Here is a 144,179-nt window from a genome sequence, read left to right on the forward strand (position 1 = left end):
AGTAAAATTGTTATTTTTGGGTACAAGGGCCGCAGACAGTTTGTGAGACGACCGCCAAACTCTGAATTCAAGCCACAGTTCACAGTGAAGCATGGTGGTGCAAGCATCATGATATGGGCATGTTTCTCCTACTATGGTGTTGGACCTATATATCGCATACCAGGTATCATGGATCAGTTTGGATATGTCAAAATACTTGAAGAGGTCATGTTGCCTTATGCTGAAGAGGACATGCCCTAGAAATGGGTGTTTCAACAAGACAATGACCCCAAGCACACTAGTAAACAAGCAAAATCTTGGTTCCAAACCAACAAAATTAATGCCTCGCAGATGTGAAGAAATCATGAAAAACTGTGGTTATACAACTAGTTTAATGATTCACAGGATTGCTAAAAAAGCAGTTTGAACATAGTAGTTTTGAGCTTGTAGCGTCAACAGCAGATGCTACTATTATTGTGAACACCCTCTTTTCTTTTTTTACTAATAGCCCAATTTCATACATAGCCTTAAGAGTGTGCATATCATGAATGCTTGGTCTTGTTGGATTTGTGAGAATCTACTGAATCCACTGGTACCTTGTTTCCCATGTAACAATAAGAAATATACTCAAAACCTGGATTAATCTTTTTAGTCACATAACACTATTATTCTGAACACTACTGTAAATATTTAACTTTTAAAAATTCCCTGTGAGATTACCTCCACATCTGGTGCTTCAAGCAGTACTACCCTATGTGCATCCAGAATCAGTGACCAGTCAGCATCAACCAGTAGTGCAATAACAGTAAAAAATATTTTGTCAGTATTGTTTTTATTGTATAATGGAAGCTTGTCAGAGGCCCCCCTCACAATTTTTTTGCTTGGGGCTCCATGAGACCTTTGCAGGGCCACTGGTAATATTGTGTGTTGTGCCTTTTGACGTTTTAGAATCATTACAGCATTCTTAGTCTCTTCTGGTTGAGGTTTTTCCCTATAATCAAGGAACACTGAGGTAGTTTTTTTTCTGAACACTCTTGGCTGCTCATGGGTCGGGCAAAGTCTGTAAAAGTGCTCCACGGCTCTTTATTCTAAGTATTTTGTGACTTGTTACAAACAACTCGTGTGAGTTTTGGAAGAGCAGAAAAACTTCACAAGATTTGTTTTATGTGGAGAAAATGGTTCCCAAAATTCAATTTTTATTTTTTGTGACATTGTTCTGCTTGTGGCAGCATGGTGACTTGGTGCTTAACACTGTTGCCTCACAACGAGAAGGTCATGGGTTCAATTCCCACCTGTGGCCTTTCTGTGTGGAGTTTGTGGGTTCTCTCCGGATGCTCCGGCTCCCTCCCACATCCAAAGACACTCAGGTTAGGTGATTGGAAACTTTAAAAATTGTCCGTAGGTGTGCGTGTGTTTGTCTATTTGTGGCCCTGTGACAGACTGGCATCCTGTCCAGGCTGGAACCCCGCCTCACGCTCTATAACTGCTGGTATAGGCTCCGGCCCCTCGTGACCATTAATTGGACTAAGCAGTTGAAGGGGGGTGTGTGTGTGTGTGTTTGTTCTGCTTGTTGACATCCTTTATTCCATCTCATGCTGCTGTAAAGATTCTATTGAAGTGACATTTTCAGCAAATGAGCCTGTATGTAAGAGACACACTGGAAAGTGAAGTTTTCAGTAATCTTTATTAAATTTCCTTTTGAGATGGTGAAGACGTGAAAAAGTTCACCTGCACCAAGTGAAGCCTGACAGCATCGTTATTATGGAACTCTAAAAATAGAGGCAGAATAGAAAATACGCCACCTGGTCATTTTTCAGTAGTTACCATCTTCATAAATAGTTCTTTGTCCTGTTGTCGGCACAGAACATCAGAACTGCGTACCTCAAAATCAGCAGCAACAATGAAAATCAATAAACAAGCCAAAAAGGTGCCCTGCAAAAATGGAACCTTCATTCCACATTAGTCTGCAAAAAAATAAATTACAGATCTTCTCCATCCATAGCTGTTTTTTGTTTGACTTGTTTTAGACTTAACCACATGGATATAGTGCCCTCCACACATTTTATTTTGTTTATGCCATTTAAAAACAAAACAAAAAAAAACACAAAAAGAAAATTAATTATATTCCTTAAAGTCAAACTGAAAGCAAATATCTACAACTTGATATAATAAAAAATATAAAAACCAAGAGGATGGGTTGCATAAGTAATGGAATGCTTTGGTACAATACCTGGGTGATTCTTAGACTACGGGCACTTTTATGTCCCTTGATCATATTTTATGAAAAAAAGAAAAAAGTGGAAATTTCACTTTTATAGTTATCTTTACAATGAAAGTGTTTTAAGAAATTTGTCCTAGTAGTCTATGATGACTTTCACTTTTTTTCAGCATCATTATATGCAAATATTGCCGTTTTGTGCTTGTCCCACACCCAGACTTATGATCTTCAATGATAAAAATGAATAGTAAACAAACGTTTTTTTTCTAATGTTTTAAAATATCTCTGAATAAAATATCAGTAAAATAATCAAAACATAATTGGGGTATTCAATGTCATACAACTGTTGTGATTTTTTTAAACAAAATGTAGTTGTCCCACACTATTGCCGTAATTTCCACCACAACACTGTAATGTCCCTTTAAACAGTTTGTATGAAAGATTGTTTGGGTAGTTTCTATGGAGATAAACAGTGACAACAGAGCACATGTATATAGCACCAAATCACAACAAACAGTTGCCCCAAGGCGCTTTATATTGTAAGGCAATGGTGTGGTGGAAATTACATTTACAAGGCCAATAGTGCCCGTAGTTAAAGAATCACCCACCTGTAAATATGCACAATTGCACACAATATGCTCAATTTCTCCAATCACAGCCAGAGAAGCCTAGAACATCATTTTGGGGGGTCTTGGTGGCTTTCCTCACTCTTCTTCTTACACAGTCACTCAGTTTTTGTGAACTGTTTACTCAACACAGATTTACCATCATGTGCCATACTGTTTGTATTTCTTCATTACTGATGTAAATAAAGTCCAAGACATATTCAGTGACTTGGAAATGTTTATGTATCCATCCCCTGACTTCTCTGAAAACAACAGGCAAGAAAACTATTTACAGATATTATGCCAAAGGGGTCCATTGCTTATGCAACCATCATCTTGGCTTTTATAGTTTTAATTAATTTATATCAAGTTGTAGAGATTTGCTTTGCGTTTGAGCTTAAGGAACTTTTTATTTTTTTGCATCTTTTGTAATTCTTGTCTTTGAAATGGCATCAACAAATTAAAATGTCTGAAATACCAAGTGTTCCAACACTTTTGGAGGGCACAGTACATACAGTACGTGAACAGCACATAAACGCAGAATACCCTCACACATTTTATTTTTTGTAGTATTTATCAATGGCATGCTGTAACACCTGAACAGAAAGGTTTTTTTTTCTTTACATTTTTTCCCCATCAACCTTCAGGGTCAGACAGCACTTATGTAACTGGCACTGACTCATTTTAAAGGGAGTGTGTCGTGCTTCGCAACTATCTACAGATGATTATTTACATACGTTTGCTAGTTTCAGTGCATAGTTTTAACTCAGCATTCAGATTATGTGCAATAAATGAAACCAGCCGCAGGCAGAAATGATTTTATCGGGAAAAAGCATCAGCTGGTGTCGACATTTGAGATTCAGGTGTTAAAGCATTTAGTGGGTGACATGTTCAGGATGAAGGGCAAAGCTTAGTGTTAACAGAGATCAGAAAACACATTTTGCACATTCTTAGTTTTATATTTATCACTGATCGGTCTGTCATCTTGCACCATGTGAATCCACAGAGTAAAACCTGATACCCAATTGATGTGTTTCAGGAAACAAACAGTTCTGTAAAATGTATAACTGGAGCGGTGAAAAACTGCTTACTTATCGCCAGGTTTCAGTTTGTTCTGTTAAAATGAATATTCATTCAAATATTGTGATCAGCCATCCATCACAGTGGTGCTTTTGTGTGCTGAAGTGAAGGTCAGACACCAGAGTTTCTGATTCAACCAACTGTCATCATGTTGGGAATTTATACAGAAAAGAAAAAAACATCCAAATACCCAAAATGTAATCCTGATAAATATTGAGCATCTAACATTATGTGTTCAAGTTTCCAACATGTTTGTGGAAGCAGCTGAATGTGGAAGTCTGTTGTCCATTCTTTACCGTAGCACTTTAAAGCGCCACCATCACCTGCACCTAAAACCTGGAAATTATGTGTAGTAACAAAATAAAATAAAAAAAATTGCTTTTTCAATTTTATTTTGTGATGGAATCCAACTTAAAAGTGCTACTGAAGGCACCTTGCCACTGGCACAAATTTGATCCCTGCACTGGCACGCAATCTGGTGTGCCAATGAGTACACCCGTCTGCTGTTCAAAATGTCTGGTATGCATTAATTTTGTGAACTAGTCATGAACATTGCACAGCCTTTTTGAAAAAAAATGTGTGTCACTGTATATCATTGCACACAGTGCATCTGAACTTGGAATTGAGATTATGATGAGATGTTACATCTAAAACAATTTTACAGATACAGTATCTAACTCATGAGAAGGAATGAAAATGCACGTTTTACCAATCCATTACAATATATTATAAATAATTACTGTTGAGACAAGATTCCAAATGTGTTCACCTCACGACACGCACAAGACAACCTGCAGCTGTACATAACTTCTCTGTGATTCTGGGAGCAATGAGCGATGGTTTTATTAGCCAAGTTCTGAGAGCAAATGTGTCATTGGCTACAAAATTATTATTTTATATAGTGTGGCATCCAGCGGGACAAAGTGGGACATACTGCCATGACAAATTGCGCGGCAGTGCAGGGATCAAATTCGTTCAAGTGAAAACAGTGACTATCTGCATGTAGGTTTTTTTTTTTTAAACTGGTCGGCAATAATGTGGTGCATGTCGACATTTTGTCAGAAACAACTGCACTTTCATCTTCAAGTTTCAACACCCATACAGGAGACTCGCTCAGTACAAAGTAAAACGAGGCTGTAAATGCTAAGTTATACCTTGAGTTTAGGGTGTGCTGAAAGGTCTGCCACACCCACATGTTTCTGACTAAGCTTTGAGATATGTTGTACTTAACAGAATTTTCACTGGTACAGTAGAAGCAGTAAGTCACACACAGGACCTGAGACTCCCCAGTGCCGGCATTTATCCCAGGATTCTGTAGAGTGAAGTTGATGAAAGTTTACTACTGTCCTTGGACAGGACGCCAGCCCATCACAGGTCACTTCTCCAGCCAAGGATGGTACCCATTTACAGCTGGGTGGACAGAGATGATGCAGACAAAATGTTTAGTCCGAGGACACAGACAAGCAGCAAGAGCGGGACTCAAATCCAACTGCACTGACACAGTGACACAAGCTATTTCTATATATTGGGCTCAAACACCTGAAATGGTCCATTAATGGTATCAGTTCCCATCTGAAGCATGAGAAGTTTGTTTCCTCAATGCCACATTGTGGACAATTTCATGAAGAGATTGAGGAAGCCAACTGAAAGAACAGCGAGACTGTCACATTTTAAGGCTTGTCTCACTGTACAACATAAAAAAAACACTCAGAGCAGAGTCTTAAAAAAAAAAAAAAAAAAAAAAAAAAAAAAAAACAGCAGCATGATCATCTTTCAGATCTGAATCGGCCTCAAAACATCCTTCTTTTACTTAATATATCCACCTCTGGAATTTTTTGAAACAATCCTGTTGACTGCAGACTAACAGAAGCAAAATCCTTGGTGGTGGAGATAAATAAAAATTAATTTCACAGACGTTTCAAACAAAATGTTGATATTTTCATGTTGACAATCAAAGATGTCACCAACAGCCACAACTGACTGGCTGGGGTAATTTAGTGTGAACATCACCCGCAGTAGTGGCGAGAGAATGGAAGCCTGTGGAACGTGTCGCGGTATGCCCAGTCTTACATTCTCGCTGCGTGTGCAATAAATAAATGCTGTATTTGTGACCAACACGAGGGATATCAGGTGTGCTTTCATGTTAGTGTTCTGCTGTGACCTTCCTAAAGAGCGCCACTGAGGCACATGAAGACAAGGACGTGCAGTGTGAGCAAGTAGGCCAAAAACAAATATCGAGCTCGTCCGCGGCTCATCAGCAGCTTGGAGAAGTAGAGGCTCCTCCCCCGGAGCCACTGTCGGCACGCTGCCATCCCACCTTTCACCTGGAAGAACAAAAGGCAACAACCATCAACAGAAAACATTCCTCCACCAACAAAGAGAAACCACACAGATGCTCCAAAGGACAGGCTGTTTAAGAGGACATGTAATGATTAGAAGACTGATGTGTCAATTATTTTATTGTTATTCAGTGAAGCATTCGAGCAAATGATACATAACTGAATTTTACTTAACTTCACTGATTTTGTATTTGTTTTAATTCAAGTAATATCTGATAAATAAAGCTTTAATTGTTAAAAGCACTTCAAATCAGCCAATCTTTGATCAAGGACTTCTGTCAAATGATCTCATGTTTTTTTTATATTTTCATATTTTTAACTGTTAAACTGCAGTAACACATTGCAGCCAAAGCAAAGCCCACCAAGACCTTATGCAACATAAACAAAACTGTATTCAAAAAAGCTGAGCTGGTTAAAAAAAATATCCTGTGGTCTAAAGCAGTTTAAAACTGGCCTGAAGGTGCTCAAAAGCAGTTTGAAGTACAGTGTAGAATAATTGTGTATCCCCATGAAACCAGATTTCTAATGCAGTGACAACAAAAGATTGTTTAAAACTTTCAACATAAGTAAACATGTAAGCAGCTGGTTTAAATGTGTTCAGAACAACTTTGGAGCAGTTTAGGGATTTGTATTTCATTTCAAATTGTAAAGAAACAAACAAAAAAATGATCCATACTATGTCAAGATTAACAATATTTTAAGATTGGTTCAGGAAGATTAAAAGTGGTTCCACATGAGATAAATGGAGTTTAAATGGAATAAAAGAGAAAAAAAGGTAAAATATCTTTACATTTCAGAGGATGGAATAGGTTGTGTAATGCTATTGATAAATTTAACGATTAATGGAAGATCAAAACAACGTTATTTTGGCTCTAATGGTGCTCCTTAAAGTGGTTAGAGTTGTGGTGTTCTGATGGTTGGTTTTGTACCTTGCGTGAGATGAGAGGCTGGTTTGGGTTGAGACTCAGAGCCTCCCACTCCTCCTCGGCTTCCAGATGGATGCTGAAGTCGTTCGGTCTGTCTCTGGACACACTGGTACCAACGCTACAGGACAGCATTCGTACAGGATTCAAACGGCTTTAACGTGCGAAAGTGTGTGAGTGAACTGTGGTTTTACCTCTTTGTTCGGTCCTCGAGCAAACGCAGTGCCTCCTCAGCCATCTCCCTCCTGGATCGCTCCTCTGACAGACTCTGCTCCACCTCCACCAACCTGAGATTGCACGTACATGTACGCAAACACAGAGAGATATCAAAGTGGATTGTCAATCATTTTTTTACAGCTGTAAAATGATCAAATTTTAACTAATTGCATTTTTTTTTTTAACAATGACAAGATTTTCTGCTTTATTTGATACAAACTTTGGCTGAACATAAAATATTGTAAAACAAAGTTATTTTAAACATGCCTGAAACCAATGATAAGGTGGGGTAAAGTGGTAAAATTTAACATGAAATCGATGAAAACTGGTTAAGAATTACATGGATTCTGGATTGTATGGTCACAAACTAGTCTGAAAATGTATCATTGTATCTGGACATCATTTAAAAAAAACACTTTTTAGAGACTTCATTAATAACAAAAAATAACAGGCAGGTGAACAGATACCTCAAACAGAATACACACCGTTCTCTGAGCTGACTGGCCTCATCAGTTTCCATGGTGATCGACAGGCTACTTCTCTCCTGTGGGGCTCCGGGTGCGTCCTCAGCAAATAATGCCCCCTGGTGGTGATATTTCACATATGCATACAAGTAATGAATTCTTTGGACACTATAAAAATCAATCACATTTTGAACATCTTTCATCACAAGCTGCTTCATCAAAATACTTTTTGTTTCGGGTGTTCAAGGCACTACAATTTCCTACTAGTAAGGCAGCACACCACTGATGTTTTTCTTCTTCTCTTCCTCCAAATTTTAGACTGAGTTCGAAATAGCCTTTTATCTTCAAAATTTTAGAACAAGAGTGCTCTGAGAGCACAACATCCCTCGCTGGCAAATGCTGCTTTGGTACAAGTGCTTGCTACATTCTGATAACATTTCAAGGACTTGTACCAAGTTTCATGAAATTCCTCCTAAAAATGTGAGTTGATTTCAGAATGCAGACACCCTTTTTGGGATGGACGGATGGACGAACAGACAGCCGGATTTAAATCACCACAACACAATCCCCCTTTGGGCCTTCGGCCAGCCGGGGATTAAAAAGTGGTGGCCTAACAGCTTAATGAGGCTTTAGCTGAACATAACATTCTTGATAAATTTCATCTGGGTTCTGTCACTTGCACTCTACTGAAACAGCTCTGAGAGTTACACATTTATATTAAACACTGTATATTTCTCGCTTACAGTTGGTCCAAAATTCTGCTGCGCGTCTCTTAACTGGTAGCAGAAAGCGAGAGCACACCACTCACTTTTGGCGTCTCTGCACTGGCTTCCAGTTCGTTTTAGAGTTGATTTTAAGATTTTGTTGTTTGTTTTTAAAGCTTTGAATGGACTGGCCCCGACGTACATTTCGGACCTCATCCGAATTTATCAGCCTCCCTGTGCTTTGCAGTCCGAGGGACAGCTCCAGCTTGTGGTGCCTGTGACGAGACTTAAAACTAGGGGAGACAGGGCTTTTTGTGTTGTGGGCCCTCAGCTGTGGAATGATTTGCCCCTTAACATTCGAACAGCCCCCACTGTAGAGTATTTTAAGTCTCGTCTAAAGACCCATTTTTATGCTTTGGCTTTTAACACCGCGTGAGTGTGTGGTCTTGTGTGTGTATTTTTTTTTTTTTGTACAGCACTTTGGAAACTGTTTGTGAAATGTGCTATATAAATAAAGGGTATGGTATACGATATTTTATACTATTTTATATTATATTTTAATGAGCAGAGATGCAAGTGAATATTCTGTACTTTTACTTTTGATCTGTCTGTGGCTTTTGACATGGTTAATCATGGTGTTTTGATTGAGATATTAAGGATATGAGTGGGCATCTCTGGGTCAGCCTTGGATTGGATCTCATCCCATCTCTCTAACAGGAATGTCTTGGTTGCTGCAACTAAATATATATCTTCTTCTGCCATTCTGTGCTGTGGTGTGCCCCAAGATTCTGTTCTGGGACCTATTTTATTTGCATTGTATTTGCTCCCACTTGGACACATCTTGAGTTCTTTTGATGATGTCTCATATCATTATTAGGGATGTACCGATCCACAATTTTTCACCTCCCATCCGATCCCGATACCTGAATTTGGATATCTGCCGATACCGATACTTTTCCGATCCGATAGCAGAGCTCTGTTTGCTTTAATATTATTATTATCATCATTATTGTTGATTTTATATGAGGATTTTCTTACAAAGGAGACCTGAAAGTTCAGCTACAATTTGCCAGAAGGTGCATCAAAGATGAAAGCCTAGATCTGATGTTTTGGTGAAAGAATTAAGTACTTTTTTTTAAAAGACTTTTATAGCCTTATTTTTACAGACTTAAAGAGAAAAGACAGCACTATCTGCATGTCTCTCCTTTTCAATTTTCAATTTCAATGGAGCTTTATTGATATGGAAGTCATATGTTTACATTGTCAAAGCAAGTAATAGTCCTCTGTCTCTGTTTCTCCCTCTCTCTGTCTCCCTCCCTTTCTGTCTCTCGTTTGCTCTCTGTCTCTTGCTCACTTTTGCTTTCTCTCCATGTTCGTGCTGCACGAACTTTGAACTTTTGGAAACACAGAGCCTTTCAACTGTAAAATTAGTTTATCATCACAGACGCTCAGGTGCATGATTTAAATGGAGACTTTTTCCCTTTCAGCGGACAGAATCTCTGTTTGGCTCCTACTCGGCTGCACGCTGAGCTGGATTTTCATAGCATTTGACAGCCTCGGGACAGTGAAGCGGCTAACTTGTTAGCACACATTTTCAGCAACAATTCAGTTAATTTTTCGGAAAATCCGTGCTCAACGAACAGACAATTTGAATCAGAGAGCCAGGCAGAAATTTGCCGCTAACCGCAGTTAGAACAATGCGAATGAGAGCTCTCTCAAACAGCCTGGCTTCAAAACACTCCCTCTCCCCTCCTCCTGCTCGGCAGTAAACAAGCAGAGAGCAAACAACATCTACAGATGCAAGTTAAAACTTGACCATGCAAAGCGAAAGCCATACATCAACAACATCCAGAAATGCTGCCGCCTTCTCTGGGCCTGAGCTCATTTGAAAAGGACAGACGCAAAGTGGAAACATGTGCTGAGGTCTGATGAGTCCACATTTCAAACTGTTTCTGGAAATCATGGATGTTGTGTCCTCCAGACAAAAGAGGAAAAAGACCATCCAAAGTTCAAAAGCCAGCATCTGTGATGGTATGGGGGTGTGTGTTAGTGCCCAAGAGGATTTGAAAATAATTGTATTCTGTTTTTATTTACATTTTACACAACTGTCCAAGCTCATTGGAACTGGGGTTGTAGTTCAATAATTTTTTGATGTTTTTTTTTAAATATTCTGATTCAAACAAAATTGGATCATTTGCATTTATATGTGAACACACTTTAAAATATGTGCTTAAAATATAGTGGTGCCATTAATTCTGACCAGGACTGTGTCTATGGAAGTATAGGCAATTAAGGTGAGGTGGTTTGGATGTGAAGAGATGAAATGTCAGCAGAAGAGTAATGAGAAAGAAAGTATAGGAAAAGAAAAAGCCTAAAGTGAAGGTAAATGAAAGAAAATCATTTCCCTCCACTGAGTGGAGAAAGTTTGCACTTGCAGATTTTTAGTTTATAAAGAAACTCAAGCAGTCACATTGCTGCTTTTCTCAATTCAACATGCAAATGAAATGTTCACTGACTGTACAATGTTCAAATTTTCCACAGGCCCACAGTGGTTGATGCATTAAGGGAAAAACACTTAAAGAAAACATACTCCATCTTCACAGTCGTCACATTTATTATGCACTAGTTCTGGATCCTTTACCTGTGCCTGGCCTTGGTTTTCCAGCCAGTGGCAATGATTTTGGGTGTTCCTTAGGGTTTCAGAAACTGCCCTCAGCTGGGCTGCGACCACACCTTTCTCCTCCATTACCTGCTGCAGCTGGTACAAAATATGAACAGGGATGAGAAAGAATAAAATTTAATTAAACCCTCATTTCTATGCTAAAAGACTACCAAGACAACTCTTACGACAGGTCAAGATTCCAAACCGTGCAACAATATAAAAAGTTAAAACAGATTCAATAAAGTTTCTATAAAAGAGATTCATCATCTCAGAAGAAACATGGAAGGTTCTCATCTTCCTCAAAAAAAAAAAAAAAAAAAAAAAAAAAAAAAATTTGCTGAACTTTTTAGGAAGTAACATCATCATGACGTTCAAATGAAAGTTTATTATCAAGGACCACACCCAGATATTTGTAGTTCACCATCTCAACATCAGCACCTTTAATAACAGTTGGTGATGGGAAAGAGGTAGACTTCCTAAAATCGATGATCATATCTTTAGTTTTTGACACATTCAACTCCAGAAAAGACTAATCACATCAGGAAACAAAGTTATCAACAGCAGGCCCATGGCCCTACTCATCTCCCTGAAGAAGCCCAACAACAACCGTATTGTCAGCAAACTTTAAGATGTGTCTGTTACTGAAGTTGCTACGCCACTCAGTGTAAAAAATAAAGAGCAGAGGTGACAAGCAGCAACCCTGAGGAGAGCCAGTGGAAGAGAAGAGCACACTAAAAAGAACACCATTAACTCTAACACAGTGTGACCTGTAAGTTAAAAAGTCAGTTATCCAACTAATCAGGTGAGGATCAAGTTTAAAATGATGGAGGAGCCCATCAGCAAGCAGAAAGGGTTGGATGGTATTGAATGTTGAGGAAAAGTCTATAAATAAGAGTCTGGCATGTGTCTTCTGCCCCTCAAGATGCCTGAACAAAAAGTGCAATAATGCTACCACTGCATCCTGTACACCTCTGTCAGCTCTGTATGCAAATGCCAATGGGTCGAGCCTGTTGTTCAACATGCAACAAAATTTCAGACTTGATGATCTTCTCAAAAGTCTTCATCACTAAAGAGGTTAGACCTACAGGCCTAAAATCATTTAGTACATTGAGTTGAGTTTGCGCAAGCTCTCCTTCTTATATCTCACGCAGGCCATGTACATAGGGGTGCAATAACCTCTAAACAAGTTCACCTTAACTTCATTAGCCCAGTCGTGAAATTTTCTCACTGGTGCATTGGCTTGGACATATAGCATTCTTCTCTGTCTAAGCATGTCAGCATCATCCTCCATCTTACCACTAATAATGTGGCTTAGATATTTTTCATTGGGTTTGACCAGACAAAGAGAAACCTGGGATGTTAAGATGTTGATCCTCCTTGGTCCTACATATCATTATCATGCTCTTTTTGGCATTATATTTGATGTCAAACTTGACCCCATAGTCTGAATATATGGAGAAGCTGTTGGAACCATGGACTACTGGGAGATATAATGGCAAAATCATCAGCGTACATAAAGTGAGTGATTAAGGTGTTACCCATAATACACCCTGTTCTACAATCTCTCAACTGCCTTGACAGGTCGTCCATGTACAGGCTGAACAGGCTTGGGGATAGAAGCCCCCCCCCTGCTGGACCCCACTGCAAACTCTGAAGAGAAAGGATTAAAATACTCCCCCATTTTACCTGCATAGTCTGCCTGTCATACCAATATGCCAGGATACATATGATGCTACCAGGAACACCCCTATCCTTCAGCTTGGTGAAGAGCTTGTGATGGTTGGCTCTGTCAAATGCCTTGGAGGCATCAATAAAGCCTAAAAACATCGTTGAGCCACGCCCTGTCCTCTGTACTTTTCTACTGCTTCTTTTAATGCATCAATACACAAATCAGTACTGTGCTTCCTCAAGTGGATATGACACTTAAAGACAACATAGTCTTATTACATGTAAGAAAGGTTATATAATTCGGTCAACCTAAGCGTTTTGGGAAAATGGATGCGGTTCTTCCGTTATATATAACATTTGAACGTCCCGCCACTGAAAAATGTGCACGCCCCGTGACCAGCTTCCCACTGAGCACCAAGCCTGAAATACGTCACTATGTGTAGCCCGTATCGGCTTACGCGCCTGGCGGCCGCTACACTTTTTCTTTTGCGGCAGAAACTTTGATTAAACACAGCTCTCAGGGACTTGTTTGTCGATATGCCTGACCAGTGTGTCGCAGCATATTGCACAAACACAAGGGTTACAATCTGCAGCCATGTCAATACCGTTTAGCAGCATGCCATTCTTTATAAACAGCCTCAGTCTTGTCAAGTTTCCCTTTAAAAAAAAAAGCCCAAGTATCTCCAAACACCTGATTTAAATGTTTTTGGTGCGTCAAAAATCTCTTCAAACTGCTTGCAGCTGTTCTCGCGGACCTCCATTTTATTGTGGTAGAAATGTGCTTTCTGGAAGATTGTAAACGGAGCTCCGGTAAAACTGGTAAGAAATGTATCTCAAATAAGTTTTGCCAAGGCGGTACTCTGTCAATAAGTGACTCACTTTAAGTCTTTTCCATCCTTTAGAGGCCCTTCACACATAACATGAGATTAGTTGAAAGAAGCAGAAACCGAGCGAAAAACTGCAAATAAAAAAACAAAATTGGGAATGGGGAAAAATTCCACCTGCTGTCGGGAGGGACACACAGTCGGACAGGTGTGTAAGATACCATGGCGACGGTTTCGTGCATGCTCATGTGTGTGCACGAACATAGTGCAAGCACCTGGAACGTGTGACATCACATCATGCTGCTGCTGTGGAGGCAGGGAACCAGACACCAAAAAAAAAAAAAAATAAAAAAATAAAAACCCCACTGCAAGTTCTAATATTTAATCTCTTCATTGCACGGACAATACAAGTATGATTCTTCTTCTCTCTATATATATGACCCATGGTCAAAGATGTCAAGTCACGAAATGGCATGAATGAAGCAGTGCACTCTCATGTCCGAATCTGCTGGCCCTGTGTGTCCATCAAGAGGTGCGCTGAAGGATGTTGTGTCATGTGGACCATAGCTGATGTGGGTGATGTGACATTCAGATCGCCAGCTGAGTGTACACATGATCAGACGGTTCTTTTCACATGGCACAGCCTGCCAATGTGTGTGCTGCGCGATCGCGCCAACCCGTTGCAAATGCATTATGTGCTTTATGTATTTCCACGTGAGGACAGCATGCCAACGCACACGCCTCACGGTGTTGTGTTATAAGGTGAAGTCCGTCATAAGACGGTACGTGTTCTCCAGCTGTGACTCACGACTCAACAGATCCCAACAGCTGCTGCTGTTTGCAGACACGCCCACCTTTTCGATCAGCACACAGAACAAAGTGTCACTCTCTATACCTTTGTTCTGTGATTTTTTTTATTTTATGTATTTTATATATATATATATATATATATATATATATATATATATATATATATATATATATATATATATATATATATATATACACACACTTGAAGAGATCCGAAAGGCCACCACGCAGCTGAATCCAGGGAAGTCTCCTGGCATAGATGGCATCCCAGCAGAGGTGTACCAAAATGGAGGTGAGGCAGTCCTCGACAAGCTTCAGATTCTCTTCTCCAGTTGCTGGGAAAAGGAAATGGTTCCACATGACCTTCGGGATGCGGTCATTGTCTCCCTGTACAAGAACAAGGGTGACAAGTCCGACTGTAATTACCGGGGCATCACTCTCCTCTCAATAACAGGTAAGATTTTGGCTCGAGTGCTGCTTACAACAACAGGCTTACCCCTACCATAGCGCATGAAAATACTCCAGAGAGTCAGTGCAGATTTCGGGCCAACAGGGGAACCACCGACATGATCTTCGTCCTGAGACAGATCCAGGAGAAGTGCAGAGAACAGAACATGGCCCTTTATGCAGCCTTCATAGACCTAACCAAGTCAGTCGTGAGGGTTTGTGGAAGATTCTTGCACGCCTTGGCTGCCCTCCAAAGCTCCTCACCATCATCCGCCAGCTGCATGAAGGCCAGATGGGACAAGTGAAGTACAACGGGACTCTGTCCGGCAGCTTCCCCATCTCAAATGGCATCAAACAAGGTTGCATCCTCGCGCCCACTCTGTTCTCCATCTTCTTCAGCATGATGCTTTGTGAGGCCAAAGAAGACTTGACAGACGGCATCTATATCCGCTTCAGAACCAACGGAAGTCTGTTTAACTTGCGGCGCCTTCTGTCCGACACTAAGATCACAGAACAGCTAATCATGGAGCTGCTCTTCACAGATGACTGCGCCCTCGTCGCCCATACGGAGCAAGCCTTGCAGCACATTGTCAACTGTTTTGCTGAAGCAGCAAGAGCCTTCGGCCTCACCATTAGTCTGAGAAAGACAGAAGTGCTATATCAACCGGTCCCCCATACAGTATATACCCCACCCCAAATCAACATCGAGGGTACCAGCCTGAATGCAGTAGAGCACTTCACGTATCTTGGTAGTGTTATCTCAAACGACGCATCTGTTGCCAAGGACCTGTTCTCCCTCAGCCCCAACCAGACCCAGCAGAAGACTGCCCCTCCCTGAGCCTGGTTCTGCTGGAGGTTTCTTCCTGTTAAAAGGGAGTTTTTCCTTCCCACTGTAGCCAAGTGCTTGCTCACAGGGGGTCGTTTTGACCGTTGGGGTTTTACATAATTATTGTATGGCCTTGCCTTACAATATAAAGCACCTTGGGGCAACTGTTTGTTGTGATTTGGCGCTATATAAAAAAATTGATTGATTGATTGATTGAAGGACCTAGACAGTCGCCTTGCCAAGGCCAGCAGTTCTTTTGGTCGACTCTCAAAGAAAGTCTGGCAGAATTATGCACTGCGCCTTTCCACAAAAGTGCAGGTCTACAGAGCCACTGTGGTCCCTACCCTCCTGTATGGAGCTGAAACCTGGGTTCTGTATTGCCAGCAGATCAGATTACTGGAACGCTTTCATCAGCGTTGTCTCCAAAATATCTTCGGGATCAAGTGGCAGGACTACATCTCAAATGAGGACATCCTTACCAGAGCCAAATTGCCCAGCATGGAGTCTATTATACTCAAACAACAGCTTCGTTGGGCAGGTCACGTAGCCAGGATGGATGATACACGCATGCCGAAATTAATTCTCTTTGGCGAGCTCAAGGAAGGGAGATGAAACCAAAAGGCCCCCAAAAAGCACTATAAGGACCAGCTGAAGAAACAGCTCTCCCTTGCAGGCATTCAGCATCAGTCATGGCAGCATCTAGCTACAGATAGACTCAGCTGGCATTCCAGCATCAAATCCGCCAGCCTGAAGTTTGAGGCAGAAAGAAGTGAGGCCTCACACCAGAAGCGTCAAAGACAGAAAGAGCGGGCAGCAGCACAAGCCCAGCCTACTCAAGTGTTCATTTGCCCCAAGTGTAACAGGTCTTGTGCATCCCACATCAGACTTTTCAGCCACCAGAGGGCTTGTAGAAAATAAACTAAACTAAAAAAAAAAAAAAAAAAAAAAAAAGGCCTTCCCACTATCCTCGCAAGCGAGGAAACTGCCAACAACAACAAAAACAATTTATATACTTCTCCTGGCTATGTTCTCTGTGTTTTTAATTTAATACGTCATGTGCACTGCGCCCCACACAGGTAGGTTGTGAGATGAAGGAGAAAGAAGATTTCTGGAGTGTGTTAGATGAGGTGGTGGAGAGTGTGCCCAAGCACGAAAGAGTGGTGACAGGGGCGGACTTCAATGGGCATGTTGGTGAAGGGAACAGAGGTGATGAGGAAGTAATGGGTAGACATGGTATCAAGGATAGGAATGGGGAAGGAAAGATGGTAGTTGATTTTGCAAAAAGGATGGAAATGGCTGTGGTGAATACCTACTTTAAGAAAAGGGAGGAGCACAGGGTAACATATAAGAGTGGAGGAAAGTGCACACAGGTGGACTACATTCTTTATAGGAGATGCAAGCTAAAAGAAATCAGAGACTGTAAGGTGGTGGCAGGAGAGAGTGTCATTAGACAGCATAGGATGGTTGTTTGTAGGATGACTTTCGAGGTAAAGAACAAGAAGAAGAGAGTGAGAGCTCAACAAAGAATCAGATGGAGGAAGCTGAAGGAGGAAGACTGTTGTGTGAAATTTAGCGAGCAGGTGAGAGAAGCACTGGTTGGAGGGGAAGCAGTTTTGGACAACTGGAAAAGTACTGCAGATGTGGTGAGGAAGACAGCTAGGACAGTACTGGGTATGACATCTGGACAGTGGAAGGAAGACAAGAAGACTTGGTGATGGAATGAAGAGGTCCAGAAAAGCATAAGGAGAAAGAGGTTGCCAAAAAAGTTGTGGGATAGTCGGAGAGATGAAGAAAGTAGACAGGAGTACAAGGAGATGCAGTGTAAGGCGAAAAGTGGCAAAAGCGAAGGAAAAGGCATACTGCGAACTGTACAAGAAGCTGAATAGTAAGGAAGGAGAAAAGGACTTGTACCAATTGGCCAGAGAAAGGGACAGAGCTGGAAAGGATGTGCAGTGGGATAGGGTGGTAAAAGATGCACATGGTAATGTGCTGACAAGTGAGGAGTGTGTGCTGAGAAGGTGGAGGGAATATTTTGAAGAGCTGATGAATAAAGAAAATGAGCGAGAGAAAAGGCTGGATGATGTGGTGAGAGTAAATCAGGAAGTACAAGAGATTAGTAAGGAAGAAGTGAGGGCTGCTATGAAGAGGATGAAGAGTGGAAAGGCAGTTGGTCCAGATGACATTCCAGTGGAGGCATGGCAATGTCTAGGAGAGATAGCAGTAGAGTTTCTAACCAGATTGTTTAATAAAATCTTGGAAAGTGAGAGGATGCCTGAGGAGTGGAGACGAAGTGTGCTGGTTCCTATTTTCAAGAACAAGGGTGATGTGCAGAGCTGCAGTAACTACAGAGGCATAAAGTTGATCAGCCACAGCATGAAGTTATGGGAAAGAGTAGTAGAAGCTAGGCTTAGAAAACAGGTGAAGATCTGTGAGCAGCAATATGGTTTCATGCCGAGAAAGAGCACTACAGATGCAATGTTTGCTCTGAGAATACTGTTGGAGAAGTACAGAGAAGGCCAGAAAGAGTTACATTGTGTGTTTGTGGACTTAGAAAAAGCTTATGATAGAGTGCCAAGAGAAGAGCTGTGGTATTGTATGAGGAAGTCTGGAGTGGCAGAGAAGTATGTTAGGGTAGTGCAGGACATGTATAAGAACAGTGTGACAGCTGTGAGATGCGCAGTCGGAATGACAGACTCATTCAAGGTGGAGGTGGGATTACACCAAGGATCAACTGAGTCCTTTCTTGTTTGCAGTGGTGATGGACAGGGTGTCGGATGAGATCAGACAGGAGTCCCTATGGACTATGATGTTTGCAGATGACATTGTGATCTGTAGTGAGAGTAAAGAACAAGTTGAGTCTAGTCTGGAGAGGTGGAGATATGCTTTGGACAGAAGGGGAATGAACGTCAGTAGAAGCAAGACTGAGTACATGTGTGTGAATGGGAGGGAGCCCAGTGGAATAGTGCAGTTACAAGGAGTAGAAGTGGTGAAAGTAGATGAATTTAAATATTTGGAGTCAACTGTTCAAAGTAATGCAGAGTGTGGTAAAGAGGTGAAGAAGAGAGTGCAGGCAGGGTGGAGTGGGTGGAGAAAGGTGGCAGGAGTGATTTGTGACCGAAGAATATCAGCAAGAGTGAAGGGGAAAGTTTACAAGACAGCAGTGAGACCAGCTATGTTGTACGACTTAGAGACGGTGGCACTAACAAAAAGACAGGAGGCAGAGCTGGAGGTGGCAGAGCTGAAGATGTTGAGATTCTCTTTGGGAGTGACGAGAATGGACAAGATTAGGAATGAACATATCAGAGGGACAGCTCAGGTGGGACGGTTTGGAGACAAAGTCAGAGAGGCAAGATCGAGATGGTTTGGACATGTGCAGAGGAGGGACCCATAGTATATAGGGAGAAGGATGCTGAGGATGGAGCCACCAGGCAGGAGGAGAAGAGGGAGGCCAAAGAGGTTTATGGATGTGCTGAGGGAGGACATGCAGGTGGTTGGTGTGACAGAGGAAGATACAGAGGACAGGGTGAGATGGAAACGATTGATCTGCTGTGGCGACCCCTAACGGGAACAGCCGAAAGACAAAGAAGAAGAAGAAGATGTGCACTGAGCCACTTTCAGCTGAAGTGTTGTTCATGTTGTTGATGGCAAGACATATGTTCTCCAGCTGAGTTAGTTAATCATGTTAAGTGCGAAGGGGCGCTTAGGCCATCGCTTACCAAAAAAAAAAAAAATAAATAAAATAGGAAAGTGGTTGGTCTATACAATATCACAATACGTACCAAATGACAATAGAATCATATATTGTTTTGATATTATGCTCTCATTTATTTCATAGCATGCATTTTGTTTTGCAAAATGCTCTTATTTTGTTCTGGCCCTCCTATAAACAGGCAGAGTACATTATGTTCATGTGTTTTGGGGGTGTGGCCTCGAAGGGAAGCCTGAAAAATAAGGATCACTTTTTTCTTGTTTAATAAAATAAAAAAGTAACACAGGCAGTTTCAAAGATCAGTAATTTGTCACATAATTAAAACTTAGTTATAAATACAAAGAGAAGAATCATCTGAGTGAATACCTTTTATTTTTAAGTGTCAAACTTAAAAAGTACGCAACAGGAAACAGGCCTTTCCATGTGGTCATTATATATAAAGAATTAACTCTATGTATGTACTATATCGTGAAACGTATCGATATGAAATGACCTATAATGTGATGTTAGATTTTTGTTATATAACAATGGACACTCGGGTGACAAGAAGGGCAGAGATGGCAACTGATCACCATCTATGTTGAGTTGGATCATAGGGTGGGGGAGGACTATGGACAGACCTGCTAAGCCCAAACAGATAGTGCGGGTGAACTGGGAATATCTGCAGGAGCCCACTGTCTGACACATCTTCAACCCACACCTCCGGCGGAGGTTTTCTGGCATTCCTGTGGAGGTTGGAGGCATTAAACCAAAATGGGCAATGTTCAAAGCTTGCATCGCTGAAGCTGCAGCGAGGAGCTGTGGCCTGAAAGTCTTAGGTGCCTCAAAAGGCAGCAACCCTCCAATACTGTGGTGGACACAAGTGGTCAGTGAATGTCCGGCTGAAGAAGCAGTCCATCTAGGATATGTTACCTTGGAAGACTATGGAGGCAGTTGCAAGGTACAGGCTTGAAGGGCGGCAGTCTCTGCTGTGGGGGAGGCAAAGGAGAGCGTATGGGAGGAGTTCGGAATAACCATGGAGAAGGACTTTCGCTCAGTACCAAGGTGCTTCTAGTGGACGGTGAGGCACCTTAGGAGAGGAAAATGGGGAACCATCCAACCTGTCTACAGTGAAGATGGGACTCTGCTGACCTCAACTGAGGAGGTAATCAGCTACTGGAAAAAACACTGAGGAACTCCTGCATCAGATGGGAGTGCCCTCTATAGTAGGGGCAGAGCTGGAAGATGATGGGGGATCACCATCAATTTCCCCGGTGGAAGTCACTGAGGTAGTCAAACAACTCCGCAGTCGCAAGGCCCCGGGGGTTAATAAGATCTGTCGAGAAATGCTGAAGCCTTTTGGTGTGGAGGGACTGTCTTGGATGAGATGTCTCTTCAACACTGCATTAAGGTCTGGGACAGTGGCAAACTGGGGTGGTGGTCCCCATATTTAAAAAAAAAAAAAAAGAGGGGGACCAGAGAGTGTATGGCAATCACAGGGGCATCACACTACTCAGCCTCCCTGGTAAAGTCTACTCCAAGGAAAGGAGGGTTCGGCCGACAGTCGAACCTCAAACTGAAGAGGAATAATGCGGGTTCCTTCCTGGCTGTGATACAACTGACCAGCTCTGTGTTTTGTGGACTTGGAGAAGGCATATGATCAGGTACCCCAGGAGATACTGTGGGAGGAGCTGCAGGAGTATGGAGTGAGGGGGTCCCTTCTCAGGGCCATCCAATCTCTGTACTCAAAGTCAGACTAGTTTCCGGTGGGGGCTAGCTTCCGCTAGGGCTGCACAATGTCACCGTAGAATGATGTACAGTAAGAACCGTAAATGTGTCACTACTTTAACACTGAAGGACTGCACTGTATCCTCATGTCCACTTAATACCTTCACGTTGAGTTGCTGAAAGTACTGGTCTCTCTGCTGGATCTCATACATGCAGCGCTGTAAGTCTCTGTGAAGCTGGATCCTCTCAGTCTCCAATCGGCTCACCACTTCCTCCGACCTACCCCGTCCTGCCAAAGCACCTGCTTCCTGCTGCAAAAAGACCCAATAAAATAAATCCCTCAGCAGGAAAATACTGCACAATGCAGAGCAGAGTAGCCAAAACAATTCATAAATGAAAGTGTACCTTAAGTAGTTGGGCTTCCTTCTTATCTGTTGGCTCCTTTGCAGTTTGGAATTCGTTTTGCTGTCTGCAGACATCAGACCTAAATGACAGACAGAGCTTCACATTTGAAAAGTGAAAAAACTTCTTATTTAGCCTGATGTCTGATTATTGCCATGTCTGTTCCATGATCAATGAGCAAGAATCAAAATTCTCCACATTGCATACAATTACTTGCAAACCAATGTGTGTGTGTGTGTGGGGGGGGGGGCGTACCATTATTTTATGTTGCTGAGATCTGCAGTCAGCTGTTATTCCATCCAGTTTCATTGTAACCCACATAGTGGTCAGAAAGCCCACATTAAAATGTATCAAAAAAGTCTAAACCAGATTTGGTGAACTAAGAAATAAATTCAAAACAAACAACAGCATCCTGATGATTTTACTTCTCCCAAAGTGGCAGACAGCAACCACTGTCTGTTGTAGGCTTCTTTATGTCCACGTTTCAATGTTGCATCATTGTCTACTGCAAGGAATGCCCCTTTTCAGCTAGAAATGTTTTCTGTGGTTTTATATTCCTGAATATAATAATGGTATAGTGCTAACTAGCGCATTGCCTGTGGGGATCCATGGGCTCTAGATTGGTTAGTGTTTACAAAATAGGTAGGGTGGTAATAAAATGTGCAAAGCTTCTATCATGAGTTGGAGTGGTGTGTGATACCAGAATGTTTTTAGAACCCTTAGACCTCAACAGTTTTTAGAACTCAACCCTTTTATTTCCTGTTACTTACGTAACTTTTTAATGTTAATTTACTTAATATATTTATGAATTGTTTAGGTTCTTGTTATCATATACACACTATTATTATTATCAATATCATTATTTTATATTTACTTCTATTTTGTCATTTGATTTTTAAATGGATCTCAACTGAAATAAGTGCTATCACCTTGTGTCATCCATGTATTTTTAAAGTATTTACAATTATGTACTTACAGTGAACTTACTAAATAAAACCACGCACACACTCACGCTTTTAATTAGGCCTGGACGATACATATATTTTACTGACTAATTCATTGTCAGCGGATGATTTAAAAAATACAACCCCGATTTCAATGAAGTTGGGACGTTGTGTGAAATGTAAATAAAAACAGAATACAATGATTTACAAATCCTCTTCAACCTATATTCAATTGAATACACCACAAAGACAAGATATTTAATGTTGAAACTGATACACCGTTTTCTTTTGTGCAAATATTTTCTCATTTTGAAATGGATGCCTGCAACATGTTTCAAAAAAGCTGGGACAGTGGCAACAAAAGACTGGGAAAGTTGATGAATGCTCAAAGAACACCTGTTTGGAACATTCCACAGGTGAACAGGTTAATTGGAAACAGACAAGTGTCATGATACGATATAAAATGAGCATGCCAAAAAACCTCAGCTGTTCACATGCAAAGATGAGCAAAGATCACCACTTTGTGAACAACTGTATGAGGAAAAAAAAAAAAAGTCCAACAGATTTAGAACAATGTTTCTCAACATTCAATTACAAGGAATTTAGGTATTCCATCATCTACAGTCCATAATATAATCAGAAGTTTCAGAGAATCTGGAGAACTTTCTACATGTAAGCGGCAAGGCTGAAAACCAACACTGAATGCCCGTGACCTTCGATCCCTCAGGCAGCACTGCATTAAAAACCGACATCACTGTGTAAAGGATCTTACAACGTGGGCTCAGGAACACTTCAGAAAACCACTGTCAGTTAACACAGTTCATCACTACATCTACAAGTGCAAGTTAAAACTCTACCATGCAAAGCAAAAGCCATACATCCAGAAATGCCGCCGCCTTCTCTGGGCCTGAGCTCATTTGAAATGGATAGACGCAAAGTGGAAAAGTGTGCTGTGGTCTGATGAGTCCACATTTCAAATTGTTTTCGGAAATCATGGACGTTGTGTCCTCCGGTCAAAAGAGGAAAAAGACCATCCAGATTGTTACCAGTGCAAAGTTCAAAAGCCAGCATCTGTGATGGTATGGGGGTGTGTTAGTGCCCATGGCATGGGGAAACTTACACATCTGTGATGGCATCATCAATGCTCAAAGGTACATCCAGGTTTTAGAGCAACACATGCTACCATCCAAGCAATGTCTTTTCCAAGGACGTCCCTGCTTATTTCAGCAAGACAATGCCAAGCAACATTCTACATGTGTTACAACAGCATGGCTTCGTAGTAAAAGAGGGCGGGTGTCAGACTGGCCTGCCTGCAGTCCAGACCTGTCGCCCATTGAAAATGTGTGGCGCATTATGAAGCGCAAAATACGACAACGGAGACCCCGGACTGTTGAACAACTGAAGTCATACATCAAGCAAGAATGGGAAAGAATTCCACCTACAAAGCATCAACAATTAGTGTCCTCAGTTCCCAAATGTTTATTGAGTGTTGTTAAAATGAAAGGTGATGTAACACAGTGGTAAACATACCACTGTCCCAGTTTTTTTGAAACATGTTGCAGGCATCCATTTCAAAATGAGCAAATGTTTGCACAGAAACAATAAAGTTTATCAGTTTGAACATTAAATATCTTGTATTTATGGTGTATTCAACTGAATATAAATTGAAGAGGATTTGCAAATCATTGTATTCTGTTTTTGTATTCTGAAATGATTCGATCCACTGCCATCAATAGCCGTTTTGCTTAACGATTCCCTTGTTGGTCCTTCAGAGCAGCCATTGTTCTTGAGGGTGTTTTATTGGGAAAATGATCATTTCTTTACGTTGATTACAGACCCTGCAGCGGGTCTGTAATCAACCGCTTCTGCAGCGCGGCTGTGCTTGAAGCTTGAACCAACAAAGCAGTGCTCTGACTCGCCGCTTCATTGGTGGCAAGTTTGCTTCTTAACCCCTCTCAAAGCCATTTAAAGATGTAAATCGTGAGTCAATTTTGTGTGGATTAAAGTCATTAACTGGGACTCTTGTCTTGTTGCAGGCAGGAAACGAGAACTGTCCTCCTTTCCATTCGCACAGCTCCAAATACTGCGTCGCTCTCTGCCGAGTCAAGTTTGAAAGATAGAGCCCGGTCGTAATTAATAACTTCAAAATGAATCACCGTTTTAAATCAAATGACACCTCTTTCCAAACATTGTAATACAGACAAGCCACACCAGACTAAAACATGTTTTCCTCCCAAACTGAGACGTCCTCTGCTCTTTATGAATGACACTGATGTTGATGTCCAGCACAGCCATTTGCAAGAGCTCAGCTCAGAGGCTATGCAATTACATTTGTGTCAATGTCTGAAAGGAAATGCTTTTGAGAAAAGCTACACATTTTGTTTATTTCTATTTATGTCAAGAGATCAAGGGTCCAGTGACCAATTTCATATTTATTTACTTTAAGACTCAATAAAATGTTGTTGACATAGAAAACCTGTAAAACCTACTTTTAGTACACAGAAAATTCACAGGAGGTATCGATAAGGAATCGGATCGATAAGCTGAATCGATAATGGCATCAATATCAATAAAATCCCTCGTTATGTGCAGCCACATGGACAGCATACCACACACAAGAACATTCCCTGGTCAGACAGGAAATCTCGCGAAACCTCTCGAGATTAAATGTGACTTCAGAGTAAACAAACATGGTGGATGAGGAAGAAGCAATAGAGATATTTTGTGGACTATTTCTAATGGAGAAAACAAAAAGAAGACACAAAAAGAAAAGGTGTTGGTTAAATGAGTGGAGACAGCGCGAACACCAGACTTTCTGGTGCTCCATAACAGCCATTTTGATTTTGGATTCCGCTCCGTGCACCCGTCACCTCGCTTTCTGATTGGCTACACGTCACATTCAGCAAGCTGCGTGCTCGTCTGTGGTTGGGGGAAACCACACACGCCAAAACAATCCAACATGTTGAATATCCATGATTTGCGGTCTGAGCTGTCCTGACGTCCTTCCGAGCAGACTAGATCACTCTTAAAGCACCACATACGGCAGGAATATCTGATAAGATTATCTTTAGAGCCATCACGATAGTCGGGCGTCTTTAAGATTGTTGGAAGGGGAAGATTGGTTTCGAAATCGGCATAATTATCTTGCCGTGTGAACCAGCCATAAGAATCAAGCCCACTCAACTAGTAAGAATCTGTTTGGATTTACCTAAAATCTGTAATTTCTTCCTGGGACCTGCCAACTTCTTTTTCATGTTGCGGTGTAGAGGTTTGCATCCTTTGCTCCATTTTTTGTAGGTAATCGCTCATTTGTCTGTTGTTCTGCAACATCAAATAATGGCAGTGAAAATAATGTTTAGCATCAAGACAGAGCAAATATTTTACACTACTAAAGATTTCACACAAACCAGCAGACAAGTATGCTATTAAAGAAAAGCACCATGCAAGTAAACAGAGGAAAAACAAAACACCCCCACTTCACTTGGCTATGCATGCTGTTTGCAAAATGACAAAAAACGGCCAAGACAAACGAAGTGCAACATCCAAATGCAACTCACAGCTGATAACTTACCAGCCCTTCTTTTTCATTCCGGAAGATGCTGGTGAAATCATCTTTTGATTTTTCCACAATGACGGAAGTGACAGAGCCTGAGCTTGTCTGCTGCCTGGACTCAACCACACTTTTAGTTTCAGCGAGCTCATCAACCAGCCTGTCGCGATCGTTTTGGAGGCTAGCCATGGATCTGGAGAATGCAGACAGCTGTCTCTTGTACGTGTCATTTTCCAGAGCAACCTGCTTCAGTTCTCTCTCCTTTTGTGACAAAGCTTTGGAGACCTCGTCCAACAACTTGCTCAACTCAGAGTGTGCTTCGTTGCTCTCTAAAGCCTTCATCTTTTGAACAAGGATGTCCTTCTCTTTGGCGAACATAGCCAGGTTGGAGGTGGCATCCTGAAGGCTGCGCTCAACCTTAGTCAAGGATGACTGAGTTTCCCGGAGTTCTTCATCATACCTGCTCTGCAGGACCTTGAAGTCTTCAATGAGCTGGTCACGGTTGTTCTGCAGAGCAGCCATGGCTTTGCAAAGTGACTCATTCTGAGCCCTCGTGTCTTTGTTTTGTGCTTTGGCCTCTAATAATTGCTGCTCGGTCTGGAGCAGGTTGTTTGTGAGCTCTGCCAGCCTCTGATCTGCCATCTCCCTCTGGTTTCTCATCAACTCCACCTCCTGCTCAAAGCTGTCCAGCTCACTGTTGAATTTATCCTCAGCATCTGTCAGTTTTTTATCCATCTCATTTTCTAGTTGCTTTATTTTGCCCTTCTGCTCACCTGTTAAGAATTTTTGAGACAAAAGCTTTTGCTGGAGATCATTACATTGGGCTGCCTTGGCTTCCACTGCCTGCTGCAAGTCAGCAATAACTCTACCTTCATTTGTTGTGGCATTCTCTTTTTTCTGAGCCTCTATTTCACTTTGGAGCTTTTGAACTTGAGCCTGAAGTTTATACTTTTCGGTTTTAAAGATGTGGTTTGTCTCTTCCTCTTTCTGGAGATCCAAGCGACACTCTCTGTGCTGCTTTTCTGCTGCCGTCTTTTGGTTTTCCAGGTTTTTGATCATGTCCTGCTGCTTTTTGAGGAGCCCCTTCAACTGGTTGTCCTTTAGGGATAAAACCTGATTCAAATCTTCTCTGTAACGAACTAGCTGAGCCCTGAGCATGGCGTTCTCTGAATTGAGATCGTCCATCTGATGCAGCAATTTCCTTATTTCATGTTTAAAACCTTTGGCTGTACCAACTTCTCTGTCAGCCGAGTCATCTTTACCTTTTAACACGAGCTGATTCTTTGCGTTGAGTATTCTGTTTTCTGACATCAGTTGCTCCTGTTCACTCTGCAAAGACACCACTGAGTTCCTGAATGACTCCATCCTGGCTTCCATCTGTTTCCTTTCTTGGATAGACTTGTCGACTTTGGTTTGTAGATTTCTGACTTTGGTCTCAAGCCCTCTGAACTCTTTATCTACTCTTTCCTTTTGGTAGCGTAAAGACGATAACCTATCCTCATAAACTGCTACTTGAGTGCGATAATTAGCTTGCAGTTGTTCGATAAAACCGGACATCTGTCCATCTTTACATGAGAGCAGGGATGAGATCTCTGCGTCTTTGCTCTGAAGGAGTGTTTTCAGCTGCAGAGAAATACCCTCCTGCTTCTCTAAGTCAGCCTGCACTTTGTCATTCTGGGACTGTAAAAGGACTAGCTGAGCATCCAAGTCTGCATTCATCTTCTCCATGTGCTGGACGTTCAGCTGAACATCGGACATCACATCCTCTTTGTCGGCTAGTTGTCTGTTCAGTGCGCTTTTTTCTTGTTCTAGCCTTTCAACTCGAGAACTTAGTTCCTTCACCTGCACTGTCATAAGTTCCACTATTTCAGTCAGTTCAGCGTTACTTGCACTCGTTACAAAAGCCTGCCTTTGTTGTGCAGCAGCAGCAACAGAGTATTCGTTGAGTGTCCTTTCCAGTCTTGATTTGGTCATTCGTAGTTCGTTCACTTCTTTTTCTTTCACCCTCATGTCTTCAAGGAACCTTTTAATCACAAAACCCTGTTCTAGGAGTTGGCTGTCCTTCTCGTGCAATGACTTTTGGTACAGCTCATTCCAGTGTCTTAAGGAATCTGCCCCATGAGGAGTGGAAGCTAAAGCAGATAGCTTTGCTTCATTTGTCTCGGCTGCTCTCTTCAGCATATTAATCTGTACATCTTGAGCATCGATGTGTTGCCTGAGTTCAGTAACTTTCTGGCTTTCTTGTTCTTTTAACTTCTGTAGGTCTTCAAGCTGTTGCTGTAACAGAATCTGACTCTCCATCTGTTTTTCATTTGTTTTTTGTGGTGATTTTGTTCTTTCCACAACTTCACAATTTGACATATTGTTTTGCTGTAACATCTCTTGAGCCACCTGGTCTCTCTCAAACTGAACTCTCACCACTGTTTTATTGGCCTCCAGGAGGAGACTCTTGTGCTTGCTCAGCTCAGCTTCAACTTGCTCACTTCTCTCCTCCAAAATGAGGATCTTCTCAGAGTGTTTCTTGAGCTCTTGCTCTAAGTGTTTACAGGTTGACTTTGAGGACTTTAGGTTGTTCTCTAGATCCCAAATCACTTCCTGATAGTTAATGGAGTTTTGCTGCAGCTGTTTTATTTCATGATGCTTTTCTTTAAGTAGCTCTTGCAACCCCTTCTTCACATTCTTGGATCCTTCGTTACCTCGCTGAAATGTTTTGAGTTTGTCCTCAAATTCTCTCACTAATCTCAGTTGCTCTGTCTCCTTTTCCTGAAGCACCTGGTTAATTTTCCCATCACTAGCTGAAAGCTGAGACGACAGCTGTGCATTCTGATTTTGCAAAACAGTGACTGACTCGGTCAGTTCATCAATTCTTTCAGAGTTTTTGAGGATCACTGTTTCCAGATACTCGTTTTCATTTTTCACTTTATCTGAAATCTCTTGAACATTTTCCAGCTCTTCTTGCAGGAGAGTCTTGTCATCTTCCAGTATTCGGACCTTCTCGTTGAGGCTAATAGTTTCTTGGCTGTTCCTGTTAATAATGTCTTGAAGGTCCTTAATAACGCACTCTTTAAATCCCAACTGTAATTCATGATCATTCTGGATCATCTCAATTCTTTCAGAAAGACTTTGCTTTTCCCTTTGCAACAAATTGTTGGTTTCAAACTGAGCACCGAGTTCTGTTTTCTGGGCCTCAAACTGGGCAGTTAATGAATTATTCAATGTCAATGCTTCATTGAGTTTAAGCTGCATGTCATGAACACATGACTTTGATTTGATGTGCATTTGTTCATATGAACTTGCCTCTTCCAGTTTTTTTGTGAGATTAATATTTTCTGCCTGAACCTCTGTTAACTTATCTGACAACTCTTTCAGATCAGAAACCTGAGCCTCCAACTGTTGATTTTTAACAGTCAGATCACGAATTACAGTTTCATGACTTCCATCGACCTCAGACAGTTCTCGTCTCATTGTATGATTCACGTCTTCGAGAGCCTCAAGCTTTGCTTCCATTCGTTTCTTTTCTGCCTCCAGCTCTCTGGTTTGATTCCCCAGAATCTCCGCCTCAGTCTCGTGTCTGTGTACTTTCTTGAGGGCGTCCTGCCTCTCTCTTTTGGCCCCCTCCAAAAGCTGTCTCATCTTGTCCATTTCGCTGCTAACGTTTTCATAACCTTGTAAAAGAGACTCGTACTCTTGTTTCAGCTCAGAGTGTTTCGACTTCCACTTGGACAGCTCCTCGGCCTGGGAATCTTTCAGAGATTCCAGCTGGCATGAAAAAGCTTGCTTCTGTTGGGTAATGTTTTCTATAGTTAGTTTCAAGCTTTCACAGGCTGCAGACAGACTGCGGTTTTCATTCAGGATACGATCAACTTCAGTGCTGAGCATTTCTTTCTCCTTATTCAGAGAAAACACATGGCTTTCTAGGTCCAACTTTTGCTCTTTTAACTCTGATAGTGATGCTTCCACAGAAAGACGTTGAGCTTCTTTAGCTTCATGTTGAGTGGACAGCTTTTGGACTTGTTCTTTGAGTGTCGCATTTTCCTTAAAAAGTTCTTTCCTGGAAATTAAAGCTGCCTGAAGTTTCCTAGTTAAGACAGCAACTTTGCCTTGGTCATCCTGATCATTACTTTTGGTATCGTCCTGTCGAGACTTCTGGAGCTCGTCGACTTCTGTTCTCACCTTATCAATGGCGAGCTGATGCATTTTAATTTGCTGCTGTAGCTGCAGTTCAAGTGCAGTGATGATGCCCTCCTTTTCTAAAAGCTGCGCTTGAGAAAGCAACAAGGCACCATCTCTTTCTTTTAGTTTCACTTCATAGGTTTCAGCATATTTCTTATCCTCGCCCTGCTCAAAACACATTTCAGACATTTTTTTGTGTAGTTGCTCGTTTTGTTTCTTGGCCTCCTTCAGATGACTGCTCAGTGCAGTGACTTTGTCCTTTAGCTCACCAGTTACTCTGAAAGCGTTCTCTTTTTCTTGCTTCATTGATTCTATGTTACTCTGTTTTTCGGTACAAAGGAGTTTTGCTTTTTCAAGATCTTCAGTCAGAACATCTCTTTCCTCACTGAGCCGCTGCAATTTTTCTGACAATGTCTTCTGGACAGTTAAAACTTCTAAAGACTTCTGTGAAACTGAATCAACTGCTGCCTGGAGGTCCGCTTTCAACTGATGGCTTTGTTCCAAAAGAGCTTTCTTTTCTTCCATCAAAAGTTGATACTTCTGTTCATGTGAACAAATGTGAGTATTTAAGGCCTGCTTCTGTTCCTCTGATTCAGACTGACAAATACTCAACTGATTTTTCAAAACCAGGATTTCATCCGTTAAAGCTAGTTTCTCTTGTTGGACTTTCAGTTCTGCAGCTTTAACAGTTTCTTGATATTTATCAAGTTCTTCTGTTTTGTCTTTAACGTCTGCACGAGCTTGTGCTAAATCACTTTCTATCATGGCAATTTTTTCATTTAAAGCTTCAACCTTTAGCTGCATGATGGAGGCAGACTCGTCTTTTCCTGCCATTTCCACAGACAACTGCTCATGTTTGGATTTCACAGATACAAGGTCTGCTTCTAAGCTTGGCAGAGTGCGACACTGACTTTCCTTTTCAGCCAGAGACACTTTTAAATCTTGTAGAGTTTTATCTTTCTCACTGACAAGCTGTCGTAAAGTGTCCAGCTCATCTAAATTACACAAAAACATTTTTTGGAGGTTGTCCAGCTCCTGGACCTTCTTGTCAAAGTTTAACTGGACATTATTTAGCTGATTTGGTTGCTGGCAGTGTTGTTCCAGGAGAGCATTGTAGTCATCTTTCAATTCAGCTAGTTCTTTCATTAATTTATTTTCCTGTTCTTGAGCTTTCTTCATCGTCTCTTTTCGTGCCAACAAAGCAGCCCGGGTTTTCTTCTGGAGCATTGCTTGATCTAATTTGAGCTGTGCCAGCTCATTTTCCACAGCCACACTGGATGAATCTTTGTCTTTTAGGTCATCCTGACTTTTCTTGATTTCATTTTGAAGCTCTTCTAATTTCTGCATCATGCATTTTCTGTCTTGTTCAAAGGCATCTGCTTTCTCAGAAAAGCTGCACTGCAAGTGCTCGATTAGGGAATTTTTCGCATCGAGTGTGCGCAGGGTTTCTGATAACAACGCTTCTTTCTCATTTAAAGCCGACTGCAAAATTTCTTTTTCTGTCTGAATTTTTTCCACAAGATGTTCAATTTCTCTTTTGTGCTTAAGAATATGTTCTTCTTTCTCCCCCATTTTCTTTTCAAGATCTAGTATTTTCTCCTTATTCATGCTTGCTGTAGCTTCAGATTGAAATGTCACCTCCTGTAATTTGTCTTTTAAAGCTGAAACCTCAGTTTCACTCTGTAAAAACTCTGCTTTTTGCTTTTCATATTCTTCTATTTTTCCCAACAGTTGCTTTCTTACTATAAGAGTAGCCTGAAGCTTCTTCTTTAGTGCATCTTTCTCTTTAGACTCGCTGGCTACTTTGCTTTTCAGATGATCAACTTCTTTAATCAGGTCATCAGTCTCTAAGTTCTTGGTTTCTATTTCCCGCTGACAGCGTGTAGTATTTTCGTCTAACTGCTGAGAAATCTCTTCAATCTTTTTTGTGGCCGCCTTATTTTCCTGATCCATACTTTCAAACTCAGCCATTAGAACACGGTTTTTCTCTTCAAATTTCATTCTTTCATTTGAGGCAGATTCCAAGACTTGGGCAATCAAAGCCTTTTTCTCCTTTAACTGTTGAGTGAGTCCAGCAAGTAGCTCCTTTTGTTGACTTGCCTGGATGTTCATAAAGTTGATTTGATCGTCTTTACTTTTTAATTCGCTGTGTAAAAGTGAAAGTTTAAGCCCGGCTTCTTTGACTTTCTCAGACTCGGCATGGAGCTCCGCCTGCAAACACTCCACCATCTCTTGCAAAAGATCAATCTTCTGACAATTCTCTTGATGGCTTGTCTCTCCTGCGTCAAGTGTATTCTCGGCTTTTTGTAATTGTGCTGAAGTTTTAGCCGCCTCTTTTTTCAAAGACTCTACCTCAGACTGGTGACTCTCCACTAACAGTTTGATGAAGGTCTGCAGAGAAGGTTTCTCATCATTCAAACTTGGCAACAAAACAGAGCGATCTTGGCTATTATCCATTGTTCTGGCTACAAGTTCACATATGTCCTGCTCTAGAGCATTTAGAGTTTCTTGCAAAAGTCTGTTCTCATTCTCCTTTTCCTGAACTGATGCCAGCACATTTTCAAGCTGGCTCCTGAATGCTGAAGCCTCAAATTCTTTGGCCACCAGTTGCTCAGAACCTAGCCTGATGGCTGATGCAGCCTCTGCTAATTTGGCTTGCAAACTGTCTAGATCCTGTTTCAAAACATTCATTTTAAAATCCTTGGAATTAATTTCTGTTTCAACACTTTGCAGTTGTTCTGCAAGTAGGTTCTTTTCTTGTTTTTTACTGTCCAGAACTAATAACCACTCTTTTTCAGAATCCTGCAGAGTTTGTTCTAACTTCAGAATGCTCGATTTCAACTGAGAAATTTCTCCATCTTTGACACTAACCTCTGTCTGAAGGCTCTCCTTCTCGAGCACCATTTTCTCCATCCTTTGCGTCATGCTGCTGGACTGCTGCTCCATTTGGACGTGCAGTTCCCCCTGTGTGGTCAAAATGTCATGATGTCTTTGTTCTAGTTCATTCTTCTCTGAGAGAACTCTCTTAAGGTCTTCTTGTAAATGTGTATTTTCACTACTGACCAGACTGAGTTGCTTTTGGAGCTCTGCCAGGGACCCTGCATTCTCCTGACTTACTCTCTTATTTCGGGATTTTAGTTGCTGCACCTCTGAAAGTAACTGAGCGCTGTGTTTGGCTTGGGCTGTGTACTGCTTGTTGATTGCGTGGAGAGCCATTTCTCGCTGCTCAAGGTTCTCTGTCAGTGCGTTCATTTGGGCCACGACTTGAATGTGCTGCGACTTGAGTCTTTCGATTTCAACAGTTAACAAAGACACACTGGTCTGGTGAGAAGACAAAGCTTCGTCTTTTTCTTTTGAAATACTGGAATTCAGCTCTTGGGCCTTGTCGAGTTTACTATGGCTTACAGATAACTCATTTCTGAGTGTTTCTATAGTAGTCTTTGCTATTTCAACTTCACTGTTTGTGTCATCCAATAACTTTCTGTGTAAGGACACTTCCTCAGTCCTTTGGGAAAGCTGCCTCCTCACATCTTGCAACTCCTCTAGTTCAACAGCATACTTCTCTTTCAGGTTGTTAAATGCACTCTGTGTTTCTTCTGTTGACCTTCTCAGGTTGTCACACTCAGTGGACAGTAGTTGAATTTGACACTGTAGTTGTGCCACTAGCTCGGTGCTTTCCATATACTGCGTTTTGAAGAGCAAAGCCTCATCTGCTCTCCTGCTCATGTCTTGCAGAGACTTCCACTGGTCCAACAGAACTGCCTCTTTTCCCTCCATGGACTTCTTCAGGGTTTCCATTTCAGATATCTGAACGTGGATGGTGCTGCTGAGTTTTGCAACAGACTCTTCCAGGTGTGAAATCTGTTCTTTCAAGCTCTCGCATTCTGCCTCTTTAGCTTGGAGGTTTGAATTGAGATTTTCAATGACTGCTGTTGAACTTTGACACTCAAGACTCAACTGTTCTTTTTTCTCCAAATGGTCCTTAAGCACAGATGACTCAGAAACAAGACCATCAACTTGACCTCTGAGTTTAATGATGGACTCTTCAAGCTTTGAAATATGCATTTTTAGCTTGGTGTTATCATCATCTTTCTCCTTCAGCTGTAACTCCTGCTCGGCATTCTTACTATTAACTTTCTGAATGAAATCCTCCTGCTGTTTCAAGGAGTGCTCCTTTTCTTGAATGATTAAATTAAGCCTCTCCTTATCCAAAAATACATGTTTAACTTCTTGGGTTAAATCTGACACTTGCACATCCTTTTTACTGACTGTGCTTTTGAGATCTGTAACTTCTGCAAGGGCTTTTGACAATTCTGCCACAGTTTTCTGAAGCTCAGATTTGAATTTTGCATTCTGCTCATTCAGTACTATAATTTTGTCCTTACACTCATTTACTTCTATTACACTCTGGTCCTTTTCAGCGCTGAGATTCTGCACAGTGGTCTTCAAATTGGAAATTTCAGTCTCTATCTCGGCAGCATTCTCGTTCATGGCACCAAGCTGACTGCTGAGTGAAATCACGGATTCGCTACGTTTCTTCAGCTCATCTTTGTGCTTCTGCAGCTCATTTATGACATCTTGTAAAGTCTTTCCTTTATCCTCTAGCTGCACTTTTGCCTCTAAGCACTCCCTTTTGAGTGACTCTACCTCATCCTGCAAATGTGTTACGAGATCTTTCTGCAGGACAACTTCTTTCTGAAAAACACGAACTTCCTCTTCTTTCTGCTGAACTATTATATCTTTCTCCATAAGCCCCGACTTAAGGACAGACCCCTGTTCCTGAAGCATAAATATCGTATCCTGAAGTTGCACCAGTTGGTTCTGCTGGGCTTGTAACTGAGTACTTCGCTCTAACACAGTCAGCTCTTTCTCATTCAAGAACGAGTTGAGCTGAGCAACTTGTGCTTTTAAGGCATCAACTTCCTGTGACAAGACTTCACATTTCCTTGTCTTTTCGAGCAAGTCGGCTGACTTCAACAGTTCATTTTCTTCGAGAACCTTCTTTAAAGCATCTGCTGCAACTGCAATTTGCTCTTTTTCTTTCAACAGACCATCAATTATTTTGTGATTCTCTGAGATCTGAAATTCCAGCAAGCCTTTCTCAGCAGTTAGTTCAGAAACTGATTTCATGTTCTGTTCTAAATCTTCTTGTAGTCTCTGGTTATCTTCAGTTAAACTGCTGATCTTCAAGTTAAAAGTGGAATTTTCTTCCTGAGCAACTTTTAGTTGAACGCCAAAGTCTAATACAATTTGTGTTTTCTCAGCAAGCTCCGTTTCTCTGGAATGGCATGCAGCACAAAGTCGCTGGTTTTCATTAGAAACTTCCTGAATGCGGGCATGTAAACTGGCCAATTCGCTCTGTCCCTGGTCAAGCTGCTGTTTCATTGAAGCATTCTCCTTTTCATAGCTCTCTAAACTCATAATAGTCCCCGACTTTTCAGACTCAAGCTTCCGGGCAGTGTTTTCCGCCAGACCAAGTTGATCCCGCAGAGTCATAACAGTCTTGTTTGCGACACTCAATTCTTCTTCGTGTTTTTGAATCTGTTGTGTCAGATCGTTCAATGCTCTTTTTCTCTCATTAATCTGGTGGTGAAGTTGTTCGCATTCTTCCTTCAGTGATTCAGCATCAGCTTGTAGCTTGGATACAAAACCTTTCTGATGAACAACTTCATTGTGTAAACTGCAGCACTCTTCCTCTTTCAGTTTCAAGATGGCATCATTTGCCAGCAACCCAGACTTCAGATCACTTTCCTGCTCTCGAAGCAGAGACAACGTTTCCTGAAGTTGCATTTGTTGACTGTGTTGGACCATAATTTGTGCTTGAAGATCCGTGACAGCCTTCTCTTTGTCTGCCAGGTCGTCCTGAAGCTGGTTTACTGTTGAAATCAAGGTTTGCCTTTCTTCTTGTAGTTGCTTCACTTTCTCTTCCATTGCCTGGAGCAGCTGCTTCAGATGACTACACTCATTTGTTTTTGCCAGAAGTTGTTCAGAGTTGGAATTTGTGCTCTGTTCAAGAACTGTGGTGAGTTCAGTAGTGCGAGCAGCTAATTTCTCATTATCTTGCTGTAGCCCTTCAATATGTTTTGTGCTTTGCAAATGCTGTGCTTCAAACATGGATATTTTGGCCTGCAGGGATTCCTTGTAAAGTGTAAGTTCTGAAATGGATTTTACACTTTCAGCCACTTCCATTTGAAGCTTCTCATTGGCTTCTGTAAGACAATCTACCTTCTTCTCCAGACTACTGTTGAGTTTAAGAGCAGATGTAAGTTCATCATTAAGCTGTCTGACCATCTGATTTTTTACCTTGAGCTCCTCAGTTAACCCATTTAGCTTTTCTTGCATTTGCAGTTTTTCTATATTCATGCTTTGTAAGATGTCCTCTTTACTGTGAACTTCACTGTACAGCTTTTCATTTTCCAAGTCTCGAGCTTGCAAATCAAAGCTGATTTTGTTCCTCTCATCCTCAGCCTCCTTTAGGTGATTTTCTAACCGCGCTATTGTTTCCAGTTTTTCCTGCATTGCTTTTTGGATACGTTCTTCTCCCTGCACTTTTACTTGTAACTGCACAGACAATGACTGCACATCATCTCCATATTTCTGCACCTGCATCAGAAGTTTGTTCTGTTCTTCCTTGAAGGATTTGACTTCTGTTTCATAGGCTTGCTCTTTTTCATGAAGCTGTTGTTGCAGTTTCTCTTTAACTGCATTTTTCTCCTTGAGTTGCATGGTACGTCCCTCTGTTTCTTCCTGTAGTTTACGGGTAGATAGAGCCAGCTGTTCTTTTAATGAAGTTATTTGTGTTTCACATTCAGAAAGATGATTCCGATGGCTTGCAGTATGTTTCTGGATCTCTGATCTAAGGTCCTGAATAGTTTTCTTGTCTTGTTTAGCTTGCCGAACAAGATGTTCCACCTCGGCTGCTTTAGTCTCCCTCTCCTGTTTGGCTTTAAACAATTCCATCTCTGTACCCTTCAGTTTTCCATCCAGCTCTGTGATTTTGCTGTTTAGCACCTGCTGGTCTGAATTCTGAGAGTCTCTGATAATCATTGCTTCTCGCTCAGCCTTACTTAATGCATTTTCTACATCACACAGGGTCTCCTCTTTGAGTTTGATCTCCTGCTTAAGCACTGTGACCTGTTCTACGTACTCAGTCATGTTACCCGACAGGGTCGATATCTCCTTTTCCTTTTCCGACAACAGATCTTTAAGACTATCAATATCTCGCTCACAGCTTTGAAGCTCATGAATGAGTTGGGCTCGTTCTTCCAAGTGGGCAGTGTTTAGTTTGTCCAGCTCCTCATTTGTTTGATCAAGCTCAGCTTGTAGAACGTCGATAGTGACTTCTTGCTTTTGTGTCTGGACATATGAATAATTTAAAAATATGCATTAGTTCAAGCTGAAGTATTAATTACAGTTAACATGTGTAATCCAATAATGAAGAATACATAAAAAAGAATAAGAATGCTGCTTTACAGGATAATACCAAATCATAACAAATGATACTTTAATTCAAAAAAAAAAAAAAAAAGCAAACCTTTTCTTTTAACACACTGAGCTTCTGTGTGAGGTTGCCAACTTCTATTTTCAATTCAGAGCACTGTTTCTCAGAGCTGCTATATTTCTTGGAAATAGTGTCAAGCTGAGAAAAAAAAAAAGGGTGATAGGACAAGAACAAAATAAGACAAAATGTCCATGATATATACACACTGAACTCTTAACAAGCCCTTCATAAAAATAAGTAAAAAGAAATCTTACAGTGTGCTCAGTTTGAAGGAGCTTGTCAGAAACCTCTTTGTAATGAATCTGTTTTTCACTCAGAGACTGTCGCAGGTTGTTGATAAGCTCAAGCTTCTCAGATGTCTCTGCCAATGTGTTCTCCTTCTCAATGAGGGAGCTTTCCAGGCTCTCCTGAGTGTCACTCAATCTAAAATAAGTTACAACAATGGAAGATTAGTATTATAGTAATGATGATGATGAAACATCTAAGAATAAAAAAAAAAAAGGCCCAAAAAAAAAAAAAAAATCAATGTTATTTTTGTCCAGATTGTGGGACTACAAGTGTGAATGGAGCCCAGTTTATCACAATCCAGTGATGAAAAATGAAACTAACAGAAGTACCATCTCTTGCAGTTCCTGGCTTGGCCACTTGAAGCTGGCTTCAAAAGTGTGTACGTGCCCACGTTAAAATGTCCAACGTTACACAAGACATAAACATGTTTACAGCTGGGTACAAGAAACTGTTTTTGCGTTTACAGCTACTTTTGTTATTCATGACAACTACAATGGGTGATTTTTATTTATTTTAAATAACTCATCTGTTGAAGCTAACTTAAGCCATAAAGATATGAATAATTAGATGTGTAGTTGCTCTGAGTGACAACTGAGCATCTGTTAAGCCATATCTAGCAGCAATTGTGGACTCAACTGTCTTTGTCCTTACCTGAGATAATATGGCTTGCTGTGAAGTTAACTGAATGAGCAAACCACCTACAAAGTCTGTGGTCCAGTATTTGAGTGAAACGGGAGTTTGTATATTAGCACCATTAACATGAATCAGCAGGTACTGAGGGCTTGGTGAGGTTATTTCTACAGTTACTCAATGGCTACTGAGACACTACGTCAGTCACAATTTTTAAAATCTGCACCCAAGCCACCCATTGGGAAAAGCACTGTGCAATTCTCAAAACAAAAAAGTGTTAATAAAACACCAGAATCATAGTTAGCCTGATAGTTTTAGGTTTTTGGTCATTCTAAGATGGGGGAGTATTCAGGCTTCATTGGTCCTGTCTAATTCAAGCCGATCTTGCCCACAGTCCACCTTTTGACCCATGTATGCGTTGGCTAGGAATTAAGCTGAGTCAGGGACTGCCAAAATGGCAGTGTTTGTAACTGTGCTATTTGAGCTTTCACTAAGTATCAGTGATCAATATAAAGGACACTTTAACAGAATCCAGGGTCTCGAATGACATTACACTCATACAGAAATGTGTGCTGCTAAATATTTCAGAGTATGTACTACAATTTGTATTTTGTTACAGTTATACTCCTTATACGTAGATGAAAAATACAGCATTACCATCAACAGTCAAAAGATAGCAGCCTCCATGCATGACAAGCTGGTCCTATGTGCAAATCTGAAACTACTCTGGAGTAGAAGGTAGCAGTAATGCACCATTAAGATGAATACAACTGCTGTAAATCAAAAAGAAAACCAGAATGACAAGGATGTGCTGGATCTTTGAGCAGGGTTGAAAATAATAACTCACATCTCCAAACTGAAAGACCACACACTTTAATCAATAGAGGAAATAATCTTCATATTACACAGAACTGTAATCGTTTTGTGTGGGACAGCCAGAACAGCAATGAGCTGGACAACTACGCTAAGGTAAGGCTAACTATTATGGTTTAAAAATGTATAGTTGTTATAAAACATTTGATTACACTTAGTGAGATAAACATGCAAACATATAGGTCTTTAACAGAATCACTTTCATCTGGTCAGTGCCCATAAGAAGCACTTTGCTCTTGAGTTTTTTTTGCCTCATACAATAACATCAATTAAATGACGCCTCAATAGATCCTTGTCATTTGATGTGTGGTTTGTATGTCACGTGAAATGGATTACTCATACCATCTGCCATTGTGTTTCATTTGCCATGCAATTTTGGTACAATTTTGTGCTATTGCATACTGCAACCACTGGGTGCGCTCAAACTAGCGACAGCAGCGCTTAGCTTAAAAACAAACATGGCAGGGTTTGTTTTGGTGACAGATGGCAATTTGAACAAGCTTACTATTATTATCAGTACACCGTAAACCAGCTGGGCCCAACCCTGTTCATGGAGGGCCTCTGCCCTGCATGTCTTCTAACTCTCCCTGTTCCACTCCCAGGCAATAATCCTCTTCAGCCCAGGCAAAATAATAATCTTTTTTTTTTTTGGTTTACACATTTTACAAACTTCATGTCTTGACAGTAGCAAGGCTCCCATTTTGACTTAAATGGGAATTGGTCGGTAATTCATGCAGATACAGTTTGTCCACAGTAGGTTCTGTGATGAATGATATGTGCACAGCTTAATCATCTGTCTTATCAGACGGTTTCAGCGTGCAGCAAAGTACAGAAGAGTTGGGAGGGAGAGGATTAACTCTATCAAGTGTGTTCAGCCAATCAAGAGCTGGAAGACACACCTCTTAAAAGATCAGGTGTGACTTGAGTAGGTAGATGAGGAAAACATGCAGGGCATGGTGCTCTCCAGGAACAGCATGGTGGACTCCGGTGCTAGGAGAATACAAAATATATATTTAAAGTACAGCAGAGGTCACCAACAGTGCTGCTGGAGAGCCCCTAATCCCCTAATAATTTGCTTATGATATAACTATTTTTATTTCCGAAGCACTTATAATTTATTGATATTTATTTATTGTAGTATTATTTTATTTTCATTTATTCATTCATTTTTTGTTGTTGCTGTTGGTTGGTTGAAATATTGCTGCTCTTTGTGTTTGAATTGCCCCTTGGGGACAAATAAAGTTTTTTGAATTTAAATATGATTAATGATGGGTACTGATTAGGGCTGCCACAAACAACTATTTTGATAGTCAACAATTATTTTTGCGATTAGTCGACTAGTCGGATCATACATAATTTCTTAAATTAAGGCCTGCAGCATTTTCCGAGAAATGTCAGGGGATGAAAACATGAACATTTCCAAATCAGGGACTATTTCTTAGACTTCATTTACAGCAATCATTCAGAAATACAAACAGTGTGGTACTTTATAGTAAATCTGTGTCAGGTAGGCAGTTCTCAAAAACTAAATGTCCATGCTGGAAGGAGACAAGTGAGGGAAGCCACCAAGACACAACTCTGGAAGAATGTTTGGCTTCTGTGAGTGGAGAAACTGGGAATAGTGCAACATTTTTATTTTCATCTTCATTTTACATATAGTCCCAACTTTTTTCTGATTTGTGGTTGTTTCTGTTGCATTTCTGAAATTACAGAACTGCTATAAAGAAAAGTGTGAACATTTTATTGTGTTTTAAAACCTTGTGGAGCAAATGCAAACACCAAACTCTTATAAAGAAGGAAAAAATACACAGACATGTGCAGGAAAACTTTGATATAAACTAAACAGAACAATGCAGGCTGATTTGGCTCCCCATATTTTTTGTAGAAATAAACCAGAATAAAATAAGAGGTAACTCACTTTGAAATAAATAATAAAAATATAAATATAAAATAAAAATAAAATATAAAATATAAATAAAATAATAAAACATATAGCTGCAGCTTATAATAACTTTGAAAAATAACAAAAATCAGCAGCTTGTATTTTTATTGACTCCAGTTCATTTAGTGTGATGAAGTCATTTTTCTTTCTCCTGCATTAAACTTAAGATTGAACAAATAAATACCCTTGTAAAATAACAGCTGTTAAAGTTCAGAGTTCTCACCTGCTTTATGCGATCTGTGCCTCTGAACATCAGCTTCTCCACAGCAGGGTTTTATTTTTAACTCGTGTATGCGTAATTTTTGCTCAGTTCATTTATATATTCTCATTTTTAAGGATGTTTTAAGGATATCTGACAGTTTATTTCATCTCATGATCTCATAAATTCAGTATCCGATGCGTACATGGTGTGAACAGGACGGTGCCATCAGGACCACGCCGGTAGAGAAAGTGGAAAGAAGTAAATGCAGCTCCTTGGTTTGGTTTTGTTGTGTGTGGGTTTTTTTTTTTACATGTTCTCGGGTTAAAATCCTCTCTCTCTGCTCCGCGCTCACTGTCTCAAGTGCACTGATGGTTCCCTCACTCGCAGTCTGCAGCCAGTTGACTCCGCTCATGCGCGCGCGCGCACACACACACACACACACACACACACACACACAGCTCCATCGGTAAACTGCGCATTTTAAACGGCTTTGAACAAGACGGCCACTGTTTTAATCGGCCGTCTTTCCAAAAATTTGAACGTCCAAATGACGGCAGGACGGCTCGCTGCCTAAAACTATGAATTCAAAGACTTAAATAAAATAAACGACTTGTCGACTAATAAATTAGTTGTCAACGGTCCCAATAGTCGAAGTAGTCGTGACTAGTCGACTAGTTGTGGCAGCCAAAGTATTGATAAGATTTTAATCGATGTCGATGCCATTATGGATTCTGCTTATTGATTCGATTCCTTATCAATACCTCCTGTGAATTTTCTATGTACTAAAAGTAGGCTTTACAGGTTTTCTATGTCAACAACATTTTATTGAGTCTTAAAGTAAATAAATATGAAATTGGTCACTGGATCCTTGATTTCTAGACAAATATAAATCAATAAAATCTGTACATGGTGGTTCCTTGATCTCTGGACAGAAATAAACAAAATCTGTAGTGTTTGTCAAAAGCATTTCCTTTCAGATATTAATAACTCTGAGCTGAGTTTTTACAGCTTGCTGCACTGCACGTCAGGATGTAATGGGGGGGTGGTCGGTTGTAGTTTGTTTGTATTGTAACATTTGGAAAGAGGTGTCATTTGATTTAAAACAGTGATTTGCTTTGAAGTGATTAATTCAGACCGAAATCTGTGAGGCTCTTTAGCTGTGCACTTAGTCCCACAAAAAGGATATTATTATCATTATTATTATTTCCTTTACCCGATGGACAACTTCGGACTGAGCTCCTCACACCGACTGGTGCTCACACCAGAAAACCATCACGTAAAAGTCTGGTGTGGAACAGAGGACGATTCTCATTTCTTGCCCTCAACAAGACAAGAGTCCCAGTTCGTGACTTTAATCCACACAAAGCTGACTCACGACTGACATCTTTAAATGGATTTGAGAGGGGTTAATGAAGACATTGCGGACCTGCCGCTGAAAACGAAGCAGAGAACCAGCGAACAGCAGCGCGAAGCGCTGCTTCAGTGCTTCAAGCAGCCCCGCTGCAGTCAACGTAGAGAAATGATCATTTCCCAATAAACTCCCTCAAAAACAACGGCCACTCCGGTGTCCAGAACTGAAGGACCGATAAGGGAATCGTTAAGCAAAAAGCCTATTGATGTCATCATATTTGTTGTGGTAGAAATGTCCTTTCTAGCTTCCGTCCATGGTGCTTTCAATGTGCATCAGGGGGTTGGCGGGGGTGGGGTGTCGATGCAGCAAGTGATGCAACACAATTCAACCCGCTGAATGAATCGATGCACTCACATCGTGCACGTTTGTATCTAGAGACACATTCATATCGATTCATCTCCACATGCCTAGTCTGGAGGCATTTGGTTTTCGCTGTGGCATCTGTAGCTGAAGTACAAGCACTATCAGATAAAAAGCTCAACAAATTTCTGTCGCAATCATTGGACTGAGGAAAACGGATGGCAGTCTTTAGATGAAGAAGTCGATGCACGGCATCAGATACAGACTACATCAGGATTGTTTTCTGTCTGACTGTTTTTGCAAGCTGACAGAACCACTTTGGACTGGACTGGACTGCTATGTAAAGTTGGTGTTGGACTATTTGGAACCTCTTGAAGGGACCAGTGACGCACAGCAAAATCTAAGTCCCTTTTGTCTTGTTTATAAATTAATAAAATATCAAATGACAAGGATCCATTTTAGATGATATGCAAAACAAATAATGAATGTTTTTTCCATTCGTTTAATGGAAAGAATATTTCATGAGGTGAAAGATGAAATGCTACATTCAACTCGGCTCTGCCTCATCGAATGGAACATTTCATCTTTCACCTCATGTTTTTACCATTGAGCTCACAGGGTTCTCCCCAGAAATTTTTAGTATAGCAGTGCAACTACCACCCAAAGCAGTGTGCAATGCTTCCACTCATAGTGCTATCCAACCTTACGTCCTGAAGTGGTAAGACAAAAATGAAAACCTTTTAGTTCTGTTTCTGGTCTGACTCTGTGTTGAACTGTTGATTAGTGAAATTAATCTAAAATGTTTGATTCCTTGGACACACTGTATACATGTTATGAATGTGCATTAAACATATTTGAAAGAAAAAAGAACGCACAGAAAGACAATTTAAAGTGTGGGAGATTCCAGACTTTTTTTTATACATTTTCCCTGCATAATTTTCAATTTGAAGTTTTAATTCCCAAGTCACGATATGAGCAGGCTGGGGGCATTCAGTTCAAAGTCTGAAATTCTCACCTTATCCTTGTGATTCAGATTTTGACACCCTATATTGTCAAAAAAGAAAAGAAAGAAAAGAAAAAGAAAACCTTTGGAAATCACAAGTGGATGAGTGGCCTGTTCAGCTTTTTTTTTTTGTATTTTGTTCTTCACAGTGGAGCTGGTAGGTTTTATTTTTATTTTATTTGACAGAGTCAATCTTGACGTGAGATTTTTCTGTAATGGAGCAGCATGCACGTTTTTTAGGTCGTCTGTCAGACAGCCTGATCTGTCTGATCATACAGTGTATTTCTTAGATTTTTCACATTTATATCGATAACACTTGGCATGCACAAAGCTGAGCATTGAGCAAACTGTTAACAGGCTGTGTCCATGATGAAAGGACATACACGCGTATTAAGTCTTCTCACAGTAGAAAGCGGCTGCTTTTACCATGACTGCATCAAAATGAACAGTTATCACTTAAAAACGAGTTGTCATAATATCACACATCGCACTTTGTAATTAGTCTGTGGTTGTTAACGTTAGCAGATACATTCCATTCAAGCGCACGCTCGGACTTTTCCTCAAAAAAACAAAAACAAAAACAAACAAAAAAAACAAAACTGTAGGAAACACTAAGAAATGTTATGATTTTGGTGCATCCTGTCCTTTAAAACACAGAAGATAAGAATCAATGCACGCCGCTATCCAGCACAAAAATCTCAAAGGATGAAACTGTATCTCTGCACCTGAAAAATTCCTATTTCTGTTCTGCCACTTTCTTCATAACAGCCTCCCTGTTCACTGTCACAGGGGAGGTGGAGCCTCATTCTTAGCCTCTGATCTGTTCAATCCCGTGGCAGATGGCGTCAAAATGAGCCAGCTGCGCACGGCCTTCGGCCTCTGTGATGGTTAGCACCGGCATGCCCCCTCCCTGGACGGACTGGCGATCGCAGCGCCCTGCACGAGGTTTGGTCACCACCAAGACAAAACCAAAAAAAAAAAAAAAAAAAAATGCAGATACCGCCCTCTGATCATTGGGCTTCATGTAACACTTGCATTTTCTCATGGTTTGTGTCATTTGGATGTAAACAGGATAAAATAAAGAGCTCAAGTTGTTTATGTGAAATTTCACATAAACAACAGATTACCACCAAGTCTCGTACTAAAACATTACTTGATGACACCACAGTATAGTGGTGCTAGATGACAGTGTAACGGTGCAGAGCCATGATTCCAATGTCTGGGGAAAACCCTGACTTATAAACATTCATTATTAGTATATTAGCCAATTAACTTCTGCTATGCTGTATTTGCATTATGAATAAATAATGCCCATATTGAATTTATTCTACTTCTTGTTACATGAAGATTTAAAGCTGAATGTGACTTCTGGATTGATGTAACTAATATTTCATTGTGACTTATAGTCTGGGAAATATGACACTGAAGATTTTCAAACTGGTAGAGCTTAGAAAACTGACTTTGACAATCTATGACAAGCTTACCCTTTGAGTTGGTCACTGAGGCTGTTGACCAGTAACCGATGCTCCTCTGCATCTTTGGTTTGTTGAAGTCGAACACTGGCAAGTTGATTCTGTAGTTTCTCTGACTCATTCTGTGTGGCAACAATAAAAACACATCAATAACCAAAGATTAAATTCAAAACTACTAGTTAAAAACCCTCACAACAAGCAGAAGACAATGACAGCAGACCCTCTGGAGAAAAGTGCAAAAAGATACTTTTATTAAGAAAACACATATTACCACGTTATGACTTTTTCTTTCTATGACTTTGGTGGGCGCCAATTATGAAGACAGTTCAGCAGTGAAGTGTAATTCACCAAACCCAGTGAGTCTGCAATAACACTGAACTCACCTGAGACATTACTTTAAAAACATAACGTGTCTAAGATTAAAAAACCACACCACACCATAATTAGCCTTCACCGCCAGAGGTGCTCTCTAGCGCACACATACATCAACACACCTGAGAGACCCAAAATGGCTGTTCATCTTCATCTACATCAAACGTCACCTGTGTTAGAAGGTTTTGTTACACAATCCCAGTACTTGTTATCATGCAAGTCACTATAAAAAAGTGGTGGATTATAAGTGTTCTTAGATGCCTTTTCAAATTGTCAAACCATTGTATAATCAACACTGGAGCTAGAAGAAAAATGGGTGTTTGTGCAGACAGACGTTACCTGTAAAGCCTCGATGCGAGCTTGCAGCTGCAGCCGATCCTCAAGATCATGACAGCGCTCCTCCAGGCTCAGTATTTGCTCTTGCAGTTGGTTTCTTTCCAGCTCCAGTTCCTCCACAACAGACCGTAAGCCATCTGTAACAATGATGAAGGGCAGCCAGTGTTTAAGACATCATAAAACAAAAGATGTGACATCGAGAGATTCACACACATTCAAATGTCAGCAATTTAATCAACTGAACCCCAAATATCTTGACTTTTTTTATTTTTATTTTTGCTCCCATCATATTTTTAGTCACTATGGGATAATTTATTTTACATTGCACCTGTTAGTCCTGCACCTTTATGGAAATACAGCAATCATGGCTAGAAGTGGTAAAAACTCAAAAAGATCTTTTGTGTTGTATAACACAAGCTTTTGGTCTGAAATAGCCATTAAAAATGCCTATTAGCATGGCATTGCACTTTTGCCTGAGTTCACCTGTGTTGGGGGTGGGGTTAGGGGAACTCACCCACAGTGAAAGTTTGACAGAGAGGAGGTGACAAAAGCAAAGTGGTCAAAAATAACAAAAAAACATCTGATATAATTTTTCCCCCTTTATCTGGCTTAAATGTAAAAAAAATAAATGAATAAAAACAACAAAAATACATTAGGTACTGTGCCATGGTAGCTGATTGTTTAGTCTGTCATCACATCATGTCGGTGAGATTTTCATTAAAAAAACACACACACACACACACACACACACACACACACACACACACACACACAGGGATGCAGAACAGGACAGGTGTCAAGGACTCTGATGAGACAGACCACAAGGAGACAGGACATAAAAGACACAGAAGCACTGAAAACCCTGGCCACAAACCAAACCCCAACATCATGTACTGAATAAATCTATTTTTTCGTTAATTTGTAAATGAGCCACACAGTAAAGTGATTCTGATAAAATATCATTGTTTAAACGTCAACTTTGGTGAATTTTATTGCCAGAAGCATTGGGTGTATACAGTTCAAGGACAGTCAGACATTTGAAAATCTGACAATAAAGTCAATTTTTACAGATTCTGGATGTGATAAACTGATTTTTTTTATATGAAGAAAACACATTTCAAACCCACTAGCGGCTTGTAGGTCTCAGAGGGTTAATTATTTTGTACATCTCTCAAGGAGGAACAGAACTAGTAAAAATCACAGGTAGACAAAAACACTGTAAGGCCATGATCAGAGGATGCAGTTTATTTGAGAAAGATCATCCTGTGTCCCATGGGCTTCCTAAAAAACCCAAAGATTCACTGATAAGCAAGACATGAATTATTCAAGAGTCTAAAAAGCAATTCAAGAGTGAAGGCTTAGCCACACTCAACCAATGAGCACGTCATTTAACGATGCATTCCTTTTCACAAGAACTCACCGTCCCTCCAAATTCTAATTCCATTTTTTTCCAATTCCAAATTTTAAAGGTTCTTTTAAGCCCCTTTCACATTGGGGCTGCTCCCAGTTGTGTCATGTGTCATCATGACGATGCCACGTGGAAGCAACCTAGCGCCGAGACGATGCAGCTCAGCGCCACAACAGCGCGAGGGGCGCAAACAAAAATTAAACATGTTTAATTTTTGTTTGCGTCCTGTGCTCGACGCAGAATTAAGTGGTTTCAGCGCACGTCAGAGCAACAGGACGGTACTCAGCATGACTGGAAGCCACACACTCACAAGACAATGTTACCCGATGCCAATTTATGATTCCTGCTGTGTTCCATTGTTTCGGCAGTATAAATCACAAAGAATTGTTTTTATACTGTCTACTCAATGCAGTAAAAACTACATGCTCCAAAAAAAAAAAGAGCACAGAAAAAAAATGTTGACTGCAGCTTCTCGCTCTTCTCTCACAAAAGTGTTTAAATAAAATCCAAAAGTCCTGCTCACAGACTGATTGCCAGAAACAGGACATGTTCACATCCAGTAAAAAGTCCGGACATCTCCAGTCCACTCACGGATGGTTCGTTCACGCGCACACATGTGAACAATTAAAAGAATGGCTGCAGGCAGTTTCTCACTCTTCCCTCAAACTCTCTCATTACTGTGTTAAAAAAAGGACAAAAAGGACGTAAGTCCTGCTCACAGACTGATTGCCAGACACAGGACATGTCCACATCAAGTATAACTCCAGACATCTCCACATTTACTCATGGATGGTTCGATCGGGCACACATCTCGCGGTCACAGGAGGAAAGAAAAGCTATAATAGAACTCAGAGCGCAGCCCTACAGCCCTGCACAAGAACAAATATAAACTAGAAGAGAAATCAAAGTGCACAGTCTGGCTGTAGCCAAACTGTGCACTTTGATTTCTCTGTGCAGAGAACCTGCAGGCTGCGTTCTCACCTTCTCTCTGCCCCCTGCTGCACGCAACTGGCGCAGGTATTCCTGCGTCCTCATGACGCCACAGGAATCAACTCGAAGCAGGTCCGGTGTGAAAGGGGCTTTACACACACACTTCTTGATTTGATTTTGGGTTTTAATCCATTTGCACCACTGTAACAAACAGCCACTGTGACAACAAGAGATGGGAAAAGAAACAAAGAAAGAGAGCATGCAAACAATGAATGAAATAAAAAGAAAACTTACCACAGACGGAGAGAATCTTTTTACCTACATTTATATGATCTGACAACACTTCAATGTCAGGAAAATGCACTCATGCCACAAATACTAGCCAGCTCAACTAGCATGCACATGTCTAAACATATTACTTTAAACTGATGAAAACAAACAATTTTAGGAGTGTATATAATCCTGGACTGGATTCACTCTCAGGATTGTTCATGAACAACTTAAAAATGAGCTTCATTCAGTTTGACACAAACATAAATACATAAATAAATGAGCTCACAAACATAAGCAGGATAAACTAAGCTCACAACCAAACAAAAACATAAAAAATGTAAAAAAAAAAAAATTTTTGCAATACTGACAAGGTAGATTAGAAAAGATAAATAACAATCCAACACTCAATCAAAACGTAAACAGAGTGTAAAGTTGAAAATAACCAAATATTCACCCAAAGGATGTTCCCAAAGTAAAGTGCAGATGACCACGTGCATGCTTGTGTAAACTGTCTAGTCAGTCTCACACCTGGATCAGGAGTACTGTATTCCGGCCACCAACCTCCCATGTTCTCTCCTTCCATTGGGGTTGTGCTTTCTGATGTACTGCACCGGTCCATAAATGGTGGCTGGCCATCAAAGTCAAAATCCTCCTGCAAAGTAATTGAACAAAATCCTTTAAAGGACATGTTGCATGTTATTTAACACAACATCAGACTCTACTTCCTCTGCAGACTTCGTTTGTATGGAGTCAATCAAAAAATAATGTTTTACCAGGCAGTTCTAGAGAGCCTAGTCAGATATGGCATGACTGCCTGGTACGGCAACCTCTTAATTTAAAACAAAACTTAACAGACAAATTGACAATGCAATGAAGATAATTGGAAAGAAACAATATCAGTCCCTCAGTTCACTCTACGAAGAGTCTGTTCTGAAAGCAGCTCAGAGGATACTGACGGATTCAGCTCATGTCCTCCATACAGAGTACACTCTCCTTCCCTCTGGGAGAAGGTATAGAGTCTCTTGGAGCAGACTGAATAAACTCAAAAACTCATTCGTCCCCATGTCTATTAAATTGCTAAACAATAATGTCTAAATCTGGAATTGTGCAATACTTATGGTGTTTCTCTTGATTTCCTGTCATGTTAATTTGTTATAGATGTGGCTGTGTTTCTATTTGTATTTGTTTGTTTTCCTTTTGTAAAGGCACTTAGCATGAGTCCAAGACAAATTTCCCTAAGGGGATAATAAAGTGTATCGTATTATATCAAAGTATTCACTATTGTAAGTCTATCCGCGCACATGCAGTAATAATTAGTGGTTGATGTATTTTACTGCGATTATCTTGCGAATTATCCTCACTCGGCGAGTGAGCAGGTGATGACTCAAATTTACAGAAGATGTAGAGAGAGGAGACCATACACTTCAACCCGAAACTCTTAATATTTTCTGAGTGCCGGATTTGGATCCTAACATGTGCTGACTCTGCTATCTATGTCACAGGCTGCTATTTCACAGGCTGGCTGAACATGCAGATTTGTTACATTGGGAAAAGCCAAAATACGTTATTTTCAAGAGATAATGGACTTTCTATCTAATGTGCCAAAATCGTGAGGACTTTGTGAGGAGCTGGCGGCGGAGCTGCTGTGGGAGCATGCCAAAATAGCAGACATGATTGGAGAAAGAGTCACTTTATTAAGTGGCTGAGAGAGTCCAGCAGCCGTGGCTCATGGTCAGTGAGCTGGTCACACCTGTCTGTGGTCAGCCCCTATGCAGAGGTGGGCTTGAACACAGTGGCACTATGGAGGACATTTGTCCACAGGAGGATGGCATGGAGCTGAACATGGTTCTGCAGCTGGGGATCACGTGCCATCTGTGTGATAGTGCCCCTCGGAACGTCTTTGATAGTGTGGACCTACACATTATTCTCGGGCTGGCAATTGCGTGCCATCCATGCGTGTTGGTGCCCGTTGGAACCTCTTTGATGGCCTGACATTATTCTCTGGCTTGCAACTGCGCATGATCCATGTGTGACGACTTCTTTGATGGTATGGACTTTACATATTTAATCTTGGAAAACATTTTACAAATGGGTGAGTGCCCCTGAGTTTTTTCCTTTTGGATTTTGTTCACCTCAGTGGAGTTGGTAGGGTTTGTTAATTTTATTTTACTTTGAGAGAGTCTGTCAGATTTTGGATCTCGATGTGCGTGGAGTTTGCTGTCTGGAGCTGCTCACCGTTTTAACCCCATTATGCAGTGCATTCCAAAAGTATTCACAGCACTTCACTTGCTACAGCCTCATTCCAAAATGGATGAAATTCCTTTTTTTTTTCCCCTTAAAATTCAACACACAATACCCCATAATGACAATGTGAAATAAGTTTGAGATTTTTGAAAAAAAAAAAAAAAAAAAAAAAAATCAAACAAACAAAAAAAACAACAACTAAGAAATCACATGTACATAAGTATTCACAGCCTTTGCCATGAAGCTCAAAATTGAGCTCAGGTGCATCCTGTTTCCACAGATCATCCTTGAGATGTTTCTACAGCCTAAGTGGAGTCCACCTGGGGTAAATTCAGTTGATTGGACATAATTTGGAAGGACACACACCTGGACACATGTAAGGCCCCACAGTTAACAGTACATGTCAGAGCACAAAACAAGCAGATTGGAGATAATACGGATCTTTGATTTTACAGACAGCTTTAGTTTTTATTTTATTACTGTATCTTGAAAAAAAACTTTCCTGCTTGACTGTGGAAAGGCTAAAATTACAATACAATGCAGTTTGTTTTCTGTAATGGAACACATTACATTGACCAGAGCGCAGTGGTCAGTCTGTGTGCAGGACGGTGTGTTCACAGACTCACTGTTTGCTGAGCTCTTTGGAAATATAATACACATCCATAACCCTATGAAAGGCATGTTGCAGCCTTCATCATACGAGTTTTCAAATGTTAACAGTTATGCTTTAGATTTATACTAATGTTTTATTATAACCACAGACATTAATTAATACATAGACTGCACACTGTACCATTGTGAGCCTGCCCAACAGCTCCTGTGTCATGGGGTTGCATTTAAGGTCACTGGTAATTGGCACTAACCTGCTATATAATAACCTGCTGGACATCTTGGTGAAATTCTATTAATATATCGCTTAAGACCCAACGTGGGTAAACACAAATCACAAGAGGGTTACAGGGGAGATGTCTGGAGGTAATTGTACAGTCATAAATGTATGCTATGAATATGAATGTTTCTACTAGCAGTCTTTTCTTTGTACAGACTTCACTGATTCCTTTCTTTCAAAGCCCTCTTGTCATGGAGCTGGGCTCTTTTCTAATATCTTCCCTATTTCTTCAATTCTGAAATTGGGACATCAATTGGGACTGAAAAACGGCAAAAGGAGCGCATCCCGAGTCTCACTGGTTTAACATAACCATGAAGAAAACATGTTTATTATATTCTGTCAAATTTGTCAACCAAAAGTGATAACTGATGTCACAGCACAAGCACAATTTGTGTGACCACCTACCTGCAGGCTACGCTGAGCAGGAGCAGCAAGCTTCTTGGCTCTGTGTTGTTCGAGCACCCGAGCTTGGGCCAGCTCCTCCTCCAACTCCCGCTGCCGAGTGGCCAGTGCTGGATCGGAGCAGCCAGGAAAGAACCAGTCATCCTCAATCAGTTTTGTGCCACAGAGAAAGGGGATGAGAAGGTTGGTGTGGATTGTGGATGTATGTAGGTGTGGTGTGGATACCAAAGGTGATGGACAGAATGAGGCCACAATGAAACAAGACATTTTTAGTGACAGAAAAACAAATCTGAGAAGCCAGCCAAAGTGAGGGCACAGATATGGGCAATTCTGATGAAGGCAGTGACAAAGAGGCAAACGTAGTTGCAAAAAGTTTCAATACTAAAACACAGCAGACAAACCATACAAATGAAGACAAAGAATGAGAGAAATAAATGCAGAAGAAGAAAGCATTACTTCAGACTACACATATATTTGGACTCCTGCATACGAGGTCTGTCTGTAAAGTATCGTACCTTTTTATTTTTTTCAAAAACTATATGGATTTCATTCATATGTTTTTACGTCAGACATGCTTGAACCCTCGTGCGCATGCGTGAGTTTTTCCACGCCTGTCGGTGACGTCATTCGCCTGTGAGCACGCCTTGTGGAAGGAGTGGTCCCGCCCCCTCGTCGGATTTTCATTGTCTGGAAATGGCGGAATGAAAAGGACTTTTTTTCCATCAGAATTTTTTCAGAAGCTGTTAGAGACTGGCACCTGGAAACCATTCGAAAAATTTATCTGGCTTTCAGTGAAAATTTTACGGGCTTCACAGAGAATAAGGACTTTAACTACAGGTTTAAGGACCCCTTTAAAGGACGGTCGGTGCGCCGCGCTGCGAGCTGCGACGACCCGGCACAAACCACTGGATCATTTCTAAGCTGATGGCTCTGTGGATACCAGACCGTCGTGTGCTCTTTCTCTGGTTATCACAAGACCTGGACATCAGCCATTTTCCGGCAGATTTCACTTTTAACAAGAGATTTTGTCATGGAAAGCCGCGCGGAGGCTTCGTAAAGGTACGATACTTTACGGACAGACCTCGTATGTGAACACATGGGGAAATAGTTCAAAAGCATCATTCAGATCAGAGCCGTGCACACTGAGTTTGCACAGAAAGAGAAGAAAAGCTGCAATCAAATATGTAGGGGTGCAAAAGGGAGTGAGAAAGAAAAAAAGCCAATTTTTCACAGTATCTCTCAAAGGCAAACATTTCATAACTGCTTCATCAAAAGGAAACATGAGCAGCCATTCATAGTGTGAAACCAGAAATATGACAATCTTGAAGGGAATCCACTTTAACTGTGATTTGTATTTTCATTTTGCAGCACAAAGGGCACTGCCAAAGTGACAAGGCACGAACAGGATGATCGAAACACATTCCCATCTGTTTTGTGACAACAGGCTGATTTCGATGCATTAGGCAGAGAAAAAGGTGAGGGTGGCTAGAAGCAGCTCGAAGCAAAGGGTGGAGCAGGAAGGACCAGCCTTCCATCAAGTGGAACGGCGGTCAGTGGGGATGACAATGGAAATAGCAAAGTTACTTAAGCAAAGGGGCAGGTTTTCTCACAAGCACGTTAGAGTACAAATTAAGGAAACAATATTTTTCACCGAATGCTTCAGATATCTTGCCGGAAAAAAAAAACAGTTTAGTCATTATTAGAAGACATGAACTGTTTAAGTAAAAACAGGAGACACAGGAAGTACTCAAAGAGAAAACTGTTGTTCTTATGACAAGCTTTAAAGTTGGAGTCACATTTAAAGGACATTTGTGTGAAAACAATCTGGTGAAAATGAAAATAACAGGGGTGTCGGAAAAAAATCGATTCACATCCGAATCTCGCTTCTTATTTATTACGATTCTGAATCGATCCAAAATGTCCAAGAATTGATTTTTAGAAAGCATTTTTTAAACATAATCTTGCTACTCGCTGCGTGTACTATTTGTCAGGCAACGGCTTCCGTACTACAGCGTCCCCGTGAGAGGGGGTGGTCCGGCATGTTTCAAACACTCGTGAGCTGCAGAGTTCAGTGGCTGTAGCATAGCATGGCGGACGAAGAGCTAATTCAGCCAGCACTGTCTTTGCTGAAGGCAAATGTTTGGGCACATTTTGGATTTTATTATTTGTTGCATAAGAAGGAGCTTGACATCACTCATGTAGTGTGCAGAATCTGCAAAATGAAAGTCAAGTACTTCGGAAACACTTCAAATCCGCACGCCCACATGCTACGCTATCACTTGGAGGTAAAAGAGGGGAGCAGCGGTATCTACCAACTACTGACCAGCGCTTCGCTAAACTGCCAGCCAACTATGAACGAGGAAAGCAGATAAGTAAATTTACATCTAGAATCACTTGATTAACCTTGTAAAGCTGCATTTTCTTAAACATAATTTTTTTTTAAGTAATATAACTATTTCTCAGAGCTCTTTGAATCGAAAATCGATTCTGAATCGAATCTCGATTCTGAATCGAATAGTCACCCCAAGAATCGGAATCGAATTGAATCGTGAGTTGTTGTATGATTCACATCCCTAGAAAATAAACTTGTGAACACAACCTTGAGTGTTTCTCATGCCATAGATTGTGTACTTTTCAGATAAAAGTTATCAAAACTGTACAAATATGTCTTTCATATCCAAATATGAATTTTAAGTGAAATGTTTCCAAAAACATTCATTTTTTTGTGAGAAAAATAATTTAAAGTATCACATATCTGTGTTGAAATTGAATAAAGTAATGGCTTTCTTTGAACCTTAGATTATGTTCTGTTCTTGTGAATAAGCATTTTTTAAGTTATTTCAGCATATATCATGGCCATTCTTACAAGACATTGCTGCAGAAGTCCAGTGACAATATCCATAGGAACTTTTGCACATTTAGGTAAGAATTTCACCTTGCTTTCTTCCTGTAGTGATGGTTTTTAAAGGTTTGTGTGTGTATGATACATCATTTTTGCAGAATTTTGTGCTTAACTGAATTATAGCCAAAGGTAGCAATTACTAGTATAAGATAAGAAATTCCATAGAGTTTGAAAGCGTGAAAAATTACATGGCAACATTACAATGCACCCCCCCCCCCCCCCCCCCCCAAAAAAACAAAAAACAAAAAACAAAACAATCTGATTCAATTTTGATAGTTAAGTCACCAAAATTGAACTTGGTGTGCTCACTTTGATAGGCTATAACAAGTTAATTCTGTATTGGCCTAATATGAGAAAGATGATTTTTTTTTTTAAATGACAAAATCACTGCGTTTTTTTAAAATTGAAAACATTCTGAACATTATAAAGTAATCTGATTGTTATTGCTTTTGTAAAGAGAATAATCAGTCAAAGCCATCAGAATATGTTCAATATTGAGTGAGTCAGCAGGAAAGAATGCCTAAACTTGCTTGCTGGATCTTGCTGATCAATTTGTGCTGACCCATGTGAGGCAGGAATGATGCTGTGGTAAAAAATTCTGTTTCCTAGCAACACTGTGCTGAATATGTACCCATATGTTGAGAAAATGGTCTTTAATACACTTATTTTAACATATGATTGCTATGATTTTCCCCAGATGGACTTTGTTTGTAACTTTTCACCAATAAATGACCTGTGGCATCAAAAGTAATGAAGAGTGTGCAGATTGATTTCCATATTCCTGAGAAAGTTTTACATCAGAAACAAATACCTACAGACTCAAAATGAAAAACTGATGTTTTGGCCATAATGTCCTCTAAATGTGACTCAAAGCTTGAAGTATGCCTTATGATGTTATCGCAGAGATAAATTTTATTCTGTTTATGCCTCAGAATGTGATGCCACAGAACCATTATATTTATATACACAAGCCCAAAGTAATCAGCAGTTTCACACGTTCATAACGAGAGATTGTTTAACTATGTTTATATCACAGTTGTCTGCTTTATCACCCTACAGTCACATTAGCTACAAATGAGGAAGACATGCAGTTGGTGGTTGTCCTTTGAAGGGTGTTCCCGGGGTGGAGCCAGCTCGTGGCTACCTGCTGCCAATGTTTAAAAATAGACAGAAAAACCCAAAGAAAGGACAGAAAAACCCAAAACCGTCACTATGGGTTTTTGCTCCGTGCTTGACTCCTTAACTGATCCAAAGTCCACTGATTTGTTTCAGTCCAATGTCCTTCAAAGTTAGGTTCCTGTATTACTAGTTAGGATGCTAATAAGTAACTTCGTAGCATGTCTTGTAAGTCATTTACAGTAAGACAAATAAGTATTTGATCCACTGTCGATTTTGCCACCTACAAAGAATGGACAGGTCTGTAATTTTTTATCGTAGGTACACTTCAACTGTGAGAGACAGAATCTAAAAAAAAAAAAAAAGAGAGCCACTGGCTGTGTGTTTTGGGTCATTGTCATGCTAGAAGACCCAGCCACAATCCATCTTCAATGCTATTACTGAGGGAAGGAGGTTGTTTGCCAAAATCTAGTGATACATGGTCCCATCCATCCTCCTTTCAATATGGTAGAGTCGTCCTGTGTCCTTTGCAGAAAAGCACACCCAAAAATGAAGGTTCTACCCCAAACTTCACAGTTGGGACGGTGTTCTTGGGGTTGTTCTCATCCTCCAAACACAGTGAATGGAACTGATACCAAAAAGCTCTATTTGGTCTCATCTGACCACATGACCTTCTCCCATGCCTCCTCTGGATAATCCAGATGGTTACTGGTGAACTTCAAACGGGGGACCATGATCCCAGCTCTCTTCAGGTCATTGACCAGGTCCCCCGTGTAGTTTTGGGCTTTCTTAGAATCATCCTTACCCCATGACGCGAGATCTTGCATGAAGCCCCAGACTGAGTAAGATTGACAGTCATCTTATGCTTCTTCCATTTTCTAATAATTACACCAACAGTTGTTGCCTTCTCAACAAGCTGCTTGCCTGTTGTCCTGTAGGCCATCCCAGCCTTGTGCAGGTCTACAGTTTTGTCCCTGGTGTTCTAAGACAGCTCTTTGGTCTTAGCCATGGTGGACAGGTTGGAGCATGATTGAGTGTGTGGACAGGTGTCTTTTATACAGGGAACCAGTTCAAACAGGTGCAATTAACACAGGTAAAGAGTCCAGAATAGGACGGCTTCTTAAAGAAGAAAAAACAGGTCAGAGCCAGAATTCCTGCTGGTTGGTAGGTGATAAAATACTTATTTCATGCAATAAAATGCAAATTCATTATTTAAAAATCATACAGTGTGATTTTCTGATTTTTTTTTTTTATTCTGTCTCTCACAGTTGAAATGTACCTACAATAAAAATTACAGACCTCTCCATTCTTGTTGGTGGGAAAACTAGCAAAATCGACAGTGGATCAAATACTTATTTACCTCACTGTAAGAGGTGTTATCTGGTTATAAAAACAGCATGTTTAGATTTAGAAGTGTTTATTTCTCTCTAACCTTTATAAAATATTTGAGGAAAAATTCCAAGCACATTTGATTTATACAGAAATAAGCCATTTTGGCGTGTTTCCGCAATCTTTGCTTATTTTGTTCGAGCGAGCAGCCAACTGATTGGCAGTCGGCATGTTGCATCACTCTGCATAAAATAGACTTCTTATCTATTCTGGCCCCATCAAGCAGTTGATATTGTGGCCGTTGTCTCTTATTACTGCAAAATGCCCATTATGACTGAAAATGAAATCACTTGGTCTCCATTGCTTGTAGTTAATGTGACCGTAGTAGGGTTATGTTAAGTGGAATGGATAATTTTCATTTTATTTTTCACTTTCTATGATTGCAATAATTTATTTCAATTTTTTAAATTGTTTAAAAATATTAAGACTCAGAATTTAATTATCTCTCTGAATCCCAGAGACATTTTCAAATGACTTGTTTTGTTCAACAACAGTGTAACAAGATAAAATGTCAAACTGAATTCACATTAAACTTTTACCCGACTGGCTTGGTAATATTTAAAGCCTGATCAATTAAAACCACTTTAATACCAGAATAAGTCATTATTTTATGGATACACAATGGTTTAAATCAAATTAACTCTTGAATCAAAATGTCACAGTATGCAAGCAGGCTGAGTCGAGTCAATCCAGAACAGCTTGACCTGAACCTGTAAATATTCTGCAAAGAACTGCTGCTAAATGGGTTATCATGGCGCAGCAATTAATGCTGTTGCATTAAGGTACTTCATTTTAGCCACAGTACATTTAACAACTACAAACACCAAAAGTAGATTATTTAAGACACGTTTGAGTTGACCAAAACTGTTTGCAGTTTTCTATTTCAACAATTAAATAAGGGAAGAACAAACTGACACCCAGAGAAAAAGAAGGACAGAGGAATGGTAGAGAAACACAACAGTGGAGTAACTAAAATGACAAACTGTGACATGCTGCATGGCACTGTGCTGCCTGTAATTCACCACGGTGAACAGTGCTGGCAAACAACAGACAGCACAGCGAGCAGCAGCACCACAGCAGGTGTGGAGGAGCCTGCATGCACAAAACTGATGGGAAACTGTTCTGTGTGGCTGCTCCCATCCCTGGAGCCGGGGCCTGGAGAGGGGGAGTGGGGGCTGACGTCCACGAGATGGGAGGCAGCGTGGGAGTCAAACAAATGCTCCCCATTGACACCAAAGAGAACGAGGGGGAAAAAGAACAAAGACAAACAGAAATGGTTCAGACAGCAGAGAGTGTGAGGTCAACATCACGCAGCACACGCTAAAATACAGTGAACACGTTAGTGTGTGCCCGAGTTCGCTGTGATTAATAATCGCATTTAAATGTGAAATAACTGAATATTATTTAGCAAATATAGTGTTGGAGTAGAGCACGTGGTTAGCATGGCCTGTTTAATGACTGAATAATAAATAACCAATCATGAAAGTTACTGCAAATCACTCTTAACCACAACTCGCTCAATGCCCCAACAACCATAAACAGACCATATCAGAAAACTGTCTCCTCCGTGAACTAAGAATTTCATTTCTGTGGTGTTCCTTCAGTTTCCACAATGCAAGATATACCCAGGCCCATACGTATTTGGACAGTGACAATTCCCCCCCCCCCCAATTTTGTTTCTGTATGCTGTCAGTCTTTTAAGAAAGAAGCAGATCTAGAGGAGGGGGTGCTGCTGCTGAACAAATGTGTGATAAAATACGAGAAGGGTCTTGCATCAACAAAGGCTGACTGATGAAAGCCCCTATGTGCAGAAATACAAGATTTCCAATGTTGAAAGTAAAATTTAAGTATTAAAAAAGTCAATATTTAGCTTCCCAGATTGTCTTACAAAAAGGCTTTTAGATTTTGGTGGTGAGGGGGGCACCCCTTCCCCTGAAGCTGTGTCTGACCTTGGTGTGGAAAATAATCATTTGTTGAGAGATGCTGCTGCAAAACCAAATTACTGACTGATAACTATAGCAACGCACATTGACAGAATTCTTGTGCTTGTAAATGTGTGAAACACAAGTCCAACAACACCTGCCACAAGTAAATAAACAAGCCAGCACAGCCTCATCCTTTCATCAAGTTGCACCTTGCTATGACGTGAAACTGTAGGTTTCAAACTGGATAGTAACATGCGCTTTCATTGTTTTCTTCTAATCCAGTACATGCTGTGTGAGACCAGAGCACATAAAATTAAACTACACCAAGTTGTCAGGCTTAGACTGCATTCCTTTTCCAACAAGTAACTTTGTTACATTATACTCACAAACAGCTAATAAACAATACATTTTCAGCAGGAAATGCCTATTTATCCAGGGGGTAAAATGGTGATTCTATTCATTTTGCAGCGGAGAAGATCACGGGCACCTCTCTCCCACCCCTCCAAGAACTGTACAACACTCGCCTCACCCAGAAAGCCACTAAGATCGTAAGTGACCCCACTCATCCATTACGTAGTCTCTTCAGCCTGCTGCCGTCGGGGAGGAGACTGCGCAGTCTCCAGGCCAAGACCAGCTGGCTGAGAGACAGCTTTTTCCACCAGGCTGTCAGGACACTCAACTCCCTCCCTGCTTTGCCCCCTTTCCCCCTGCTGCCCTCCACTCACACATAAACACAAACTGGACTGTTTCACTTTCCACTCCAGCCAATTCCCTAACCTCCCTAACCTAAGCTGCTGTGAAGATATTGCACTTTATACATACAATACTCTCTGCACAATGATCAACAACTGTATATATTCTTGCTCTGGTCATGGAATTTGCACATATCCATTACTGCTGAATGTTGTCCTTCCACTTTGCACTACAAGTATTTGTTTGTTTACAATTTACCTTTTGTATAATTTTGTTACAATTACACTATTACAACTTTTTTTTTTTTTTTTTTTTTACAGCTGTTAGATCTCTACACTTGATATTTATACTTTATTATATTTCTTAAATACCTTCTTTTGTGAGGTCAGGGAGTCCAGAGATGAGGTATTTCAGTTCTCAATATGTCTGTGATGTATTGTAGAAATGACAATAAAGCTGACTTGACTTGACTTTCTGTGAGGGTTTAGGGCAGTACTGTGTAATAAAGTCACAGTCAAATGTGTGCCACTTAAGCAAAAGTTTAGTTGGGGTCAGGTCTGCTGTTCATTCCACCTTTAGTCAAACAGCTGATCAAATGAGTCTGTAATCTAGGTAACAGCCTTACCCTCTCGCTCCTCCTCCATGTGGTTAATCCGGAGCACCATGGCAGCCTTCTCCTCCCTGGCCCGGTCTCTGGCAGTGACCGCTTCAGTGACCATCTCCTGCCACTCCAGGACTTGGCTCTGAGTGTCATCTGCACTTCCTGATTCACTGGCCTGTGGGCAGAGGAAATTAGGTTTTCTATGGTGCACTAAATGAAGACTAAATGAAAGAGAAATTCAGAACCAGGACTAAGCTCCCTGACCTGAGAGGCAGCCCTCTTGGTGAACTGTTCCAGGTCTGCCTGTAGTGTCCTCTGTTGCTCCTCGTATACGACCAGCTTAGCCTCAAGCATTTCTAATCACAAACAGACACACACTGTTCAACAAATATGCACAATCACATCACAGACACAATTTTACTGATGTTGTTGCAAAATTCTCCAAACTACTGGCTGTTTCTATGACTTTATATTTAAAATGTGGTACCGTTTTTCATTCTTAGCTCTTCATACTGGTCAAGTTTCCAGAGGTATTCCTCACGCTCCTCCTCCAGGGATATGACACGATTACGCAAGGCCATCAGGTCCGGAGGTGCAACTCCAGACTAAAGTGCACGTAGTAAAAAAATAAATAAATAAATAAAATTTTGAAACATTGGTAAATAGCAATAATTATTAAAATTTACAGCCTGACCTGGCTTTTCTTCAACTCCTCCTCCAACTGTCTGATTCGAGATTTGGACCAGGCTTTCATTTTCAGAAACTTGGCCTCTGATTTGCTGGCCTCATCCGTTTTGTGCTTTGCTTGGGCTATTAAAAAAAAAAAAAGTTCTGATTACTTTAAATAAATATTAACATTAATGGCTTAAAAGTAATGAAACGCAGAACCTGTCAGCAGAGATCCCATATTGCATTTCACCAATGCCATCACTGTGCTGTCAATATTTTTTTTTAAGACAGAAAACCTGAAGTTGTAGTATTAAACTACTTGCAAAATGGAAAAAAGAAAGGGGAATGCAAATTTAAACCTTTACTTTTTTGTAATTATTTTTTATCTCCCTTGAACATGGCAGGTGGTGCTGATAACACAATAATAATATAACGCAATGCTAAAATACCCTCGGCCGTATGAGCATTGTGTTCTATATAATTTGCAGTTGTTTAAGTAATTTAAGTAGTTAGGTTCCAAAAACTAAAGTGAGTTTGCAGCGAGCAACCAGACTGTGACGTTACGGTGCAACTCAACTCTGACTGGATGTCACCCCCGCCACTCAAAAACTAAACTGAACCCCTTGAACACGAACATCTGCTAAATGGCTTTTAAATCACTTCAGGAGTATTACTAGGTTCTAAAAACAGTGTTTTCAGTTTCAGAAGTGTTTATTTCTTGCTAGCTTTTACATAACATATGACAAAGAGGTTATATTTACACACAAACGAAACAGAGTTTCCACCTAGCCAGCAGCATGTGACGTCACCAGGCTAATGTCCGCTGGAGCATGCCAAAAAAATTAGGTACAGAATGCAACTTTTTAACCTCTTAAAATATGTCAAGGTTAGCCATCTTCGAACTTCTCCAAAGTCTGTGTCCTAAGAATGTTCCCTGTGAATTTGAAGACTGTGGCAGGAATAGAACTGGACTTATGCTGAACACAGACAGACGGACAGATGGACAAATGGACGGACGCCAGGTCTTTGCAATACCCGATGGCCATATTTTGGCCTCGGGTAAAAATAACTGCAAAAAGTGCATTAACACAAATAGATATTATTTGCTAGATGGATTTAAATTGGGGATTGGGGATGGTGTTTTAATAACTAAATGAAAATATGTTTTTAAAAAGGTTAATATTTCTTAATAAATATTTACCAAGTTTTCATTATTTCTCAAAGGGTTTTTAGGTGCAGTGAGTGTGCCTAAAACTTTTTCATCACACTTAGATATAATGCACATGAATGAAAAATCAACAGAACATGAATGCCAACCTTCCAGTTCAGCCAGCCTTTCAACAGAGGCTGAGTCAGTGGGTGAGATTCGGCTGTCTGAGGCCTCTAGGTTTGACTTCTGCAGACTGGAGGCCTTCCTCAGCTCCTCCAGTTGCCTCAGAAGGTCCTGCTGGGTTTGGGCCATCTGTGCCTGATGCTGCTCTATCATTCTTTGCACCTCCACCTGGTGTTTCTCCATCAGGTCACGAACCTGAGCACGCATCACATGCTTCTCTGCCTCCATCCTGGATTCCAGGCTCTCTCGCTCCACCTGCAGCCGCCGCAGCCGCTCTGTTAGCTCCTGCAGGGAGAAGGTGAGAAGTTGAAATGACAAGTCAGTAGAACAAAGAAGGTGGGTCATAACTTCAACCAAAATTGGCAAAGGTTATGTTTTACGCCCGTTTGTTTGCGTGTTTGTGAAAAGCCTGGAACCCACAGTTTTTCATATATCATTATGACATTTTTACTGAAGATTCAAATCTTGATAGGCAAGAACTGATTACATTTTCAAGGTCATAGGTCAAAGTCAGGAAAAATCCCTATCTTTAACATTGAATGAATTTTCAAAAGTTCATAACTCAAAAAAGATCAAATTTCTTTCATGTGACAACATTGTGTAGGATGGTGTCCTTTATTGACTGATAAAGTTTGGTCCCGATCTGATCCAGATTACAGATTTTGTGGCCATTTATATTTAATATTGAAAAGCCATTTAATGTACGTTACATTGTATCTTAATCAAACTTGTCCCAATCAATGTCATATTTGAAAGTGAGGTGCAGACTGGCACTCACTATCACCTGACAAAGTTTGATCTGGATCTGATCCGGACTGTGGATTTTGTGTACATTTGAATTTAATAACGAAAAGCCCATTTGATGTACATTTTGCATTATATCTCAATCAAAAGTGCCTCAATCACTCCCATTTGTGACAGTGCGGTGTAAACTGGCACTTTCAATGAATAGACTGATCTGCATTGCAGACTTGGCGAATATCTGATTTTACCATTGAAAAGCCCTTTTGGTCAATATTTAGTTTAATATTTTAGCTAATGAAAAGCCACTTCTAACAGGACTTTGACCTTGAAAGTTTTTTCCAAGGTAAAAATTTGATTAAACGAGTTCTGGTGGAGGTTTGAGATCTACGAGTGCAGTGCTCTAGTTTAACTTGTGGGAGAAGTTAAAACATGGTTGTGCATTCTTTCTGACCTTAATCTGCTCATCTCTGCCATCCACTTCTCCTTGGAGAACATCAATGACCTGAGCTTTACCCAGCAGCACCTCCTCCTTCTCATGAAGCTTCTGCTTGAGAGCTTTCAAAAGCTTAAAGGGAAATAAAAACAGATTTACTTCAAACTTAGTGTAGTGTACTGTGTGCCAAAATATGTCAATTAGACAAATGAAGTCACCACCTGCTCCAAGTCGGCACTGGCATCAGACTTTGCAGCAAGCCTGAAGAGCTCCTGTTCATGCATCTGGCTGACCTGTGTCAACTGGTTATCTTTTTGAAGAATTATGTCTTTAAATGTCTGGATCTACAGAAGAAAAGAAAATATCCATCACGAGCATAACCAAAAGACAGCTAAACCTCATGGAGGCAAAATAAGGAGCAGCATCAACAACGCACATTCTGCTTATACATGGTCTCCTTCTGACTGTACTGCTCCTTCTCTGTTGCCAGCAGGTTTCTGAGGCTCTCAGTCTGCTCTTGAAGCAAACTGTAGCGCTCCTCCGCTTCTCCCACCTTTGTGGTCAGACTCTGCACCAGCAGCTGCAGCTCCTGCACCGCTCCACTGTCCTGCTGTACTGCTCCACTCTCCTCTGCAGCCTGATGAAAAGACGCTCAGTTAAATACCAATAATACAGACAGATTGAAACAAGCTGCATTATAATCACACATACAGTTCCTGTCAGACTCTCATGAAGGGCTTGAAATTGATGTGTCAAGCTGCAATTCCTTGATCCCAACAGTTATACCCCATTACATAGGGACAGAGTCCGTTCTGCATCCCTTGTGGGAGCAAGAAATTGCAGAGAATGCCACAGAATGCCATAGAAATGCACAGCGGATGCCAGACTCGAGAAATGCACACTACATGCCACGATCTCCATGGTAGCCATGAAGTATGGGCTGCACCTGACAAATGCAGAAGAGTTTCTAAGGCTGGATGGTGCTCAATACAGCAAACTCCATGCACAAAACACTGCACAGACAATGCCATGATCGCCAAATAGACGATGAATGATCTGGGCTGTGTGCCGTGATATTTATGAATAAAGTTCACGTCATAAAGTGCTGTTATAAAGCTCAAAAGGAGTTTCTTGTGAGCTGATGTCCACAGAGATCATCAGAAAGTTTTGTGTGTGTGTGTGTGTGTTCAAAACTTTGAGCAGAGAACAGACAGAGAGCTTTGTCTTATATTTTTCCTGCGGTTGTCCAATGGACATGCTGGGCTTCTGAAAGCTCTGGCATCAATTCAGCACAAGCGGACAAGCAGTGCAGTTCGGCTGTCATCAAAAGCACCGGTCATGTCAGAGGTGTTGGACTTGCACTGTTGAAGTAATCTGGTCCCTGAGTACTGTTATGATGACAACCTGTAGTATTAACTAACCAGCAACCTGTCACTATGGCAGAAAGAACAAGCCCAATATTAAATGAATCCTTTTCCCACATTCCACACAGTGCGTATTCAGTTTGGATTTATCTTGTATGAGTGTTTGTTTTTCTTACAACTGCCGTGCACCTGACGGCACCTGCATGAAAACACTTGACATGGAACATTTTAATATACAGTAGGGCACAAAAGTATTTAGTCAGTCCCTGACTGTGCAAGTTCTGGTACTTAGAAACATGAGAGAGATCTGTAATTTTCAACATAGGTACACTTCAACTGTGAGAGACAAAATGAGAAAAAATAAAATCCAGGAAATCACATTGTAGGATTTTTAAAGAACTTAATTGTAAATTATAGTGGAAAATAAGTATTTGGTCACCCAAAAACAAGCAAGATTTATGGCTCTCACAGACCTGTAACTTCTTCTTTAAGAAGCTCTTCTGTCCTCCACCTGTATTAACGGCATCTGTTGGAATTCCTTATCTGTATAAAAGACACCTATCCAAAGCCTCAAACAGTCAGACTCCAAACTCAACAATGGCCAAAACCAAAGAGCTGTTGAAGGACACAAGGAAGAAAATTGCAGATGTGCACCAGGCTGGGAAGCATGAATCTACAATAGTTAAGCAGGTTGGTGTGAATAAATCAACTGTGGGAGCAATTGTAAGAAAATGGAAGACATACAAGACCATTGATAATCTCCCTCGATCTGGGGCTCCACGCAAGATGTCATCCCATGGGGTCAAAATGATCATGAGAACAGTGAGCAAAAATTCAGAACCACACAGAGGGACCTGATGAATGACCTGCAGAGAGCTGGAACCAAAGTAACAAAGGCTACACACTGTGCAGAGAGGGACTCAAATCCTGCAGTGCCAGGCGTGTCCCCTTGCTTAAGCCAGTACATGTCCAGGCCTGTCTGAAGTTTGCCAGAGAGCATATGGATGATCCAGAAGAGGACTGGGAGAATATCATGTGGTCAGATGAAACCAAAATATAACTTTTTGGTAAAAACTCAACTCGTTGTGTTTGGAGGAAGAAGAATGCTGAGTTGCATCACAAGAACATCATATCTACTGTGAAGCATGGGGGTGGAAACATCATACTTTGGGGCTGTTTTTCTGCAAAGGGGACAGGGCGACTGATCCATGTTAAGGGAAGAATGAACATGGCCATGTGTCATGAGATTTTAAGCCAAAACCTCCTTCCATCAGTGAGAGCATTAAAGATGCAACGTGGCTGGGTCTTCCAGCATGACAATGATCCCAAACACACCACTCTGGCAACAAAGGAGTGGCTCCGTAAAAAGCATTTCAAGGTCCTGGAGTGGCCTAGCCAGTCTCCAGACGTCAACCCCATAGAAAATTTGTTGAGGGAGTTGAAAGTCTGTGTTGCCCAATGACAGCCCCAAAACATCACTGTTGTAGAGGAGATCTGCATGGAGGAATGGGCCAAAATACCAGCTACAGTGTGTGCAAACCTGGTGAAGACTTACAGGAAACATTTGACCTCTGTCATTGCCAACAAAGATTATGTTACAAAGTAATGAGTTGAACTTTTGTTATTGACCAAATACTTATTTTCCACCATAATTTACAAATAAATTATTTAAAAATCCTACAATGTGATTTCCTGCATTTTTTCCCCTCATTTTGTCTCTCATAGATGAAGTGTACCTATGTTGAAAATTACAGACCTCTCTCATCTTTCAAAGTAGGAATACTTGCACAATCAGAGACTGACTAAATACTTTTTTTAACCCCACTGTAGAAATACTGAAGGTACAATACGTTCATTGGCCTTTTTCCAAAGCAGAGATCACAGAGCTCTGTGTGACGCTTCAGTCAGAAAAGGACAAAGTGAGTTTTCTGAACCTAACAATGGTCACATCACTTTATTTCAGTCCTTGCAAAGGTTTTTTTTAAAAAAATCAGTTTTATTTTTCATGGCTGTCAGTTGTTTTCAAGCCATAGAAAGTCTAGGGATCCAATGATGCACAACCCCAATTCCAAAGAAGATGGGATGTTGTGTAAAATATAAATAATAACAGAATACAATGATTTGCAAATCCTCTTCAAACTATATTCAATTGAATACGCCACAAAGACAAGATTTTAATGTTCAAACTGATAAGCTTTATTGTTTTTGTGCAAATATTTGCTCATTTTGAAATGGATGCCTGCAACACATTTCAAAAAAGCTGGGACAGTAATATGTGTACCACTGTCTTACATCACCTTTACTTCTAACAACACTCAATAAGCGTTTGGGAACTGAGGACATTAACTGTTAATGCTTTGTAGGTGGAATTCTTTCCCATTCTTGCTTGATGTATGACTTCAGTTGTTCAACAGTCCGGGGTCTCCGTTGTCGTATTTTGCGCTTCATAATGCACCACACATTTTCAATGGGCGACAGGTCTGGACTGCAGGCAGGCAAGTCAAGCACCCGTACTCTTTCACTACAAAGCCACGCTGTTGTAACACGTGCAGAATGTGGCTTAGCATTGTCTTGCTGAAATAAGCAGGGATGTTCCTGAAGAAGACATTGCTTGGATGACAACATGTGTTGCTCCAAAATCTGGATGTACCTTTCAGCATTGATGGTACCATCACAGATGTGTAAGAGCCATGGGCACTAACACACCCAACACCATCACAGATGCTGGCTTTTGAACTTTGCGCTGCACAATCTGGATGGTCTTTTGCCTCTTTTGTCCGGAGGACACGACATCTATGATTTCCAAAAACAATTTCAAATGTGAACTCATCAGACCACAGCACACTTTTCCACTTTGCATCTGTCCGTTTCAATTGAGCTTGGGCCCAGAGAAGGTGGCGGCGTTTCTGGATGTTGTTGATGTATGGTTTTCGCTTTCCATGGTAGAGTTTTAACTTGCACTTGTAGATGTAGCAACAAACTGTGTTAACTGACAATGGTTTTCTGAAGTGTTCCTGAGCCCACATGGTAAGATCCTTTACACAATGATGTTGATTTTTAATGGAGTGCCGCCTGAGGGACAGAACGTCACGGGCATTCAATGTTGGTTTTCAATCTTGCCGCTTATGTGTAGAAAGTTCTCCAGATTCTCTAAATTTTCTGATTATACTGTGGACTGTAGATGATGGAATCCCTAAATCCCTTGCAACTGAATACTGAGAAACATTGTTCTTAAACTGTTGGACTATTTTTTCACGCAGTTGTTCACAAAGTGGTGATCCTCACCCCATCTCTGCTTGTGAACGGCTGAGGCTTTTGGGGATGCTCCTTTTATACCCAATCATGACACTCACCTGTTTCCAATTAACCTGTTCACCTGTGGAATGTTCCACACAGGTGTTCTTTGAGCATTCATCAACTTTCCCAATCTTTTGTTGCCCCTGTCCCAGCTTTTTTGAAATGTGTTGCAGGCATCCATTTCAAAATGAGCAAATATTTGCACAAAACAAAAAAGTCTATCAGTTTGAACATTAAATATCTTGTCTTTGTGGTGTATTCAATTAAATATAGGGTGAAGAGGATTTGCAAATCATTGTACAACCCCAATTCCAATGGAGTTGGGACACTGTGTGAAATGTAAATAAAAACAGAATATAATGATTTGCAAATCCTCTTCAACTTATATTCAACTGAATACACCACAAAGACAAGATATTTAAGGTTCAAACTGATAATCTTTCTTGTTTTTGTGCAAATATTTGCTGACTTTGAAATGGATGTCTGCAACATGTTTCAAAATAGCTGGGACAGTGGTATGTTTACCACCATGTTACATAACCTTTCCTTCTAACAACACAAAATAAGCATTTGGGAACTGAAGACACTAATTGTGAGTGTCACGATTGGGTATAAAAAGAGCATCCCCAAAAGGCTCAGCCATTCACAAGCAAAGATGGGGCAAGGATCACCACTTTGTAAACAACTGCATGAAAAAAAAAAAGAGTCCAACAGTTTAAGAACAATGTTTCTCATTCAATTGCAAGGAATTTAGGGATTCCATCATCTACAATCCATAATATAATCAGAAGATTCAGAGGATCTGGAGAACATTCTTCACGTAAGCGGCAAGGCCGAAAACCAACAATGAATGCCAGTGACCTTCGATCCCTCACGCGGCACTGCAATAAAAACCAACATCACTGAGTAAAGCCTGTAAGGGTCAAGTGACAATAAAAGTGAGTCCGAGTCTAAAGGATCTCACCACGTGGGCTCAAGGACACTTCAGAAAACCATTGTCAGTTAACACAGTTTGTCGCTACATCTACACGTGCAAGTTAAAACTCTACCGTGCAAAGTGAAAGCCACACATCAACAACATCCAGAAATGCCACCACCTTCTCTGGGCCCGAAATCATTTGAAATGGACAGAGGCAAAGTGGAAAAGTGTGCTGTGGTCTGATGAGTCCACATTTGAAATTGTTTTTGGAAATCATGGACGTTGTGTCCTCCAGACAAAAGAGGAAGGAGACCATCCAGATTGTTACAAGAACAAAGTTCAAAAGCCAGCATCTGTAATGGTATGGGGGGGGGGGGGGGGGGGGGGGGGGGGGGGGGGGGGGGGGGGGGGGGGGGTTCGTGCCCATGGTATGGTCAACTTACACATCTGTGATGGCACATCAATGCTGAAAGGTACATCCAGGTTTTGGAGCAACACATGCTGCCATCCAAGTAACATCTTTTTCAGGGACGTCCCTGCTTATTTCAGCAAGACAATGCCAAGCCACATTCTGCACGCGTTATAACAGCATGGCTTTGTAGTAAAAGAGTGTGGGTACTAGACTGGCCTACTTGCAGTCCAGACCTCTTACCCATTAAAAATGTGTGGCGCATTATGAAGCACAAAATACGGAGACCCCAGACTGTTGAACAATTAAAGATGTACATCAAGCAAGAAAGAAAGAATTCCACCTACAATGCTTCAACAATTAGTGTCCTCAGTTCCCAAATGCTTATTGAGTGTTGTTAGATGGAAAGATGATGTAACACAGTGGTAAACATACCACTGTCCCAACTTTTTTTAAGCATGTTGCAGGCATCCATTTCAAAATGAGCAAATGTTTGCACAAAAACAATAAAGTTTATCAGTTTCACGACAACGAAGAAGAGGAGGAGAACATTTCCACAAACAGCGGGGGAAGAAGAAAACTAGAAGGGTGGAAATGAGAGTGGGGACTTTGAATGTTGGAAGAATGACTGGTAAGGGGAGAGAGCTGGCTGATATGATGGAGAGGAGAAAGGTCGACATATCGTGTGTGCAATAGACCAAGTGGAAGGGAAGTAAGAGCAGGAGCATCGGAAGTGGGTTCAAGTTGTTGTACCATGGTGAGGACAGGAAGAGAAATGGAGTTGGGGTCATTTTAAAGGAAGAGTATCTTAACAGTGTGTTGGAGGTTAAGCGAGTATCTGACAGGGTGATGAGTGTGAAGTTGGAAATTGAAGGGGTGATGATGAATATCATCAGTGCATATGCCCCACAGGTAGGTTGTGAGATGAAGGAGAAAGACGATTTATGGAGTGTGTTAGATGAGGTGGTGGAGAGTGTGCCCAAGCATGAAAAAGTAGTGATAGGAGTGGACTTCAATGGGCATATTGGTGAAGAGAAACTAATGAGTAGATATGGTATCAAGGAAAGAAATGAGGAAAGACAGATGGCAGTCGATTGTGTAAAAAGGATGGAAATGGCTGTGGTGAATACCTACTTTAAGAAAAGGGAGGAGCACAGGGTAACATAAGAGTGGAGGAAGGTGCACACAGGTGGACTACATTCTTTATAGGAGATGCAAGCTAAAAGAAATCAGAGAATGTAAGGTGGTGGCAGGAGACAGTGTCGTTAGACAGCATAGGATGGTTGTTTTGTAGGATAACTTTAGAGGTAAAGAAGAAAAAGACAGCGAGAGTTCAACAAAGGATCAGATGGTGGAAGGTGAAGAAGAAGACAGCGAGAGTTCAACAAAGGATCAGATGGTGGAAGGTGAAGGCAGGAGGCAGAGCTGGAGGTGGCAGAGCTGAAGGTGTTGAGATTCGCTTTGGGAGTGACGAGAATGGACAAGATTAGGAATGAACATATCAGAGGGACAGCTCAGGTGGGACGGTTTGGAGAGAAAGTCAGAGAGGCGAGATTGAGATGGTTTGGACATGTGCAGAGGAGGGACCCAGGGTATATAGAGAGAAGGATGCTGACGATGGAGCCACCAGGCAGGAGAAGAGGGAGGCCAAAGAGGAGGTTTATGGATGTGCTGAGGGAAAGCATGCAGGTGGTAGGTGTGACAGTGGAAGATACAGGGGACAGGGCGAGATGGAAATGACTGATCTGCTGTGGTGACCCCCGAAAGGAAAAGAATAAGAATAAAGTTTATCAGTTTGAACATTAAATATCTTGTCTTTGTGGTGTATTCAATTGAATTTAAGTTGAAGAAGATTTGCAAATCATTGTATTCTGTCACAATTACACAATGTCCCAACTTTATTGGAATTGAGGTTGTAATTCTTCCTGCTGATTTAGCTGATGCTGGCCACTTGAATGATGGAGAAACACGCACAAATGCACCCAAGATAAATCAAAACTGAAAGTGTGGAAAATTAATAATATTTCGCTTGTTTTTTTTAGCCATTCCTCCCTCTCTGAAGCAGTGAGGAAATATGTATAACATCATGCTTTTAGACCACAGTAAACTCCGCTCCAAGCCAGCATGTACATCTATAAACTGGGAAAATACGTGGAAATGTGAGGCCATTCCCCCTCGAACTGCTACCTTATCGTGGTGGGGGAGTTGGCGTACCCGGATGATCCAAGGAGCTATGTTGTCGGGGGCTTCGTGCCCCTGGTAGGGTCTCCCATGGCAAACAGGTCCTCGGGGACAGGTCAGACTAAAGGCAGTTCAGAAGCTCTTCAGAAGCTCCCATGACCAGTATAATATCAAGGACCGAGATGTCGCCCAGCACAGCAGAGCTGGGGCCCCACCCTGGAGCCAGGCCTAGGATTGGGGCTTGCACACGAGCGCCTGGTGGTCGGACCTTAGCCCATGGGGCCTGGCCAGGCCCAGCTCGAAAGAGTGACGTGGGCCCGCCCTCCTGTGTGTTCACCACCTGCAGAGGGGGCCATGGAGGCTGGGTGCAGAGAAGACTTGGGTGGCGGTCGAGGGCGGGTGGCTCGGCGGCCCGGTCTGCACTCACAGCCTCTGGCTGTCGGGACGTGGAATGTCACCTCACTGGGAGGAAGGAGCCTGAGCTTGTGAGGGAGGTTGAGAGGTACCGACTAGAGATAGTCGGGCTCACCTCCATGCACAGCTTGGGTTCTGGTACCCAACTTCTCGAGAAGGATTGGGCGCTCCACTTTCTGGCGTTGCCCATGGGGAGAGGCGGTGGGCAGGGGAAGCATTGCTCATTGCTCCCCAGCTCAGTTGCCATGTGTTGGAGTTCCCCCCGGTGAACGAGAGGGTCACGTCCCTACACCTTCAGGTTGGGGGCAGCTATCACACTGTTGTCTCAGCCTACGGCAGAGCGGCAGTGGAGAGACCCGACCTTCTTGGAGTCCCTGCGAGGGGTACTAGATAGTGCTCCGACTGGGGACTCCATTGTTCGCCTGGGGGATTTCAACGCTCACGTGGGCGGCGACAGTGAGACCTAGAGAGGGGGTGATCGGGAAGCACAGCCTCCCCGAGCTGAACCCGAGTGGTCTTCAGTTGTTGGACTTCTGTGATAGCAACAGTTTGCCCATCACAAACACCATGTTTGAACACAAGGGTGTCCATGAGCACATGTGGAACCAGGACACCCTGAGCCGGAGGTCGATGATCGACTTTGTAGTCATGTCATCTGATCTTCGGCCACGTGTCTCGGACACTCGGGTGAAGAGAGGGGCTGAGCTGTTGCATCCGGAGGTGGAAGCAGCTCTCCACCAACACTGTCTACAATGCAGGTCGGGAGCTGTTGACCCTGACTGGGGATGTTATCGGGCGGTGGAAGGAATACTTCAAGGGTTTCCTCAATCCCATCGTCACGTCTTCCGAAGAGGAAGCAGAGACTGGGGACTCAGAGGCGGACTCATCCATCACCCAGGCCGAAGTCACCGAGGTGGTCAGAAAGCTTCTTGATGGCAAGGCTCCTGGGGTGGATAAAATCCGTCCGGAGTACCTTAAGTATCTGGATGTTGTGGGCCTGTCTTGGCTGACACGTCTCTGCAACATCTCGTGGTGGTCGGGGACAGTGCCTGTGGATTGGCAGACCAGGGTGGGGGTCCCTCTGTTTAAGAAGGGGGACTGGAGGGTGTGTTCCACCCTCCAGTCCCTAACCCTAACGTCGGATTCAGGAGGAGCAGTGTGGTTTTCGTCCTGGTCGCGGCACAATGGACCAGCTCTATACCCTCCATCGGGTGCTCGAGGGTTCATGGGAGTTTGCCCAACCAGTCCACATGTATTTTGTCGATTTGGAGAAGGCGCCCTGTGGGGGGGTGCTTCGGTCCCTGTACGACCGCAGCAGGAACTTTGCTCTCATTGCCGGTAGTAAGTTAAGCCTGTTTCCAGTGCACGTCGGCCTCCTCCAGGGCTGCCCTTTGTCACAGTTTCTGTTCATTACCTTTATGGACGAATTTCTCGGCGCAGTCAGGGTGTAGAGGGGGTCCAGTTTGGGAACAACAGAATCTCGTCTCTGCTATTTGCGGACGAAGTGGTTCTGTTGGCTTCGTCATATCAGGACCTTCAGCGTGCACTGAAGCGGTTTGCAGCCGAGTGTGAAGCTTCCGGATGAAAATCAGCACCTCTAAATCCGAGGCCATGGTTCTCGACTGGAAAAAGGTGCTTTGCCCTCTTCAGGTCAGTGGAGTGTCCTTGCCTCAAATGGGAGGAGTTTAAGTATCTCGGGGTCTTGTTCACAAGAGAGGGACGGATTGAGTGTGAGATCGACAGACGGATCGGTGCAGCATCTGCAGTGAGGCGGTCACTGTATCGGACCGTCATGGTGAAGTGAGAGCTGAGCAGGGGGGCAAAGCTCTCGATTTACCGATCAATCTACGTTTCGACCCTCACGTATGGTCATGAGATTTGGCTCATGACCGAAAGAACAAGATCTCGAGTACAAGCGGCCAAGATGAGTTTCCTCCGCAGGGTGGCTGGGAGCTCACTTAGAGATAGGGTGAGGAGCTTGGTCACTCGGGAAGAGTGACCCCGGATGCCCCCTGGAAGCCTCGCTGGAGAGGTGTTCCGGGCACGTCCCATTGGGAGGAGGCCCCGTGGAAGACCCAGGACACGCTAGAGGGACTACGTCTCGCAGCTGGCTTGGGAACGCCTCGGGGTTCCCCCGGAGGAGCTGTATGGTGTGTGGACCGGGAGGTCTGGGCGGCTTTGCTTGAGCTGCTGCCCCCGCAACCGGACATCGGATGAAGCGGAAGAAAATGGATGGATGGATGTGAGGCCATTTGTAGCCCCCAACTCCACCAGAGACAACAATGCGCACGGGATTCTGAAGCAGTTACACAGAAAGGTGTTTTCATGTTTCTTCTGCATCTTGGCAAAGTTTTAGAATGCACAATGGATTCACAAATGACACCATCCTGTTTAACAGGTCCTTTACAACACAAGACGCCAATTCCAATGTATGTGGATTACAGGTCTGTTGATGATTTAGCCTGATATTGGATTTCTCAGTTCTTCAATTACTGTATAGGTTGTCATCGCAACATATCTACAACCCCTGGCAATAATTATGGAATCACCGGCCTCGGAGGATGTTCACTGAGTTGTTTAATTTTGTAGAAAAAAAAGCAGATCACAGACATGACACAAAATTAAAGTCATTTCAAATGGCAACTTTCTGGCTTTAAGAAACACTATAAGAAATCAGGAAAATAATTGTGGCAGTCAGTAACGGTTACTTTTTTAGACCAAGCAGAGGGAAAAAAAAATATGGACTCACTCAATTCTGAGGAATAAATTATGGAATCACCCTGTAAATTTTCATCCCCAAAACTAACACCTGCATCAAATCAGATCTGCTCATTAGTCTGCATCTAAAAAGGAGTGATCACACCTTGGAGAGCTGTTGCACCAAGTGGACTGACATGAATCATGGCTCCAACACGAGAGATGTCAACTGAAACAAAGGAGAGGATTATCAAACTCTTAAAAGAGGGTAAATCATCACGCAATGTTGCAAAAGATGTTTGTTCACAGTCAGCTGTGTCTAAACTCTGGACCAAATACAAACAACATGGGAAGGTTGTTAAAGGCAAACATACTGGTAGACCAAGGAAGACATCAAAGCGTCAAGAAAGAAAACTTAAAGCAATATGTCTCAAAAATCGAAAATGCACAACAAATGAGGAACAAATGGGAGGAAACCGGAGTCAACGTCTGTGACCAAACTGTAAGAAACCGCCTAAAGGAAATGGGATTTACATACAGAAAAGCTAAACGAAATTCATCATTAACACCTAAACAGAAAAAAAACAAGGATACAATGGGCTAAGGAAAAGCAATCGTGGACTGTGGATGACTGGATGAAAGTCACATTCAGTGAGGAATCTTGAATCTGCATTGGGCAAGGTGATGATACTGGAACTTTTGTTTGGTGCCGTTCCAATGAGATTTATAAAGATGATTGCCTGAAGAGAACACGTAAATGTCCACAGTCATTGATGATATGGGGCTGCATGTCAGTTAAGGCACTGGGGAGATGGCTGTCATTACATCATCAATAAATGCACAAGTTTACATTGATATTTTGGACACTTTCCTTATCCCATCAATTGAAAGGATGTTTGGGGATGATGAAATCATTTTTCAAGATGATAATGCATCTTGCCATAGAGCAAAAACTGTTGTGTGGGCCGCTGAAGAGGAGGTGCTGCTGGCCCACCACCACCAGATGGCGCCCTGCTTGGAGTGCGGGCTCCAAGCACGAGAGGGCGTCGGAGCCGCTGGAGTGACAGTGACTTATCAGCACCAGCTGTCACTCATCACTATCACTACAAAGGCCGGACTGCAACTCCACCTCCACGCCGAGAAATCAGCTACCACTTAGGTAACCTTCTCCGCTGTAATTTTCAGTGATTAAACATTGTTCTGTGTGCAGCCGTTTCCTGTGGCTACAGTCTGAAACTGGATTGGCAGATAGTGTGAGTGCAACATCTTCACTTCTCACTCCTTCCAGGGAAGTGACTGACAGGAGCTGCACGGGTGATTCTGTTCTGGAGGTGGAGGTTCTCCCTCCCGGAGGAACTGAGTACAGAGAGATTACTGGGTGTGTATCCACACACCCACCATTAACTGTTTCTATTTCTGCCAGCAGTACCAGGTCTGACAGCTGGAGACGGTGGCCACCTGGGACCCAGGACTTGGAGGCTCCGGTGTTCTTCAGATCCGTTGGCGGTGGAAGCCATGTGGGATCCGGCTCTTCTCTGGACAGACGTCTTCTATCCTCGAGCCTGCCCACAGGTCACCTTATGTATGATTGACTGTACTCCTCAACTGCAATTGCCTGTATTCCGTTGTGCAATTCACAACATTAAATTGTTACTTTTGGCTTTATCCATTGTCCGTTCATTACCGCCCCCTGTTGTGGGTCCTTGTCACTACACTTTCACAACAGGATTTCTCGGCCAGCGTCATGGATCCCGAGGGGTGTCAACCATCGCTTGAACAGCCAATGGAAGAGCGAGGTGAACAGGCGTCAGCAGGAGGCGTGTTAGGTGAACTGCAGCAAATCTTAACCGCTTTCACTGTTCGGTTGGACTTAGTCACTGAGCAGAATGTTATTCTCAATCGGAGGATGGAGGCTCTCACCGCCCAGGTGGAAGCGCATGCTCAGGGCGCTGCTGCAGCACCTCCTCCTGCTGACCGGAGGCCTGAAACAGATATTCCGCTGGTCGTTCAACGACCCCCCCCCCCCCCCCCCCACCATCCCCTGAAGCTTACATAAGCCCTCCGGAGCCATACGGAGGCTGTGTCGAGACGTGCGCGGACTTCTTAATGCAGTGCTCGCTCGGCTTTTCACAGCGTCCCGTCATGTACGAGTCAGACGCCAGCCAGGTGGCATACGTAATAAATTTGCTTCGAGGAGAGGCACGCGCCTGGGCTGCGGCACTCTGGGAGCTAACGACATATACTGGGTTTGTGAGGGAGTTCAGACAGGTGTTCGACCACCCTCAGAGGCGAGACCGCTTCAAGCATGCTGCTGTCGATAAGACAGGGGTGCCGGAGCGCAGCTAAGTATGCAGTCGACTTCCGCATTGCGGCAGCGCGAGCCGGCTAGAATGCTGTTGCGCTCCGCGCCGCCTTTGTAAACGGACTGTCTCTGGTCCTTAAGGAGCACCTGGTGGCGAAGGACGAGCCGCGGGATTTAGACGGGCTTATCGACCTGGTTATACAGTTAGACAACCGATTAACAGAACACCGACGGGAGCGAGATGAAGGGCGTGGTCAGGCACAAGCCGTCCCTCTTCCTCCCGGGTCCGAAAGGGAGCCGTCTTCCCCACGCTCCACAGCTAGGGTAGTCCACGTGACGACAGCTCCCCCTGCTGCCGTTGTTAGGGAAACGAGCAGGACCAAAATAAGATCAGATCAGAGAAAAAGGAGGCTGGTCCGTGGGGAGTGTTTTCTCTGCAGCTCAACCGAGCACACGCAGAAAAACTGCCCCAAACGGTCAAAACAGCAGCACACGTCCTTAGAGACTGGGCTAAGGGTGGGTCATAATACTCACGCGGGAAACCCCGACGATCTGCACGCATCCCAGTTACGATCCTGAGTGGGGATCTAACCCTTCACGCCCCAGCACTGGTGGACATGGGGTCAGAGGGGAATCTGCTGGATAGCAGATGGGCAAAGGAGGTTGGGCTCCCTCTAGTGGCCTTACCGTCACCATTGTCGGTACGGGCACTAGATGGCACCCTTCTTCCACTAATCACACATCAGACACAGCCAGTGACAATGGTTGTGTCTGGAAATCACAGGGAGGAGATTATGTTTTATGTAACACCTTCTACCTCCCGAGTGATTTTGGGTTTTCCATGGGTGTTACAGCACAATCCCCGGATTGATTGTCCGTCTGGGGTTGTGACGCAGTGGAGCGAAACCTGTCACCGGGAGTGTTTAGGATGCTCGGTTCCACCTGGTGTGATGGCTAAGGAGGAGGTTTTAGTTCCCCCCAATCTGGCGGCGGTGCCAGCCGAGTACCATGACGTCTTCAGCAAGGATCTGGCACTCACGCTGCCCCCGCACTGTCCGTACGATTGTGCCATTGATTTGATACCGGGCGCTGAGTACCCGTCCAGCAGGCTGTACAACCTCTCACGTCCGGAACGCGAATCAATGGAGGCCTACATCCGGGACTCGTTAGCTGCCGGGTTGATCCGGAACTCCAGCTCCTCGATGGGTGCTGGTTTCTTTTTTGTGGGCAAGGAGGACTGCGGACTCCGTCCATGCATTGATTACAGAGGGCTGAACGAGATCACGGTTCGCAACCGATACCCGTTACCTCTGTTGGATTCAGTGTTCACGCCCTTGCATGGAGCCCAAATTTTCACAAAATTGGATCTTAGGAATGCTTATCACCTGGTTCGGATCCAGGAGGGAGACGAGTGGAAGACGGCATTTAACACCCCATTACGTCACTTTGAGTACCTGGTCATGCCGTTCGGCCTCACCAATGCGCCCGCGACGTTCCAAGCGTTGGTTAATGACGTCTTGCGGGACTTCCTGCATCGGTTTGTCTTCGTATATCTGGATGATGTACTCATCTTTTCTCCGGATCCTGAGACCCATGTCAAGCATGTACGTCACATCCTGCAGCGGTTGTTGGAGAACCGGCTGTTTGTGAAGGGCGAGAAGTGCGAGTTCCACCGCACTTCTTTGTCCTTCCTGGGGTTCATAATCTCCTCCAACTCCGTCGCCCCTGATCTGGCCAAGGTTGCAGCGGTGAGAGATTGGCCCCAACCAACAAACCGTAGGAAACTGCAACAGTTCCTCAGTTTTGCAAATTTCTACCGGAGGTTCATCAAGGGCTACAGTCAGGTAGTTAGCACCCTGACAGCCCTGACCTCCACAAAAGTCCCCTTCATATGGTCGGATCGGTGCGAAGCCGAGTTTAGGGAGTTGAAACGCCGGTTCTCGACTGCACCAGTTCTGGTGCAGCCCAATCCCAATCGCCAGTTTATAGTTGAAGTGGATGCCTCTGTCTCAGGGATAGGAGCCGTGCTATCCCAGAGCGGGGAGTCCGACAAGGTTCTCCATCCATGTGCCTACTTTTCCCGCAGGTTGACCCCGGTTGACAGGAACTATGACGTCGGCAATCGTGAACTTCTTGCGGTGAAGGAGGCTCTTGAGGAGTGGAGACACCTGTTGGAGGGAGCATCGGTACCATTCACAGTTTTCACGGACCATCGGAACCTGGAGTACATCCGGACCGCAAAGCGTCTGAATCCCAGGCAAGCCCGCTGGTCACTGTTCTTCGGGCGTTTTGACTTTCAGATCACATACCGCCCCGGGACGAAGAACCAACGGTCTGACGCCCTGTCCCGGGTGCACGAGGAGGAAGTCAGGACCGAGCTGTCAGACCCAACGGAAACCACCATCCCCGAGGTCCACTGTCGTGGCCACCCTTACCTGGGATGTGGAGAAGACCGTCCGGGAGGCCCTGACACGGAACCCGGATCCGGGGACTGGACCCACGAACAAGATGTACGTCCCACCGGAAGCCAGGGCTGCAGTCCTTGACTTCTGTCACGGTTCTAAACTCTCCTGCCACCCAGGGGTGCGAAGAACTGTGGCAGTGGTCCGGCAGCGCTTTTGGTGGGCGTCTCTGGAAGCCGACATCCGGGAGTACGTCCAGGCCTGCACCACCTGCGCCAGGGGCAAAGCCGACCATCACAGGACCCAAGGCCTACTCCAGCCTCTGCCCATGCCTCATCACCCCTGGTCTCACATCGGCCTGGACTTTGTCACGGGCCTCCCGCCGTCCCAGGGCATGACTACCATCCTCACGACAGTGGACCGGTTCTCCAAGGCGGCCCACTTCGTGGCCCTCCCGAAGCTCCCGACGGCCCAGGAGACTGCAGACCTCCTGGTCCACCACGTCATGCGTCTGCATGGGATTCCATCAGACACTGTCTCAGACCGTGGTCCTCAGTTCTCCTCCCAGGTCTGGAGGAGTTTCTGCAAGGAACTGGGGGCCACTGTAAGTCTCTCGTCCGGGTACCACCCCCAGAGGAACGGACAGGCAGAGCGGGCGAACCAGGAATTGGATCAGGCCCTCCGCTGCGTGACCTCCGTGCACCCGACGGCCTGGAGTGACCATTTGGCCTGGATCGAGTACGCTCATAATAGCCAAGTTTCATCTGCCACCGGCCACCCCATTCGAAGTATGTTTGGGGTACCAGCCCCCATTGTTCCCGCTTGTGGAGGGAGAGGTCGGGGTGCCCTCGGTCCAGGCCCATCTGAGGAAGTGCTGTCGGGTGTGGCATACCGCCCGCTCTGCCCTGCTCAGAGCCCGGACGAGGGCTAAGGCCCATGCAGACCGCCGGCGTTCCCCAGCTCCTGCATACCAGCCCAGACAGGAGATTTGGCTATCCACGAAGTACATGCCCCTGCAGGTGGAATCCCAGAAACTAAAGGACAGGTACATTGGACCATTCACCATACTCAAAGTCCTCAGTCAGGCCGCAATGAAGCTGAAGCTACCAGCTTCACTGCGGATACACCCCGTTTTTCATGTGTCCAGACTCAAACCCTGCCATGCCTCACCACTGTGTGCCCCTGGACCGGCGCCGCCTCCTGCCCGGATCATCGACGGGGAACCCGCGTGGACAGTACGCTGGCTCCTGGACGTTCGTCGAAAGGGTCGGGGTTTCCAGTATCTGGTGGACTGGGAGGGTTATGGACCCGAAGAGTGCTCCTGGGTGAAGAGGAGCTTCATCCTGGACCCGGCCCTCCTGGCCGACTTCTACACCCGTCACCCGGACAAGCCTGGTCGGGCGCCCGTTGGGGGGGGGGGGGGGGGGGGGAGTCCTGTTGTGTGGGCCGCTGAAGAGGAGGTACTGCTGGCCCACCACCACCAGATGGCGCCCTGCTTGGAGTGCGGGCTCCAAGCACGAGAGGGCGTCGGAGCCACTGGAGTGACAGCTGTCGCTTATCAGCACCAGCTGTCACTCATCACCATCACTACAAAGGCCAGACTGCAACTCCACCTCCTCGCCGAGAAATCAGCTACCACTTAGGTAACCTTCTCTGCTGTAATTTTCAGTGATTAAACATTGTTCTGTGTGCAGCCGTTTCCTGTGGCCACAGTCTGAAACTGGATTGGCGGATAGTGTGAGTGCGACGTCTTCGCCTCTCACTCCTTCCAGGGACGTGACTGACAGGAGCTGCATGGGTGATTCTGTTTCTGGTGGTGGAGGTTCTCCCTCCCGGAGGAACTGAGTACGGAGAGATTACTGGGTGTGTATCCACACACCCACCATTAACTGTTTCTGTTTCTGCCAGCAGTACCAGGTCTGACAGCTGGAGACGGTGGCCACCTGGGACCCAGGACTTAGCGGCTCTGGTGTTCTTCAGATCCATTGGCGGTGGAAGCCGTGTGGGATCCGGCTCTTCTTTGGACAGACGTCTTCTATCCTCTAGCCTGCCCACACGTCACCTTGTGTATGATTGACTGTACTCCTCAACTGCAACTGTCTGCATTCCATTGTGCAATTCGCAACTTTAAATTGTTACTTTTGGCTTTATCCATTGTCCGTTCATTACCGCCCCCTGTTGTGGGTCCGTGTCACTACATTTTCACAACAAAAAACTGTGAAAACATTCCTTCCAAAAAGACACATAGGGTCAATGTCATGGCCTGCAAATAGTCCGGATCTTAATCCAATTGAAAATCTTTGGTGGAAGTTGAAGAAAATGGTCCATGACAAGGCTCCAACCTGCAAAGCTGATCTGGCAACTGCAATCAGAGAAAGTTGGAGCCAGATTGATGAAGAGTACTGTTTGACACTCATTAAGTCCATGCCTCAGAGACTGCAAGCTGTTATAAAAGCCAGAGGTGGTGCAACAAAATACTAGTGATGTGTTGGAGCATTCTTTTGTTTTTCATGATTCCATCGTTTTTTTTTCCTCAGAATTGAGTGAGTCCATATTTTTTTTCCTCTGCTTGGTCTAAAAAAGTAACCATTACTGACTGCCACAATTTTTTTTTCCTGATTTCTTATAGTGTTTCTTAAAGCCAGAAAGTTGCCATTTGAAATGACTTTAGTTTTGTGTCATGTCTGTGATCTGCTTTTTTCCCCAGTTGCGATCGGTGCACTGATAACAAGAGTAACTAATGTGCAGTGATGAAAGTGAGCCATGGAAAAACTGAAAATTTTTGGTAAGGGCCAAAGGGCCAAAGCCTGTGGCAGGGTTCTGGGGTTCTCCACCGGAAAAACTTTAAATCTCAGATGCATTCTGGTGCATTTTTAGGTCCTCTTAACCCCCCCCCCCCCCCCCCCCCCCCCCCCCCCAAAAACAAAATAAAATCACCAAAAAATGATAATTTTTGTTGGGTCAGGTCAATGTTTCCATCCCAGAGAAGAGTCTTTTCACATAACATCTATTGTCACAAAACAATTTTCACATATTAGCAAGATGACAAAACTATAATACACAGTCTGTCACATGGATTAGAATACGGTGTTAGTATTATTTGATAAAACCACACATATGCATTGGAGTTACATTATGTACAATTTACCTCCATGAACTGCAGGTCATTTACATACGCTGTCAGATGCCAAAACTCTGCTGGCGCTGCAGTGCATTCTGGGAGGTGCAGGGGGCCGCCAGGGGGATTATGAGAAATAAAGTACCGAATATCCCTCCACATCATCTAACTATAGGAAACCTGTTTTGTATGATTTTTTTAAAGTGTGCAGCACAACATGGTGAATTAACCCCTTCTTTGCGGCTAAAAAAAAAAAAAAAATTTTTTTTTAGAACAATACTTGTTAATGCTTCCTGATCTGAACTTAAATGCCAAGGAATGTGTGTATCAAACTGCCCAGCTTTAAACATAATAAAATGTTTGCAGAGAAGACATATGCATAGAATAGTGAGCTGCAACATTTGCATGTTTGACAATTATTTGTTACTGTTAGTATGGCTAAAGCAGATGGTTACCTCACTGAATTTAGTCTGCCTGAGTTTTCTTCCAGCAATAACAAATTTTACCTTACCCCTGTCGCCGATGTGTTTGCTCAGGTGGTTGTTAAGGTTAGACCTTATTCTTGCTGTGTGGTGATTTATGTCATTTTCTGCTGTATAAATGTACTGAAAATTTGTTTCGGGGAAAATGTACTTTTCACCTTTTGTTGTAGTGCAGGTATGACAGGATGATCTCCTGTCATTGCTGTTTGTAGGTGAATAATGTAGGCGTCTTTCTCTGCCATCTTCCTGTCTTTTTCCATCAGCATTGCATCCATCTCCTCACCTCGCTGCCGGTTTGATGCCACCTCCTTCCTCTACAATGAATGAATGCAGTTATGTGTATGGCTCAACAAATAACATATAAACCAACAAGGAGACTTCAGCAGCTTGATGAGTACCAGTTTGCAGAAATTAGGGCTGAAACGATTTGTCGAGTAACTCGAATAATTGTATTACAAAAAATGATCAAGGCAAATTCTGTGCCTCGAAGCTTCGTTTAATGTTATATTACACATGCCAGGTCTGTGTGTGGTGCTGTAACATCCCCCCCCAAAAAAAGACTTTTAGGAGAAAGAGGGACCACGCTGATCATCTGAAACAGCTTACTGTCCATTTAAAGTGAAGCAGTGTGTTTTTAAAACAAAACAAACAAAAAAAACAAAAAAAAATGTTCTGTCCACTGGTTGCTCTCCGTTCTACGTGAGCAGTGACTATCCGCGCGGCGGCCGGCCGCTGTCTCTCTCTCCCCGGTGTGAGGGGCTCAGCACTCCGCTCACACTGGGCGAGTCACAGCTCCGGTCCCAGCCACATGGACAAACAGTCTCTGAAAGAAGATGCTCTCTTTCTTCCGTGTTTGGCACAGACTCGCACTGTGTTTCGTTTTTTAATTTTTGCTTTTGTGGGCAACACACGTTTCACAAACACTGTAACTTAAACATTAATAAAAAAAAAAAAAACTGACTGCAAGGCTTGCATGTTCAACCTCCAGCTGAAATACATCTGCTGAATCGCAGAGAAAGAGGGATTAAAAAAAATTAAAAAAAATCACGCAGCGACCCAGCCCACCAACCTTAAAAAAACTTATTTTACAAGTTGGGGAAAACAAAAAACAGAAAGCCACATCCCATCGCCATTTCAGCAAAATGTCAAGACTTTGGCCCAACTTTGGCTGAGCTCCTGACACCGGAAAAGATCCAAAAGTTGTAAAGATGTGAAAAAAATGAATAATTACCCAGGAAAACAGAAAGAGATACATTAAATCTGACAATCTGCGCGATGGTGCAGCGACACTGTGCCATTGCTATGGGAGAGCCCTGGACTGGTGATGTCGTTTAAAAACACAAAAGTACTTTTTATCCGATTACTCGAATAATTGACAGAATAAATCAACAGAATACTCGATTACTAAAATAATCAATAGCTGCAGCCCTAGCAGAAATACACGAGAAGCTCTCTAAATCAATGAATTAAATTTTACAAACACTGACAGAATAATGCATGCAATGCTCCAACTGGCAGTTTATTCATCCATTTTCTACATGCCCTTACTGCAATTAAGGGTGGTTGGGGAGCGGGGGGAGTGGTTGGGGCCTATCCCAGCAGTTACATGGGGTGAGGCGAGGTACACTCCAAACAGGATGACAGTCTATCACAGTGCCACATATATTCACACCTGCGGTCAATTTTTGAAGTGTCCAATTCACCTAACATGGATGTCTTTTGGATGTAGGATGAAGCCGGCGGGAACCAAAGCAAACACGGGGAGAACGGTCTTCGTCACGTCTTCCGAAGAGGAAGCAGAGGCGTCTTCCGAAGAGGAAGCAGAGACTGGGGACTCAGAGGCAGACTCATTCATCACCCAGGGTGAAGTCGCCGAGGTGGTCAGAACCGGACGCACACATAGAAATTCACGTAATTCACACAGAAAGGCCCTAGGTGGGAAGTGAACCAACGAGTGTCTTGCTGTGAGGCAACAGTGCTAACCACTAAGCCATTCGCAGTTTATTCTGTGAAAATATTATTGCACTTAATTCCTAACGTACAGTGCTACTTGAAAATTGTGAACCCCTTTAGCTTTAACATGTTTGAAATTTTTGAGGACATCAAAAAAAAAAAAAAAAAAAAAAATCTGGCTTTTTATGTTAAAATTTCAAAAATTATGCCCTTCAAACCCACAGTGCAAAGTAATTTCTACATCATGAATTAAAAGAAATAAAAATCGCAAAGTCAAAATGATGGCGTGAATAAGAAAGTGCACCCTTTAGTATAACACATATACAGTATAAACCATCACTTTTACATCCAGTTTTCTTCAGACAAGTCAGGGGATGGATACATGTACATTTCCAAGACCCTGATTATGTCTTGGACTTTATTTACATCAGTTACAAAGAAATACAAACAGTATGGTACTCTATGACAAATCTGTGTTGAGCAGACAGTTTTCAAAAACTAAGGGACTGTGAAAGTGAGGACGAGTGAGGAAGCTCACCAAGACACATCAACAATCCTGAAGAAGTTAAAAGCTTCTGTGGCTGCAAATTTCAAAACTTGCATTACGCACAGTTTCTCCAGTTGTAAAAGTTCAAGGAGTTCAGGAACCTTCAAGCAGCACTGTATCAAATTCAACACCACTAACATTTTTAACATTACAGAAGAGCAGAAAAAACAATGAAAGGGTCTGCCGTAAACAGCAAGGTCGGTATAACTGTCATGTGATGAATGACATTCTGTGTCACTTGAAATAAAATCCACTTAGCATATTTACTCTAATAAATACAGTATGCATGTACCTATGTACGTAGCGAAGGCTGTATTGTGCATGCAAGCATGCACAATACAGCGTTTGATTGTCAATAAATGCCCCTTCATGAAAATTTCACACCCCCAGGGCTTTTATTAGAGTAACTACGGTATTTTCAGCAGGTGTAACATTACTTAACGCTGTGCAATTGCAATCAGTTTTCATCCACTTAAATTAGAAAATATGTTTTGTTCACCAAAGATAAATGTGTAACTGTGGTCCCCACAGCAACATAATTATGGCTTTAAGCACAACCATGGAGCTGCAGTTACATGCTATAAAATGATCATGAACTCAAAGAGAAGATGGCAAAGCTCAAATTCAGGGAAAGATGAAGCTCTTTTACCTGCTTTTCTAGTTCTTCCTCTTTTTGTGCAAGTTGCTGTTCCATCTCCTCCACTTTCTTCTTTAGCAAAACAATTTTGCCCCGACTGGCTTGCTCTCCTCCTTCTGACACCCCCTACAAGTTTGAATCAATACAACTGGTTCAAAATTCCACAATTTTATTCACCAAAGAAACAGCATCTGATAACATCAAACTCAATAATGAAGTTTTTTTTTTTTTTTTTAGTCTGATCAGCAGCACTGAGCCCCTGTTATTTTGAACATGGGTTTCCAGGTAAACAAATTTTAAGTGAAAATACTGGACTGTGTTTGTTAGTGGAACACAAATACAACTTCAACACTGTTCTTTTTTAACTGTCTGATTTGTTTCCCAGATATACTCATGGTGTAGGTGCTGCTGTTTTGACAATGTACTTTCATATTGTCCACTGGTAACAGCTGAATTATAACTCTGTTTAAAATAAGATTCAACACTGCACGGGAGGTTTAGCAGTCATAAGCACAGATCTACACTCATTTGTACCCAAGAATGTACCTTCTTGTGGTGTGTTGGCATGTCTCGACCTCCCTGTTGATTCTTCAGCTCCTCCAGCTGTGCACTCAGGGAGGTCACTTTGGCTTTGTTCTGAAGACGAAGCTTTGACAGTTTAGCTTCACATGCCTCCTTCTCCACCTGAGTCGCAAAGAACATGCCTATCACCATTATTCCAACATAACATAATAGGTGTTTACTTATTTATCACTCTGTATAGACCAGTGTGTATATCAGAACAAGCTTGCAGAAAAGTGCAGTTCAGTGACAAAGACCTGAAATGGAGTGAAAAGCCTTTAACAAGTTTCCAATGCAACTGGACACTGCAGCAGCTGATTTCAACGATAAAGTTTTGCGAATGTGTTAAATGACCAACTGAAGTACATGGTTGGAAGGGCAAAAAAAAATAAAGCCTCCAAATTAAATAATAGGAAAGTAATTACTATTTGTTTTGTTATTTATTTAGCATGACTAGTTTACAATAACAGGGTTCTTCCCAGAAATTTTTGGTATAGCGGTGCTGTGGGCAAGTATCACCCGAAGTGAAGCACAACGCTTACACTCAGGGTCCCATCTGAACGAAAATGAAAATCTTTTAATTCTGTTTCTGGTCTGACTCTGTGCTGAACTGTTGATTAGTGAAATTAATCTAAAATGTTTGTATTTCACTGTATACATGTTACAAATGAGAAATAAACACATTTGAAAGAAAGAAGAACATACAGAAAGACAACTGAAAACATGGGTGATTCCAGACAACTTTACATATTTCTCCTGCATAATTTTCCATTTGAAAAGTTTGAATTCCCAAGTCACAACATCACCAGGCTCAGAGCATTCACTTCAAAGTGTGAAATTCTCACCTTGTCCTTATGATTCCGATTTTGACACCCCTCTATACTGCCCCCACCCCCAAAAAATGATACAGCTTTCCTCCCCAGAAACAAAAAAAAAAAGACGTATGTTATTTAACGTCCTGGTAAAGCAACACAATATCAACGTACTCATGAATGTAAGTCTATTCGTGCACATGTGATAATAATTAGTCATCGGTGATGTGTTTTATTTCTAATTACCCCTCTCTCTCTCTGAGTCAGCAGGTGCATTTCTGGAAAACGTCTTACTCTGCATTTCTTGGCATGTGATATCCATTTCAGAAAAAGCAAAAACATCCCGATGGCTGACAAAGTGAAACGAATGCTGCTACAGCCGACAACAAAGCTTTCATCACTTTCCTGTGCCATCTGAGCCATCACTTTGAAATGAAAGTGATGGCTCAGATTTACAGAGGATGTATAGACAGGAGGTGACACACTTCACCCCGTCACCCTAACATGTGGTGATGCTGTTGTTTGTGTTGCAGGACGCCATTTTAATCCCACTGCGAACATGCAATGTCTCCACAACGCTGTTTACGAGGTCTGTCCATAAAGTATCGTACCTTTTTATTTTTTTTTAAACTATATGGATTTGATTCATATGTTTTCACATCAGACAAGCTTGAACCCTTGTGCACATGCGTGAGTTTTTCCACGCCTGTCGGTGACGTCATTAGCCTGTGAACACGCCTTGTGGAAGGAGTGGTCCCGCCCCGTCGTCAGATTTTCATTGTCTGGAAATGGCGGAATGATTTGGGGGGTTTTTTTTCCATCAGAATTTTTTCAGAAGCTGTTAGAGACTGGCACCTGGAAACCATTTGAAAAATTTATCTGGCTTTCGGTGAAAATTTTACGGGCTTCACAGAGAATAAGGTCTGTTAGTACAGCTTTAAGGACCCCTTTAAGGACGCTCGGCGCACCGCGCTTCTAGCTGTGACGACGCGGCACAAGCCGCCGGACCATTTCTAAACGCATGGCTCTGTGGATACGAGACCGTCGTGTGCTCTTTCTCTGGTTATCACAAGAGCTGGACATCACCCATTTTCCGGCAGATTTCACTTTTAACAAGAGATTTTGTCATGGAAAGCCGCGCGGAGGCTTCGCGCATCACGATCGATTCGCTTTGGAAGCGAGACAAAGGAACACCTCCTTTTCGGCGTGCCAGAGGACAAGTTCGGACATGCCTATCTCGGCTTTCAATGCTTACCAGTCGAGTGAGTTATAAGAGAAATTGTGGAGAGCTGGGCATGTCCGAACTTGTCCTCTGGCACGCCGAATCGGAAGCGTTCTTTGTCTCGCTCGAACAGCGAATCAGTCGTGACGCAAAGCCTCCGCGCGGCTTTCCACGACAAAATCTCTTGTTAAAAGTGAAATCTGCCAGAAAATGGTTGATGTCCAGCTCTTGTGATAACCAGAGAAAGTGCACACGACGGTCCCAGCTCCACTCAGCCATCCATTTAGAAATGATCCGGTGGTTCGTGCCTGTCGTCACGGCTCGGAGCGCGGCGAGCGCCATTGTGGGCCATCCTTAAAGCTGTAGTAATAGTCCTTATTCTCTGTGAAGCCCGTAAAATTTCACTGAAAGCCAGTCTCTAACAGCTTCCGAAAAAATTCTGATGGAAAAAAAACCCCAAATCATTCCGCCATTTCCAGACAATGAAAATCAGACGACGGGGCGGGACCACTCCTTCCACAAGGCATGCTCACAGGCGAATGACGTCACCGACAGGCGTGGAAAAACTCACGCATGCGCACAAGGGTTCAAGCTTGTCTGACGTGAAAACATATGAATCAAATCCATATAGTTTAAAAAAATAAAAAGGTACGATACTTTATGGACAGACCTCGTATACAGGCTGCCTGATCACACAGATGGATTTCTTACATTGCAAAAAAAAAAAACCCAAACAAACAAACCAGAATACATTATTTTAAGGAGACAATGGACTTTCTACCTAACGTCCCAGAATCGTGACAGAACTTGTGAGGAGCTCAGCGACACCAGCTGGCCATTGCGTTAGGGATCCGATCCCAATACCTGAATCTGGATATCTGCTGATACAGATACTTTTCCGATCCGATACCACAGCTCTGTTTGCTTTAATATTATTATTATCATCATTATTGTTGATTTTATGAGGATTGTCTTAAAAAGGAGACCTGAAAATTGAGCTACAATTTGCCAGAAGCAGAAATTTGCCTCTAACCGCAGCTAGAACACTGTGGAAGAGAGCTCTCTCAAACAGCCCGGCTTCAAAAAACCTCCCCCCTCCTCCCGCTCTGCAGTAAATAAGCAGAGAGCAAACAATAGCAGTTGAGGGAATTCACAGTGGGTCTTCTCCGGTATCGGAAAATGTCGCTGGATGGATCAGTATTTTCAGATACATGAATTACATCGGTATCGGGTTCCAATATCAATCCGGGATCGGATCGGTCCCATCCCTAGATTGCGTGCAATCCGTGTGTGGAGACTTTTTTGGTGGAGTGAACTTTATTTAATCTTGGAAATCATTCCACAAGTGGGTGAGTGCTCTGTTCATCTTTTTTCCTTTTGTATTTTGTTCTCAGTGGAGCTGGTGGGCCTTATTTTTATTTTATTTTGCGAGAGTCTGTCTTGATCTGTGCGAGTCTGTTCTGTAATGGAGCAGCACACACAGCACTCGTGCACCTCTCCGCTGTTTTTCAGGCTGTCTGATCACATAGATGTATTTCTTAGATTTTTCAGTTATACTGACGACAACACTTATAAGCGTGCACAAAGCTGAGCCTCTAACAGACTGTCGCTCACAGGCGGCATTCACGTGCACAGTTTTCTCACAGTGGAGAGCGGCTGCTGCTTTTACTGTGACTACATCAAAATGAACCATTATTACTTCAAAACGCGTCATCATAACACAACATCACACTTATGTAAACTGCAATTAATCTGTGGCTCCGTTCTTAAAGTCAGCTGCTACGTTCCATTAAAGCGCACGCTGGCACACGTCCTCAAAGTTAGGTAAACATTGTTGGAAACACTGAATTATTATGATTTTGGTGTGACATGTCCTTTAAAACATAGAAGAATGGAAATAATGCATACCGCTATTCAACACCAAAATCTCAAAGAATGAAACTATGTCCCTGTACCTCAAGAATTTTGATTTCTGTTCTGCCATTTTCTTCATAAAAGCCTCCCTGTTCACTGTCACAGGGGCTACAGCATTGCTGTTAGCCTCTGATCTGGTTGATCCCACAGCAGGCAGTGTCAATCGAGCCTCTGTGATGCTCTGCGCCAGCGTGTCCCCTCCTTGGACAGACCGGTGACCGGTGATCACAGCACCCCGCACGATGGGACATTTTTCTGGCTGCTCTTCCTCGGCTACATAGGCTGTGGTCACCACCAAGACGAAAAAAAAAATGCAGAGATTGTCCTCTGATCATCGGGCTTTGTGTAACACTTGCGTTTTGTCACAGCTTGTGTTGTCTGGATGTGAACAGGATAAATTAAAGAGCTGAAGATGTTTATGTGAAATTTCACCACAAAAATGGGTTCGAGCCCAGTCAGATTCCCACCAAGTTTCACACTTACACAGCATTAGATGACACCACAGTATTGCGGTGCTGCGGTGGCAGTATAAAGGCACAGCACCATTATTCCATTATCTGGGGAGAACCCTGAATAATAACAATAATTCTGCATCTATAAGTGTTTTACAATGATGCTCACATTCACCCATTCACACACAGATTTCAGGCTGCTGCCATGCAAGGTGATCAACTGCACATCGAGAATCCCCAACAGGATGAGTGACAGCAAACCTCAGCCAATTACAGAAAAGTGATATTATATCAAGTGTGTAGAGAGTGAGAATTATTTTAAAGTTTAATTATATGGGTTGCAAATAGGGATAATATTCAGATTGGTTGGGCTTTAAATGGTATAGGAATGATGGTGATTAGATGGAAAAAGGGGGTAAGAATATATAACTATATAATAACTTCTTCTTCTGCTCCATTTTGAACATGGAATTTGCCATATTATATTGTTGTTTGTAGTATTATTTCTATTGTGTCCTTTTGTTATCATTTATCATGTAGATCATTTTTGTTTTTAAGGGTAAAAATAAAAATACTTTAAAAAAAAATACAAAAAAATACAAAATAAAATACTTCATTTTTTCAAGTGGCTGTCACCATTCACTGCAGTCAGGTCCTCAAGACCATTTGATAAAAGTCAGGAAAGACTCTTTTTAGAGTCCCCCTTGCATGTCTATATAATTCCAGGCAGATGTACTCTTCCTGATATTGTTGATTGATTTTTATGTATACAACACAAATGCTGCTGGTGTAAATACTTACACGAGTGAGATCACTCTTGATGTCTGGACAGCACATGCTGTCAAAGACACCAGATAACATATTCCTTCACTAGTCCTGTACGAAGAAATTACTAGTGTCACAGTACCCGTGGTAACAGTAATAGTTCAAACAGCAAAGTAAATGTGCAAATAAAAAGGTAATTGTGCAAACAGTAGGTCAGAGTTTCTGTGCAAATAGAAGCCATGGTAAATACTTGGGTATGTCAAACTAAGAGAACAAAAAGGCATTTTCAGACAGCCAACCTTGAAAGAAGTCTTGGAGCATCCTTTGTGTGCACGACTGTATGTGTCAGTGGACTGAGTGGGTAGTTTGGGTGCAAGTATGAAAAATTACGACTGGGTTACTGCCTCAGTAACTGAGGAGTAACAGTGGTGTTAACGTCATGAAGCTACAGATACCTGCTTACGGCGCTAAAATACAAATTAAATATCATGAAAACTGCATCTGTTTGAATAGTGGAGCATAGGGTTCGTCGATGGTCTCTTAGCCAAACTAGCCATATATTATCTCAGATATTTAAAATAAAATGCAAAGAAAAGACAGACACAGTCAGTCTACAATGGCTAGCAGTGGCGGCTAGCTGTCTCTGCTAGACATGGCTCACTGGCACACTAGCTGTGAGAATAGAATACAGCACTGTGATTGGTTGAACTCTTCTTCTTTTGCTTTTCATCAGGCACTGACATGTGTGCAGCACAGCTGTTCAATAACCAGCCTACCTTGATATCAAAATGCATTCCTGGTAAAATGTTAACAGGATGGCAGGTGTGCATTTTAAATATATCCCAGACAGGTAAAGAACTGCCCGTACCTTAAACTGCTCATTTTGGGTGCGCAATGTTGCATCCTTTTCCCGGATCAGCTCCTTCAGCTGAGCAACTAGCTGCTCGGTTTGGGACAGCCGCTCAGCCATTTCTGCTACAGCAACTTCTCCACCTTCAGCAGCTCCACGGGGAGAGCCTTGGGCCTCCAGTAGAAAAAATAATGACAAAGGATGATGTTAGACCAGCAACAAACTCCCAACAAAAACTGAATGTGGCTTTTTGGCCACATGCCTTGTAACACAAATGATGAACAATGTGTGTCTTTGAATGCTGCGGAATGAACATTCATGACGGTATTTGTCTCCCACATTTACTAAAAACATTTTAATTGTCAACAATATAGCATATGAACAGTTGCAGCAGCAGCATTACATTATTTTAAATTGTTTTTAGACAACCCCATTACAACTTACAAGACTTTGTTGAAACTAGCATTTGTTCAGAAAGAATTGCAGGTGAAGTATGGAGTGTGTAGAATGACTAGGGATTGCATGCGAGGGGATTTAACCTCAAGCTGCAGTCCCCCCTCACCCACAGGAAGAACAGGCTCTGCTTGTCTGGTCCAAAGCCTGAGCTCAGCAGTCTACCTAATTCCATTCTATTTGGCTCATGTGAATCTCATGCTCTACTGTGAGCTACATTCCCGAGGCAGATAAACTGCTAATAGCAAGGGTGTAAAAGACAATGTGGAATGAATTAATGAAAATGAAATGTACTGAAGAAATTGATACTTTTTGGAATCAAGGTTGTGACAAATAAAAAGACACTGTTGAATGACTTTTTTTAAACCAAGGCGTACTTGAGTCTGAGACTGTACTCTCCATTTAGATTAAATTCAAGACACTGGTGCTAATCATCAGTATCTTTTGTTTCACTTTATATGTATGTGTGTGTGTGTATATATATATATATATATATATATATATATAAAAATTCTTATCCAGGTGCAATTCAACATAAGCATACAAGACATATCAAGTATAAATTATAGACTGATTTTTGTCACAGCAGATGTGAATTTGTTAAACTCAATATCACACACTTACTGCTGACCCAGGCTCCCCTTCTTCACCAGAAAACCATTTCAGCATGGTTACACTTTAGGCCTACAAAGTAAGTCAACATATTAGTCACATGCTCAGTGTCCTATGGCTTCTACAATGTATCAATGCAGCCAAAATTTTTAAAGAAAAAAAAAAAACAGACACTGAGCATTCATTATTGGTTTCTGTCCTCAATCTGTTCTGCTGACTGTTTGAATGCTGACACACAATAAATAAATAAAAGTCTATGTCACCTCCGAGATGAATACTTAAATCAAGAAACTGTTTTTTGATGCATACTAGGAAATGTGCACCTACTGTTTCCCTGGACCATAGGACACATTTTTTAATTACCTCCTGATATTTTATGATTTAATTTTGAGTAGCTGCAACAATAACCAACTTAATAATAATAGTAATAATAACAACAAGAGTCATCAGGACCGATTATCACCCACCAGTTCCCTCAAATCAGTCAGTGTCGCGGGATCACCCAAGTACACCCTTATCCTGCTTATGAATGACACTGGTCAACTAGTTTTTTCTTGAGATATTGCACTAAGACCCGTCACACATAGCACGAATGAGGCTGAATGGCATCAGAATAACGAATTGACCCACATCCGAAAATTCTCGAGGTGCCGTCTGAAAACGTTGGACAGCGGTCTCAGAGCAGTCTACATGGGCGGGCTCATTTGCGTGACTGATTCAAATGTTTTGCACATGCGTTTCACAGCAGAGGGCGGACAACGGTCAGGGAATCCCCTCTTGTACCAGCTGCACTGTTTGCTGACAACACCGGTGTCGCAGATCGAACGGTTCGCCCCTAAAAATCTGTCCACCTTTTGCATCTGCGCATGCGTCATTTCGGACCACAGCAGCATGTCTGAGGTGGCGTCTCTTCACCCAAAGCAATCAATGAGTTAATGGGATTATTAACCATCAGATGATAAAGGTAAACTCTCTTAAATCATTCTAAAGTCAGTTTTAAGAAGAAACAAGGCCATTTTACACAAAAACGAGGTGAAATCTCATAATGCTTTGAAATGTCCAAGGCACAGTGAACGCATCAGCTAGCAGCTCGTTTAGCCGCAGCGCTCTGATTGCTTCCAGCACCTTTTATGATGAAATAATGCTGAATTTATGTGGAAATGATTGCTGTACAAAAGCTTCAGATATCTGTTACTGAGATAGATGATGACTGATGTGCAGTTTGAAGCAGAAGCAAGGTGATAATCCATGAACCGCATCACCGTGGGGAGGGGATTCTTAGGGGGACCGTTCAGTCTGCGACACAGGTACAAAATGCCCCATCCATCACGGCATAAAAACATCCCAGGCACCATCTTGCAGCACGCCGCGTGCTGGCCATCCAACCAGTCACAGCTGTCCCATGCATTCTGCGTGCACAACACATTCCGTGCCATGCTGTGTCCGTGAACACGGTGCTGTCAGTCCATCATGTGTGGAAGACGAATGTCCATCCTGCTACCCCTATGTCCTGCCGAGAGGTCAGCGCGCTCGCAGGAGCGAGTGGATGAGCGAATTGGTGTATGAGTGGGTGACAGCAGTCTGGCTGCTTTCTTTATGTTTCTGGTGCACTGTGACAGCAGTCGAGGTCTCCAAACTTTTGTCTGACAACATTTGGCCTGCGGTTGTGTGGATGAGCCTTATTTTTGTTTGTAAACCTTTATTACACTTATAAAACAAAAGAAAAGGATATATATTCTGAAAGCACAGATTGTCCTGAAAAAAAAGAGACATAAAACTTGATTGTGGGATGCAGGTAGAGCTGTTAACAGCAATAATAAATAATTTATGCCAGGCGAGTGAACTGTCCAAAAAATGCCCTCGGACCCCAGAGGGTTAAGCTGATTGGTGATGGGCTGCAACCTTGCTGCTGTAACTTCATTTATTGTCATGGTGATTATTTTATTGTTTTTTATGGAAATAGCAGGGAAAAAAAGGTCGTCGAGTTTTTGTATGACAAACAACCCAAACCCAAATGTATTTCATTAACACTAAGGGTGTAACAATACATGTATTTGTATTGAACTGTTTCGGTATGGGACGTTCTGTTTGGTACAGGGCTGTACACGGGTGAATTTGCGTTGTGTGTGTTTACCATAATTTCTGGACTGTAGAGCAGAATATTAGCTGCACCCACCAATTTTAAAAAGAAAAAAGAAATTGTACATAAATAAGCCGCACTTGTCTATAAGCCACAGGTCTCCATGTTGTAAAATGAGATATTTACACAGAAAGATTTTTTAACTTTTAATTAAATACATACCGTAAATGCTTTTTTCCTCTGAAGTGTTATACGTAAATATTGATGCGCACTTCATCCAGCGTGCGTGCACGGTGTCCCTGCTCCACACGGAGAACTGAGTAATTTTATAACTTTTGAGATTTCTTCACGTGTGCAACCAGGATTGCATGGAGGCTGTGAGACGTTATTGAGGCGCTGTGACTTTGTCGACTTGTTGGACCAAGACAGAGAACCGGTGGGGAAGGCCGGGGGAGAAGACTCCGCTCCTCTAACTGATCTGATGGTGCAAAGTGCCATAGAGTGACTTTTCTTCATTAAAATGCACAGGTAAGACCATATATTTACACTGTAAGTGTGTGTGTGTGTATGTATTCACACCGCATGACGAACGCAGCTTTCAGTTAATCAACTGACATATTTGTTGTTTATTTGAGAACATTTTATTTCACTTATTACCAGGCAGCACTTTACAATTATTTTATTTTCCTGTTTGTATAATGTTACAATAAATTGTTAGTTTAAACAACAAGCAAATTTAGGTTTTGCATTTTGTTCCCATACTGTACCAAAAATGAACCGAACCGTGACCTCAAAACCGAGGTACGTATTGAACTGTGATTTTGTGTATCGTTACACCCCTAATTAACACTGACAGTATTTTAAAGCTAATGCACACACACAAAACATTATATTGGTTCCATTGTAAACAAAAAATATGAATATTAGGGACAGCAGCAAAAAAACAAGTTGAATCATTAAGCTAAGAAACATTATTCGACAAATGTCTTATACAACCCCTGGCAATAATTATGGACTCACTGGCCTCGAAGGATGTTCATTCAGTTGTTTAATTTTGTAGAAAAAAAAAAATCGAAAATGCACAACAAAACAAATGAGGAACAAACGGGAGGAAACTGGAGTCAACGTCTGTGACCGAACTGTAAGAAACCGCCTAAAGGAAATGGGATTTACATACAGAAAAACTAAACGAAAGCCATCATTAACACCTAAACAGAAAAAAACAAGGTTACAATGGGCTAAGGAAAAGCAATCGTGGACTGTGGATGACTGGATGAAAGTCATATTCAGTGAGGAATCTCGAATCTGCACTGGGCAAGGTGATGATGCTGGAACTTTTGTTTGGTGCCGTTCCAATGAGATTTATAAAGATGACTGCCTGAAGAGAACATGTAAACTTCCACAGTCATTGATGATATGGGGCTGCATGTCAGGTAAAGGCACTGGGGAGATGGCTGTCATTACATCATCAATAAATGCACAAGTTTACGTTGATATTTTGGACACTTTTCTTATCCCATCAATTGAAAGGATGTTTGGAGATGATGAAATCATTTTTCAAGATGATAATGCATCTTGCCATAGAGCAAAAACTGTGAAAACATTCCTTGCAAAAAGAAACATAGGGTCAATGTCATGGCCTGCAAATAGTCTGGATCTTAATCCAATTGAAAATCTTTGGTGGAAGTTGAAGAAAATGGTCCATGACAAGGCTCCAACCTGTAAAGCTGATCTGGCAACAGCAATCAGAGAAAGTTGGAGCCAGACTGATGAAGAGTACTGTTTGTCACTCATTAAGTCCATGCCTCAGAGACTGCAAGCTGTTATAAAAGCCAGAGGTGGTGCAACAAAATACTAGTGATGTGTTGGAGCATTCTTTTGTTTTTCATGATTCCATCATTTTTTCCTCAGAATTGAGTGATTCCATGTTTTTTTTCCCTCTGCTTGGTCTAAAAAGTAACCGTTACTGACTGCCACAATTTTTTTTCCCTTATTTCTTATAGTGTTTCTTAAAGCCAGAAAGTTGCCATTTGAAATGACTTTAGTTTTGTGTCATGTCTGTGATCTGCTTTTTTTTCTACAAAATTAAACAACTGAATGAACATCCTCCGAGGCCGGTGATTCCATAATTATTGCCAGGGGTTGTATATATACAGGGTTCTCGCTAGCGCAAACTTGCGTTACGGCCCGTTACGCTATAATTTTGGACCGTTACGCTTATTTTGGACTGTTATGATTTTCAATACAGCGTCTGTAATCAACCATTTCTGCAGCGCGACTCCAGTTTGAAGCGTGAATCAAAGCAATGCTTCGATTCAATGGCTCGTGGCTCTTTGATTCATTGCTCTTCAGAAGCGATAAGTCCGCTTCTTAACCCCCCTGAGAGCCATTAAATTATCATGAGTCACTTTTGTGTGGATTAAAGTCAGTAACTGGAACTCTTGTCTTGTTGCAGTCGAGAAACGAGAATCATCCTCCGTTCCCTTGTCACAGCTTCAAACGCGGCGTGGCTCTCTGCTGAGACAGAGTCTGCTCGGAATTAATAACTTCAAAATGAATTGCCGCTTTAAATAAAATGACACCTCTTACAAACGTTGTAATACAGACAATAAACTACAATCGATTAAAATGTTTTTTCCTCCTGAAATGAGACATCCTGCATTCTTTATAAACCTGACCTGCAGCACAGCTGCAAGAGCTCAGCTCATAGCAATGGAAAGACATTCATGCCAATAACAATGTCTGAAAGGAAATGCTTTTGACAAAAACTAACATTTTATTTCTGTTTATGTCCAGAGATTAAGGATCCACCATGTAGAGTTTATTATGTCCAGAGTTTAAGGATCCAGTAACCAATTTTATATTTATTTACTGTAAGATTTAATAAAATGTTGTTCAATTTCAATTTAATCATCTTATAAAGTGCCAAATTACAAAAGCCGTCTCAAGGTGCCTCACACAGAACAGCTCAACATAAAAAAAATAAAATAAATAAATAAAAATAAAACAATTCAAATACCTAATTAAAAACAGAAGTAAAAGAATAAAACATAACAAAATAAAAACTACTCATAAGAAAGAGAATAAAAATAGGTTTTAAGTCTTGACTTAAAAATGTCCACGGACTCCGAATGCCTCATTGAGGGCCATACTGGCTAACCCAGAATGACATTGCCCACTTAACAAACCTCCCCAGCCTTCTGGACATGATGAAGGGACTTGGGTTGTCGTATCTGGCTTTTCCCCTTTGGGCACCCCTAGAATGGCCAATTTTTAGCTTGAATTTTCAAAAGCTTCCCCCCTTCCGCACCATCCAACACCCCCCCCCACCCGGGTCACTTCGTTCCCTCGACATTACCACTACGCTAAAATTTTATCCTAGCCAGAACCCTGATATATATATACACATATATATATATATACACATATATATATACACATATACACACAACAAAAATATAAACGCAACACTTTTGGTTTTGCTCCCATTTTGTATGAGATGAACTCAGAGATCTAAAACTTTTTCCACATACACAATATCACCATTTCCCTCAAATATTGTTCACAAAGCAGTCTAAATCTGTGATAGTGAGCACTTCTCCTTTGCTGAGATAATCCATCCCACCTCACAGGTGTGCCATACCAAGATGCTGATTAGACACCATGATTCATGCACAGGTGTGCCTTAGACTGTCCACAATAAAAGGCCACTCTGAAAGGTGCAGTTTTGTTTTATTGGGGGGGATACCAGTCAGTATCTGGTGTGACCACCATTTGCCTCATGCAGTGCAACACATCTCCTTCGCATAGAGTTGATCAGGTTGTCAATTGTGGCCTGTGAAACGTTGGTCCACTCCTCTTCAATGGCTGTGCGAAGTTGCTGGATATTGGCAGGAACTGGTACACGCTGTCGTATACGCCGGTCCAGAGCATCCCAAACATGCTCAATGGGTGACATGTCCGGTGATTATGACGGCCATGCAAGAACTGGGACATTTTCAGCTCCCAAGAATTGTGTACAGATCCTTGCAACATGGGGCCGTGCATTATCCTGCTGCAACATGAGGTGATGTTCTTGGTTGTATGGCACAACAATGGGCCTCAGGATCTCGTCACGGTATCTCTGTGCATTCAAAATGCCATCAATAAAATGCACCTGTGTTCTTCGTCCATAACAGACGCCTGCCCATACCATAACCCCACCGCCACCATGGGCCACTCGATCCACAACACTGACATCAGAAAACTGCTCACCCACATGATGCCACACACGCTGTCTGCCATCTGCCCTGGACAGTGTGAACCGGGATTCATCCGTGAAGAGAACACCTCTCCAACGTGCCAAACGCCAGCAAATGTGAGCATTTGCCCACTCAAGTCGGTTACGACGACGAACTGGTGTCAGGTTGAGACCCCGATGAGGACGACGAGCATGCAGATGAGCTTCCCTGAAACGGTTTCTGACAGTTTGTGCAGAAATTCTTGGTTTTGGTTTGCAAACCGATTGTTTCAGCAGCTGTCTGAGTGGCTGGTCTCAGACGATCTTGGAGGTGAACATGCTGGATGTGGAGGTCCTGGGCTGGTGTGGTTACACGTGGTCTGCGGTTGTGAGCCTGGTTGGATGTACTGCCAGTATCTCTGAAACGCCTTTGGAGACGGCTTATGGTAGAGAAATGAACATTCAATACACGAGCAACAGCTCTGTTTGACATTCCTGCTGTCAGCATGCCAATTGCACGCTCCCTCAAATCTTGCGACATCTGTGGCATTGTACTGTGTGATAAAACTGCACCTTTCAGAGTGGCCTTTTATTGTGGGCAGTCTAAGGCACACCTGTGAACTAATCATGGTGTCTAATCAGCATCTTGGTATGGCACACCTGTGAGGTGGGATGGATTATCTCAGCAAAGGAGAAGTGCTCACTATCACAGATTTAGACTGGTTTGTGAACAATATTTGAGGGAAATGGTGATATTGTGTATGTGGAAAAAGTTTTAGATCTTTGAGTTCATCTCATACAAAATGGGAGCAAAACCAAAAGTGTTGCGTTTATATTTTTGTTGAGTGTATACACACACACACACACACACACAGTTGTATGTAACAGTTTGGGCACCCATGATAATTTCCATGATTTTCCTTTATAAATCACTGGTTGTCTGGATCAGAAATTTCAGTTAAATATATAATATAGCAGATGAACACAGTGATATTTGAGAAGTGAAATGAAGTTTCTAGTATTTGAAAGTGTGCAATAATTATTTAAACAAAATTAGGCAGGTGCATAAATTTGGGCACCCCTAATTTTATTGATTTGAATACATTTTGCATTATATAACGGCTGAGTGGATCCTTGTCATTTGATTGGTGCTTTGTATGTCACATGACATGGATTAATTCATCCCATTTGTGTTGCATTGCATTTCGAGTGTGGCTTGGATCCATTTAGAGTACAAATTTGGGTCCATACGTTTGGTACCATTGCACTCTGCGCACACACACATGCGCGTGCGCACGCCCTCATGCACACAGGCACCCGTGCACACGTGATCGTGCACAACGACTCTCCCGAGACATAATTTGATTGAGCTAACTGACATTGCTAATTCTCTCACACACACACACCAAATCCACTGTGCTGTCTGGAGGCTGTGAGCAGGAGGAAAGAAAGACAAGCTGGACTCATTTCTGACATGATTTTTTTTCGCTGCACTGAGGACGTACACAATCGACCGACCCGGTCGCTGTGTGTGTGCGTGCGCGGGGGACAATGACACAATGATTTGCAAATGCAGGTACTGGGAATCTTGTTAAAGTTGAGATTCACATGGATTCCAGTCAATATCAGCTTGACAACAATGTTCAAGAATCAGTGACAACACTGAAGTTGTGCCGGAGGTAGATCTTTCAACAAGACAACGACCCTAAACACTGCTCAAAATCTGCTAAGGCATTCATGCAGAGGAAGAAGTACAACATTCTGGAATGGCCATCTCAGTCCCCAGACCTGAATATTATTGAATAATCTGTGGTGTGATTTTAAGCAGGCTGTCCATGCTCAGAAACCAATAAACCTGAGATGTTTTGTAAAGAAGAATGTTCCAAAATACCTTCATCCAGAATCCAGAGTCTCATTGGAAGCTATAGGAAGCGTTTACAGGCTGTTATTTCTGCAAAAGGAGGATCTACTAAATAGTGATGTATTTTTTTCTGTTGGGGTGCCCAAATTTATGCACCTGCCTAATTTTGTTTAAAGTATTATTGCACACTTTCTGTAAATCCTATAAAATTCATTTCACTTCTCAAAAATCACTGTTTTTCAGCTATATATTTAACTGAAACTGCTGATCCAAACAACCAATGATTTACAACCCGAATTCCAATTAAGTTGGGACGTTGTGCAAAATGTAACTAAAAACAGAATACAATGATTTGCAAATCCTCTTCAACCTATATTCAACTGAATACAACAAAAAGTCAAGATACGAGGTCTATTAGAAAAGTATCCGACCTTATTATTTTTTCAAAAACCATATGGATTTGAATCACGTGTGATTACATCAGACATGCTTGAACCCTCGTGGGCATGCGAGAGTTTTTTCACGCCTGTCGGTTACGTCACTCGCCTGTGGGCAGTCTTTGAGTGAGGAGTCGTCCACCCGCTCGTCGATTTTTTTCATTGTTTAGGAATGGCTCAGAGACTGTTGCTTTGTTTGATAAAAAAAATTTCAAAACTGTAAGGCACAACTGAGTGGACACCATTCAATAAATTCAGCTGGTTTTCGGTAAAAATTTTAACGGCTGATGAGAGATTTTGGTCTGGTAGTGTCGCTTTAAGGACGGTCCACAGCGCCTGACGGCGATCTGCGCTTCGAGGCGGCAGCGTCTCGCCGTTTCAAGTTGAAAACTTCCACATTTCAGGCTCTGTTGACGCAGTAAGTCGTCAGAGAACAGAGAACTTTCAGAAGAAGTCGGCATGAGGAGTTTATTCGGACATTCCATTGTTAACGGTCATTTTGTAATGAAAGAACGTGCGGGCAGAGTCGCATGTCGGGCTGGACCCGACCGCGGGGGGTCGTGGCAGGAAAAACACCTCCGTTGGAAATCTTAATGGGCAAGTTGGAACATGCCCAAGCTGTTAAACAATTTCTCAGTTACTCACTTGTTGAAAGCCATTAAAAGCCGCCTGAATTCTACAAATGGTTTTCAACACGGAGGTGTTTTTCCTGTCGCGGCGCACACAGATTTGCCGAGTCGTCACGGAAACGACTCGGCGAATTTGCGCGTACGTCTTTCATTAAAAAAATGTCCTTAAACAGTGGAATGTCCGCATAAATTCCTCATGCCGGCCTCTTCTGAATCTTCTCTGTTCTCTCACGATGTCCTGGGTGAATTAAGCCTTAAATTAGGATGTTATCAGCTCGAAACAGGCCGACGACAGCGCCTGGAAGCACTGCAGGACGTCCCGCTCCGTGGGAAGTCCTTACACCGACAGAAACACCCCATAATCTCTCATCAGCCATTAAACTTTTCACAGAAAACCAGCTTAATTTCTCGAATAGTGTCCACTCGGATATTCCTCACAGGTCCAGAAAAAATTTTGATAAAGCAACGCGCGCCGTCTCGAGCAGCATGTGAAACAAAGGAATTCAGCCGAGAGGGCGGGACCACATCTCACTCAAGGCCTGCCCACAGGGAAATGACGTCACCGACACGCGTGAAAAAACTCACGCATGCGCACGAGGGTTCAAGCATGATTGGTGTAATAGCATGTCATTCAAATCCATATAGTTAAAAAAAATAATAAAAAGGGTCGGTTTATTATCTAAGAGACCTCGTATTTAATGTTCAAACTGATAAACTATTGTTTTTGTGCAAATACTTGCTCATTTTGAAATGGATGCCTGCAACACGTTTCAAAAAAAGCTGGGACAGTGGTATGTTTACCACTGTGTTACATCACCTTCCCTTCTTACAACACTCAATAACCGTTTGGGAACTGAGGAGACTAATTGTTGAAACTTTATAGGTGGAATTCTTTCCCATTCTTGCATGACGTATGACTTCAGTTGTTCAACAGTCTGGGGCCTCCGCTGTCATATTTTGCGCTTCATAATTCGCCACACATTTTCAATGGGTAACAAGTCTGAACTGCAGGCAGGACAATCTTGTACCCACACTCTTTTAATACGAAGCCACGCTGTTGTAACACGTGCACAATGTGGCTTGGCATTGTCTTTCTGAAATAAGCAGGGACGTCCCTGAAAAAGACATTGCTTGGATGGCAGCATTTGCTTGTGAATGGCTGAGCCTTTTGGGGATACTCCTTTTATACTCAATCATGACACTCATCTGTTTCCAAAAAGGTGTTCTTTGAGCATTCATCAACTTTCCCAGTATCTGTTGCCCCATTCCTACTTTTTTGAAATGTGTTGCAGGCATCCATTTCAAAATAAGCAAATATTTGCACAAAAAAAAACAAAAAACAAAGTCTATCAGTCTGAACATTAAATATCTTGTCTTTGTGGTGTATTCAATTGAATATAGGTTGAAGGGGATTTGCAAATCATTGTATTCTGTTTTTATTTACATTTTACACAACATCCCAACTTCACTGGAATTGGGGTTGTATAAAGGAAACTCATGGAAATCATCAGGGGTGCCCAAATTTTTACATTCAACTGTATATATACACACACACACACACAGTGAGGCAAATAAGTATTTGAGCCACTGTTGATTTTGCAAGTTTTCCCAACGACAAAGAATGGAGAGGTCTGTAATTTTTATCGTAGGTACACTTCAAATGTGAGAGACAGAATCTAAAAAATAAATAAATTCAGAAAATCACATTGTGTGATCTTTAAATAATTAATTTGCATTTTATTTAGGGCTGGGCAACGTTAACGCGCTAACGTTGCGTTAATTATTGAGGTCATTATCGCCGACAATTTTGTTCCTCCCCTTAACGCTGCAGGGTTTTTTTTTTTTTTTAGCCTTTTATGACTGTTGTTCGTTGCCTTTAATTTTGAAAGCGTCAGTCGGGAGCGAGCTTATGTTGCTGCTTCCTGCTGATAGCTGAGTTCACACAGAAAACGACACAAGGATCAAGAAAAGTAGATGCTATGCAATGCACAACAAAACAAAATGCAGAAAAATGCTGAACTTTTGAATGGACATTTTCGGTACAAAGTTCTACAGGATCGGGCCCGGATCCAGACCGGTTTAATTTTTTTTACACATCGTTTGTCATCGGTAAAAAAATCCTGAATAATCCCGAATAGTGCCAAACGTGTCCCCGTGGTGAACACAGCTTTTCGCTGGTTTTTATGTCAACCTATAGTCCGTAAATTATACGGCTTTTTCCGAGTTTCAGAGTCATACGATGTACAAATAAAGTCAGATATTCAGGGTTTGGTCTATAATCAACCGTTTCTGCAGCGCGACTCCACTTTGAAACCATGAACCATTGAAGCAATGCTTCGATCCAGTAGCTCGTTGGTTCTTTGACTGACTGCTCTTCAGAAATGGCAAGTCCGCTTCTTAACCCCTCTCAAAGCCATTAAAATATCGTCAGTCACTTTTGTGTGGATTAAAGTCACTAACTGGGACTCTTGTCTTGTTGCTATCAAGAAACGAGAATTGTCCTCCGTTCCGTTCACACAGCTCGAAACGCTGCGCGGCCGAGACAGAGTCCGGTTGGAATTAATAACTTCAAAATGAATCGCCGCTTTAAATAAAATGACACCTTTTTCCAACCTTTGTAATACAGACAAGAAACTACAATAGACTAAAACGTTTTTTTTCCTCCCAAAATGAAACGCGCTGTATTTTCTTTTCAAATTACATTCTGAAGTGAAGCACAGCAGCTGTAAGAGCTCAGCTCAGATATATGGAAACACATTCATGCCAATAATGCCTGAAAGGAAATGCTTTTGACAAAAACTACAGATTTTGTTTATTCCTATTTATGTCCAGAGATCAATGATTCACCATGTAGAGTTTATTATGTCCAAAGTTTAAGGATCCAGTGACCAATTTCATATTTATTTACTTTAAGACTCAATAGAATGTTCAATTTCAATTCAATTTAATCTGCTTATAAAGTGCCAAATCACAATAAAATCTAAATATACTAAAAAAAAAAAACATCACAATTGGACACATATCACAGTTGTGGTATGTGTACAACTGTGACGTATTTGTTTTAGTATATTTAGTCATGGACATGAATATTACCTCCTGGTCTGTTTCTAATTTTGATTGGTATCAATGGAAAATGTCTTCTGTGAACTGTCTGTATCTCAATATGTTATTAAGAATATATGCAGTCAAATTTTTATTGATTTTATCAATTGAAAAAAATCATATAGATTCAGCTATAATTGAAAGATTTGGGCAATAAATTTGATCCTGTTTAATCAATTTTTGTTATAGTGGGGTTTTTTTAGGACATCATATTTATACAAATAATAAGTGTTCACTATGGTCCATGAAGTATAATAAATATATTAAAAGAAGTGTGACAGTGTATGTTGCACACGAATAAAAGAATGAGGATTATTGAATAACAAGACGAGTATGACTTTTATTTTATCATTGGGCAAAAATGCAGCTGTCAGATTTTCACTCTGGATCCAGCCCTGAGGATGGTGCATTAGAGAAAAGCAAAGTTATCTGTAATCATTGCAACGCAGAATTTGCGTTTCACTGAAGCTATACAAGTCTCAGGTAACACCTCAATGGTTACTGTTTTATTTATTTATTTATTTTTACAGATTCTCATTTTGATATGAAACAGGATAACAAATGACCTGCCAGTGGTTTTATATTTGATTTCATTAGAGTGTTTCAGTTGAAATTTACATTTTCAAATATATGCAACGTTCATTTACATTTTCAAATAAAACTGTGCTTTTAAGCGGCTTTTGAATTCATTTTTGGGTTTCACATATACCATGCGATTAATCATGATTAATCACAGAAAGTCATTGAGTTAATGTGATTAAGATTTTTTATGTTTGCCACCCCTAATTTTATTGCATGAAGTAATTTTATATTACTGCAATCTAAGAGTATTCTTGGTCTTCGTACTGTGTTCTAAACACATTTGGACTGCAGTTGAGAGCTGATGCACACAGAATGTGCACAAATCAGTGGGAGCAGGTCAGCCCAGAGTCTGGGTTTTCAGACTGCTGTCCTCTACAATTCTTATTCCCTCCCAGATGTGGCACGAATTGTGGTTGTTTGACATTCCACCTGATTCGGTTCAGCTCGTGCTCATTCATAAAGTGTGACGGGGCCTTAAGGTGATTCAGATTCACTATATGGTTTGACATTTATACATCACCAGTCACAGATACACATTCTATATACACTCAACAAAAATATAAACGCAACACTTTTGGTTTTGCTCCCATTTTGTATGAGATGAACTCAAAGATCTAAAACTTTTTCCACATATACAATATTACCATTTCTCTCAAATATTGTTCACAAACCAGTCTGAATCTGTGATAGTGAGCACTTCTCCTTTGTTGAGATAATCCATCCCACCTCACAGGTGTGCCATATCAAGATGCTGATTAGACACCATGATTAGTGCACAGGTGTGCCTTAGACTGCCCACAATAAAAGGCCACTCTGAAAGGTGCAGTTTTATCACACAGCACAATGCCACAGATGTCGCAAGATTTGAGGGAGCGTGCAATTGGCATGCTGACAGCAGGAATGTCAACCAGAACTGTTGCTCGTGTATTGAATGTTCATTTCTCTACCATAAGCCATCTCCAAAGGCGTTTCAGAGAATTTGGCAGTACATCCAACCAGCCTCACAACCGCAGACCACGTGTAACTACACCAGCCCAGGACCTCCACATCCAGCATGTTCACCTCCAAGATCATCTGAGACCATCCACTCGGACAGCTACTGGAACAATCGGTTTGCATAACCAAAGAATTTCTGCACAAACTGTCAGAAACTGTCTCAGGGAAGCTCATCTGCATGCTCGTCGTCCTCATCGGGGTCTCGACCTGACTCCAGTTCGTCGTTGTAACCGATTTGAGTGGGCAAATGCTCACATTTGCTGCCGTTTGGCACGTTGGAGAGGTGTTCTCTTCACGGATGATGCGAAGGAGATGTGTTGCACTGCATGAGGCAAATGGTGGTCACACCAGATACTGACTGGTATCCCCCCCAATAAAACAAAACTGCACCTTTCAGAGTGGCCTTTTATTGTGGGCAGTCTAAGGCACACCTGTGCACTAATCATGGTGTCTAATCAGCATCTTGATATGGCACACCTGTGAGGTGGGATGGATTATCTCAGCAAAGGAGAAGTGCTCACTATCACAGATTTAGACTGGTTTGTGCACAGTATTTGAGGGAAATGGTGATATTGTGTATGTGGAAAAAGTTTTAGATCGTTGAGTTAATCTCATACAAAATGGGAGCAAAACCAAAAGTGTTGCGTTTATATTTTTGTTGAGTATATATGCACATTGTACAGAGGATAACACAAAAAACAAAAAAACAAAATCATGTTCACATTGCAGTACTGTCAAACAGCATTCAAATTTAAGAAGTTTAAATACAACAATATAAACAGCAGCAACAATAAAAATCTAACTAAAAAGGTGAATATATAGACTAATATTAAATATATATATATATATATATATATATATATATATATATATATATATAAAATGGTCAGTATTCACATTTTCATATTTGTTGATTAATCATCTTTTTACATCCTTTTCAAATTCAAATCTGGTCTCATGTTGTTCCACAGGTTAATCAAAAGAGGTTAATGTCTTATTCTCCGCTCTCAGGCGGCCGATAGAAAAACAACCGTTTCGTCCGTTTATTTATATATATATATATATATATATATATATATATATATATATATATATATATATATATATATATATATATATATATATCATCGTGGGAGGATTGTTAAACCTTAAGAGGTAACATCACGGTGTTAGCATTAATGTGCCAGTCTGGCCTTAGCAAAAGTTGTCGTGCTAGTTTGAAATGTCGTGGAACTAACTCGTTCATACCAGAGACGACCTGTCCCAGACAGCCCTTTCTTGAACTCAATGGACACTTTCGAAGTTGAGCTGAGCGACAGAAAATCACTTAAAAACGGTAATGTAGCGAACGTCAGACAACTTTATCTTGCTAGGTGGCCGCTACGCTAACAGTTAGCTTGAAGTGCGTCTGTCTTGTCATTCGCGCTGTCAGGCAGCGTCCATCCTACAAAATAGCCATTTGAAGTTCTTACCAGAATCGCAGCGTCGGACGCAATCCACCTAATACCCCATTCTGTCTGAGAAAACATGTGAAATTACATTTTTATCCACTGAACAACGACTCCACAGACAGACGTATTGATCACATTCGTCAACAAACTGGGAGGAGTTTGCGCATGCGCAGTTTGAGCACAGTGAGAGCCACGTCACAAACTCATTATTCTCATTTAACATATATCATTAAATTTTATATATATATATATATCTTTGGCAAAAGATATTTTTTGTTGTTTAAATTAAATAAGCCAACCTGTAAACATCTGGATAAGCATGCAAAACATAATACCAATATTATTATTATTATTATAGTGTACTGCAATAATAATAATAATAATAATAATAATAATAAGCGGAATCAGAGATTTCTGATGTCCACCAATCTGGATCCGATGTCGCAGACCGAACAGTCCCCCCTAAAAATTAGTGTGCCTTAATTGAGAGAGTGGTGACATGACAAGTTGAGAAGAAAAAAAAAGTGGTCACGTGACTCATGGTGCCATCTTGGTTCCACAATAGCGTTCGCTGTTAATCTATCTGCATGTAAATCCAGCTATTTTATTTATTTTTTCACTAAAAATGCTGGGTTGTTGTGCATTTGGATGCGCAAATAAACACAACAAGGGCTTCAAGATGTACAGATTCCCTTAAGATCCGAACAGAAGAAACAGTTGAGAAAATAAAGTCAGCCATGTGAGATGAAAGCCGATATCATTGTCAAAGTTTTGCAAGGTAAATTTATTGTTCAGTCCCATGTACAGTAAAACTCACCTAAACCGTCATCATATAAACCAGATATTCACAGTCCCCGGTCAAAAACGTCCCAATGTTTTTGTATTGTTTTCCATGTAATAAACACTGTATATAACGGATTGTGTACATGGGATTTTCGCTCACATCGGATAAAATGTCTCACCCGATCGCAATGTATTTCCATTAAAAACCCTGAACAGTCTGGACTTGCACAGTAACAGAAGTACAAATTAAAGTTCAACTCTGACACTTGTCGATTTGAGTAAAGTGGGATCGGAGTCATTTCCCTGATTAAAAGTCCAACCATTTATTGTTTTCACACAGTGTTCAGACTCAGACCTGCAGCCTGATGTGGACCTATTAAATCAGACACAAAAGACTGTGATTTGACACTTTTCTGCTTTTACTCTTTGATCTGCCATCATATTTTAATAGTTTTGTTTGTGTGCACGCTGATTAAACATAGATCAGAAAAGTCTGCACAATTACAGCAAAAGTCAATAAAAGAGGAAATTGTACATCTTACCTTTGAATTGGAGGTGATGCTTGTCAAAAGAAAAGCTTGTTGAGGGTTAAATTAGTCCAGAATTAAAGCATACTCCAGAGACGGAGAACTTTAAAACTGTCACGCACGTCATTGCATGACACGGAGTTACAGAGCTGCAGCTGCATAAATCAGACTTTTAGTAAGTCCCTTCGGCTGCTCCTTTGTTTGCACTCGGGGTCACCACAGCAAAATCCAAGGTGGATTTGCATGTTGAATTGGCACAGGTTTTACACCGGATGCCCTTCCTCACGCAACTCCACATTACATGGAGAAATGTGGCAGGGGTGGGATTTGAACCTTGAACCTTCTGCACTGAAACCAAGCACATTAACCACTTGGCCACCACCCAATTAAATAAATCGTCATAAATTGTAAATTTATGTAAATTTGATATCTTAACTTTTTTATATTTATTTTGAAAGCACCTGCACCTGGATGCATTGCTATATGTGCTTAAATGATTTTAAAAATGTTGAAAATATTAAAAGTTCATTCAGAAGTTCAACACAGTTGGAACCAAAATGGTGCCATGTTCTGAGTTGACGCCACTCTCTCAATTAAAGAGCTCTACTAAAAATCAGTCTGTTCTGCCTTCGCTGAGCATGCATCATTTCAGAGCGTCGGCAGTATGTCACTGATTATCGCCTAATTTCTGCTTAAAACTGCACTCCAGTCATCGTCTATCTCAGCGACAGATATCTGAAGCTTCTGTACAACAATCATTTCCACATAAATTCAGCATTATTTCATAATAAAAGATGGACGAAGCGATCAGAGCGCAGCAGTCATGACGAGCTGCACGTGCTGCATTATTGCCTCGTTTCTGCTTAAAACTGACTTCAGAATGATTTAAGAGGTTTTACCTTCATCTGATGGTTAATAATCCCATTAATCCATTTGATCGCGTTGGGTGAAAAGAGTCCATCTCACAGGAGCTGCTGTGGTCACAAATGACGCATGCGCAGTAGAGGCAGGGCAGACCCATTTTTAGGGGCAGACCTGAATCACCTCCAAAATTAAGTGGAGTCATTCATGCTCTAATATCTTTTTGTTGTGCAAATGTGGTGAGAATCCGCAAAGTAGTTTTGACCAGGTTTGTTACCAAGGGGTGGGGCAGGGAGTGGGGGTCACGGGGTGGGCAGTGCCCACCCTGAGAAAAACTCTCCCCACTCAATGAAAGCTCAAGATAAGCACATTTACTACAATTTGACACCAAACACGCGATATCCCGTGTGATTCACAGCCGGAGGTAGACTGCCATATGTATACTTCATCTACTGTATCTAGTACTATGTGTGATTGGTGGATTCTGTTAAAGATTTTGTGTATATTTAGTTTCGTAAGGTGTCAACCCCGTGGTACAAGTTATGTTTATGTACATTTTCACCAAATCTATGCAATGTGTCCATGGTCTGCCTGTTTCCTCCATTGTCTTTCTAAGTCTGTTTTTTACTGTCCCATTCATCCTTTCCACTAATCCGGCACTTTGTGGATGATAGGCACAGTGATTTTTGAGCTTAATCTGTAGCACTTCTCCTACATGTTGCACTATTGTATTAACAAAGTGCGCTCCATTATCTGAATAAACGGCTTCTGGTATTCCAAATCGTGGAATAATGTCTTTGCACAATGCTTTAGCCACTGTAAGTGCATCTGTGTGTTTTGTGGGGAACAATTCTACCCATTTTGAGAAGGCATCAATTATGACTAGACAAAATTCCTTCCCTTCATGTTTACTCAACTGTATATAATCCATATGAATCACTTGAAAGGGATATTGTGGTGTTGGAAATTTGCCTCTTTGGGGTCTCAAATTGCCTTGTGAGTTGTGTTTTGCACATGTCATGCATGCTCTACAATGCTGTTTTGCATATGCATCAAACCCATAAAGACAAAAAATAGATTGTAATTGCGATATCATACCCCCTGATGAGACATGCGTCACGCCATGGCTCATGATAGCTGCCCATTTAAACATATTTTTTAGCAATATGGGTTTCTTTTGTGGTCATGAGTACAAATTATTTGCGAATGTAGCTCCCTTGTTTAACCACATTTGTTTTTCCTTTTCAGGTGCCTGTTGTTGCATGTCAGCAAGCAGTGTGTGACCTAAATGCAGATCTGGTGTGGCTTCCTGTATAACAAAAAGAGAAGATGCTGCTGCTGCCTTTGCGGTTTTGTCAGCGAAATCATTTCCTTTTGAAACGACATCAGAGCCTTTGGTGTGAGCCGCACACTTGCATATAGCAATCTGCTTTGGCAATTTTACAGCTTTCAACAGTGCAGTTAGAAGAGTGGCATGAGTCACCAGTTTTCCAGACGACGTCACCATCCCACGCTCTTCCCATAATTTTGCAAACACATGCACTGTGCTGAAAGCGTACTGGCTGTCTGTATAGATTGTCACAGCTTTTCCTTTAAACAAATGACAAGCTGCAGTTAAGGCAACTAATTCAGCTGCTTGCGCTGAGAATGACGATGGCAATGAAGTAGAATCCAATACTTCTGAATTTGTGACAACGGCATATCCAGATTGTGTTTGTCCATAAGCATTTTTAGTGGAGGAACCATCCACATACACAATTGTACTGTGTGGGATGGGCGTATCCAGTAGATCAGCGCGAGCCTTCATACAAACTGTTGCTACATCGAGACAATTGTGCGGTTCACCATCCTCAGGTAAAGGCATCAATGTCGACGGATTCAATGTTGTACACCGTTCTACAGTAAGATGTGGTTGTGATAATAGTAACGACATACACGAAAGATGTCTTGCTGGAGATAAGAAGGTCATGTTTGTTTGCAACAGAAGTGCTGAAACAGCATGTGGAACTTTCAATGTCAGCTGATGGAATAGAACAACATTACTGCTACTTTGAACAGCCATGGAGGCTGCAATAACAGCTCGCACACATGGTGGTAGAGCACTTGCCACTGCATCCAGTTTAGATGAGTAGTAGGCGACTGGCCTTAATTTTGAACCATATGCTTGTACCAAAACACTAGTCATGAACTTATTCTTACAATCTACTGTTTGAATGAATGGTTTACTATAATCCGGTAGTGCCAAAACTGTGGATGACACTAATGTTTGTTTCACTTTCACAAAAGCTTCCTCAGCATCTTTGTTCCATTCCAACACGGTTGACATTGAAATATCATCTTTGTACATCAAATCAGAAAGTGGACTAGTCAGTTCTGCATAGCAAGGGATCCATGCCCTGCAGTAATTAGTCAGTCCAAGAAATGACATCATCTGTTTTTTGGTTTGTGGTTTTGGAGCATGTAAAATCGCTTCCTTCCTGTCAGACAGTATAGTACGCCCTGTGGCTGATAATTCATGTCCTAAATATTTTACTTTATCCCTACACAACTGAACTTTGTTTTTACTCACTTTGTGGCCATTATCAAATAAGAAACACAATAATGCTACTGTGTCAGTTATGCAGTTTTTTCGTGTGTCAGAGGCAATCAAAATGTCATCAACATACACTAATAGTTGGCTATCTGCCGGTGGAACAAAATTGGCTAAACATGCTGACATGACTTGAGAATAAATAGTTGGACTTTCTGCATAACCCTGCGGTAATATGGTAAATGTATATCGTTGTCCTTTAAAGGTAAAAGCAAACCAGAATTGACTATCTGGGTCCACCGGTACAGAGAAAAATGCATTACTGATATCTATTACAGACAAACAACTAGAATTTGGTCTCAATGAATTTAACAGTGTGTGCGGATCTGGAACACATGGAGCTCTTTTCACTACAGCAGCAATTACAGCTTGGAGATCCTGTATCATTCTCCATCCTACTGAGGGCGGAGCCTTTTTTACAGGAAATATGGGTGTGTTACATGGTGAATCTGGACATGGCACTATTACTCCTGCTGTTAACAAATCCTCTATTACTGGTCTGATTCCTTCAATTGCATCAGGTTTCAACGGATACTGTCTTACACATGGTCTGTATTCTGTTTTTGGTCTTATAACTACAGATTGTGCATTTTTAATCAGTCCGACGTCTGAAGGACCTGTTGTCCACAAACCTGATGGTACTGAAGAAAGAAGATCATCTTCTTCAGGACTCAACTGAAACACTCAGGACTGTGAAGTGGACACATCAATATGTGTTTCTGCCTTCAATAACAGAGACACATTAACTGGGATTTTGTACAATTTTGTTGAAAGGCTGTACTCAGTGTGTGGTCCCACTTTGTCCCAATCAGTTACTGATAGTGCTGTCATGGTCATTACACCTACATCTTGCCACTCAGCCAAATATGGTTTACAAAGTGATACATGTAGTGGCATGCCTGTGAGTCTTAATTTTAGAATATCTTCAGTGGCACCTGTTACAGTTATGACAGCTGTTGAATTGCCATCATGAATCAAATCTGTCATTGTCAGCTTCACAGGTGAAATATCTTTTAGTTTGTTTTCATAGTCACCATCGGGACCTGGAGTGTCTTTGTGCCACATTGTGACATGCAGGTCAGGTGGCGACATCTTTTGTTCAGGATGTTTCAGTAGGGCTGTCGCTTGCAAGACGACATCTTTACCCCATCCTGCAACATCTTCTTCAGAAATGTCAAAGGTATAGTAATAGTGGAATGTGGGGTCATCGCTTTCTTCTCTCACCATGTTAACACCTCCTGTGCGCTTAACAACTAATTTCCCTTGTTCCACAATTATGGACAAGCCCAATGCTGTCAATCCGTCTCGTCCCAGAAGATTTACGGGACACTGTGGCATGTTCAGCAATGGCATTGTACACGTCATTGCAAATGGATCTTCCAAGGTTATGGGTTTAGTAATAGGGACGTCTGATGTTTGTCCATTTGCAGAGCGAACCCTAAAGGTTTCGTTGCTTAATTTATGGACAGGTATGTTGTCATTACATGTGGTTCTACATGCTCCTGTGTCACAAAGAAATACCACTGGTCGTCCATTTACTAACAAAGTCACTTCAGGTTTTGGTACTGGATTTCCCAGTAAGGCACATAAATCCATATCGCACTCAGACTCACTGTCTGGAGTGGTATCATGGATTATGGAATCTAGTCATTGTGGATACTGTGGTTGCGGAGGATTATTCAGTTGTGGAATTCTTTCTGCCATTCCATTAGTAGGTGGATTTGGACAATTTCTAGACATATGTCCCTCTCTTCCACAGTTCCAACAAATCTGGGGACCACGTGGTGGCCCTCCCTGTCTATGCTGCTGTTGTGGTTGCCATGGTCCTTGTCGTTGTGGCTGTCCACCTTGTCTGTTCTGCCATGGCTTTTGTGGGCGCTTCCACTGCTTCTGCTGCCTCAAATTTCCCTGTTGGTAGTATATTTCATCATCCCTTTGTGTTGCATACACTCCTACATCATTGTTTCCTGTCTTTTTCTGCCTTAAGACTTCTTCTGCATGACAACAGTGAGTGTGTGTTTCTTCCAATGTGCCTGTTGGCAGCCCAATCCAATGTTTCTGTATCCAAGCTTTTATATCCTTATTGGAGTGCTGGATCAGGGCGTTTCTTAATTGTTGTTCATACACTGGTGTACCTGGCAATATGCCACTATGGACCCTAAAGACACTCTCAAATCTATTTCTAAACTCTGTCCATGGCTCTCCCTCTTTCTGAGTTGTCCTGGTAATTTCAGTATAATTTATTTTTGGTCCTAACACACCTTTCGCTCGTGTAATCATAGCTTCCACACGTGTTTGCAAGACTGGATCATCATGTGGTAACGGCGCGCCATCCTGATCTGCAGGATTCCAATCTCCGCGTACCTGGCTCCATTTAGGGCCACATGCTTTCATCCATACCTGTTGGACTTCAAGTCCATTAAGGTGGTAAGAATTTCTGATATTTTCTATATCTTGCATGAACCCTTCAATATCGACATGTGGTGATGGTATCATGTCAACTGCTGCTTTGATATCGTCAGCATTCCATGTTCGATATACGAGCATGGTTGATCAATGCCCTGACGGTCCTGCACGAGGATTTGGTACTTCTATCAAAGGATAGGCACCTTCCTGGTCACTGTGTTCCTCCATGGGAGGAGCTGTAGGCACTGAACTGGGAGTGAAGAGCTGGAGGTTATTTTGACCTTATGCTGCACAAATGCTTACTGTACAAAACAGGACACTCCAAGCTTTTGCAGAACAGATGATAAGTGCAAACAGAGGAGCCTGCAAGAACAGAATGTGCTGACCGTCAATGATAAGATTAAACAAAAAGAAGCGAAATTGTTTCTCCACACAGCTGCAATCATTGGCATACGTGCCATGAGATGTTTTGTATTGCGGGAGGAAACTTGTCCTGCGATGTTCCCCCCACCTTTAGGACAAGTTTCACAATGTGGGTAGGGCTTTCTCCTAATAAAAAGAGCGAGCATGCGCAGCAGTCCTCAGTGCTCTCAGTGGTACTACGTGTACGGACTGTCTGCACTCCTCACAAGCTTAATTGATATTCTGTCTCACTGGTGTTCTTGACTCTGTTTGTCTTGCTAAAGGTTTTAAGAATGTTTGGAGGAGAAAATACCCAACAGATTCCTTTGCCAGTCTATTCTGATGTGAAACTTCCCAATGGGCACTCTCGAATTACTAGGGACACTCATATTCTTAGTTTGACTGCTGTCTTCTCACTGGGGTTGTTGCAGAGGTCTCAAACCGGTTCCAGAAAGGGCCGAGAGGGTGCAGGCTTTCTGTGCAACCACCCACTCCAGCAGGTGATTTCACTGATTAATATCTATACTACTAATTTGAGCAGGTGAAATCAGTTAATCAGTGAAATCACCTGCTGGAGTGGGTGGTTGCACAGAAAGCCTGCACCCTCTTGGCCCTTTCTGGAACCGGTTTGAGACCTCTGGTGTTACAACAATAATTCTTGATCATTAGCACATTTCAATATTTCCAACATCTGTATCGTAAGCACTTTGAATATTTGCCAAATGATGCCAATAGAATTGCATAGGTTGTTGTATGGCTGGGGGGGCCTGGCTGCCTTTTTGTTTCTGTCTTTTGGTTTTCCTTCCAGGTGGCTTGCATTTGGGACTGAGTGGCTGTGTTGCTGAGGTTATCAGGACCTCACCCTGATCACCTGCGGCTCGTCAGGACTCACAGCTGTGGTGCATCTATATGGATTGGAACATGGTGGCATTTAAGACTGGAGTATACAGTGTGTATTTGCCAGGGACTCGACCTTGTGACCAGACGGGTGAGATCGTCATCTCGGGAGCCATCTCATCATCAGTGGATGCAGAGAACGTCCAGGGTTTGATGCACGGTCTGTGAAAGAGGAGGGGGTGAGGTCTCACGCTCGTCAGCACACTTCCTGAGGTACGTTAGATTTTGTGACTAACGTTTATACAGTCAGTAAATGTGGTGTCCCTCACACCTTATTATATTGAGCTGTACGTTAGTCATGTATCAGCTTCCACTGCAGTGGAGTTTTGTGAACTGGATGTTCCATGCCTGCAGTTTGGGAAGCTGATTAGTAATTAAGCCAGGAAGTGTTTGCTGTTTATGTACACCTTTGAGTGGTCTCTCTGTGTGTAGAGTGTGGACTCACATAATGGTTCCTTCTTTCACAGACTCGGTTTGTTGCGGCCACCTGGGGGGTGTCAGCGGGGTCCTTGGGTCCGAACGGCTTCTGGCTCCAGACCGTTAGCGCTGCTGGGAGCGCACCGTATCACCACCACGCCAGACCGCACACTCTTTTGTTGTTTTGTATCACATCACTGTTATGTATTAAATTCAGTTAGCCTTTGTACCGTGCTCTGCTTATTTCATACTGGGTCCTTCAAACGCTGGTCGGTTCTCCGAGCTGCGTCCGACACATAACAGTAGTCTCTGGCCAAACATCACGGACCCAGTGGTAGCAGAGACGGTAACGCACTGGGAAGGCGGCAGCAGACGTTCAGTAGTTATCCGGATCAGTTGCGGGTGCTCTCCGCCTGGATGGTGCGTGTTTGAGACCCATTACTGAATACTGATTTGTGCTCTCTTGCAGCCGTGTTCCTGTGTTTATGCCTTATCCGTGGGTCGTGGTGGAGTGTGACTGGCGACGGCTTCGCGTCACGCTCCGACCGGATAAGAGGTTTAAACGGGAGCTGCAAGAGTGTGTCTGTAATGGGTGCACGCGCACGGCGGAGCTCTGTGGCACGGGTCGCTGAGCTTCCTGTGTTACAGTTGTAGCCCCGTTTCCCCGGATAAAGATAACTACTGCGTCTGTTGTATCAGCTCCGGCGTTATTTAATTGAGCACATTTTGGTTGTGTGTTGCACACAGCTGCGCACGGAGATGCAGCTCGTTTGTTTTTTGTCACCGAAGGGGGTTTTTTCTTTGTTAGCACTTTAGCTCCCTCTTTTGGTGACTAGTCACATTGCCGTTAAGCTCTTAAATTGGAACAGGTGTGTTCGACTTGTTTGAGCTTAACGGTATGCGTCACTGATTTGTTTTGTGTTCGTTCATTTCGTGTGGGTGTTTTTGAGTTGGTTTTTGTGTGGGATTTATTTTTTTTCTTTTCCACTATTTAGTGTCTGGGGTCGTGACCCTGCAGTTCTGTCAAAAAAAAAAGGACCCAAGAAACCTTATGTTAGTCTGTTAGTCTTTTTTATTTCTTTCGGTTTCGCCTCCCAGGGTTTGATGGGACGGTCCCCTGGGGGGTCATGGGGGGGTAATTGGGTTGTTTTTTCTTTTTTGTGGCTGTGTTGCTGAGGTTATCAGGACCTCACCCTGATCACCTGCGGCTCGTCAGGACTCACAGCTGTGGTGCATCTATATGGATTGGAACATGGTGGCATTTAAGACTGGAGTATACAGTGTGTATTTGCCAGAGACTCGACCTTGTGACCAGACGGGTGAGATCGTCGTCTCGGGAGCCATCTCATCATCAGTGGATGCAGAGAACGTCCAGGGTTTGATGCACGGTCTGTGAAAGAGGAGGGGGTGAGGTGGACTCACATAATGGTTCCTTCTTTCACAGACTCGGTTTGTTGCGGCCACCTGGGGGGTGTCGGCGGGGTCCTTGGGTCCGAACGGCTTCTGGCTCCGGACCGTTAGCGCTGCTGGGAGCGCACCGTATCACCACCACGCCAGACCGCACACTCTTTTGTTGTTTTGTATCACATCACTGTTATGTATTAAATTCAGTTAGCCTTTGTACCGTGCTCTGCTTATTTCATACTGGGTCCTTCAAACGCTGGTCGGTTCTCCGAGCTGCGTCCGAATCATAACATAGGTGGCTCATTAAAAAAGCAGCTCCCACAAGTGCTGTCTCTACCAGCAGCCCTGCAACCACTGAACAGCACCCTGGAGTAGACTTTACCAGAGAGGCCGAGTAGTGTGATGCCCCTGTAATTGGCACAAACTCTCTGGACTCTTGATTAAACATGGGACCACCACCCTAGTTTGCCACTCCTGAGGCACTGTCCCAGAACTCAATGCAATGTTAAAGAGATGTCTCATCCAAGACAGTCCCTCCACACCCAGAGCCTTCAGCATTTCTGGTTGGATCTCATCATCCCCTGGGGCCTAGCCACTGCAGAGTTGTTTGACTACCTCAGTGACTTCCACCAGGGAAATTGATGAAAATCCTCCATCAGCTTCCAGCTCTGCCCCTACTATAGATTGTGCTCTGGTCGGATGCAGGAGTTCCTCAAAGTGTTCCTTCCAGCAGCGGATTACATCCTCAGTTGAGGTCAACAGAGTCCTATCCTAACTGTAGGCAACTTGGATGGTCAACTATCTTCAGCCTAGGGTGCTCTGGTACCATGTACACTTATGAGCATCCTTATGTTCGAACATGGTGTTTGTTATGGACAGTCCATGAGTAACACAGAGGTCCAACAACAAATAACCATTTAGTTTTAGATTGGGGAGGCTGTTCATCCCAAACACGCCTCTCCAGGTGTCCCCCACAGGAGCCCCATACAGGACTTCATTCAGGGACTCCAAGAAGGCAGAATACTCCAAACTGCTGTTGGTGCATACACACCAACAACAGTCAGAGTTCCCCACCACCACTTGAAGGCACAGCGAGGCAACCCTCTCATCTACTGGTGTAAACTCCAAAGTAGTGGCGCTCAACCGGGACCTTGTGAGTATCCCCAAACCTGCCTGGCACCTCACACTTCAGAGAAGAATAAGGTGTAACCCCTATAAAGGAGAGTGGTTCCGGAGCTGAGGCTGTGAATGGAGGTGAGGCCCACCATATGTAACTGGTATTGCTCCACTTTTTGCACAAGCACCTTCTCCTTCCCCCACAGTGAGATGACATTCCACACCCCCAGAGCTAGTCTCTGCTGCCCAGGTCTGTTCTGCTGAGGCCCTCGACTTTCACTGCCACCCATGGGAAGCACACCTGACACCAGCGGTTCCCCTGCGGGTGGTGAGCCCACAGGGTGGAGATGAAAAGTTCACATTGCTTTTTCGGGCTGGCTCTTGATGGTGCCCCAGGCTTCCTCTGGGCTGAGTCACATTTCCTCTACCTCACTTTTTGATGGTGACTTGTGAACCATTCTTAGTGTGGCCCCTCGCCTGAGACCAATTTGCCATGGAAGACCCTACCAGGAGCGCAAAGACTCCAGACAACACAGCTCTCAGGTTCATAGTGGCACACAAACCTCTCCACCATGATAAGGTGATGATTCCCGGAGAGGTCCAACTTGACCATTGCTTGAATATTCAGTATTACAGGCAGGACAGGACCCGACCTGTCCTGTCGGGACGCATGTGATGGGTTACGTGATGGACTCATGGAGGAGATGGCAGGTCATGTGCCTTTACATGCTTTCTGTGGAGGACGTCGAAGATGTGTACATATTCGGCTTGGTGTTGACCGGCTTTCTGCTGTGTGGAGCGGGCACAGCGCTGGTTTACCAGAAAATCAAAAAAGTGGAAGCAGCTTTGATTGGTCCTTCCAGGCTGCCCTACATGATTGATTTGATTGGGAAGGCAGTGGCTGCGCAGTCGGCGGGTGTTAACCGCACGCTGGAAAACATCTCGAGCAGAATCGCAGCCCTGGAAACCCGCTTTGACTGTCTGTGAAGACCACATTCTACATTCAGATGCATTGAGAGCCACTCTGTTCTCAGAACTGTGGAATCTTTCAGGCGTCTGCTAATCTGGTTATTCATTTGGCCTCCCTAACACAGCTGCACTTCAAGGTCGCTGTGATAAAACCTCCTCAGAAGATCAACACTTAAGCCTCGCTCCCTGGTCTGCCCCCCTCCCCTCAGCTTCTCCAGCTCTGACGTTGACTGTGACAGTGGACTGCTCAGGGCTGAGCCCCTCCCCCTCCAGGACTGTTGGAGAAGGCCGTTGACGGCGCCAAATAGGCTGCCTCTGGAGTGTTGTGATAAACTGGACCTTTCAAATCTCGGTTGTTGTCCTGCATCCTTGTTTTGTCTGTGTGATTATTGTTTTTCTGTGCTGATGGGGATTTTTTCCCTCATTGCTGCTGTGTAACGCAGTGGCTATGAGGTTTTTTTTGTTTCTCCTTTTCCCTCGTGTTTTGCTTTTCAATATATGTTTATGTACCGGGCCGGCTTATGTGTGTTGTGTGTGTGTCGTTTGTTATGGGTCAGTCTTGGTTTGCTCAGCCCTGCTGTTGACCAAGGCAGGGATATACATCTGGAGCTGGTCCCCGGGCACCTAATGGCGACTTCTGCTCCTACTGGCAATTAGGATGGGTTAAATGCAGTAGACACATTTCATTGTGCAGGGAACATGTTCTTCTGTGCATATGACAATAAAATTCCTTTGAATCCTTTGAATCCTTGAATCCTTATATAACGGCTGAGTGGATATATAGCGCAATGTGGATTATTTGGACCATTTGCCGTTGTGTTTCACTAACGTGCAATAGTTCTTTTTGGCGTGCAATTTTGGTACTATATGAAATGTGCTATTGCATGCCCCAATCACCGCGCGTGCTCACACTACTGGGGGCGATCTTTAGCTTAACATGGCGGAATTTGTTTTGCTGGCAGATAGTGATCTGAAGGAGCTAACTGATGGTACAAATTCTTCTAACACAAAACAACCAAAAAAAAAAACCATCCACCACTCCGTAACCTGTTTGGAGGCATGAAGAGCTGTTAGGATGAAGAGGAAGTTAGGATGAAAAGCTGGACAAATTTCTTATGCATTTTTTGCTGGAGTGAGGAAAACAGAACAGTCTGTACACAAAGTCAGTGGATGGTATCACGGACTACTGACAACAGTTTTGGACTCTTATTTAAAGTTTGTGTTGGACTGTTAAGCACCAGTGACGAACGCCAACATGTAAGTCCCTTTTCTGTTTTATAAATTCATAAAATATCAAATGACAAGGGTTGATTTTTGCAGTTATATAAAACAAATAATGAATGTTTTTCCATTCTTTCAATGGAACAAATATTTAATTCAGTGAAAGCTGAAACGTACCATTCAACTTGGCTTTGCCTAGTTGAATGGTACATTCCATCTTTCACTTCATGAAATATTCATACCATTGAACTCATAAACATTCATTATTTGTATATTATATAACGGCTGAGTGGATTGTTGTCATTTGATTGGTGCTTTGTATGTCACATGACATGGATTATTTGTCCCATTTGTGTTGCATTGCATTTAGAGTGTAATTTGATTCCATTTAGTGTACAAATTTGGTTCCATACGTTTGGTACCATTGCACTCTCCACACCTACACATGCATGCATGCGCATGTACACACACACGCATGCACGTGTATACACACACAATGCGTGCGTGCGCACAGACACACAAACACAATACAAATCCACTGTGCTGTAAGCCGTCTGGATGCATGAAAAGCTGGACTAATTTCTGGCGTGATTTTTTTTTCTTTTCGCTGAACTGAGGAAGTACACACTCTTTCTTTTTGGAAGTACATGTGTGCACAAGCCCTGTACCACTTGTGTGAGAGCATACCACTTCGCCTCGTTGAATGGTATGTTCCAGCTTTCACCTCATAAAATAGTCATACCACTGAACTCATAAACATTCATTATTTGTATGTTATATAATGGCTGAGTGGATCCTTGTCATTTGATTGGTGCTTTGTATTTCACCTGACATGGATTATTTGTCCCATTTGTGTTGCATTGATTTTAGAGTGCAGTTTGGTTCCATTTAGAATGCAAATTTGGTTCCATATGTTTGGTATCTGTCAGAGTTGAAATCTGTAAAAGAGCAACTCAGTTATAACATATGAATGATCACACAGACTGAATTTCATTTCCTGATCAGGAGAGAACAAACGAGCGAGTCCCTTCGTCAAGAATCGTCGTCTGCTCTGAAGGCCCCACCCATTTGCTTCTCCTTTTTATTGAATATAGTTACATACAAGCATATAGGTGCGACAATATCACAAAACAATAGAATGACACAAAGTCTGGTCTCACGTTGATATGAAAACTGTTATGGCTTTGAGCCCTCATTCAGAACCAGTGTGCCGGTCACACCGCTCTTCCCTCTAGGCTGAACCGTTAATTAAAGACGCACATCTGCGCTTAGCAAAAACATAACTCTAGCAAAACAGTCTGCACATTCTAGCAAAATAGTCTGCACATTCACTAAGTCAAAGATCATCTGCTCACTTTCTCGTGTGACAGTTTTAATGATTACTTGAACAGTGATTGCTTTGACATTTTGATAATAATATTGATAATATATAGAAAACCCTGTCATTCTTCCCCCCTGTTTATCGAATTTTAATGTCTACATTCTCAACATCACAAAGCCACCACCTCCAACTGTGGACGTTCAGTGGCCCGATCATTTTCGCAGTAACATCAAAACCTTACACCCAGAGGAAACAACGTACACAATTGACAGGATGCCCAGTCTAGACGGGGCGACCTGGAGCATCATGTGATTGCAACAGGAAGATATAGTCACGGTCCAGCAGCAAACCATCAACTGTAGTGGAAATCATCCATCGAACCAACGATCACACAATAGGGATTACGCAACAAATCACAACACTTAGAAAAACAACAAGTGGGGTGAGCATTCTCAACAGGATGTGGTACCACGATCCGGAGAACAGCCACAAGGTCCAGCTACTGTTTGTAACAAAGTCTCCAACTACAGTGCATCTTAACAACGTCAAATTTTGAATAGCCAAGCCAATGGACCCCCCATCATTGTCACTGTCAGGAATAAAAGTGCAACAGCTCTCACCCACCATGGCACATACTCCGCCCGAAGCTGCAGTCAATTGGTCTAAAACCATCCTATCTTGCATTTCCATGATCCGCAGAGCTGTCAACTCCACCCTTATGCCTTTTGGAGCCTCAACAGTGGAGTTCACAAAATAACTAAATCGATAATTTAATGTCTCCACGTGTAGCATCACCTTGCCCATGCCCACCCAAGGGAAGAGCGACAGTAGGATTTTCTGGTCTGTAGACCACAGCTTTGCGTCCTGAGGCACATCTGTTCCCCATATAGGGTCATGGGGAGCCAAGTCTTGCTTGAAGCGATGACTGGTCGAGGGGTGAGCGGCTACGACGTACGAGTGCTGAGCTGTGGTTATTGGGGCGCAACTGCCTGTCCATCCTGCGGGGAGGGCTATGAAGGCGTCGTGGCCACACAGCCAGTACATGTTCACCTGAGCGTAAGTCCTTGTCGGGTCCGGTGCTTGGAAGTAATCCATACACTTACCCCCATAGGGAGCTTGAGCATGATTAAAGCTTCCATCTGGCAGGCGAATGCATGGCCCCAGAATCACCTTAGAGAATGGCTCAGCAACCTTGCCCTTATCGGTAATTGGACCAGAGAACAAAGGCTGGTTGTTTGCATAACAGATGAGTTGAGCTCCGGGATCAAGGAAAAGATTAGTGTGTACAGGTGCTGTCAGTGACCCTTCTGCTGCTAGGAAATTCTTAAATGATATGTTTTTGGTGCCTAATCTGATGCTACCACGTGTGGAAACAAAAGACTAACATTCAAAAGCGGCAGTGGTTTTATATGGGGGTGTGTGGCAGAGACAGGTATTAAAGAACATACATAACAGTTGTTCACATTCACTCCGTCAGCCAAAAACTTAGCATATCTATAACTCATTTGATATGGGTTACGTGGCGTATCAAACATCCACTCAAAACTTTGTGGTTTCACTTTCTTCTGGTCTGAATTGTAACGTGGTTCATATATGTTTTCATACCACCACACAGTAAATTCCACAATCACAGCAATAATTGTCAAAATCATCATCAGGGTGCGTAGATTGCAGCCTGTTCTGGCAGCAAAGCTCTCCATAGCTAAAACAGTATTCTGAACAACCTATTGCTATACCTCGCTCACTCCCTCTGTTGTGAGGTTTTCTCTTTTTTTTCTTCTCTAGGGACAGAGAGAGACAACAGTTCTGGTCTTGAAGATGTCTTCTTTCTTTGGTGACAGTTCAAAAGGTTCAGTTTGTCTGGTCTTAGGGGCTGAAGGTGACAGTTCACAGTCTCAGTTCAGTTCAGCAAGGGACTGAGGGACTCTGGAACTCTTTTTATGTTATTTCCCTTCAGTTGTAGTGCATAGATCTGTACTGCCATCAGCATGTGTAAGGCATGCTGCAAGTGGAATTAAAATAATGTGTCATGTACTCTGTCCTGTGCCCTGTTCTTGACGTTTTCTTCAAACACAGGTGCACAGGAATAGAACAGGATTTTCTTGTCTCCCATTCTCAAAGATGCAGTTCCGTCTGCTTCTTTCTCCTGGTCTGGTCACGTCAGCTTCAGTGCTCTATTTCAAGCTTGGAGTACGTCTGCTTCTGATCCTGGTTCAAGTTGACAGGCCTCTCCTCGGTTACAGCTGGTTACTCATCTGCTTCAGGACCCTGGCATCTGCTTCAATCTCTGGTCTTTGTCTTTGTTCACTCCTGGTCACTCTCTGTCTCTGTTATGACATGCTTCCAGCTGTTGCTGGGCCCATAGGCCATCAGCCATCACTGTTACACGTCACTCCCCTTGTCTTGTTTGGGATCTTTCAGGTATCTTTGTCTTTTGCAGTGGGATAGATGCACCCAAGATGACCTCTCTGCAATTTTCACTGTAGTGGGGGTGGTTAGCAGCACTCGGAATGGACCTTCCCACCTCGGAGATGATCAGTCCTTTCTCTTAATAGTCTTTATCAGCACCCAATCGCCGATCTGGACCTGACTATCAGGGCCCTGCACAGAAATAAGAGAGTCTGGTATTGTGTTAGAATGTATAATGTTCTTATGTGACAATACTCGTCTCATGTAATCAACTAATCCCTCGTCCTCACTATCAGGCCCAGCTATCTTCTGTAAATCTGGTATTCTGTAGGGCCTGCCATACAAAATTTCAAATGGCGTAAGGCCAGTCTCTGAGCTGGGTGTTATATGCATGTACAGTTTCACCAAATCCACCCAGTTTTTTTTTCTTCCATGCATTTTCTGAGCTTACTTTTAATTGTTCCATTTGTTCTTTCCACTAAACCTGCACCTTGGGGATGGTAAGCACAATGTGTTTTTGCGTTTATTTTCAAATGTTGGATGATTTTTATTTACAGAATGTGTACCATTATCACTGTACATTGTTTCAGGTATCCCATGTCCTGGGATTATGTCTCTACAAATTATCTTTGCAACTGTCAGAGCATCTGCATGTTTAACAGGGAACACCTCTACCCATTTGCTATATGCATCAATCAATACTAGGCAATATTTCATCCCTTCACATTGGTTCAATTCAATAAAATCCATATGGATCGCTTGAAACGGGTATTGAGGGGGTGGACATTTCCCTTGTTTTGGTCTCTCATCACCCTGCGGGTTGTGCTTTGCACAAATTAAACATGCTCTGCAGTAACGTTTTGCATATGCATAAAATCCTAACGTCACAAAATGATTATTAACCAGTCCAACCATGCCAGCCATAAAAACGTGACATGGTCCATGATTTAAGACAGCTGCTGTTGTGTGGGCCACTGAAGAGGAGGTACTGCTGGCCCACCACCACCAGATGGCGCCCTGCTTGGAGTGCGGGCTCCAAGGACGAGAGGGCGTCGGAGCAGCTGGAAGTGACAGCTGTCACCTATCAACACCACTACAAAGGCCGGACTGCAACTCCACCTCCTCGCCGAGAAATCAACTACCAATCAGGTAATTTTCTCTGCTGACTTAAACTTTGAGTATTAGTCTGATCTCTTTTTGCAGCCGTTTTCCTGTGGTGTGCCTTATCTGCGGAGTTGGCGTTTGGTGTGGACTGCGACGGCTTCGCCTCACACCCCACTCAGATAAGTGGTTAACTCAGGAGCTGCACGAGTGTGTGATTGGAGGTGGAGGTTCTCCCTCCTTTACTGAATACAGACTGTGGGATTACTGAGTGTGCGACCTCACACTCATCTGGACTGTCTCTGTTCTCTGCCAGCAGTACCCCATCTGACTGCTGAAGACAGCGGCCACCTGGGGCACAGGGCTTGGCGGCTCCGGTGTTCTTCAGCTCCGTTGGCGGTGGAAGCTGTGTGGATCCGGCTTTTCTCTCGCCAGGCGTCTTCTATCGTCGAGCCTGCCCACACGTCACCTGGTGTTTGATTGACAGTCACTATATTGTTATTGTCTGTACATCGTTGTGTGATTCACAACATTAAATTGTTACTTTTTGGCTTATCCATTGTCCGTTCATTGACGCCCCCTGTTGTGGGTCCGTGTCACGACACTTTCACAACAGGATTTCTCGGCCAGCATCATGGATCCCGAGGGGCGTCAACCATCGCTTGAACAGCCAATGGAAGAGCGAGGTGCACAGGCGCCAGTAGGAGGCGTGTTGGGTGAGCTGCAGCACATCTTAACCGCCTTTACCGCTCGGTTGGACTCAATCACCGAGCAGAGCAGTGTTCTCAATCGTAGGATGGAGGCTCTCACCGCCCAGGTGGAAGCGCGTGCTCAGGGCGCTGCTGCAGCACCTCCTCCTGCTGACCGTGTGCCAGAAACAGACATTCCGCTGGTCGTTCAACGAACCCCCCCACCTTCCCCTGAAGCATACATAAGCCCTCCGGAGCCGTACGGAGGCTGTGTGGAGACGTGCGCGGACTTCTTGATGCAGTGCTCGCTCGTCTTTTCACAGCGTCCCGTCATGTACGCAGCAGACGCCAGCTGGGTGGCTTACGTTATAAATCTGCTTCGAGGAGAGGCACGCGCCTGGGCTACGGCGCTTTGGGAGCAGAATTCACGGCTCCTAACGGTTTATACTGAGTTTGTGAGGGAGTTCCGACAGGTGTTCGACCACCCTCATAGAGGCGAGACCGCTTCAAGTGTGCTGCTGTCGATACGGCAGGAGCGTCGGAGCGCAGCGAAGTATGCAGTCAACTTCCGCATCGCTGCAGCGCGAGCCGGCTGGAATGCTGTTGCGCTCCGCGCCGCCTTTGTAAACGGACTGTCTCTTGTCCTTAAGGAGCACCTGGTGGCGAAAGACGAGCCGCGGGATTTAGATGGGCTTATCGACCTGGTTATACGGTTAGACAACCGATTAACGGAACACCGACGGGAACGAGACGAGGGGCGTGGCCAGGCACAAGCCGTCCCTCTTCCTCCCGGGTCCGAAAGGAAGCCGACTTCCCCACGCTCCACTGCCAGGGCTCTCCACGTGACAACAGCTCCCCCTGCTGACGTTGCTATGGAAACAAGCAGGGCCAAAAAACGATCAGATCAGAGACAAAGGAGGCTGATCCGTGGAGTGTTTTCTCTGCAGCTCTACCGAGCACATACAGAGAGAATGCCCCAAACGGTCAAAACAACAGCACTCGTCCTTAGAGACTGGGCTAAGGGTGGGTCACAACACCCACGTGGGGAAACCCCGACGATCTGCACGAATCCCAGTCACGATCCTGAGTGGGGATCTAACCCTTCATGCCCCAGCACTGGTGGACACGGGGTCGGAGGGGAATCTGCTGGATAGCAGATGGGCAAAGGAGGTTGGGCTCCCTCTAGTGGCCTTACCATCACCATTGTCGGTGCGGGCGCTAGATGGCACCCTTCTTCCACTAATCACACACCAGACACAGCCAGTGACATTGGTGGTGTCTGGGAATCACAGGGAGGAGATTGTGTTTTATGTAACACCTTCTACCTCCCGAGTGATTTTGGGTTTTCCATGGGTGTTAAAACACAATCCCCGGATTGATTGGCTGTCTAGGGTTGTGGTTCAGTGGAGCGAAACCTGCCATCGGGAGTGTTTAGGATCCTCGGTTCCACCCGGTGTGACTGCTAAGGAGGAGGTTTCAGTCCCCCCCAATCTGACGGCGGTGCCGGCCGAGTACCATGACCTTGCTGACGTCTTCAGCAAGGATCTAGCACTCACGCTGCCCCCGCACCGTCCGTACGATTGTGCCATTGATTTGATACCGGGTGCTGAGTACCCGTCCAGCAGGCTGTACAACCTCTCACGTCCGGAACGTGAATCAATGGAGACCTACATCCGGGACTCGTTAGCTGCCGGGTTGATATGGAACTCCACCTCCCCGATGGGTGCTAGTTTCTTTTTTGTGGGCAAGAAGGACGGCGGACTCCGTCCATGCATTGATTACAGAGGGCTGAACGAGATCACGGTTCGCAACCGATACCCGTTACCTCTGTTGGATTCAGTGTTCACGCCCCTGCATGGAGCCCAAATTTTCACGAAATTGGATCTTAGGAATGCTTATCACCTGGTTCGGATCCGGGAGGGAGACGAGTGGAAGACAGCATTCAACACCCCGTTAGGTCACTTTGAGTACCTGGTCATGCCGTTCGGCCTCACCAATGCGCCCGCGACGTTCCAAGCATTGGTTAATGACGTCTTGCGGGACTTCCTGCATCGGTTTGTCTTTATATATCTAGACGATATACTCATCTTTTCTCCGGATCCTGAGACCCATGTCAAGCATGTACGTCAGGTCCTACAGCGGTTGTTGGAGAACCGGCTGTTTGTGAAGGGCGAGAAGTGTGAGTTCCACCGCACTTCTTTGTCCTTCTTGGGGTTCATCATCTCCTCCAACTCCGTCGCCCCTGATCCGGCCAAGGTTGCGGCGGTGAGAGATTGGCCCCAACCAACCAACGAACCGTAGGAAACTATAACAGTTCCTTGGTTTTGCAAATTTCTACCAGAGGTTCATCAAAGGCTACAGTCAGGTAGTTAGCCCCCTGACAGCCCTGACCTCCACAAAGGTCCCCTTCACCTGGTCGGATTGGTGCGAAGCCGCGTTTAGGGAGTTGAAACGCCGGTTCTCGACTGCACCGGTTCTGGTGCAGCCCGATCCCAAGTGCCAATTTGTTGTTGAAGTGGATGCCTCTGACTCAGGGATAGGAGCCGTGCTGTCCCAGAGCGGGGAGTCCGACAAGGTTCTCCATCCATGTGCCTACTTTTCCCGCAGGTTGACCCCAGCTGAACGGAACTATGACGTCGGCAATCGGGAACTTCTTGCGGTGAAGGAGGCTCTTGAGGAGTGGAGACACCTGTTGGAGGGAGCATCGGTACCATTTACGGTTTTCACGGACCATCGGAACCTGGAGTACATCCGGACCGCGAAGCGTCTGAACCCCAGGCAAGCCCGCTGGTCGCTGTTCTTCGTGCGTTTTGACTTCCGGATCACTTACCGCCCCGGGACTAAGAACCAATGATCTGACACCCTGTCCCGGGTGCACGAAGAGGAGGTCAAGACCGAGCTGTCAGACCCCCCTGAAACCATCATCCCCGAGTCCACTGTCGCGGCCGCCCTTACCTGGGACATGGAGAAGACCGTCCGGGAGGCTCTGACACGGAGCCCGGACCCGGGGACAGGTCCAAAGAACAAACTGTACGTCCCACCAGAGGCCAGGGCTGCGGTCCTTGACTTCTGTCACAGTTCCAAGCTCTCCTGTCACCCAGCGGTGCGAAGGACCATGGCAGTGGTCCGGCAGTGCTTCTGGTGGGCGTCTATGGAAACCGACGTCCGGGAGTATGTCCAGGCCTGCACCACCTGTGCCAGGGGCAAAGCCGACCATCACAAGGCCCAAGGCCTCCTCCAGCCTCTGCCTGTGCCTCGTCGCCCCTGGTCTCATATCGGCCTGGACTTTGTCACGGGCCTCCCGCCGTCCCAGGGCAACACCACCATCTTAACGATAGTGGACCGGTTCTCCAAGGCGGCCCACTTCGTGGCCCTCCCGAAGCTCCCGACGGCCCAGGAGACTGCAGACCTCCTGGTCCACCATGTCGTGCGTCTGCATGGGATTCCATCGGACATAGTCTCGGATCGTGGTCCTCAGTTCTCCTCCCAGGTCTGGAGGAGTTTCTGCAGGGAACTGGGGGCCACCGTCAGTCTCTCGTCTGGGTACCACCCCCAGACGAACGGGCAGGCAGAGCAGACGAACCAGGAACTGGAGCAGGCCCTCCGCTGCGTGACCTCCGCGCACCCGACGGCCTGGAGTGACCATCTGGCCTGGATCGAGTACGCTCATAATAGCCAAGTTTCATCTGCCACCGGCCTCTCCCCATTTGAGGTGTGTTTGGGGTACCAGCCCCCATTGTTTCCGCTAGTGGAGGGAGAGGTCGGGGTGCCCTCGGTCCAGGCCCATCTGAGGAAGTGCCGTCGGGTGTGGCGTACCACCCGCTCTGCCCTGCTCAGGGCCCGGACGAGGGCTAAGGCCCATGCAGACCGCCGGCGTTTCCCGGCTCCTGCATACCAGCCCGGGCAGGCGGTCTGGTTATCCACAAAGGACATACCTCTACAAACGGAATCCCAGAAGCTTAAGGACAGATTTATAGGACCCTTCACCATCGTGAAGGTCCTCAGTCCAGCCGCAGTGAAGCTGAAGCTGCCAGCTTCACTGAGGATACATCCAGTATTCCACGTCTCCAGACTCAAACCCTGCCACACCTCTCCCCTCTGTGCCCCTGGACCGGCGCCGCCGCCTGCCCGGATCATCGACGGGGAGCCGGCCTGGACTGTGCGCCGACTCCTGGATGTTCGTCAAAAGGGCCGGGGATTCCAGTATTTGGTGGACTGGGAAGGATATGGACCCGAAGAACGCTCCTGAGTGAAGAGGAGCTTCATCCTGGACCCGGCCCTCCTGGCCGATTTCTACGCCCGGCACCCGGACAAGCCTGGTCGGGCGCCAGGAGGCGCCCATTGAGGGGGGGGTCCTGTTGTGTGGGCCGCTGAAGAGGAGGTACTGCTGGCCCACCACCACCAGATGGCGCCCTGCTTGGAGTGCGGGCTCCAAGCACGAGAGGGCGTCGGAGCCGCTGGAAATGACAGCTGTCACCTATCAACACTAGCTGTCACCCATCACCACCACTACAAAGGCCGGACTGCAACTCCACCTCCTCGCCGAGAAATCAACTACCAATCAGGTAATTTTCTCTGCTGACTTAAACTTTGAGTATTAGTCTGATCTCTTTTTGCAGCCGTTTTCCTGTGGTGTGCCTTATCTGCGGAGTTGGTGTTTGGTGTGGACTGCGACGGCTTCGCCTCACACCCCACTCAGATAAGTGGTTAACTCAGGAGCACGAGTGTGTGATTGGAGGTGGAGGTTCTCCCTCCTTTACTGAATACAGACTGTGGGATTACTGAGTGTGCGACCTCACACTCATCTGGACTGTCTCTGTTCTCTGCCAGCAGTACCGGGTCTGACTGCTGAAGACAGCGGCCACCTGGGGCGCAGGGCTTGGCGGCTCCGGTGTTCTTCAGCTCCGTTGGCGGTGGAAGCTGTGTGGATCCGGCTTTTCTCTCGCCAGGCGTCTTCTATCGTCGAGCCTGCCCACATGTCACCTGGTGTATGATTGACAGTGTCAGATCCCGCTTTATATACGACCAGCTCTCCATCTCTGGGGTCCGACCTTCGTGTCTCCGCGGGTATTACCCGGCGGGGCTGCACAAAGGCTGTTTAAGCTGGTGGCGAGGAGATTCGTCTAGCCGCTCACTGCCTCCATCCGGACGTCCACCCCGCTGACGCTGATCTCGCACCCCGGTCGAATAGCCTCCTTCTGGAACCAGGATACGAGCCGGCAACGCCCGTTAACGGCAGCTCTCCTCTTATGGATCAGGGCTCTTGGAATGTTGCTAGATTTTAAATTTAGTGACTCGTACAGCGAGTCCCCAGGATGCGTTAATTTCGTTAAAAACCAGACTAACCTTTTAGAGCACTTTTTGATGTTATACACCCAAAAAACTTTAACTTTTACACCTTAAGAAGAATCAATAAATCCAATGTCCGAGCCTTAACACTTTAACTGCATGCTTGGAAATTTATTGCAGGTTTTGCAAGTGCTGACAACATAATCAAAATCGGTTATGTGATGATAATTTCACAACAGTAATTCAAATATAATCAGAATAATAATTGGCAGAGATTTTTGTTTTTGATTCAATAATGCTATCTGATCTTACTCTGACTGGACTGGATTAACTTCTCAACAAATTTCCTAGGAGTGAGGGAAGGAGGTCTTTTGATGTTAAAATCCCCAGTTCGATGAACTTGGTCTCCTCTTCATCAGCTTTTAGTTGTTAGCTGACCACGATCCTTGTGATGTTGTAATCCTTCAGGAAATAATCCACATAAGAGTTTATATCCTTCAGGAAATAAATCCACATAAGAGTTTATTCCTTCTTCAATCAACCAAAAGTTGATCTAATCCATTCTGGAAAGATGTGATGTTCCGTGAGAGAGAAAACGATGAAACTTCCCCACTCAGACTTAAGGCCAGTGATTATTCTCCAATGCTCTGCTACTCCATGACTGGACGGCCTGAGTGGGAGTTGAAAACTCTCTCAAATAATCTCTTATGTCTCCAATCCTCTCGCTCCTCGATTCCAATTGCAGCTCACAAGATGGTCAAGTCTTGTGATCTCCTCGTAGCAGCGGAGAAGTGACAACAGCACCTCTCCCTGGAAGAATAACCCCGTTTCCTGTTGTTGTACAGTTTATATACGAAAATTCTTGCTGTTGCTGGGGTGATCTTGGTAACCATGGGGATGATGATGAGTCCAAACCTCCTCCCTTACCCCCTTCTTTTACTGGAAGCCATCTGGAGAACATTTCCTGGCTACCGGTAACTGATGTCCCGATTGTCAGTAAATCTGTTGCGCAAGTTTCCTGTTTTTCTGTTTAACACATCTTTTCCGAGAATTCATTCTTTCTAAATCATGTAATATTAATCACATTTAATCATATTCAATCATCTCATTTCAATTCTTTTCCAAACATAAACTTTTCATATGATCATATATAACATTTTCATTAATTATTATTTATTTCATATCTTATTACTTCTTAATGTTCTAAACAGTTGTTTTTATCATCAGCCCTTCTGGCCTTGCTTGCGACATCATCAGCTTCTTCTTTTGTCTCTGCACAAAAACAGCTTTTCTCATTTCCTCTTTTTAACAGCCAGAAAAACAACTCATATAATCATTCATTTCACTTATTTGTAAAACACATTCTTCTAATCAACTTTTACTTTTTATCACATTAATTATTCATTTAATCATTTTTATGTTAGAATCATTCTCAGATTTTACTTGTAACATATTAATACTTCATTTGATCATACTTTGTCATTTTAAAATCATCTTAGACATATTCCATCGTCTTCACCACTGAGTTCATTCCGTGGGCCTCTCCATCTGCAATGGAAAAGTCCGGTATGACCTCAGTCACTCCAGGAAAGTACCAAACACTGTTCAGTTTATTCCAACAACGTGTGTATTAATCCAATGGCACGTATTATATTCCAAGATGAAAACAAGCTGAAAGCAAGCTTAAAGTCATCTTTCTTGACACCCCCTCCATGACTTGAAGCTCTGCCGATCTCTTTTATACTTCCATAAAAACATCCCCGTCGTCATCGATAGGGTGAAGGGTGAGCACCTCTTTCTCATCCACCATCGGAGACAGAACAGGAGGCGCTGGAGTTGAACGACACTCGTCCAGCACCACGTACTCCTCCTCGCCCATCTGTAGATTGCTGTCGCCGTCAGAAGGCTGCTCCTCCATCTGCGATGCTTGTGATGGTAAATCCGATGTAGATGGTGTTGCCTCATATTCCTGAGATGATAATCCGTCATGGAACGATGGTGCACATGGTGAAGCGGGGGTTACAGGTGTATAACACGGGGTAACTGGTGTATTCGGTCGTGGTGGTGATGCATCCTTCGATTGAGGTGAAGCTGCAGCGTGAATATCCTCAGGCTCAGGCTGTTGAAGGTGGTCCTCCAGGAACACCTGCGTGAGAGCCTCCAAACACCAGTTTATATCCTCGGTCTGCACTCCAACCTCCACAGTGTGCTGTGGAGATGAACGTGGAACTGGTGGTAGTGAAGGACCAATGGCCACGATCCGGCCATCAGCAAGATGAGATGTAGAAAATCTTATTCCAGTAGGATACATCCACATTTTGGAAAACACAGGGCAATACGTATATCCTTCTGATGACACTATAGTATCAGCTCGTAATTGATCAACCACAAGGGAATGCCAAATCACGGTTGCCTCAGCCTCAATTTTCAGGTATGTTGCTGTTGGTACCTGGGGCACAAAAGATGTATCCTTCCGTCCCATTATTCCTCGCGCCACTTGGACAGCGAAGCTGTTGTTGTAACACGTCGGGCACCACAGAGTCGGTGTTACCTCCCAGAGGTAGATCAGTTGTTCCAGGGTGGCTTGACAATTAATACATCTTATATCCCCCTACAGTGTAAGAGGACACATTAGTCTTTTAATAATTATATTGCAAGCAAGCAAAAGAGTTTGTCGGGATTATTCCGATGCACGCCAAAGCTGCCTCATGATCACCGTAGGAGATGGGGATGGTGATGACGTTACCATTCCCGTAGTAGCTGAAGAAGCTGTACGCGGGAAGCAAGCGTCATAGGTCGTAAACCATATCAGCAGGAGTAGTTGGCTAACCATAGACAGCCAATATAAGGATGATAATATTCCCCATCCTATGGCCCAAATTATGATTAGTCCAAGTTTGTAGAGCCAAGGTTTCTTGCGTTGTACGGCTCCAGTTAACGTAGCTATGTACGCCAATAGGGTCAGGACCATCACAGCTTCGCACACAATGTCAGCTATTACTGCTGGGGCGTAAAAGATTGCTATCATATCTATCACCATCCAAATTGTAATCGATGTGTACTGCCATATTCCCCAACAGTCAAATTGGAGATTAAAGCGACCGAGGACATGAGTGATGAATAAAGACAACCCTAAGTCACTCTGACCGTAGTGCAGATTGATGATCGCCAATCTGACACATCCATGTAGTAGCGTTACTATTCGTAGTGGTTGTCGTAAGTCCCAACGGCCGACACAGCAGTATAGCAGCCAAATTAACAGTAGTGCTACAAATTCCACTCTACTCACTTTGAAGATGGTGTCAGTTATGCCGCCAGTAGTATTGGTCATCGTGTTCTCCTATTTTCTTTACTTATCTCCTTAAGTTGGTGTGCTGTTATGTAGATGCTTCTTCCTCCTTCACTCCCCCAAGGCAGAATGAACAGGGCGTGTCTCGTCATCAAGCTTTGTAGGCTCCATAGCTCCTCCCCTAACGTAGGAGGGGCTCCTTTTCACTGCGTTGTGTGCTCCTCCCACACAAGCGCAGGGCGGCTGCGAAACTTCCTTTTAGCAAAACGTATCCAATTACTGCAGTAATAATTAATCCTACTATGGTTAACAGATAGGGCCAAAGATATCCAAATAAATGTCCAATCCAACCAGTCACTACTTCGAGACCTTCTTTGATGACTTCTCTGGTCTCTGCAGCAAAAGTGGTGATGGCTTCTCCAGCGACTATTTGCGTTCTTTCCCACCAAGAACATTCATGCCGACTTCTTCCTTCTCCACAGCTAAGCCAATGTTCTGCAGGCGATTCACATGTACCATTATTGTAAATCCGATTGGGCCCCAACCATTCGTAACCAACAATTTCTTGCCCTTCACACAGACTTTTCTTGAAAGCATATCCTTCTTCAAGCATTATCACAGGATCTCCTACAAATGGCACTATGTGACCTAGGATTTGCCTCCTTTTCAACATTCCATGTCCCAGGACAGCCTTGGCACAGCCAACGTTGGGTGGAAAAGCTCTTATCCATTCGCCCGCACGGTTCTTCTCCCAAACTGTTTGATGGCCATAAGTGTTATACTCGCCGTCATAGTAAGCATCACAATATCCCTCCCAGCCAGGAACATTTCTACAATTTTGACGGGCAAGACTTATTGTGCATGTAGTATTAAGCTCATTACAAATCATTTTCCATGGCCGTGGCGTAACATAAGGATCTGGTCTCCAGAGTAACCCAGACCAAGTATCTCTATCTCTGGAGTAGACTGTGGCAATGTATTGATATTTAACCCAATAATTATCACTTTGATCTAAACAGGGCAATACCCAATCTTCAATTTCAAATCTCTCCATTCCCCACCAGGTAAGGTCCTCACTACGCTTAAGTCCTTCCTTCCAGGCTTGAAGGGTCCCCTTAATGGTTGGAATCTGTAATAACTTCGTACAGTTATATACCCATCTTAGCCAATTGTCTATCTTAATTTGGTCTATGGGACATCGGGGGGATTTACCAGAACTTGCAGCCAAACTACTATGGTATTCTGTCTCATGTAAACTTACATAAATTTTATGCGCCACGCATTGATCAATTTTGTCAAAATCATCCTGAGGTACTGACCTTAGCTCATCAGGTTTTGGTAGTTTTTGCACATAAAAATTTGCTTTATATGGACCTTTCAAACTATGCCCAGTCCACATGTATCCCTTTGGAAAATTCCCCTCGAAGTGTCTCAGCGGAACGCTCCAGACCCACGGAAGGGTGTCGTTAAGCCAATCATCATGTTTTGCCTCTTGTATTTGTCTCCAAACAATCCTGTCTATCAAATCAGTAACTGGTGTAAGCACCATGTAATTTTGAGATTTACATCCAATAGGTCGATTCCAATAACATCTATCTAATTTTGCTATTTTTTCTTTCACACAATAATCATTAAGCTCCTTAGCTCTCTTTCTAATCTCATTATCTTTAATTTTAACTTTTGGTTCTAATACTCGCTGCGTATCTTGTGTTGGCGATACAGGGAGTAATTTAGTTCCTCTCTGGGTTGGTGATATCTTTGTGGATCCCACCGATCCTTCTGGTGAGATGACGGTAGGTTTGGAGTATGATATTCCTGCTTCTATGTCGGTAAAGTTGTTCAACGGAGGGATTATTGTAGATGTAGTATCCACTTTCGGCACTCTGCTGCGGGTGTTGTCACAGGTGAGGTTGTAATTTCCCCAATGTTTCCAGGTAGGCATTATCATTCTGCAAACATCATGTCTTGGTAATGCTGGAAAAACAGCTTCTTTTTCCCAATATCCTGCTCGATAGCCCAGTAGTACTCTACATCCCCATGAGCAATACCAGGCAGGCTCGCCAGGTTCAGGTCTTATCCAAGTGCAGCCTACTTCTCTTCGCTCTTTTTGTTTTAGCTGTAAGATAGTTGCCACGATAATCTCTTTATCCCTCACTTGTAAGTCTTGAAGGATTTCTGCTCCGGTGGTCAGGTTGTAATTGGTAGTGACGGTTGGAAATTCTCCACTGTTGTTCAAGTATTGCAGCCACTTGTTCTTCTGCATGTGCTGAGTTAGGTTCTTCATCTTTGCCCATTTTTCTGTAGAATTCTGGTCCCATATCATATAGGTGTTTCTTGATTCAACTCCCCAACATGTCTGTTGAAAAGTTTTAGTTGTTGCATACTGGACCCTGATATGGGTTAAGGTCCAGGGCGTACTACCATAATGGTACAGGATGGCTAGAAGTACAGCAATGCCGACTAATAATGCTGTAAGTCGGGCCATCCATCTCCAACATTGGAGGCATTTTTTCTTCCACATCCAGCTTTGTTGCTGCTGTTGCTGCTGCCCTATTCCAACATTTTCGTAGTAGGGTTCACTTGGTATTGGTGGCAGCGGCTCCTGCCTTCGAGGTTGTTGCAGTAGTGGCATTTCTATGCCAAATTCTCTTTCTCTTGGTCTTTTGTTGATTCCTCGAGGTTGCGTGGTGATCACGTCGTCTTCCTGTAGTTCTGTCATCTTGGAGATAGACGATCTTAGGTGCTGTTGCTTGTCTCGTGCTCTCCCCAGGGACACTTGATACTCGTTGCTGAAGAAGAGTGTTTAACAAGGGAGAGGGCCATGGGAGTCTAATATCCAGTCCTCGCCACGCCCATTGCCAAATGACAACTGTTACTTCCTTCATTTCAGGCGGTGGTCCCTGGGGTGTGAAGAAACATTGTGAAGGTGCAGGATTCAATTCTCTGCGTAGGTTCAAGATGTCCTCATAGGCACTCCAATATGCCTCTCCCTTGTAGAAATACTGTGCTATCACAGAGTACAGAGGAGTTGATCTACGAAATAATCCTCTTCCCGACTTTATGTCAAGTCGTATCAGTACAGCCTTTGGGGGTTGCCAAAGTCCCACTAGTGCTCTGGTTCGCCATCCTCTTCTAATAGGCGGAATACTTCCACCCTTTTCGATGTCAACATTCTGTACTGTCGTACATATTGGCAAAGTTTGGTTCTCAATCAAATAAAAAGCTGATTGTGCTTCTTTTTTCTGAAGTCTTTTAAACATGTAGGGACTACTGGTCCAAATCTGGAAAGATCCGAGCCAAATATCCACATACATTCCTTGTAATGGATCAACATAATTAGGTCCCCATCTTATTTTAAATCTGTAGCCCCTTTTCTGTACATACACCACGTTCAAGATGCAGGGGTATATGTTTGGACACCGGGGAATTGGGTAAAACTTCCATCCGACCCCGGGGCAATTCCAGTGTTGTCCCACTTTTTCCAAGATAGGTTCTAGAGGAGTATATATTCCAGGCGCTTTAAGATCAACAGTTCTTGTATATGAGTCATTGTGGCACCTCTTCTGCATCTTCCAGTAGAATTTCTGGTTTTTTTAGAACTTCCTCTATCAATTTTGCCCAAGTTGTCAATTCCTAAGGGCCAATCCATCCTTCTTCTTGGGCTTTTTGCTGCTGATCATCTGTCAGTCCTTCCATCATGTCTGTATATCCGGGTCGCTCCGGATCTCTGTATACTCTGAACACAAGTGGAATTTGTACTGCATCTATTGGAGGGTCATAAGCTTGTCCGTACTCTGGACCCTGGGACCAATTTTGCTGTATAGCTTCATGCAACAAAGACGGCTTTCGTTCACTACCTCCTGCAGCTTGGTCACTTCCTCCTGCTCCAGTTGTGTCCAACATCAGATAGACACTCACGTCACCGCCGCCTTGATTCCCCTCAGCTTGATCAGGCGCAGTTGTTGCTGCAGGATTAGCCCAGCAGGTTTCATTGGTGTGACAGGTCCTCAGAGAGTCTAAAAACCTTCTCACTTGCCATCCTTCTGCTTTTACCACATGCAGTAGTCTTCCCATATGAGTTTTTGCTTTACATACCAGGCAATATTCGATGTTTTGTCCATTCCAATAACATGAACACACCTGCATATCCACAGTGTCTCCACGTAAGTCCCACTGGGTGTAAAAGATCATTCTTGGCAAGTGGGTTAGTCGGCATAACCCACATATCAGTGCATCCAAAACCTTCACCGGCTTGTGAAGTAATTGCTTGAATTCATATTTTAGTTGTCTCTTGCTTTATTAATTGCCAATTGTAACTGCTGCCGGCTCTATCTGTAGCCAACAGCCACATCAGGTGTCTGACACAGTGCAGCGCGAGCACGCGGCTCTGTAACAGATGGTCTTTAACCGCTGTGCCACCTGACTTTTCTCTTTCTCTCTCAGGGAGTAAAATTTAATGCTTTGCAGCCAGGCCTTATCTTCACACCTTACAGTGTTTAAGCCAAGAGACAAACCATAAAAGACATTACGGGGTTTTTCCTCACGGTGACTCACAGCCACACGCACACACGTGCACATAAAGAAAAGCAGTCTCACCCACGATCACACTCTGTCACCACTGCTGAAGTCTGTATGCCTTCACCCCGGTAAGCGCTGACCCGTTAGGGAGGAGACCCATCCCCCCGGACAAGAGTCTGCGGGAACTGGTTCCCATGCCGTGGCCGCGGTCTTCCACAAGCGTCCTCCGTCACAGGCCGACACTGTCCCGGGTCTATTGGCATCTGGCTCGAAGGACCAAGATGTCAGAGTTGAAATCTGTAAAAGAGCAACTCAGTTAGCACAAAAGAATGATCACGCAAGAGACTGACTTTCATTTCCTGATCAGGAGAGAACAAACGAGTGAGTCCCTTTGTCAAGAATCGTCGTCTGCTGTGAAGGCCCCACCCATTTGCTTCTCCTTTTTATTGAATATAGTTACATACAAGCATATAGGAGCGACAATATCACAAAACAATGGAAAGACACAAAGTCTGGTCTCACGTTGATATGAAAACTGTTATGGCTTTGAGCCCTCATTCAGAACCAGTGTGCCGGTCACACCGCTCTTCCCTCTAGGCTGAACCGTTAATTAAAGACGCACATCTGCGCTTAGCAAAAACATAACTCTAGCAAAACAGTCTGCACATTCTAGCAAAATAGTCTGCACATTCACTAAGTCAAAGATCATCTGCTCACTTTCTCGTGTGACAGTTTTAATGATTACTTGAACAGTGATTGCTTTGACAATGAGTAATTATTTAAAGGAATAATGGTACATGAACTCTCACACATGCATATATGTATGTATGAAAAATAGAGAACAGAATCAAAGACATGATCACAGAGAGTACATCAAAGTGAAGCCATTAACAATCAAAGTAAAGACATTAATATTTGATAATAATATTGATAATATATAGAAAACCCTGTCAGTATCATTGCACTCTGGACATGTACACACAAACAGACGCACATGCATGTGCGCACACACGTAACACGTGCGGGCACGCACACACAAAACAAATCCACTGCGCTGTCTGGTGACTGTTAGCAGGAAGTCAGAATGAAAAGCTGGACTAATTTCTGACATGATTTTTTTTCGCTGCAGTGAAGATGTACACAGTCTTTTTTTGGTAGTACACGTGTGGACAAGTGCCGACCCGGTTGTGTGTGTGCGTGCACGGGGGACAACGACTCTACCAAGACGATGATTTGATTGAGCTAACTGATGCTGTTAATTCTTGTAACACACACAAAATCCGCTCTGCTGTAAGCCGTGTGGATGCATGAAGAGCTGTTCAGATGAAAAGCTGATGTGATTTTTGGCTGGACTGATGAACTACTCAAAGTCTTTTTTTTTTTCTTTTTATGGAAGTCCGAAGTCAGTGCACAGCATCTCTGGACTACATGTTACAATTTGGACTTTAGCAGTAGTGGAACACCAAAATGTAAGTCCCTTTTCTGTTGTGTATAAATTAATGAAATATCAAATGACAAGGATCTATTATAGCTGTTATATAAAACAAATAATGAATGTTTTTACATATTACATTCTTCGCCTTGTTGAATGGTTTGTTCCAGCTTTCACCTCATAAAATATTCGTACCATTGAACTCATAAACATTCATTATTTGTATAATATATGGCTTTCCCAGGAATCAATGCCTTCAACAAAAGAAATGATAAAACTACAACAAT

The 144,179-nt window shown here is 43.0% G+C and overlaps 1 protein-coding gene across 2 annotated transcripts; it reads right to left on the bottom strand.

Annotated features, from left to right (window-relative positions):
* Nucleotides 1-4,825: 4,825 nt before the first annotated feature.
* si:ch211-220f16.2 (golgin subfamily B member 1) lies at nt 4,826-110,388 on the bottom strand. Of its 2 annotated transcripts, XM_034184597.1 has the most exons (32): nt 110,273-110,388; nt 94,907-94,966; nt 93,848-94,003; nt 87,800-87,937; nt 87,266-87,379; nt 84,275-84,430; nt 64,968-65,168; nt 64,753-64,875; nt 64,550-64,663; nt 63,339-63,639; nt 62,047-62,162; nt 61,840-61,957; nt 61,617-61,708; nt 61,377-61,527; nt 52,730-52,836; nt 49,720-49,843; nt 46,584-46,717; nt 46,367-46,414; nt 45,885-45,994; nt 38,006-38,174; nt 37,785-37,889; nt 33,314-37,606; nt 33,122-33,214; nt 25,736-25,848; nt 21,587-21,665; nt 21,343-21,492; nt 11,170-11,286; nt 7,846-7,943; nt 7,339-7,431; nt 7,151-7,265; nt 5,639-6,206; nt 4,826-5,588 (listed from the first exon to the last, which is right to left on the bottom strand). In XM_034184597.1, the coding sequence occupies exons 2-31, from the start codon at nt 94,949-94,951 to the stop codon at nt 6,048-6,050; spliced, it is 7,932 nt and encodes a 2,643-aa protein (XP_034040488.1). In that variant the 5' UTR covers nt 94,952-94,966; nt 110,273-110,388; the 3' UTR covers nt 4,826-5,588; nt 5,639-6,047. The 2 variants fall into 2 exon arrangements, with proteins under 2 accessions (XP_034040488.1, XP_034040496.1); XM_034184605.1 differs by lacking the exons at nt 33,122-33,214; nt 33,314-37,606; nt 37,785-37,889; ... (18 more) ...; nt 94,907-94,966; nt 110,273-110,388 and adding exons at nt 26,099-30,411; nt 30,442-33,112 and having other exon boundaries at nt 21,587-21,650.
* Between the last annotated feature and the right edge of the window lie 33,791 nt (nt 110,389-144,179).

The sequence above is a fragment of the Thalassophryne amazonica genome, chromosome 2, assembly GCF_902500255.1.
Source record: "Thalassophryne amazonica chromosome 2, fThaAma1.1, whole genome shotgun sequence".
NCBI lineage: Eukaryota > Metazoa > Chordata > Actinopteri > Batrachoidiformes > Batrachoididae > Thalassophryne > Thalassophryne amazonica.

Coding starts and splice junctions, on each gene's coding strand:
- si:ch211-220f16.2 (XM_034184597.1), bottom strand. CDS start 94,951: ATGCTGAAATGGTTTTCTGGTGAAGAAGGGGAGCCTGGGTCAGCA. Junction 46,718..49,719: donor ATACAGTACTCCTGATCCAG/GTGTGAGACTGA, acceptor TCATTGTTACAG/ATGGCTTACGGTCTGTTGTG. Junction 21,493..21,586: donor AGGAAGCCCAACTACTTAAG/GTACACTTTCAT, acceptor GTCTTTTTGCAG/CAGGAAGCAGGTGCTTTGGC.